The 144,179-nt window shown below is 43.3% G+C and overlaps 1 protein-coding gene across 1 annotated transcript; it reads right to left on the bottom strand.

Annotated features, from left to right (window-relative positions):
* Window positions 1–32,805: 32,805 nt before the first annotated feature.
* CDHR3 (cadherin related family member 3) lies at window positions 32,806–142,149 on the bottom strand. The gene is made up of 20 exons (XM_056569857.1): window positions 142,051–142,149; window positions 140,340–140,628; window positions 99,316–99,503; window positions 97,601–97,769; window positions 92,172–92,263; window positions 82,627–82,721; window positions 80,066–80,170; window positions 76,660–76,808; window positions 69,080–69,269; window positions 66,589–66,760; window positions 59,814–59,916; window positions 59,632–59,730; window positions 58,784–59,013; window positions 58,052–58,223; window positions 56,585–56,838; window positions 51,463–51,638; window positions 48,853–48,866; window positions 41,618–41,646; window positions 36,039–36,087; window positions 32,806–33,391 (listed from the first exon to the last, which is right to left on the bottom strand). The coding sequence occupies exons 1-20, from the start codon at window positions 142,147–142,149 to the stop codon at window positions 33,042–33,044; spliced, it is 3,024 nt and encodes a 1,007-aa protein (XP_056425832.1). The 3' UTR covers window positions 32,806–33,041.
* Between the last annotated feature and the right edge of the window lie 2,030 nt (window positions 142,150–144,179).

The following is a 144,179-nucleotide window of genomic DNA, read 5'->3' as shown; positions in this document are numbered from 1 at the left end:
TTGCCTATAATTTCCAACTGTTGTCTGTTCCATATGCACAACAGCATGTGAAATTGATTGTCAATCAGTGTTGCTTCCTGAGTGGACAGTGTGATTTCACAGAAGTGTGATTGACTTGGAGTTACATTGTGTTAAGTGTTCCTTTTATTTTTTTGAGCAGTGTTCCCCCACTGATTGTTTTTTTTTTCACCTTGTCTCATGTGTATATTATAACATATATTAATGTGTAATTTACATTAATTTTCATACTTGTAACATGATTTTGTGAATTGTGTTTTATTATAGTGGTAAGGTTGTTGTAGGTTGAGATATGCGTGGTATTTATGCTGTCTCATTATTTGGGATACATTTACTATTGGTTTGGTCTTATTTACGTAGGTGTTATCTACTCAGAACAGGCTTCACCATGGTCAACTAAAGAAATTGAGTAAACTTGCTCAGCAAAATGAGTGCTGCCGGCATTGCTGCAGAGGCTAAAGGGGTTGAGGGGTAAGCCTGTCAGTGCTCAGACAATACGTCACGCACTGCATCAAATTGGTCTGCATGGCCTAGAAAGATGCCTCTTGTAAAGATGAAGCAAAAGAAAGCCTCCAAACAGTTTACTGAAGACAAGAAGACAAAGGACATAGATTACTGGAACCGTGTTCTGTGGTCCAATGAGACCAAAATAAACTTACTTTTCTCATATGGTATCAAGCATGTTTGGTGGCAACCAGGTGAGGAGTACAAACACAAATGTATCTTGTTTACAGTCAAGCATGGTGGTGGGGGTGTCATAGTCTGGGGCTGCACAAGTGCTGCTGGCACTGGAGAGCTACAGCTAATATAGGCAACCATTGTCCCTGCACTGCATGGGGGTGAAGGTCACAGGTCTCCTCTCAGTGTAGGCCGCAGGTCCTGAGGCTTAAACTGAGGGGAAGCTTTCACCTGTATGCACCTGTGCACATTCAGCTGAAAGCGGCGCTTGCTCGCGAGTGCTTGTGCCAAACGAGCCCTGTTTCTGCCGCAGGCCCTTGCCTGCCAGTCAAAAGCATCCTGCATGCTATAAGTGGGTGGTGTGTCAAGGGTTGCTGATCCCTGTGTTAGGTCAATGTTTTTAGGGGAGAGTAAAGGGGAGAAAGAAGGACTGTTTGGGTGGGTAGCTGTTGGCAGCTGGAGACCTTGTATCAAATCATCAAACATTTTTGTTGAATAACATAATAATAATAATATCTTGGAATGTAAAGGGACTACAGTCCCCAAAGGAAGACACACTTCACAGAGTGTGCATCTTGTTGGTTGGGGAATTCCTGGGCTCTATAGGGTCAATGGAAAGGTGGAAGTTGTGGAAGGGAAAAGCTTTAGGAATGGGGTAAAAATTCCATCAGTAGAGAAAGATGACATGATCTTGCTAAATGTTCCAATAACAGAGGATAGAAAGGTGGAGCGGATGATCCGATCACAAAAAAATGGAACATCTGAAGGAGCGCAGACCTCTTTAAACCGGCCGGGCGAGACGGACAGGCCAGGGGCTGATGGGTTCCCATCAGCCCCTGGCCTGTCCGTCTCGCCCGGCCGGTTTAAAGAGGTCTGCGCTCCTTCAGATGTTCCATTTTTTTGTGATCGGATCATCCGCTCCACCTTTCTAGTGATGTGCTGGACCCTGCTACCCAGAGCCCAGAGGAACCTGGATGCTGCGACCCCTCTCTAATTTCTAAGTGACTGCAGGTGTTATGCTCTGAGCATAACACCGTAAGGTAAGGGACCACCCTGCCGGCCCATTTATCTAACCATTTACACACAAAGTCATCTTGTTTACCTGCACGAGGTGCGCACCGTTTTCTTTCTTGTATTCAATAACAGAGGATGAGATTCTTGGCACCATTACATCCCTGAGCAACTGCAGGGCTCCTCTCCTAGATGAGCTTCCTGATGAATCTCTGAAGGTCACTCCAGTAAGTTATGCCTTCCAGACGATCCCGAATTTTATAGACTCATCTTGCTTATATCAGCATGAAAGATACACAAATTACCAACATGCATATTTTGCCCTTGTGGAATTAATTCTTCAGTGACTTGACATCATTCCTCACCAAGTATTTTTCATAGAGAATGGGGGAGAAGAGGGAGGGTGTAGTTTCCACTAGAAAAGGTGGCGGAGCATCAATGCTGCCATTGATGCATGGTTTAGGAAAGAGAAAGTTGCCTAACAGCGACGGAACACGTGGGGCTCTGTGGGGGACACATGTTGGGACCTGTTTATACCTGCATCTGTCTAATCCCTGCCTGATATCCTGCACTGGTTTGCATGTATTGCTTTTGCATTCATTGCTATACTTATGCTCTGCAGGATAGCCAGTTCAGCCTGTATATAAAGTATAGGGTAACATCCCTTTGCTAGAAAAAAAACAAAACTTTTTTTTACAAAATCTCATTGAGCTACAACAACCATTTATTAAATTCCTTAAAAATCCCATATAGATCAGGTATAGAGAAAAATATTTTTAAAAAAAATAAATAAAGAACATATACACAAAAAAAGTTTGTTTCCCCCGTGTATCCTATGACATACAGCAGTTCATCAGGGGATCACAAAGTACAATAGACAAATAAATACATATAAATATAGAAATGCTCGTAAACAAGGGGAATAATGTGACAGAATGGTGGAAAAATTCATGCACATAAGAATGACATAAGCACATAAATTCAAAGTATGCAGGTAGCATTACAGACTCAAAGTGGCACAGATAGAAATATAGCACTAAGCCTTCACTGGATTATGTAGAAACAGACAATAGGCTGAACGAATTGCTTGTAGCGTCTTACACAATATTAGTCCTCCAGACAAATACCAAAAAATTGCTGCCCAGAAAAAAACAGCGATACACTGATAGATGAATCACCTCAACGAAATCAACTGAATAGGATCCCTCTGTCTACTACTAGAGGTTGCCTGATACAAACACTTTCCCCAGTAAACAGAAAAACAGGTTCAGAACAGCACTAATTTAAATGATGTAAACTAGTGCAGACCCTCTCAGTATTCACAAATTAGGCTGGGTTCACATCACATTTTCTCCCATACGGGAGCACATACGGCAGGGGGGAGCTGGGGGTTGAGGGATAGCCAATGTCATTGTTTACATCTACCACAGTAGTGCACCTAAATTCTTGTATTATTCTAATTTTTACACATCCACACCATTTATCTGGTGTAGGATTCTATTGTGGCGCTTGTGTTCTGCTGCACGCATTCTCCATTGTATGCATTTTATGCTGGGGATGGCCTCTAGCAACGGACTACAAGGGCAGGATCTGCTCCCCCAGTATATATGCACAACTGCATTTGGGGTTGAGCACCTCCAGCCATTTGAGACCACCTCTTTGTTGTTGCAGTACATCAAGGACTTACAAAAATAAAATAAGAGTACATGCATGGAGACAATGCATAACCCTATCAAAGAAGGAACGCAACATACGAAAAAAGACAACTAATTTAAAAAAATTAAAATATATAAAAATTACACCAGAATATGTAATAAAATAAGGTTGATGAAAATTAAAACTAAAATTAGATGGTGGGATGTATAGATGGGACAGGGATTATAAAATATTTGACCCATAGGCACAGTATTGGAAAAATATATACAAACGTATGTATATAAATGGATGTAAAATACATATAAGCCTAAAGATGTATATATCTATATATATATATATATATTTCCTGATCGTCCTACGGCGGCACACCATGGGTTAACTTTCCTTCTAACCCCAGAAACAGAAGAGTTAGTAAGCAGTATGCTAATACAGAAACAAGGTAATTAGGCATAATTAGTAATTAGACAACTCCTAGCTAGGATACAAAAGACCCCACAAAACAGGGAACACTCGTATTTAATTTTCTTCTGAAAGAAGACAGAAGAGCCTACAGAAGCAAGGCCCCAAACCCTCAGGCTTCTGGGGTCCCTGGGGTGAAATAAGGTCGCGTACTGGGGGCTCCCCTAGTTCTCCGACTATCTCCCCCTCCTCCGGTACCTGCCTCCTTCATGCCGATCGCCAGCGCTAGATGTCCAGGGCTGTCAACTGCCGGTGGGGGTGAGTTTGTGGTCTCCGGTCACCCGGTGATTCGCAAGTAAGCGCCGTCATGCTCACCTGTTGAAGGTTCATGCCGGCATTGCGCAGCGCGTCCCACGTGTCTTCCCTGCTAGGTTTTCTATGTGAGACGTGCGCGCGCAGGGGAACTTCCGGCTGCAATTGCGATAGGCTGTCAGTGCACAGCTCGCGGCGGCGGTGCGCACGGCGCATGTGCGATCCCTTCTGCGCATAAAAGCGCTACCCTGCCACTGGGAAGCTGCGCTTAGCCTAAGCAGCAGACTTCTCAGTTGGCAGAGGTAAGGAGTATTCCAAAGCTTGTCCAAAAGCTCCCTGAGTACCTATACCTTTCTTCTTAGTCTAATAAAAGTTTTTTCTCCCTTAGATGTCCCAATCTAGGAGGAAAAGATCCAGAAAATCCCACCATAGGGAATGTACAAAGTGCAAGCAGCCCTTACCTGATGAGTGGCAGGATGACATCTGTTCATTATGCGCCACACCCCCACACGCCTCAGCCCCAGTGGATCCTAAAGCCTTTCTGGGATGGTTTAGGACAGAGTTGTTCTCCACCTTTTCCGAAGTTAAGGCATCTTTGGGTGTTAAAAAGCACAAAACATCTCATAAGCAGCCGTCTCCCTCCTCATCCTCATCATCTGACTCCAATGATTCAAGCAGCTCTGAGCTGGTAGAAGTTAAGGAGGTTGAGATTCCAGAAGACCTTTATCTGTTGGATAAGGATAAGGTGCACACACTGATAGCGGCGACCAAAGAGGTCCTTGAGAGCAGTGAGGATGTCTCTCAAAAATTACAGAGAGACCAGCTATATTATTTTCCGCCATCTAACGATAGGTTGCTACCATCACACCCCATTATTAAAGACTGGTTTCGGAAGGACTGGTCAAAACCAGAAAAGTATACTGATCCTGGTTCAAGACTACGCTCCACCTATAGACTCTCTCCAGCGGCTTATGAAGAATGGGAAAATCCACCCAAAGTGGACCTAGCAGCAGCCCGTTTGACAAAGAAAGCCATCTTTCCGTCCGAAGAATCGACCTTACTGTCGGACCCAATGGAGAGGAAGGCAGACCTCCTTTGCAAGAAATCATATGGATCAGCAGCCGCAGCAGCTAAGGTAGCAGCGTCATCACTACCAGTCGCTAGAGCTCTACGGATCTGGGTGTCAGATCTGGCCCGGGATATTAAAGATGGGGTGTCCCGAAAGGACCTCCTAAAAAGCTTCCCACTGATCAAGTCTGCAACAGAGTTTCTATGTGACGCCCCGCTGGACGTCATGAAGTTTTCTTCTAGGACCTTAGCATTGTCCAACGCGACAAGAAGAGCACTGTGGATTAAGAACTGGGGGGGAGATATATCTTCCAAGTACAGCTTTGTGAAGCTTCCTTTTCACCCTTCCTCTTTATTTGGTCCTCAATTAAAGGGCATATTAAAATCCCTGAGAAAAGACAAGGGAGAATATTTTCCATATGAAGATAAAAGATCTGGTAAATATGGTAATTCACGTAGAAGGAGTCGATACTCGAGTCCATACAGGAAAAGGGGGAATTTTCGTCAGACCGGTGCAAGACGTCAGTACCCCAAGAGGCAGGAGTCCGCAGCGTCAAAGAAGAAGCCATTTCTGCGGAAAGACAAGGACCAATGACGCCAGGATTCAGTTGCACCCAGTGGGAGGCAGACTTCAAGCCTTTGCGAATATCTGGTCCCAAACCTCCTCAGATGCCTGGGTGTCAGATACAGTGGAAAACGGATATACTCTAGAACTCCGGTCAATCCCTCCAGACAAGTACATGGTGAATCGAGCTTCTCCAATAGTCTCGGATTTAATTCATCAATTTCTTCTCAAAAGAGCCTTAGAAGAAGTTCCAGTAGCCGAGCAAGGGAAGGGGTTCTACTCCCCCATCTTTGCGGTACCCAAGTCCAGCGGCGATTGGAGGTTAGTCATAGACTTGTCAGATCTCAACAAATTCTTTGTGAAGAAACGGTTCAAAATGGAATCGATAAAGTCGGCTGTCCTAGACATCCAGAAAGGGGACTATATGGCATCACTGGACCTCCAGGATGCATATCTGCATATTCCAGTCCGACCATCTCACCGCAGGTTTCTTCGCATAGCAGTGAAGAGTCAAGGTCATGTCAGACACCTTCAATTTACTTGTATTCCCTTCGGGATAACGTCAGCACCCAGGGTCTTCACGAAAGTCGTCGTGGTCCTGGTAGCCCATCTGAGACTATTGGGCATTCATGTGACACCGTACCTGGACGACTGGCTTATCAAAGCCCGGTCGAAACAACTCCTCATCAGCCATCTTCAGGTAGTGATAGAAGTCCTGAACGATCATGGGTTTCTCATAAACTACAACAAGTCACACTTAATACCCACTCAGAGAATTACCTTTCTGGGATTTATAGTGGACTCCAGCCGCATGAGGTTGTTTTTATCGGAAGAGAGGTCAACCAACATCTCCCAGAGTCTCCAAGCTCTGTTAGGTCTCCAGACATGCACAATTCGCCATGCCATGAAGATACTGGGTCTCTTAACATCATCAATAGAGGCTGTCTTGTGGGCAAAGTCACACATCAGGAGTCTCCAGTCACACATCCTGTCCAGGTGGGACAAGTCTCAATCGTCCCTGGATTCTACTATTCATCTTCCGAGGAGACTCAAGAAAGATCTTCTGTGGTGGCTGAATCCTCTGCGTTTCCTCCAGGGCAGGAGTCTGATATGTCCCCAACCGATAGTCCTCACTACGGATGCCTCCGCTTACGGTTGGGGTGCCCATGTCAGAAGCCTGTGGGTGCAAAGAGTCTGGAAAAGGGAAGAAGCAGCGAAATCCTCCAATTTCAAGGAGATGAAAGCAGTCTTCCTGGCATTGAAAAACTTCAGAGACACCCTGAAGAACCATCATGTGCAAGTTCAGACAGACAATCTTCCAACTGTTTTCTATATAAACAAGCAAGGTGGCACCAGAAGCAGAGAACTTCAGAAGTTATGTGCACGAATGATGAGCTGGGCAGAGAAGAATCTGCTCTCCATCTCAGCAGTCCACATAAGAGGTGTACAGAACTGCAGGGCAGATTGGCTAAGCAGGAAGAAAATCTTGCCGGGAGAATGGGGTCTCAACCCGAAGGTCTTCCGTTCGTTGGTGATGAAATGGGGATCGCCGACGATGGATGTCTTCGCCTCTCAAGAGAACAAGAAACTGCCAAAGTTCTGCTCTCTCTCTCCAGCGGGTCACCCCTTCGCAGTAGACGGCCTGTCGGTAACTTGGAGGGGGAAGTTTATCTATGCCTTCCCTCCCCTCCCGTTAATTCCTCGGGTGCTCAGGAAGATCCTCGACGAGCAAGTCCATGCGATAGTGATCATGCCCTTCTGGCCACGACGGGCATGGTTTCAACTCGCCTGGGAAACATCGAAAGGAGACTTCCTCAAGCTTCCTCCGATAGAAGATCTCCTCCTACAAGGAGGCCTCCTTCACCCAGACCCAGGCAGCCTAGACCTGACGGCATGGAATTTGAACGCCTAGGGTTAGAAGAGCAAGGCTTTGCCTCCAGCATGATCGATACATTGATGGCTTCCAGAAAACCGTCTACGGTTAAAACCTATGCAAGAATATGGCACCTCTATTCAGGTTGGTGTTCTAGGAAACAGCTGCCTCCTTCCGAAACAACCACTCTTTTACTCTTCCTTCAGGAAGGGTTTGAAAAAGGCCTGAAGCCCAACACTCTAAAGGTGCAGGTTACAGCGATCAATGCACATCTGAATGGTCTTTTCTCAAACTCCAGCATCGTCTCCAGATTCTTCAGGGCTCTGAAGAAATTACGACCACCGTATTGTCACCCATTACCATCTTGGGATTTACCGTTGGTCCTAAAAGGACTGTGTAGAGATCCGTTTGAACCACTACATTCCACATCCCTGAAATGGCTTTCCCTGAAAACACTCTTTTTGATTGCAATCACCTCAGCCAGGCGGATTGGCGAACTACAAGCCTTATCATGTAGAGAGCCATACTTGAGAGTCCTACCCAATGCGGTAATCCTCAGAACAATGCCAGGTTTTCTTCCCAAGGTTCCATCAGCCCAAAACCTGAATCAGGAGTTGGTGCTACCAGCATTGCTGGAAAAGGATGGTGAAGATCTACACCTCCTTGTTACGCCGAGCGCTCCGGGTCCCCACTCCTCCCCGGAGCGCTCGCTACACTCTCCTCACTGCAGCGCTCCGGTCAGATCCACTGACCCGGGGCGCTGCGATACCGCCTCCAGCCGGGATGCGATTCGCGATGCGGGTAGCGCCCGCTCGCGATGCGCACCCCGGCTCCCGTACCTGACTCGCTCTCCGTCGGTCCTGTCCCGGCGCGCGCGGCCCCGCTCCTTAGGGCGCGCGCGCGCCGGGTCTTTGCGATTTAAAGGGCCACTGCGCCGCTGATTGGCGCAGTGGTTCCAATTAGTCTGATCACCTGTGCACTTCCCTATATCACCTCACTTCCCCTGCACTTCCTTGCCGGATCTTGTTGCCATCGTGCCAGTGAAAGCGTTTCCTTGTGTGTTCCTAGCCTGTGTTCCAGACCTCCTGCCGTTGCCCCTGACTACGATCCTTGCTGCCTGCCCCGACCTTCTGCTACGTCCGACCTTGCTTCTGTCTCCTCCCTTGTACCGCGCCTATCTTCAGCAGCCAGAGAGGTGAGCCGTTGCTAGTGGATACGACCTGGTCACTACCGCCGCAGCAAGACCATCCCGCTTTGCGGCGGGCTCTGGTGAAAACCAGTAGTGACTTAGAACCGATCCACTAGCACGGTCCACGCCAATCCCTCTCCGGCACAGAGGATCCACTACCTGCCAGCCGGCATCGTGACAGTAGATCCGGCCATGGATCCCGCTGAAGTTCCTCTGCCAGTTGTCGCTGACCTCACCACGGTGGTCGCCCAGCAGTCACAACAGATAGCGCAACAAGGCCAACAGCTGTCTCAACTGACCGTTATGCTACAGCAGTTACTACCACAGCTTCAGCAATCATCTCCTCCGCCAGCTCCTGCACCTCCTCCGCAGCGAGTGGCCGCTTCTGGTCTACGCCTATCCTTGCCGGATAAATTTGATGGGGACTCTAAGTTTTGCCGTGGCTTTCTTTCCCAATGTTCCCTGCACCTGGAGATGATGTCGGACCAGTTTCCCACTGAAAGGTCTAAGGTGGCTTTCGTAGTCAGCCTTCTGTCTGGAAAAGCCCTGTCTTGGGCCACACCGCTCTGGGACCGCAATGACCCCGTCACTGCCTCTGTACACTCCTTCTTCTCGGAAATCCGAAGTGTCTTTGAGGAACCTGCCCGAGCCTCTTCTGCTGAGACTGCCCTGTTGAACCTGGTCCAGGGTAATTCTTCCGTTGGCGAGTATGCTGTACAATTCCGTACTCTTGCTTCAGAATTATCCTGGAATAATGAGGCCCTCTGCGCGACCTTTAAAAAAGGCCTATCCAGCAACATTAAAGATGTTCTGGCCGCACGAGAAATCCCTGCTAATCTACATGAACTCATTCACCTTGCTACTCGCATTGACATGCGTTTTTCCGAAAGGCGTCAGGAGCTCCGCCAGGATATGGACTCTGTTCGCACGAGGCGTTTCTTCTCCTCGGCTCCTCTCTCCTCTGGTCCCCTGCAATCCGTTCCTGTGCCTCCCGCCGTGGAGGCTATGCAGGTCGACCGGTCTCGCCTGACACCTCAAGAGAGGACACGACGCCGCATGGAGAATCTCTGCCTGTACTGTGCTAGTACCGAACACTTCCTGAGGGATTGTCCTATCCGACCTCCCCGCCTGGAAAGACGTACGCTGACTCCGCACAAAGGTGAGACAGTCCTTGATGTCTACTCTGCTTCTCCACGTCTTACTGTGCCTGTGCGGATGTCTGCCTCTGCCTTCTCCTTCTCTACTATGGCCTTCTTGGACTCTGGATCTGCAGGAAATTTTATTTTGGCCTCTCTCGTCAACAGGTTCAACATCCCAGTGACCAGTCTCGCCAGACCCCTTTACATCAATTGTGTAAACAATGAAAGATTGGACTGTACCATACGTTTCCGCACGGAGCCCCTTCTAATGTGCATCGGATCTCATCACGAGAGGATTGAACTTTTGGTCCTCCCCAATTGCACTTCTGAAATTCTCCTTGGACTTCCCTGGCTTCAACTTCATTCCCCAACCCTGGATTGGTCCACTGGGGAGATCAAGAGTTGGGGGCCCTCTTGTTCCAAGGACTGTCTAAAACCGGTTCCCAGTAACCCTTGCCGTGACTCTGTGGTTCCTCCAGTAACCGGTCTCCCTAAGGCCTATATGGACTTTGCGGATGTTTTTTGCAAAAAACAAGCGGAGACTCTACCTCCTCACAGGCCTTATGATTGTCCTATCGACCTCCTCCCGGGCACTACTCCACCCCGGGGCAGAATTTATCCTCTGTCCGCCCCAGAGACTCTTGCCATGTCTGAATACGTCCAGGAAAATTTAAAAAAGGGCTTTATCCGTAAATCCTCCTCTCCTGCCGGAGCCGGATTTTTCTTTGTGTCCAAAAAAGATGGCTCCCTACGTCCTTGCATTGACTACCGCGGTCTTAATAAAATCACGGTAAAGAACCGCTACCCCCTACCCCTCATCTCTGAACTCTTTGATCGCCTCCAAGGTGCCCACATCTTTACTAAACTGGACTTAAGAGGTGCTTATAATCTCATCCGCATCAGAGAGGGGGATGAATGGAAAACGGCATTTAACACCAGAGATGGACACTTTGAGTATCTGGTCATGCCCTTTGGCCTGTGCAACGCCCCTGCCGTCTTCCAAGACTTTGTTAATGAAATTTTTCGTGATCTTTTATACTCCTGTGTTGTTGTATATCTGGACGATATCCTGATTTTTTCTGCCAATCTAGAAGAACACCGCCAGCATGTCCGTATGGTTCTTCAGAGACTTCGTGACAATCAACTCTATGCCAAAATTGAGAAATGTCTGTTTGAATGCCAATCTCTTCCTTTTCTAGGATACTTGGTCTCTGGCCAGGGACTACAAATGGATCCAGACAAACTCTCTGCCGTCTTAGATTGGCCACGCCCCTCCGGACTCCGTGCTATCCAACGCTTTTTGGGGTTCGCCAATTATTACAGGCAATTTATTCCACATTTTTCTACCGTTGTGGCTCCTATCGTGGCTTTAACCCAAAAAAATGCCGATCCCAAGTCTTGGCCTCCTCAAGCGGAAGACGCCTTTAAACGACTCAAGTCTGCCTTTTCTTCGGCTCCCGTGCTCTCCAGACCTGACCCTTCCAAACCCTTCCTATTGGAGGTTGATGCCTCCTCAGTGGGAGCTGGAGCTGTTCTTCTACAAAAAAATTCTTCCGAGCATGCTGTCACTTGTGGTTTTTTTTCTAGGACCTTCTCTCCGGCGGAGAGGAACTACTCCATCGGGGATCGAGAACTTCTAGCCATCAAATTAGCACTTGAGGAATGGAGGCATCTGCTGGAGGGATCAAGATTTCCAGTTATTATTTACACCGATCACAAGAACCTCTCCTACCTCCAGTCTGCCCAACGGCTGAATCCTCGCCAGGCCCGGTGGTCTCTGTTCTTTGCCCGATTTAATTTTGAAATTCACTTTCGGCCTGCCGATAAGAACATTAGGGCCGATGCTCTCTCTCGTTCCTCGGATGCTTCGGAAGTTGAACTCTCTCCGCAACACATCATTCCTCCTGACTGTCTGATTTCCACTTCTCCAGCCTCCATCAGGCAAACTCCTCCAGGAAAGACCTTTGTTTCTCCACGCCAATGCCTCGGAATCCTCAAATGGGGTCACTCCTCCCATCTCGCAGGTCATGTGGGCATCAAGAAATCTGTGCAACTCATCTCCCGCTTCTATTGGTGGCCGACTCTGGAGACGGATGTTGTGGACTTTGTGCGAGCCTGCACTATCTGTGCCCGGGATAAGACTCCTCGCCAGAAGCCCGCTGGTTTTCTTCATCCCCTGCCTGTCCCCGAACAGCCTTGGTCTCTGATTGGTATGGATTTTATTACTGATTTACCCCCTTCCCGTAGCAACACTGTTATTTGGGTGGTCGTTGATCGATTCTCCAAAATGGCACATTTCATCCCTCTTCCTGGTCTTCCTTCAGCGCCTCAGTTGGCTAAACAATTTTTTGTACACATTTTTCGTCTTCACGGGTTGCCTACGCAGATCGTCTCGGATAGAGGCGTCCAATTCGTGTCTAAATTCTGGAGGGCTCTCTGTAAACAACTCAAGATTAAATTAAATTTTTCTTCTGCATATCATCCCCAATCCAATGGACAAGTAGAAAGAATTAACCAGGTCTTGGGTGATTATTTACGACATTTTGTTTCCTACCGCCAGGATGACTGGGCAGATCTCCTTCCATGGGCCGAATTCTCGTATAACTTCAGAGTCTCTGAATCTTCCTCCAAATCCCCATTTTTCGTGGTGTACGGCCGTCACCCTCTTCCCCCCCTCCCTACCCCCTTGCCCTCTGGTCTGCCCGCTGTGGATGAAATTTCTCGTGACCTTTCCATCATATGGAGAGAGACCCAAAATTCTCTCTTACAGGCTTCATCACGCATGAAGAAGTTCGCGGATAAGAAAAGAAGAGCTCCTCCCATTTTTTCCCCTGGAGACAAGGTATGGCTCTCCGCTAAATATGTCCGCTTCCGTGTCCCTAGCTACAAGTTGGGACCACGCTATCTTGGTCCTTTCAAAATTTTGTGCCAGATTAATCCTGTCTCTTACAAACTTCTTCTTCCTCCTTCTCTTCGTATTCCTAATGCCTTTCACGTTTCTCTTCTTAAACCACTCATCATCAACCGTTTCTCTCCCAAATCTGTTCCTCCCACTCCTGTTTCCGGCTCCTCGGACATCTTCTCCGTCAAAGAGATTCTGGCATCTAAAAAGGTCAGAGGGAAAACCTTTTTTTTAGTGGATTGGGAGGGTTGTGGTCCAGAAGAGAGATCCTGGGAACCTGAGGACAATATCCTAGACAAAAGTCTGCTCCTCAGGTTCTCAGGCTCTAAGAAGAGGGGGAGACCCAAGGGGGGGGGTACTGTTACGCCGAGCGCTCCGGGTGCCCACTCCTCCCCGGAGCGCTCGCTACACTCTCCTCACTGCAGCGCTCCGGTCAGATCCACTGACCCGGGGCGCTGCGATACCGCCTCCAGCCGGGATGCGATTCGCGATGCGGGTAGCGCCCGCTCGCGATGCGCACCCCGGCTCCCGTACCTGACTCGCTCTCCGTCGGTCCTGTCCCGGCGCGCGCGGCCCCGCTCCTTAGGGCGCGCGCGCGCCGGGTCTTTGCGATTTAAAGGGCCACTGCGCCGCTGATTGGCGCAGTGGTTCCAATTAGTCTGATCACCTGTGCACTTCCCTATATCACCTCACTTCCCCTGCACTTCCTTGCCGGATCTTGTTGCCATCGTGCCAGTGAAAGCGTTTCCTTGTGTGTTCCTAGCCTGTGTTCCAGACCTCCTGCCGTTGCCCCTGACTACGATCCTTGCTGCCTGCCCCGACCTTCTGCTACGTCCGACCTTGCTTCTGTCTCCTCCCTTGTACCGCGCCTATCTTCAGCAGCCAGAGAGGTGAGCCGTTGCTAGTGGATACGACCTGGTCACTACCGCCGCAGCAAGACCATCCCGCTTTGCGGCGGGCTCTGGTGAAAACCAGTAGTGACTTAGAACCGATCCACTAGCACGGTCCACGCCAATCCCTCTCCGGCACAGAGGATCCACTACCTGCCAGCCGGCATCGTGACACTCCTGGATGTGAGAAGAGCGGTTCTGATGTACCTAGAGAGGACCTCTTCGTTCAGATCATCCGAAGCCTTCTTCGTCCTATATCAAGGAGAGAAGAAAGGAAGGAAAGCTAGTAAAGCCTCCTTGGCCAGATGGGTCAGAGACACGATTCGGTGTTGCTACGAGTTTGAAGGTTCAACATCACCTCTTTGTCTAAGAGCTCACTCAACGCGCTCAACTGCAACCTCCTGGGCGGAGAAGTTCCACGTTCCTTTAGATCAAATTTGCCGGGCAGCAACCTGGGCGTCACCGACGACCTTCATGAAGCATTATCGGCTGGACATCTCTGCCTCTGAGGGGTCAGCTTTTGGTACAAGTGTGATTCAAGGAGCTGGTAGTATTTAGTTCCCTCCCTCTTATCTTTGGTTACCTGGACTGCTTTACAAGTCCCATGGTGTGCCGCCGTAGGACGATCAGGAAGTAGGAAATTTGTTCCTCACCTGAAATTTCCTTTTCCTGGAGTCCATAGGCGGCACAACTTTATCCCTCCCCAAATAAATTTTTCTTTATTGCTGCAAACTATACGAGTGTTCCCTGTTTTGTGGGGTCTTTTGTATCCTAGCTAGGAGTTGTCTAATTACTAATTATGCCTAATTACCTTGTTTCTGTATTAGCATACTGCTTACTAACTCTTCTGTTTCTGGGGTTAGAAGGAAAGTTAACCCATGGTGTGCCGCCTATGGACTCCAGGAAAAGGAAATTTCAGGTGAGGAACAAATTTCCTACATATATATACAGCAACAGGAGAATACAGCAGCACACTGCTAGCACAGAGATATAGATGAAACATGAGTATATAGATAAAACATGAGTATATAGATAGAACATGAAAAGCTATACAGCTGTAGTGCAATAAATGAAAATATGAAACTATGAAATTATGAGGTACTTAGCTTGCAAATTTGGCGCCAAATAGCGTGGACCGTCCCACCACGGTAAGGTGACCTCATTCTGGGACGGACCCTACACTATGAATATGCCTCTGTGTGAACAGTACAGCAGGCATTGCAAGGTCTGAAACATCCAAGGCACCTTATATACACCTAATAGAGGTGGGTGGGGTGCAGGAGCCAACATGGAGATAGCCACTCCCCCGTATGTGTAATACAACCAAAGAATAAGTTGGCCAGCACTATTGATTCCAAACTATTGTAGAAACCTGGCTTACAGGTGCAGGCTGCTGGGCTAAATATACAGCAACAGAAGAATACAGCAGCACACTGCTAGCACAGAGATATAGATGAAACATGAGTATATAGATAAAACATGAGTATATAGATAGAACATGAAAAGCTATACAGCTGTAGTGCAATAAATGAAAATATGAAATTGTGAGGTACTTAGCTTGCAAATTTGGTGCCAAATAGCGTGGACCGTCCCACCACGGTAAGGTGACCTCATTCTGGGGCGGACCCTACACTATGAATATGCCTCTGTGTGAACAGTACAGCAGGCATTGCAAGGTCTGAAACATCCAAGGCACCTGATATACACCTAATAGAGGTGGGTGGGGTGCAGGAGCCAACATGGAGGTAGCCACTCCCCCGTATGTGTAATACAACCAAACAATAAGTTGGTCAGCACTATTAATTCCAAACTATTGTAAAAACCTGGCTTACAGGTGCAGGCTGCTGGGCTAAATATACAGCAAAAGGGGAATACAGCAGCACACTGCTAGCACAGAGATATAGATGAAACATGAGTATATAGATAGAACATGAAAAGCTATACAGCTGTAGTGCAATAAATGAAAATATGAAACTATGAAATTATGAGGTACTTAGCTTGCAAATTTGGTGCCAAATAGCGTGGACCGTCCCACCACGGTAAGGTGACCTCATTCTGGGGCGGACCCTACACTATGAATATGCCTCTGTGTGAACAGTACTGCAGGCATTGCAAGGTCTGAAACATCCAAGGCACCTGATATACACCTAATAGAGGTGGGTGGGGTGCAGGAGCCAACATGGAGGTAGCCACTCCCCCGTATGTGTAATACAACCAAACAATAAGTTGGTCAGCACTATTAATTCCAAACTATTGTAAAAACCTGGCTTACAGGTGCAGGCTGCTGGGCTAAATATACAGCAAAAGGGGAATACAGCAGCACACTGCTAGCACAGAGATATAGATGAAACATGAGTATATAGATAGAACATGAAAAGCTATACAGCTGTAGTGCAATAAATGAAAATATGAAACTATGAAATTATGTGGTATTTAACTTGCAAATTTGGCGCCAAATAGCGTGGACCGTCCCACCACGTATTACACATACGGGGGAGTGGCTACCTCCATGTTGGTTCCTGCACCCCACCCACCTCTATTAGGTGTATATAAGGTGCCTCTGATGTTTCAGACCTTGCAATGCCTGCTGTACTGTTCACACAGAGGCATATTCATAGTGTAGTGTCCGCCCCAGAATGAGGTCACCTTACCGTGGTGGGACGGTCCACGCTATTCGGCGCCAAATTTGCAAGCTAAGTACCTCATAATTTCATAGTTTCATATTTTCATTTTTTGCACTACAGCTGTATAGCTTTTCATGTTCTATCTATATACTCATGTTTTATCTATATACTCATGTTTCATCTATATCTCTGTGCTAGCAGTGTGCTGCTGTATTCTCCTGTTGCTGTATATTTAGCCCAGCAGCCTGCACCTGTAAGCCAGGTTTTTACAATAGTTTGGAATCAATAGTGCTGGCCAACTTATTCTTTGGTTTCATATATATATATATATATATATATATATATATATATATATATATATATATATATCTATGGTATCTAGTGCCCGGGATAGGGAAAGAGAACTAGACAGTGGAAAGAAGCTAACTACTATATAGAAGGGAAAGGATGCAATATATCATAAGATCAAAACAAGATCATAAATATATTAAAACTTATATATGTAAACAAGGGAATTGGTATATATTAGGGATGAGCGAATCGAATCTGACGAATCCGAATTTGTTACGAATTTCAGGAAAAATTAGATTTGCAACGAATGCGAATATCACCGCGATTCGTTTGCGCAAATCGCTTCATTAACTCCATTTAGTGCGGTCCAGGCTCCAGGACATCTAAAATGGTGGATCCACATGTGAGGACATGGGGCAAAGAATCCTGGGAAGGCGGGAACAAGGGTCAGCAGAATAACCCTGAATCACATGCAGGATGCAGCCTATCAGCAGCCAGCCACCCCTGTGATGTCACAGCCCTATTTGATCGGCAGCCATCTTGCGGCCAGTCACATCAGCGTTCTATTACAGAGAGAGGGACAGACAGCAGTGTATGTTGCACAGAAAGGCATATTTACAGTAGCGATTCACCTCCCAGTCACATCAGGGTTCTATTGCAGAGAGAAAGGTACAGAGAGCAGTGTGTTGCACAGAAAAGCTTTTTTTTACAGCAGCGATTCACCTCAAGCCCCAATCCAGCCTAGAACTGATAGGGAAGGGAGTGAGATTGAGAGAGAGAAAGTGCAATTTTGGGTGTGTACAACAACTGAAAAGCTAATAGAAGCCAGCCAGTTATGGTGAGCAGAGCACTAAAAGGGTTTTGTCCTCTATTAAGTGTAACCAGTGCGTACATCTAAGTGGTGTACCATTCTGTTCCCGTTAAAGCCTTAAGGGCCTAGATACTGTGAAAGGCCAGGCAAAAGTACACACCTGCTGGTTTTGTAGACAAATACTGTTTCAAGCGTACTGGAGCATATTGTCCTCCCCTCATAAGTATATTCCACATACATACATCTAAGTGGTGTACCATTTTGTTCCTGTTAAAGTCCTAAGGGCGTCGATACTGTGAAAGGCCATCCCAAAGTACACACCTGCTGGTGTTGTAGACAAACACTGTTTTAAGCGTACTGGAGTGCATTCTCCTCCACTCATAAGTGCATACCACATACATACATACATCTAAATGGTGTACAATTTTGTTCCTGTTAAAGTCTTAAGGGCTTAGATACTGTGAAAGGCCAGGCAAAAGTACACACCTGCTGGGGTTGTAGACAAATACTGTTTTAAGCGTACTGGAGCGCATTGTACTACCCTCATAAGTGCACACCACATACGTACACCTAAGTGGTGTACCATTTTGTTCCTGTTAAAGTCTTAAGGGCCTAGATACTGTGAAAGGCCAGGCAAAAGTACACACCTGCTGGTGTTATAGACAAATACTGTTCTAAGAGTACTGCGGCACATTGCCCCCCCCCTTCCTCATAAGTGCATACCACATACGTACATCTAAGTGGTGTACCATTTTGTTCCTGTTAAAGTCTTAGGGGCTAGATTCTGTGAAAGGCCTGCCAAAGGTACACACCTGCTGGTGTTGTAGACAAATACTGTTTTTAGAGTACCGGAGCGCATTGTACTCCCCTCATAAGTGCATACCACATACGTACACCTAAGTGGTGTACCATTTTTTTCCTGTTAAAGTCTTAAGGGCCTAGGTACTGTGAAAGGCCAGGCAAAAGTACACACCTGTTGGGGTTGTAGACAAATACTGTTTTAAGCGTACTGGAGTGCATTGTCCCCTATAAGTGCATACCACATACATACATCTAAGTGGTGTACCATTTTATTCCTGTTAAAGTCTTAGGGGCTAGATACTGTGAAAGGCCAGCCAAAAGTGCACACCTGTTGGTGTTGTAGACAAATAATATTTTAAGCGTAGGGGTGTGTATTGTACTCCCCTCATATACGCACTAAGTATGTCAGGCAGAGAAGTGCAAGGACATGCACAGAGGAGTGGCAGATGCCTAAATTCATCAGGCAGAGGTTACAGCAGACTAGGGGCGAGTGGCAGCAGGAGTCACAGCGAGAGGACTGAGCAGTCATGTCTCGACCAGCAACCCATCTGCCCTCATGGATTGGTTAACACGGTCATCCACTTCATCACAAGTGACATCTGACATGGTGGGTTCCTCAGAAAAAAAACCTCAGTTGGCATGGCCCGGGAGCAGTCCCTGTCGTCCGATTGCCTCTGTCCTATGCTGTTCCCTCCCCAACAGAAGTATCTTCTGCTGTGGGTTTAACTCCACTATTTAGTGAGGTCGATCTACTAGAGGACAGTCAGCAGCTACTGCCCAGCCAAGAAGTGGAGGAGACATCCGCCTTTTTCTCTGCTAGGCGGGCATATAGTGATGAGGAGAGTGGCATGTCAGGTGTTGTTGTGAGCGTTCAGGCTCCTGTACAGACACTGTTGAGGAACCTGAGGAGGACATCAGTGATGTTCAGACACAACTCGATGATGATGAAGCCGATTGCACTTGGGAGCAGGGTGCAGAAGGGGCTTCATCATCATTAGGAGAAGAGGGTTACAGTTTGCCCGTGAGGCCGCAGCTGAGCATGGTTGGCAGTCAGCATGTTGGCAGAGGTGGAAAGTCTGGAGCCAAACGTACCCGGGGTAGACCACTTGCTTCGCGGCATCCTACCTTCCCGGGAGGTAGTGGAACAGGGGTTCCTGGAGTCGGCGGCAGTAGCGGTCAATCAGTGAGGAGTCTGCGGTGTGGCAGTTTTTCATCAAGCATCCGGAGGATGTTAACCTGGCCACATGCAAGATGTGTTGGCAGAAGATGAAGCATGGCCAGGGTCCCAATGTTGGCACCACGACCCTGCATCAACATATGCAGAGTCACCAGGCCTGGGAGAACCGTGGCTCTTATGTGGTGGTCCAGCCTGCTGCATCACCCAGTGGCACACCAATCCCTGTTTCAGCCAGCCAAGGCTCCAACACCTCAGCCAAAGGGAGCTGTGTGTCATACCCATCTTCTGTTGCTCCAGATGCTCCTGCTCCTCCTACTTAGAGTCATTCCACCAGCAATCCATCGGTGAAGCCATGTCCAAGAGACAACAGTATGCGCCCACTCATCTAATGGCACAGAAGCTGAATGTGCTCCTGTCCAAGTTGCTGGTGCTGCAGTACCTCCCTTTTCAAGTGGTGGACTCTTCACCTTTCAGAGAACTGATGGCTTGTGCCGAGCCGAGGTGGAGAGTCCCAAGCCGTCATTTCTATGCAAAGAAGGCAGTACCAGCCATGCACAATTTTGTGGAACAGAAAGTGGGCCAGTCCTTAAAGGGGTACTCCGGTGAAAACCTTTTTTCTTTTAAATCAACTGGTGACATAAAGTTAAACATATTTGTAAATTAGAAATAATAATGTTTCACTAGCGCTGGATGGGATAAAGTGTATCTGCACCCGACAACTGCTGCTACACTATAAATACGTTTCCCTGTAAATACGTATTAAATATATCAGCAATATGAAAGTATATGCATATAGTGTGCGCTGTTTATGGTACAATTAACATAAAGGAGACATGTTTCACGTTATTTACATACCTATGTTTAGTGCAGTGAAGAAAAAATGGTGTGAGGCGAGTAGTATACACTTTCTGATGTTTTTACATTGAGATAAGTAATGCCACTAAATGAGGAAATATTATAATAATGTTAGAAGGAGCACAGCTTTATGTGCTCCGTTAGTCCCCTTTTGGCTCCCGGGTACCTGTATCCTGCCGTGCGATGTTTCCGTGTGGGCTCCAATTGTGGGTCCTACAGCAGTTGTGAATCTGGTTTCCTCCTTAGACTCCCGATGATGCCCGGTTGGTAGTTGGTAGCATGGAGAGCAGCAGGAGCGCGCCCCGGCCGGTGGCGCCTCAACCAGACTGCTTACACGCTACGGGATGAATAAAGTCACTACTGTTTGCTGCAAATATTATATAACTTATCTATATAATATTTGCAGCAAACATATTTATCGATTTTCACCATATTGTTGCACTGCAAGTGACATGACTGACTCAATCGTCCGATAAAGCCGGGTGTGAACAATGTCCTATCCGGTTTTCCCGAGCGATTCAAAAGAGCTGCTCCGCTCCATAGATTTGTAAGATCTAAGAGACAATTGACCATAATCCAAAGACCGTGTTTTCTCAAGTGTTAGTAATCACCAACAGGTGTAAATTTACTATAAAAACTGCGCTACTATTAAATTTTATTATATACACATTTCTACTGAGGAAGGGGTCGGAGGACTACTATTCTCAGCACCCCAAAATGCGTTTAGGAGTCTGGCACTGTTCATACAGTCTGTACTAGTGCCCGCCTGCAAACTTATAGGTCCCGGCAACAGAGGAGTTAATTTAGCCACATTCTGCCCTGCCTGGCCGCAACCATACCTTGAACTATCTTCCACAGCCTACACCTCCCGTAACTTAGGACTCCACGTGGGACGCCATCCCTGGACTATCCACCGCTCCCGAACGTACCATTGCCAACAGACCCACTACAGCTCCCGTGCCGACTGACAATCTTGCCGGAGTGTCAGAACAGTTCCATCTACAGCAAGCCGGGAAGCAAGTGTGGTCTTCAGCACAGAACATCACTTCAAGCTCCCCTGCCATCGAAGCCAGTGGTACGGAACACCATACTGCGCCCCCCTGCCATCGGGGCTGCTAGGGAGATGGGAGAATCCAGCGCCCTCCTACCATCGGAGCACGAGAGGAGTGTAAGGCTGCGATCCACAGTAAAGATCCATCAAGCCGCCAGAAGCAGTGGTGAGAGATACTATAACAACATATGTATCATTTATCTGGACATTGACTTTATGTTACAAGCACACACACTCAGCCACAAAACTGAACTTTCATTGATTATATTTTTGTTTGCGGATTAATGGACCTTTTTCTATATACATCGGAACACTAGTACATAGGATATTATATTTTTTTACATTTTTTATATTCTTATCATTTTTGATATCCCACTAGGGCCCAGTGGGCTTATCACTAGATAGTGCCAGTTTAATGTGTTAATCTGTCATTATTTTAATATTTATGTTGTTCACACTGGTGTGGTACTGTGCGGTGTCCGTTGCTGCCGTGGCGCCGTGTCTGCGGGGGGGTGCGGCCCATAGACTGGTTTGAGTGGCATTGGGGCCGCTCTGCCGGTGGGTCGTTCCCCCCTGTGGGCATTGGTGTCGCGGCGGTGGTGGTCGCCGCCCGGTGCTGCGCCATTTTATGCTAGGGACGTTAGGGACCCACTCTGGATATGAGGCCTTGACGTGGCGAGTGGGCTTGTACTTTTTGATCAAAAATGTATACTAACAACCTGTTAGTTTTTGATATTATGCTGAGAAGCAATCAGATCATTATACAAGATTGTAGATGTGCACCATGTCTGTTTTTCTACCCGAATTCACACTGTGATTTCTATACCCTCTTTTTTTTTTTTTTTGGAACATGTGCTGCACTCTTCCCCACCCCCTCAGCCCAACCCTATATAAGTAGTAGTTAGCTACACATGGGCCATTTCTTTCCTAGCAGCCTCCCAGTCTGACTGGGAGAGCATGGTAAGTGAGCTATTGCACCTTGTTCACACTGGTGTGGTACTGTGCGGTGTCCGTTGCTGCCGTGGCGCCGTGTCTGCGGGGGGGTGCGGCCCATAGACTGGTTTCAGTGGCATTGGGGCCGCTCTGCCGGTGGGTCGTTCCGCCTGTGGGCATTGGTGTCGCGGCGGTGGTGGTCGCCGCCCGGTGCTGCGCCATTTTATGCTAGGGACGTTAGGGACCCACTCTAAATAGGTGGCCTTGACGTGGCGAGTGGGCTTGTACTTTTTGATCAAAAATGTATACTAACAACCTGTTAGTTTTTGATATTATGCTGAGAAGCAATCAGATTGTAGATGTGCACCATGTCTGTTTTTCTTCCCGAATTCACACTGTAATTTACAAATATGTTTAACTTTCTGCCACCAGTTACATAGTTACATAGTTAGTATGGTTGAAAAAAGACATACGTCCATCAAGTCCAACCAGGGAATTGAAGGGAAGGGTGTAAGGGGATAAGGGGAAGGGATGTAGTTTTATAATTCTGCATAAGCATTAATGTTATTTTGTTCCAGGAAACCCGGTTTTAAAGCTGTTAATTGTTCCTGCTGTGACCAGTTCCTGAGGTAGACTTCCATAAATTCACAGTCCTTATGGTAAAGAAGGCATGTCGCCCCTTTAGACTAAACCTTTTCTTCTCCAGACGGAGGGAGGGCCCCCTCGTCCTTTGGGGGGGTTTAACCTGGAACAGTTTTTCTCCATATTTTTTGTATGGGCCATTTATATACTTATATACGTTTATCATATCCCCCCTTAAACGTCACTTCTCAAGACTAAACAATTGTAACTCCTTTAATCGCTCCTTATAGCTAAGATGTTCCATGCCCCATATTAGTTTAGTAGCACGTCTCTGCACCCTTTCCAGCTCCGCAGTGTCCCTCTTATGTAGGGGCGACCAAAACTGAACAGTATATTCCAGGTGAGGCCGTACCAATGCTTTATAAAGGGGGAGTATTATGTCCCTGTCCCTTGAGTCCATGCCTCTTTTTTTACATGACAATATCCTGCTGGCTTTGGAAGCAGCAGCCTGACATTGCATGCTATTCTGAAGTCTGTGATTCACAAGTACACCCAGATCCTTCTCTACCAGTGACTCTGCCAGTTTAATCCCCCCTAAGACATACGACGCATGCATGTTATTAGTACAGTTGATTTAAAAGAAAAAAAGGTTTTCACTGGAGTACCCCTTTAAGCCTGTCAGTGTGTACCAAATTGCAGGGCAGTGCCGAAGTGTGGAGCTGTAACTACGGTCAGGGACAATACATGTCCTTTAGGGCCCACTGGGTGAATGTGGTTCCTGCACAGCCACAACAGCAACTTGGACAGGTCACGCCACTTTCACCTCCACGCTCTCAGGCTGTTGGTCCTGTGACAGTGTGCAAACACTGCCATTTCACAGGGTTTTTAGGTGGAAATAGGGAGAGTTTCCTGTGTGGGGCTGCCCTTTTTAGGGCGAGTAACACTTGCCAAGAAGGAAATTATTAATGTGAGAGGTACAGGGGAAGTTTTTACCCCCTCTGGTTACAATGAACCATACGTTGTTCCCTTCCACCTTTTAGAGCTCTTTGCATCACCTCAATACTTGGTGGTGTAGGTGGTACATGGTGTTTTTTGCACACCTTTCCTTTTGTTTCATTTAAAAAAAAAAATTCGATACATATATTTTATCCTAAGAATATTATTAAAAGTTATGTTTTACGTAATGTATATCCTCAATACTTACTTGTGCACACTAACACTTTTACAAAAGAGACCGTTTTCTTCTGCTTACCTGCCTCAGCTACTATTCTGATCCTGCCACCCGCCTGATGCCACACATCTGATGCTCTGATGAAGTTCTCCTTTTTTCACCCACCTTCGTCTGGTATTGCCACCCATCGCCCAGCTATGTCACCGGGTCACCTTCAGGACTCCTGATGCTGCTGATGCCACCTCCAGGCTGTCTCATACGGCCACCATATGTTCTCCTCATGCTGATGCCAGCTCCAGGCTGTCTCATTCTGCCACTGTATGTTCTCCTCATGCTGCTGCCCCCTCCAGGCTGTCTCATTCTGCAACTATATGGTCTCCTCATGCTTCCGCCAACTCCAGGCTGTGTCATTCAGCCACTATATGGTCTCCTCATGCTGCCGCCAACTCCAGGCTGTGTCATTCAGCCACTATATGGTCTGCTCTTGCTGCCGCCAACTCCAGGCTGTGTCATTCAGCCACTATATGGTCTCATCATGCAACCGCCACCTACAAGTTGTGTCACTGTACAGCCATGTGGTCTACTCATGCTGCTGGCACATTAAATAAAACTTTTTAGGTTCATCTATTTGAAATCTTCAATTTAAATGTTAAAAAATATGTTTAATCTTTTCAATTGTGAGGCCCTATGGTCTTGTCAAGTTGTTGCCACCTCCAGGCTGGGCCATTCAGCCACTATATGGTCTCCTCATGCTGCCGCCACCTCCACCCTGTGTCATTCAGCCACTATATGGTCTCCTCATACTGATGACACCTCCAGACTCTGTCATTGTGCCTTTCTGCGACAGTGATTCTAATAGCGATGCCTCCAATCCGCATGACATACTGAATAACAGTATTATTCCACTAACCCTGCACATACCCCATGCGTGTTACAACAAGGCAAAGTGTTCTACACCCCTATTGAGGCTCTCTGTAGGCCAGTAATAGCCATTTTAAATACAGATTTGCCGCAAATAATTTTGGACCAAACCAAATGTTTTCAAAAATTCGCTGCTTAATCAATATGGTGTGTGATTTTGTACGTTTTTGTCTTACTGTCATTCTCAAAGGTGGTACTTTTTTCTATATTTGCACATGCAACAGATTGACCGCAAGTGAAGGGCCTAATTAGAAGCATGGTGGTAACTATGGACTAAAGTATCCTTGATGTTCTTAGACCTTCTAAAAGTCATGGAAGGTTTATTGAGGAGGCATTTCAATAGTACCTGGTCAATAGTCAAAAGCAGCCAATATTTTTCCATTGCTTTGGTCATATCCTGTGTATGTGAGTGATAAGTGATGAATCGGACAGTATCAGAATCATTCTTATTCTTCTTTCTCTTCTCCTGCAAGAGATTGACACAATTACTTTGTTTGGCTCTCTCATATGCCATTCCTAGACACTTCTTATTGTAGCCCCTTTCTTGAAACCGTACTTTCAGGTCTTGTGCTTGTTTCTCAAAATCTAAGGTGTTTGAGCATATGCGTCGGGCTCTAAGATATTGTCCAGTTGGAATATTGTTGACTAAATGGCGTGGATGTCCTGATCTTGCATGGAGTATTGTGTTTACAGAGGTACTTTTACAAAAGAGATCTGTAGAAAGAAAGCCATCGTTATCTCTTGAGATTTTCACATCCTGAAATTCAGTATGCATGGCCCCTATGCTTGATGTTAGTTTTATGTTTGTTCAATCTGATTATCATATTCTCAAGTTCATCAACAGGTCCCTGCCAGACTAGGAGTATATCGTCTATGTATCTCCACCAATATTGTATCTTCTAATTGCCAGGGATAGGGAGTGTGCTGTTAGTGAAATAATACTGCCATTCAGTATTACATGCAGATTACAGGCATCACTATTAGAATCCCTGCTACAGAGTGTCTGGATGTGGCAGCAGGGTCAGGATGACCATTTGGCGTCACAATTGAAGAGGTTAAAGAGATTTTTTAATGTAATTTTTATTTTATTTAATTTGAATTTATTCACATTTTTAAAATCCTTTTTTGAGGACCCATTCTAATGAGCATCGAGCTGGCGGTCCGCCATGAGGCGAGTTACCACCTGTTCAAGCCCCTGCCTCTCAGCGTACCCCCATGCTCTGAGTGTCCACTTGAAAAGGGAAGGACTGCAGTACTACTTGACACTTGGACAGGAGCACGTTTAGCTTCTGTGCCATTGGATAAGTGGGCGCAGAAAGCTAGAAGTGGCTAAAGTGAAAAAGCTTGTACTTGTATCTTAAAATCGAGCTGGCGGTCCTTCGCGAGGCAAGCTACCACCTGTTCCAGCCCTTGCCTCTCAGAACCCCCCCCCCCCCCCCACCGACTGTGAAAGTGTGAATGTTTCATTTAATCAGTTATGGTTCATTGTCATCGCTCCAACCTGTTTCATTGGATTCTTGTGGTAATTCCACAGGTAAAATATGACGACGACCGGAAAGCCTCACAATTGAAAGGGTTGAAGATTAAAATAAAAATTTAAGATTTTGATTAGATTCACAAGTTTAATGTCCCGGGTGCCCGAAGCATTTACTTTGAACTAATACTGTATGACCCCAAAACCCAATATAACAAGGAGTCACATGGCGGCACAATGACAGAGCCTAGAGGTTACAGCAGCCCGACGAGACCATAGGGCCTCACAATTAAAAAGATAAAAGATATTTTGTAAAATTTAAATTGAAGATTTTATATAGCTTTAAAATTTTAAAGTTTCACTTAATGTGCTAATAGCATGAGGAGACCATATGGCGGCACAATGAGGTGGCAGCATCAGCATGAGGAGACCATATGGCAGCACAATAAGAGAGTCTGGTGGTGGCAGCATCAGCATGAGGAGACCATATGGCGGCCCAATGACAGAGCCTGGAGGTGGCAGCAGAAGCATGAGGACCATGCCAACTGAGGGTTGAGTCTGAGGAACCCATTGATGTCACTTGGGATGAAGTAGCTGACCGAGTGAACCAATCAATCAATCACAGCTGTTGGGTTGCTGGTCGAGACATGACTGCTAGCTGACGCCAGGAGCTCAGACCTCTCGCTGCGACTCCTGCTGCCACACACCCCTACTCTGCTGCAACCTCTGCCTGCGCCTGATGAATTTAGGCCTCTGCCACTCTGTGCACGTCCTGGCACTTCTCTGCTTGACATACTTATACACCAGCTGAGTGCATATATTTTACACTTTTGACAGGAAGACAATGTGCTCCACTACGCTTAAAAGTGTATTAGACTACAGAAACAAGTGTGTAGCTTTGTCTGGCCTTTCACAGTAACTAGGCCCACATTAGTTTAACAGGAAAATATATAAAGGACACCACATAGGTGTACATACAGTTTATACTTATGAGAGGTGGACAATACACTCTGCTTAAAACTGTATTAGGCTACAGAAACAAGGGTGTAGCTTTGGCTGGCCTTTCACAGTAACTAGGCGAAATTAGTTGTACAGGAAAAAAAACATACACCAGCTATGTACACACAGGTTACACTTATGAGAGGACAATAAGCTCCGATACGCAACCTGTATTAGCCACTGTAATCAGGTGACTTTCGTGCTCATCCTAAACTGGCCCCTGTTAGCTTTACAGTTGTTGTACACCCAACTGCAGCAGTACAGAATCTCTGTCTAGTACAGCCCAGTACAGTATTATTATGCACTAATAGCAGGTGACAATGGCTTTTAGTGCTCAGCCTAATGGGCGCCTGTTAGATTTAGAGTTTTTGTACACCCAACTGCAGCAGTACAGAATCGCTGTGTAGTAGAGCCCAGTACAGTATTATTAGGCACTAATAGCAGGTGACAATGGCTTTTAGTGCTCCGACTAACTGGCCCCTTTAAGCTTTAGAGTTGCTGTACAAAAAAATATGTTATGGCTGCCCCATTCTGCCTTTGTCAAGAAAGTACAGAGGTCTAACTTTGTCAGACATTGCATTAAATGGGCACTGTCATGAAATAAAAAAATTGATATGTTGTAGTACTTAAGTACTACAACATATCTCTAATATAGTTTAACCCCTTAAGGACCGGAGGTTTTTCCGTTTTTGCATTTTCGTTTTTTGCTCCTTGCCTTTAAAAAATCATAACTCTTTCAAATTTACACCTAAAAATCCATATGATGGCTTATTTTTTGCGCCACCAATTCTACTTTGTAATGACGTTAGTCATTTTGCCCAAAAATCTATGGTGAAGCGGGAAAAAAATCATTGTGCGACAAAATTGAAAAAAAAACGCTGTTTTGTAACTTTTGGGGGCTTCCGTTTCTACGTAGTACATTTTTCGGTAAAAATGACACCTGATATGTATTCTGTAGGTCCATACGATTAAAATGATATCCTACTTATATAGGTTTGATTTTGTCGGACTTCTGGAAAAAATCATAACTACATGCAGGAAAATTAATACGTTTAAAATTGTCATCTTCTGACCCCTATAACTTTTTTATTTTTCCGTGTATGGGGCGGTATGAGCACTCATTTTTTGCGCCGTGATCTGAAGTTTTTAACGGTACCATTTTTGCATTGATAGGACTTATTGATCACTTTTTATTCATTTTTAAATGATATAAAAAGTGACCAAAAATGCACTATTTTGGACTTTGGAATTTTTTTGCGCGCACGCCATTGACCGAGCGGTTTAATTAATGATATATTTTTATAATTCGGACATTTCCGCACGCGGTGATACCACATATGTTTATTTTTATTTTTATTTACACTGTGTTTTTTTTTTATTGGAAAAGGGGGGTGATTCAAACTTTTAATAGGGGAGGAGTTAAATGATGTTTATTCACTTTTTTTTTTCACTTTTTTTTTGCAGTGTTATAGGTCCCATAGGGACCTATAACACTGCACACACTGATCTTCTATGTTGATCACTGGTTTCTCATAAGAAACCAGTGATCAACGATTCTGCCGGATGACTGCTCATGCCTGGATCTCAGGCACTGAGCAGTCATTCGGCGATCGGACAGCGAGGAGGCAGGTAGGGGCCCTCCCGCTGTCCTGTCAGCTTTTCGGGATGCCGCGATTAGCCGCGGCTATCCCGAACAGCCCGACTGAGCTAGCCGGGAACTTTCACTTTCACTTTTAGCCGCGCGGCTCAGCTTTGAGCGCGCGGCTAAAGGGTTAATAGCGCGCGGCGCCGCGATCGGCGCTGCGCGCTATTAGAGGCGGGTCCCGGCTTCACTATGACGCCGGGTCCGCCATGATATGACGCGGGGTTACTGTGTAACCCCGCGTTATATCAGAAGAGCAGGACCAAGGACGTACCGGTACGTCCTTGGTCCTTAAGGGGTTAATAAAAAAAAGTGATTTTAAACCAGTTTAAAATCACTTTTAAATTCGGCCACTAGGGGTCGCCCTCCTAGTGGCCGAATGCATTCGGCAGTGACGTCACTACAGAATTTCGTCTCATTTGAGCCTGGCAAATGAGTCGAAATTCCAGTCACTGCGGTGCTCGCTCCCGCCTGTCAATCAAACAGGCGAGAGCGAGCACAGTGAAATCCAGGGCTGCGCATTGGCTCCCTGGACTCTCACACTGGCTGCCTCCCTGCTGCATATTCTCCCTGCAGCAGGGAGGAACATGGCTCTTACCTCTGCTTACAGCCCCGGCTCCAGTGGGGATACGCCACCTCCTCACTGCTCCTTGCAGCTGTGTACTCTCATTGCCGCGGGGAGCGCGTTATATGGAGCAACAAGTGTATGCCCGGCTTCCTGTCATGCTCCTACACTCTGGTAACTCTCTCTATGGTTCTGGAGGACTTTCAATCCTCCAGAAACATAGAGACAGTTTCCAGAGTGTACGGGCATGACAGGAAGCCGGGCATACACTTGTTGCTTGCTACGGACCCCCGCTCATGGTCCGGCACAGGTGAGGGGGAGGGGGATGCGATATTGGTCGGGGGCTGGGTGTCTTCCAACACAGGGTGCCTCCAGTTGTTTCCCCACTACAACTCCCAGCATGCCCTGACAGCAAATAGATGTCAGGGCATGCTGGGAGTTGTGGTGGTGAAACAGCTGGAGGCACCCTGTCCTGAGAACTATGGGCGGAACTCGGCCCCCAGCAGGCATCAGTGACGTGGTGCCTGCTGGGGAAGTCTGCCTGGTAGTGAGCACACTACCAGGCAGACAAAATGCCATTTTTAAGATAATAAAAAAAAAAAATAAAGGCAGGGAGGGGGTTAGGGATAGATGGGCAATAGGCAGGGACAGAAAAAAAAAAAAAGAGGATGGTGGGAGCTACCCTTTAAAGGAGTTATCCAGGAATAGAAAAACAGAGCTACTTTCTTTAAAAATCGCTCCCCATCTGTCTCCAGGTTGGCTGTGGTTCTGCAGCTCTGTTCTATTGAAGTGAATGGAATCAAGTTGTATAACCACATACAACCTGGAGACAGACGTGGAGCTGTTTTTAAAAGAAATTAGCTGGGTTTTTCTATTCCTGGATAACCACTTTAAAATATGCCTTTCAACTATTGTACTGTCTTTAACAATATACATTTATTTTGCATATTCCATGCTGTCTAAAAATATATGTTTAACAAATGAGGAAGAACATGAATTTACTGGTGACATAAGACAGTCCCTTATTGTCTGCTCTAAACGTCTTGGCCTGTCCATACTAAATGGCTGCATTCATTTAGGTACATGCCACTGGAACAAAAGCATTAGTGTTAAATCTCAAGTACATCAAATAGACTCATATGTCTTTAAAGCCAAGAAGAGACAGAACTGGATATGCCTGTCCTTAGTGGAGCAGTTATGTACTAGCAACTCACTGAAAAGGATTTAGTGTTTGGTAACCTGATCTTATTATTACTTGTTACTTCTTTTATTCTAGAAAATGCCATCACTCCTCTTATTGTTGTGCTGCGTTGTTCACTGAATATTTCCAAACAGCAAGCAGCAAGCATAGGCTTACAAGATGGCAAGACAAACTAGATACTTACGATTATAATAGGATGAATAAAATGTCAGCAGACACTCCATTTACCGGCGGCACATAATTCACTAATCTACTGTACACCCTATTTATTTAACTATTGTAGGGCTTTAAATTATATACACAAACACATATTGCTGCACAAAAATCATCCACAAATGTGTATCTTTATTCAAACAACAATAGAAGGATGTAAGATGAAAGAGTGCAAGTCAACAAAGAAATATGAAATGAGCAATGGCATTAACAAATACGCCATAATGAATTCATGCAAAGTGTTGTGTGCATATCACATGGTATCAATCTAGACTGTTCACATTATATCCTTACCAAACAACTCTAAACATTTATCATTTGTAAGTGAAAATGCACAAAATGGGATTATTAATATACAATATATAAACTGATTATGTACATAAACAGTATCAGTATTGTTTTACTATATTGTTGAATTGTAACATGTCAATGGTTGTCTCTAACTTTCCCCTTCTGTGCTGTATAACCGATGCCCTTTAAGAAATGTGACTGGTAGCAAAAGAAGGGAACTACCAAGGCCCAATCCAGCTAAAATGTCTAATTAATGTCCTATGTCTACATTTTCTACTATTTATCTCTCTCTCTCTCTCTCTCTCTCTCTCTCTCTCTCTCTCTCTCTCTCTCTCTCTCTCTCTCTCTCTCTCTCTCTCTCTCTCTGATATTATTGTAATACATATTAAATATGTATTATAACATAAACTGCCTTTTAATAAATAAACTTATTTTAAATATTCCATGCAGCTCCATGAATAAAAATGTAAGTTAAAATAAAAATAAAAACAAAGCAGTCTTTTTTCTTTCTTTCTTTTTAATTTTTATTTCACTTTTTCATAGCTTATTACAAAATTAGACCTATACAAAGATCAAACAAATAAAAATTCACAATAGATTATTTCGCCCCCTCCCATAGACTTGCATTGAGGGGACGGGGCATGACGTCACACAGGGGCGGAGTCATGACGTCACGGACTTCCATTCTGGTGGTCGTGACCCAGACCCTCCAGCGCTTCCGGAGCAGAAACAAGTGGGTGCCGCATGCTATATTGCGGGGGTCCCCAGCGGTGGGACTCCCGTGATCAGACATCTTATCCCCTATCCTTTGGATAGGGGATAAGATGTCAAGGGGTGGAGTACCCCTTTAACTGTGCAAACCAAAACTCTTTATTTAACTCTAAATCTGCCTGCAACCTTAATGTATCAAAGGAGACCGGTCTTCCTTGTGTGTATAACTGATTGATATATCTAATTCCCTTTTGTCTCCAAAGAACACTATTTCACCCCCTATTAAATTCCATAAGACTACTATTACCCCATATTGGTGTGAATTCAAAACTCCTTCTAAAAACAAAGCAGTCCACTTGTTGATGGTCTGTATGTAAATGTCTTTTTTCTACACAGCAGAACTGTAAACTGTAATAAAAGAGGCAAACATGATATTGGACATATGTCTGATTTATACTACAGTAGGGACATATGTATTAAGTGTAAATGAAAATGACTTGCTTTCTAGGTTATATTTTTTTCTGTACATGGTGAGAGCAATGAATGTTAAGTCCGTACCAGGACATGGGTCACATATAACATATTAAGTTATTTTTCCCCTAGGTACTGTACATGGAGCAGCAAGTTGTCCTATTGGACAGATATGAAAATTGTAGATGCTTTTTTTGTATTAATCTTTCAACCAAAATCAGAATGTGATTATATATATATATATATATATATATATATATATATATATATATAATAAATTACTATTATTATTATAAGTACATAGTTGCTTATATGCTTGTATTTAAAAATTTTAAAAATTTTAAAAAATGTAAAAAGTACAATAATACCATAAAGTGCTGGATAGAGCTGAATGTTTCTTACGTTTCCAATAGTTCTGTAAAATTCTATACAAAGTAAAACACTTCAGCTATTACCGGTAATAACATTTTATGTATTTCACTCAATGCTCGGTCAACAGCTGAAGTGATAAGAGATCCAGAGAGGTATACTGTTGCAAGCTAACAAGGTTCATTTTGTTAAGCGGGAGTTTTTGGAATCTTAGGAGATACTTTAGGTGAATGTATTGGTGACAGAGGAGACCTGCTAAGAGGACTTTTGACTTCAGACTCCATATTGGTTGTTGTTGGTTTAGGAGTTTGCAGTTTGCTTGGTGTTCCTGGCACTGTAGCTTCTTCTGCTTTAACTGTACTTATAGGTGTTTTGACCTTTTTATTTGGGGTACCACTTGACAGTACTGGTACCTGTGTTTGTTCTACAGGATTCACTGGCAACTGATGGGAGACTGGCACTGGACTTACAGGCTGCTTTGTGTCCTTCCATCGTCTAGCTCCAGACTTTGAATTGTATTCATAGACATTTCCTGTAACTACAAGCAACAACCACAGACTTTAGTGACAATCCTGCTTTCTGCATGTAAAACACAATCTATTGGCTCTTCTATTATTGCAGTCCTGATGCTCCTCTTGTCTTTGATCTTAAAGATCAACGTCATCTTTTGAAACTTTTCTTAGTCTTTATATAATAATGTACACAACTATAGAATGTCAATGCATAAGGGATCGTCGGTTAAAAGTATGCTGGCCATGGGGAAAGCTATGCCTGGCCATTCATTTTCGCTACATGTAATTTAGTTGGATCAGGTGCCCTAGAGCAGGCACTGCTCTTACATAGGGAACTCCACGACATCCACATGGGCAAATGGGAGGAAGGGCACAAGGGAGGAAGCCTGGCAGTTGATGATTTGACACTAAATAGTATCATTCACGGTAAAGATAAATAAAAAGAAGATGTAAACTTGATGCTGCTATTTAAAGGGGTACTCCAGCCCTAAGACATCTTATTCCCTATTCAAAGGATAGGGGATAAGATGTCTGTTCGCGGGGATCCCACCGCTGGGGACCCCCGCAATCTCTCATACATCACCCACCTATCTCAGCTGTGCCTGAAGCCTTACGACCACGGGGCCAGAGTATCGTGACTTCCCGACTCCACCCCCTTGTGACATCATGCTCCACCCCCTAAATGCAAGCCTGTGGGAGGGCCGCCATGCCCCCTCCCATAGACTTGCATTGAGGGGTCAGGGCGGGACCCCCACAAACAGACATCTTATCCCCTATCCCTCAAATAGGGGATAAGATGTCTTAGGGCCGGAGTACTCCTTTAAGTGTCATGATTTTTTATACAATTTTTTGAGACTTGAATGAACTGATAAAACATGTAATTTTTGTCTAAGACTAAAGCTAGCCATGCGCATTAGATTGATTTTGGTCAAACCTGCTGATTTTGGAGGGATCGTCTGAACATGGGCCCTCATTTACTATTGCAAACCCGACATGTTTTGTCGGGCTGTGCGCCCGAAATTCTGTCTGCGCCAGATTTTGCAACAGAATATCCGCCAGAAATGAAAAAAACCCGACTAACTCTCCATTTTGCTAAGAAAACCCTAAAATGGGGCGTGGCCACCGGGAAAAGGGGCGTGGTCCCGACATTTTCACAAAAAAACAACATATTTACTAAGGTTTCCACATAAAATGTGGTGGATTTGAGATGAGGAAAACCCTACAGATCAGAGCATGTGTAAAAAAGCAAAGTGTAGGGAAAGTGGAAAATGTAGGGAAACATTAGTAAATACTGTGGAAAATAAATTGTAGGGAATTAAAACCAACAAAGAAACCTACACAAACTTACCTGCTCAATCCTTATGTTCTCGGGGAGATCAAAGTGGTCTGGTAGCTACTTACCCCTCATGAACAGCAGGCAAGTAGCTGTTTATCAGCAACTGTGCTACTTACCTGCATACAGCATTGTAGCTAATCTGCATCATGGTGGGAATAGGTTTTGAATCTACCTTTGTAAAAGTATCTAGTAACCATGGCCACTTTTCTTTGATTCTAAGTAATTGTGATCCTATTTGTAATGCTAGTTCAGGGATTGGCAAGACATTGAGGACCCTTGATGTTGCTTATGTGTATTTTGTCCAAATTATTAACTTATACCTCAAGTTTATCATAACAACCTATTTATTTTATTTTATAAAAAAAAGTATTTGAATCCGTAATATGCTAATATGCTAAGCTGATCCTTTCCAAGAACCTAAAGCACTTTAAAGGGGTACTCCGCCCCTAGACATCTTATCCCCTATCCAAAGGATAGGGGATAAGATGTTAGATCACCGCAGTCCCGCTGCTGGGGACCCCGGGGATCGCTGCTGCGGCACCCCGCTATCATTACTGCGCAGAGCGAGTTCGCTCTGCACGTAATGACGGGCAATACAGGGGCCGGAGCATCGTTACATCACGGCCCGCCCCCGTCAATACAAGTCTATGGGAGGGGGCGTGGCGATCGTCACGCCCCCTGCCATAGACTTGCATTAAGGGGACGGGCCGTGATGTCATGAGGGGCGGAGCCATGACGTCACGCTGCTCCGGCCCCTGTATCGCCCGTCATTACGCACAGAGCGAACTCGCTCTGCGCAGTAATGATAGCGGGGTGCTGCAGCAGTGATCCCCGGGGTCCCCAGCAGCGGGACCGCGGCGATCTAACATCTTATCCCCTATCCTTTGGATAGGTGATAAGATGCCAGGGGCGGAGTACCCCTTTAAGAGGTATCTTTACTGTGAGAAATAGTGTCATTTATGCCTATGGGCTGTGTCTGGCATTGCAGTGTTTCCCAAGCTCAGTCCTCAAATACCCCCAACAGGTCATGATTTGAGGATATCCTATACAGAGAACACTTGTGGTGATGCTTGGTGCACTGCTTATCATTTTATCACCCATGACAGACTAAGGAAATCCTAAACCATGACCTCTGGGGGGCACTTGAGGACTGCGCTTGGTAAACACTGTGGTATTGTGGTACAGACTCTTATTCCACAGTGACACAGCTAGGGAAAGATTTTTGTCTGTCATCACACAGGCTATGACATAGAGAGTTTATGACTGTACTAGAAACAGCAGAGAAAGTTTACATCTCTAAATAGTAAACAAAAATAAAGGTAATATCAATAACTTACTTGGATCTACTGCTTCACCATCAAAGACAGTATTAAGCTTGGTCATTTCCTGTAAAATAAACAAGATGGCTGCTGTAGTAGTAGTAGTAATAATAATAATAATAAAAATAATACTGATTTTGTAACAAAAAGAGATGCAGACTCCCCAGGGTCCATTACTATTCATTTATTCCATTGGTTAAGTTGTTTTCCTGTAGCACATCTTTATTACCCCTTTATATACCGTATTTTTCGCCCTACAGGACGCACCGGCATATAAGACGCACCCAATTTATAGGTGCAAAATCTAAAAAAATAAAGATTTTGAACCCAATAGTGGTCTTCAACTTGCGGACCTCCAGATGTTGCAAAACTACAATTCCCAGCATGCCCGGACAGCCGTTGGCTGTCCGGGCATGCTGGGAGTTGTAGTTTTGCAACATCTGGAGGTCCGCAGATTGAAGACCACTGCATAGGAGGTAATACTCATGTGTCCCCGCCGCTCCGGACCCGTCACTGCTGCCCTGGATGTCGCTCCATCGCTGTCGCCGTGTCCCAGTCGCTCCGGAACGTCTCTGCTGCCGGCCTGGTATCCTCGCTCTCCGTCGCCGCCATCACGTCGTTACGCACGCCGACGCACGTACGCGATGACGTGATGACAAGGAAGGAAAGCGCCGGCCATACAGGGGATCCCTGAACGGAAAAGACACCGAGGAGGCAGGTAAGGTCCCTCCCGGTGTCCTGTAAGCACTAACCCGCCTATTCAATCGGGCTGTTCGGGACCGCCGCGGTGAAATTGCGGCGGTCCCGAACAGCCCGACTGAACAGCCGGGTTAGTGTCACTTTCCCTTCAGACATGGCGGTCAGCTTTGATCGCCGCGTCTGAAGGGTTAATACAGGGCATCACCGCGATCGGTGATGTCCTGTATTAGCCGCAGGTCCCGGCCGTTGATGGCCGCAGGGACCGCCGCGATAGGGGTGTATTCGCCTTTTTCCCCCCAGTTTTAGGGAAGAAAAAGTGCGTCTAATACGGCGAAAAATACGGTAAATGCATTTTAATTCCTGCATTTGATTTCTACTTTTCCTTATTACAGTATGTAATGCTGTTCTACAATTGTTCTCCTTTATAATGTGCTTCACAATAGTGTTGGGTTCGGCCATTTATACATGGAATTGGAAACCTTTAATTATCAGACATTGAATTGTGGTGTTACTAAGGCATTGTGGGAAAATAAATGATCACATTTTTACTGTTAAGTAGAGATAAGTACAACAAACCGAATACAAATACAGATAAACCCCCAAATTCATTTCATCAAGCAATCAAATGACCTCCCTATGTTTCCCATGTTCTGAGATCTATACACAGATATCATGTTTCCTATCTTTTATAGCTCTAAACTCTTAAACCAGACACAGCCATGAAGAATAGAGGTTCACTGTCTGAGAAAGCATGTTCTGTTTTAGATCATTCAACTATTTATAATGTTTAAATCAGCAAATAGCTGCTTCTGTGGGACTAAGCAAATATAAAAAGCATAGGGTGCAGTTGTTTTAATATAATTATATTGGTGTCCCCAAAAGTGTCAACATTTTTATTGGCTGGGCCAACAAAAAAATAAAAATAAAACGTATAATGCTGCTTGAATGGTGCCCGCTTCTTTCTGCTTACTAGTTCTTGCATAAGGAAGTCCCTGCTTGGGCAATCACTGGCCTCAGTGGCACTTCCTTGAGTCAAAAGGAGAGCATGAAGTGGTGAATGTTACGCCTAGCGCTCCGGGTCCCCGCTCCTCCCCGGAGCGCGTACGGCGTCTCTCTCTCCGCAGCGCCCCGGTCGGTCCCGCTGACCGGGAGCGCTGCACTGTCATGGCCGTCGGGGATGCGATTCGCACAGCGGGACGCGCCCGCTCGCGAATCGCATCCCAGGTCACTTACCCGTTCCCGTCCCCTGCTGTCATGTGCTGGCGCGCGCGGCTCCGCTCTCTAGGGCGCGCGCGCGCCAGCTCCCTGAGACTTAAAGGGCCAGTGCACCAATGATTGGTGCCTGGCCCAATTAGCTTATTGGCTTCCACCTGGTCCCTGACTATATCTGACCTCCTCCCATGCACTCCCTGGCCGGATCTTGTTGCCTTGTGCCAGTGAAAGCGTTTTGTGTGTCCAAAGCCTGTGTACCAGAACTTCTGCTATCCACCCTGACTACGAACCTTGCCGCCTGCCCCCGACCTTCTGCTACGTCCGACCTTGCTTCTGTCTACTCCCTTGTACCGCGCCTATCTTCAGCAGCCAGAGAGGTTGAGCCGTTGCTAGTGGATACGACCTGGTCACTACCGCCGCAGCAAGACCATCCCGCTTTGCGGCGGGCTCTGGTGAAAACCAGTAGTGACTTAGAACCGGTCCACTAGCACGGTCCACGCCAATCCCTCTCTGGCACAGAGGATCCACCTCCTGCCAGCCGGCATCGTGACAGTAGATCCGGCCATGGATCCCGCTGACGTCCCTCTGCCTTATATCTCTGATATCACCACGGTGGTCGCCCAGCAATCCCGACAGATCGCCCATCTAACCCACCAGCTGTCGGAAGTATTCACCATTGTGCAGCAACTTCAGTCGCAACTTCAGCAGCAATCATCTCCTCCGCCAGCTCCTGCACCCCTTCCGCAGCGAGTGGCCACTCCTAGCCTCCGCCTGTCCTTGCCGGACAAATTTAATGGGGACTCTAAGTTTTGCCGTGGCTTTCTTTCGCAATGTTCCCTGCACTTGGAGATGATGTCGGACCAGTTTCCTACTGAAAGGTCTAAGGTGGCTTTCGTAGTCAGCCTTCTGTCTGGAAAAGCCCTGTCATGGGCCACACCGCTCTGGGACCGCAATGACCCCGTCACTGCCTCTGTACACTCCTTCTTCTCGGAAATTCGAAGTGTCTTTGAGGAACCTGCCCGAGCCTCTTCTGCTGAGACTGCCCTGCTGAACCTGGTCCAGGGTAATTCTTCCGTTGGCGAGTACGCCATACAATTCCGTACTCTTGCTTCTGAACTTTCCTGGAATAATGAGGCCCTCTGCGCGACCTTTAAAAAAGGCCTATCCAGCAACTTTAAAGATGTTCTGGCCGCACGAGATACTCCTGCTAATCTGCATGAACTCATTCATCTAGCCACTCGCATTGACATGCGTTTTTCTGAGAGGCATCAAGAGCTCCGCCAGGAAAAAGACTTAGATCTCTGGACACCTCTCCCACAGTCTCCATTGCAATCTGCGCCTAGGCCTCCCGCCGAGGAGGCCATGCAAGTGGATCGGTCTCGCCTGACCCTGGAAGAGAGGAATCGCCGTAAGGAAGAGAATCTTTTTCTGTACTGTGCCAGTACCGAACATTTTTTGGTGGATTGCCCTATCCGTCCTCCACGTCTGGGAAACGCACGCTCGCACCCAGCTCTCGTGGGTGTGGCGTCTCTTGATGCTAAGTCGGCTTCTCCACGTCTCACGGTGCCTGTACGGATTTCTTCTTCAGCCAGCTCTTCCCTCTCAGCCGTGGCCTGCCTGGACTCTGGTGCCTCTGGGAATTTTATTCGGGAGTCCTTGGTGAATAAATTCCGCATCCCGGTGACCCGTCTTGTCAAGCCACTCCACATTTCCGCGGTCAACGGAGCCAGGTTGGATTGCACCGTGCGTTTCCGCACGGAGCCCCTCCTAATGTGCATCGGACCTCATCATGAGAAAATTGAGTTTTTGGTCCTCTCCAATTGCACTTCTGAAATTCTCCTTGGACTACCCTGCCTTCAACACCATTCCCCAACCCTGGATTGGTCCTCAGGGGAGATCAAGAGCTGGGGTACCTCTTGCTTCAAGGACTGCATTAAACCGGTTCCCAGTACTCCCTGCCGTGACCCTGTGGTTCCTCCTGTATCCGGTCTCCCTAAGGTCGTTATGGACTCTGCCCGCCTTAAGAAGTGCCTCTCCCCCCCTCCCAGTCCAGTCAGTCAAGCCTCGGTGCCTCCTCGTGGCCCTCGTCCTGGTGTCACACTGCCCCGTGCCAGGCCTTGCCCTCTGCCCTCCCTCCCCATTCCCACTCCTGCTGTACTGCCTGCCGTTGAGGAATCCCTCCATCCTTTCCCGGTGTCCTCATCCCGGGGGGGGCAGTTACCGGACAAAGAGAAGGGGAGACCTAAGGGGGGGGGGGGTACTGTTACGCCTAGCGCTCCGTGTCCCCGCTCCTCCCCGGAGCGCGTACGGCGTCTCTCTCTCCGCAGCGCCCGGGTCGGTCCCGCTGACCGGGAGCGCTGCACTGTCATGGCCGTCGGGGATGCGATTCGCACAGCGGGACGCGCCCGCTCGCGAATCGCATCCCAGGTCACTTACCCGTTCCCGTCCCCTGCTGTCATGTGCTGGCGTGCGCGGCTCCGCTCTCTAGGGCGCGCGCGCGCCAGCTCCCTGAGACTTAAAGGGCCAGTGCACCAATGATTGGTGCCTGGCCCAATTAGCTTATTGGCTTCCACCTGGTCCCTGACTATATCTGACCTCCTCCCATGCACTCCCTGGCCGGATCTTGTTGCCTTGTGCCAGTGAAAGCGTTTTGTGTGTCCAAAGCCTGTGTACCAGAACTTCTGCTATCCACCCTGACTACGAACCTTGCCGCCTGCCCCCGACCTTCTGCTACGTCCGACCTTGCTTCTGTCTACTCCCTTGTACCGCGCCTATCTTCAGCAGCCAGAGAGGTTGAGCCGTTGCTAGTGGATACGACCTGGTCACTACCGCCGCAGCAAGACCATCCCGCTTTGCGGCGGGCTCTGGTGAAAACCAGTAGTGACTTAGAACCGGTCCACTAGCACGGTCCACGCCAATCCCTCTCTGGCACAGAGGATCCACCTCCTGCCAGCCGGCATCGTGACAGTGAACAGTGGGACAGCAGTGACAGGGGATGGCGGAAGGTGAGTTTACCTTTATATTTTAGCCCAGCCTGGCCATTTTTTTTTTTTTATAAAAATTGTTAGAAAATCATTTTATTAATACATCTAATGACATATTAAAGGGGTATACCAGGATATTTTTTTATTTGACTATGCTACAGGGGCTGTAAAGTTAGTGTAGTTCATAATATAGTGTCTGTACCTGTGTGTGACGGTTTTCTCACAATTCTTCTATGATTTTCACCCCAATATTTATTTTTAACAACATACAAAATGACTGATTTTTCCCAGGTTGCAATGCGGCCGAGACCTGACTCACTAGTCAGCTGATGACAGGGAGCCTGTCTGCTTCAATGGATGGAGGGATCACTTGGTGGGAGAGAGATCAACTGCAACTAATGCAACAGATGTAGGCACCCTGATTGAAAACCACAGGTCTTTTGAATGGATGCAGCACATTTATGTTTCAATGGGTGGGGTGGCTGATATTTGGGAGGGAGGAAACTGGAATTGTGGGATTTGTAGTCAAAAAAAGAAAAGTCAAACAGGAAATACCAGTTCACAAAAAGCTAGCCACAGTTTTATGGTAATCTCACAACATAGACATTTAGTCCCAAGACAAGCGCAGATCCTTCATAAGCATGTCCATTACTGTCTGCCAGGTACGTACTAAAATCACCTTATGGTGGATAATAAACTTACCCAGAAAACGTCCTGCTTAATCTTTTTCTCTATGGAAAAAAAAAAAAAAAACATAAGTAGTATACTTTTTTTGGTTACATTACACCACTGTAATGTGGATACATTTTTATCATTATTGTGACTGCAACATCTGGACTGTCACCTTGCATAGATTAGCTTTCCATAGAACCCAATAGTGATGTAAATTAATTACAGTTGAACTGTGAGATAGTCTTGAAGGTGCAGTTTAAAGAGAACATGTGACTAACCCCCCAAAATTAGATCATTTACCTTTTTACAGTTTATTGATATGCCTTTCTGTTCCCGAGATTTATCGGTTTATAGTTTATTCTGACAGTTCAGGGAATCAGTCATATGGGCATGTACTTAATATTAATAATGAGAGTGAATGTCTGGTGATGGGCTGGATTATACAGTCAGGGGTGTGTATTAGGTAACTTGCCCCTTTATATACAACATGCACACTCCCTGACTGTACAATCCAACCCATAACCTGATATTCCCTCCCATTGTCAGGATCCGGAGTGGTATGTAGGGATGACACAGGTAGTGGATCCTCTATGTCAGTGAGGTGATGGCGTGGGCCGTACCAGGGGCAAGGGCAGGAAGGGGAAGTGGATATTTATAGGTTCTGCAATGATTGGGCCAGGCACCAATTAGTGGTGCACTGGCCCTTTAAATTTCAGCAAGCTGGCGCGCACGTGCCCTAGGGAGCGGGGCCGCGCGCGCCGGGAGGAAGCAAATGGAGGCGTGAGGTGAGAGACATGGGGCGAGATCCGAGAGCGGGCATGTCCCGTGCCTTGGATCGCGTCCCCTCCGGTGACAAGGGAGCAGCGCTTGCGGTCAGCGGTGCTGACCGGAGCACTGCATGCAGAGGCGCGCCGTGAGAGTACCCCCCCTTGGGTCTCCCCCTCTTTTTGCAACTGAGGAATCTGTAGATGAGTTCCTTGTCTAAAATATTTGCCTCGGGTTCCCATGATCTTTATTCAGGCCACAATTCTCCCAATCCACCCCAAATTTTTTTTTACCTCGGACGACCTTGGAGGCGAGGATTTCCTTGACAGAGAAGACATCAGAGGAGCCAGAGATAGGAGCAGGAACAGTGACCTTGGGAGAAAAACGGTGAAGTACGAGAGGTTTGAGAAGAGAAACATGGAAAGAGTTAGGAATGCGAAGAGAAGGGGGAAGATGAAGCTTGTAGGAGACAGAATTGATTTGATTCTTGATTTTAAAAGGCCCGAGGTACCGAGGATCAAGCTTGTAGCTAGGGACACGGAAACGGATGTATTTGGCGGAGAGCCATACTTTGTCACTGGGGGCAAAAACAGGAGGAATTCTTCTCTTTTTATCGGCATGTCTCTTCATGCGAGATGAGGCCAGTAGGAGTGACTTTGGAGTTTCCTTCCAGATGGAGGAGAAATCTTGTGTCAATACATCCACGGCAGGAACTCCAGATGAAGTGGGAATGGGAAGGGGGGAAGTGGGTGACGGCCGTACACCACAAAAAATGGAGATTTGGAGGAAGACTCAGAATGCTGCAAGTAGTCGCCAAGAATCTGTTTTACTCTTTCCACTTGTCCATTGGATTGGGGGTGATAGGAGGAAGAGAAATTCAATTTGATCTTTATTTGACTGCAGAGTGCTCTCCAAAATTTTGAAACAAATTGAACACCTCTATCAGAGACAATATGCGTGGAAAGCCTGTGGAGACGAAAAATTTGTAGAAAAAATAGTTTCGCCAATTGTGGCGCAGAAGGTAGACCCGGATGCGGGACAAAATGAGCCATTTTGGAAAAGCGATCAACGACCACCCAAATGACAGTGTTGCCATGAGATGAAGGTAGGTAAGTTATAAAATCCATAGCTATATGAGACCATGGCTGTTCAGGCACAGGCAGAGGAAGGAGAAGACCAGCCGGCTTCTGGCGTGGAGTCTTGTCACGTGCACACACACTGTACAGGCCCGTACGAAATCGGTCACATCTTTCTCCAAGGAAGACCACCAATAGTGTCTGGCAATTAGCTGTATAGACTTTTTGATTCCAGCATGACCCGCCAGGTGGGAGGAATGACCCCATTTGAGAGTCTGGAGGCGAAGACATGGAGGAACATAAGTCTTTCCGGGAGGAATTGGCACCAAAGAAGCTGGGGCGGAGACGACCAGACACTCAGGAGGAATGATGTGTTGAGGAAGAACTTCTGATTCCGAGGCATCGGTGGTACGTGATAGAGCATCAGCCCTGAAATTCTTGTCCGCAGGACGAAAATGAATTTGAAAATTAAAACGGGCAAAGAACAATGACCATCTAGCCTGGCGAGGATTTAACCGCTGGGTGAATTGAAGGTAAGACAAATTTTTGTGGTCAGTGTAGATGGTGATGGGATGCAAGGATCCTTCTAGAAGATGTCTCCACTCCTCAAGTGCCAACTTAATGGCCAATAGTTCACGCTCTCCAATGGAATAGTTCTTTTCAGGAGGAGAGAAAGTCTTGGAGAAAAATCTGCAAGTGATATTTTTCCCTTTAGGTTTTTTTTGAAGAAGGACAGCTCCAGCACCAACTGAGGAGGCATCAACCTCAAGGAAGAAGGGCTTCAGAGGATCTGGCCTGGACAAGACTGGAGCAGAAGTGAAGGCGGCTTTGAGGTGTTTAAAGGCTTCCTCCGCCTGCGGTGGCCAGGATTTCGGATTAGCATTTTTCTTGGTCAAGGCCACAATAGGCGCAACAATGGTGGAGAAGTGGGGAATGTATTGACGATAATAATTAGCAAATTCGAGAAATCGTTGGATGGCTAGCAAACCAGTGGGACGTGGCCAATCTATTACTGCAGATAGTTTATCTGGGTTCATTTGAAGACCTTGACCGGAGACTATGTATCCCAAGATGGGAAGACTGCTGCGCTCAAAAAGACATTCCTCAATCTTGGCATAAAGGTGATTTTTGCGTAGGCGCTGAAGCACTTGACGAACATGGAGGCGATGTTCCTCTAGGTTGGAAGAGAAAATGAGAATGTCATCAAGATAGACCACCACACAGGAATACAGCATGTCCCGGAAAATCTCGTTGACAAAGTCCTGCAAGACTGCTGGGGCGTTGCATAGACCAAAGGGCATGACAAGATATTCAAAGTGTCCATCTCTAGTATTGAAGGCAGTTTTCCATTCATCACCTTCACGTATACGACTGAGATTATAGGTGCCCCTTAGATCAAGTTTGGTGAAGATCTTAGCTCCACGCAATCGATCAAATAGTTCAGAGATGAGTGGTAGAGGATAGCGTTTTTTCACTGTGATCTTATTAAGACCGCGGTAGTCTATACAAGGGGGTAGAGATCCGTCCTTCTTGGCCATGAACAAGAATCCAGCTCCGGCTGGAGACGATTTCTGGATAAAACCTCTTTTGAGGTTTTCCTGAATGTACTCTGTCATGGCTTGTGTTTCCGGGGCAGAAAGTGGGTAAATCCTACCATGGGGCGGTGTGGTACCAGGGAGCAAGGCAGTTATAGGGTCTATGTGGAGGTAAGACCTCTGCTTGCTTTTTACAAAAGACGTCAGAATAGTCCTGATAGGCCTTAGGAAGACCTGGCAATGGAGTAGCAATGAAGACTTGACAGGAGGGAACTGGGTGGAGACATCGCTTGTGGCAAGAAGATACCCAATTCTTAATGTCCCCGATGGCCCAGTCGAGGCTAGGCGATGACGTTGGAGCCAGGGCAAGCCCAGAAGAATTTCTGAAGTACAGTTGGGCAGCACAAAAAATTCAATATGTTCATGATGGTGAACTCCAACACTCATGAGCAGAGGTTGAGTGCGGTAACGCACGGTGCAGACCAGCCTTTCTTCATTGACGGATGAAATGAAGAGAGGTTTAACAAGACGGGTAACTGGAATATTGAATCTGTTGATTAGGGAGGCTTCAATGAAACTTCCTGCTGAACCAGAGTCCAAGAAGGCCACATCAGAGAAGGAATTATTAGTATTAGCGGGTATAGCAATCCGCACAGGTATAGTCAGTCGTGGAGAGGAAGAATTCACACCTAGCAACGCCTCTCCTACGTTAACTAGGTGCGAGCGTTTCCCTGACACAGAGGACGAATAGGACAGTCCTTTAGGAAATGTTCGGTACTAGCAGAGTACAGGCCCAGATTTTCGTTCCTACGGCGAGTCCTCTCTTGTTGGGTCAGGCGAGACCGATCTACTTGCATAACCTCCTCGGCGGAAGGCACAGGAACAGATTGCAAAGGACGCTGGAAGAGAGGTGCCAGGGGAGGAAACCGCCTGGTGCGAACAAGATCATTTTCCTGACGAAGCTCCTGGCGTCGTTCAGTGAAACACATGTCGATGCGGGTGGCCAAATGGATGAGTTCAGACAGGGTAGCAGGAATTTCTTGTGCAGCCAGAACATCTTTGATGTGACTGGATAAGCCTTTCTTGAAGGTTGCGCAGAGAGCCTCATTATTCCAGGATAGCTCAGAGGCGAGGGTGGGGAACTGAATGGCGTATTCGCCCACTGAAGAACTCCTTTGGACAAGATTCAATAGGGCTGTCTTGGCTGAGGAAGCCCGGGCTGGCTCCTCAAAGACACTGCGTACTTCTGAGGAGAAGGACTGGATAGTAGCAGTGGCGGGATCGTTGCGGTCCCAAAGCGGTGTGGCCCAGGACAAGGCCTTTCCAGACAGCAGGCTGACCACGAACGCCACCTTAGACCGTTCAGTAGGAAATTGGTCTGACATCATCTCCAGGTGTAGGGTACACTGGGACAGGAACCCACAGCACAGTTTAGAGTCCCCAACAAACTTGTCAGGTAGGGACAGGCGGAGTCTGGGAGCGGCCACTCGCTGTGGAGGTGATGCAGGAGCTGGCGGAGGAGATGGTTGCTGTTGTTGAGGCAGAAGCTGTTGTAGCATAGTAGTCAACTGAGTCAGCTGTTGTCCTTGTAGTGCGATCTGCTGAGATTGCTGGGCGACCACGGAGGTTAGGTCAGCGACACTGGGCAGCGGGACCTCAGCAGGATCCATGGCCGGATCTACTGTCAGGATCCGGAGTGGTATGCAGGGATGACACAGGTAGTGGATCCTCTATGTCAGTGAGGTGATGGCATGGGCCGTACCAGGGGAACGGAATCTAAGGGGTTACTGGTTTTCACCAGAGCCCGCCGCAAGGCGGGATGGACTTGCTGCGGCAGGTAACCCCCAGGTCGTTCCACCCAATAGCGACTCAACCTGACTGACTGCTGAGCCAGGCGCGGTACACAAGGACTAGGCAAAAGGCAAGGTCAGACGTAGCAGAAGGTCAGGGCAGGTGGCAACGGTTCGTAGTCAAGGGTAACGGTAAGGGTCTGGATTCACAGGCAATGGACACACGGGAACACTTTCACTGGCACAAGGCAACAAGATCCGGCAAGGGCAGGAAGGGTAAGTGGATATTTATAGGTTCTGCAATGATTGGCCCAGACACCAATTAGTGGTGCACTGGCCCTTTAAATTTCAGCAAGCCAGCGCGTGCTCGCCTTAGGGAGCGGGGCCGTGCGCGCCAGGAGGAAGCAGGCGGAAGCGTGAGGTGAGAGACATGGGGCGCGATCTGAGAGCGGGCACATCCCGTGCCTCGGATCGCGTCCCCTCCGGTGATAAGGGAGCAGCGCTAGCGGTCAGCGGTGCTGACCGGAGCGCTGCATGCAGAGGCACGCCGTGAGCGCTCCGGGGAGGCAGCGGGACCCGGAGCGCTCGGTGTGACACCCATTATTTAAATTATATTCACACCCATCTGACTGATACCCTTAATTATCTGGAAAACAGAAGGGCATATCAAGAAACTGTAAAAAAAAAAAAAAAAAGTGTATTTAATCATAGTAAAATATTTTTTGGGTTGGCCATAGGTCCTTTTTAATAATAAAATATTGCTGCATCGAGGCTATGTGTCATCAACCTTTACAAACTGCCTACTAACTATTGACAAATGTTTTACATTATGTCTTCTAAGACTTTGTTCACACTGCATTAAGCAGTGATGCAGCAGGCTGTGTTTAACACAGTTGCTGGCACAGGTCCTAGCACATCTGTTGAATGGATCCATAGTCCACCATTTATCTGATAGAAGGAAAGGTATGCAATTTTGGCCTCCATTTAGAATGTATGCATTGGGTTTGTTGGATGCTTTTCCATTCAGCGGAATCAAAATAAAAAAAATGTATATTGCTTGAAATACGTTTTTATAACATGGGGCCCTATACCCAACAGATGCCACTAAGTGACACCTGTCATAGGCAAACACCAGACCTATCCGTCAGGGGAGTCCTGATAAAGCTGTGTGAACTTAGACTGGCACATTTTTCAAAGAAAGGCAGAATTAAAGGGGTATTTCAGGAATTTTTTTTATTTGACTATGCTACAGGGGCTGTAAAGTTAGTGTAGTTCATAATATATTTTCTGTACCTGTGTGTGACAGTTTTCTCACAATTCTTCTCTGAGTATTGCCCCAATATTTATTTTTGACAGCATACAAAATTACTCATGTCTCGGGATTTCCCAGGTTGCAGTGCGTCAAGACCTGACATCACTAGTCAGGTGATCAGAGGGAGTCTGTCCTGCTTCAATTTCGCAACAGCTGTAGGCCCCCTGGTTAGAAAACACTGTGTTTCAATGGGTGACGTGGCTGATGTGTGGGAGGAAGGAAAGTGATCTCAAACTTTCAAGCATGGAACTGTGGGATGTGTAGTTTAGAGAACAAAATCCAACAGGAAATACCCAGTTCTGGCAGGTAAGTACTAAAATCACCTTATGGAATAGATAAATGGGGTAATTTCTTTAAAAAAAACAGCTCCATGTCTGTCCCCAGGTTGGGTGTGATTTTACAACTTGGCTCAATTGACTTCAATGGAACTGAACTGCAGAACCACATCCAATGGGAGCAGTTTTTGAAAGAAATTAGCTCTATTTTCCAATTCCAGGAAAACCCTGTAACAGTTGTTTTTATAACTTCCTTGTGCCCTCTTGTAGTTTATTGGTATTGGCATGATCAATGAGCGAGGACGTTATGACAGCTGGGAAATCCAGTGCCATGACAGCACTTGAGTGAGCTGAGCCGGAAATACAAGCATTTTTATATTTCACTGAATTTGCTGCCCTGAGACAATATTTAAAAACCCTTGAAGTTTCAAATCCCCATCCTTCAGTAATGGATACAATTATTTAGATTTTAATCAAATAAGATTAACAGTAAACGTGCCATTTGTACATACCTGTTGGTTTTATTCTGGAAATGAATAGACAAACAAGAATTAATACAAGAAAGTGTAATAACAAGGAAAGTAATAACAGTATATCAAAGTATTAAATAGAAGCAGTGTGGCCATTCTAGCATCTGGTATGAGAAGAAAACCATTTTTTGGACATGCTGCCTCCATTCTATATTTTTATTGATTATACAAACTATGAAGCTAGCCCGGTGCGGCATACACCCCTGGTGCAGTGCTGTTTGGTGTCCGTTGCTGCCCCAGCGCTGTGTCTGTGGGGTGGCGAGGCCCAGTAAATGGTTCCGGTGGCATTGGGGCTGTTCTGGGTGGTTCTCCCTGTGGGCACTGGTGTTGGGGCAATGGTGGTCGCCACTCAGTGCTGCGCCATTTTATTCTAGGGATGCTAGGGGCCCACTACTTACAGGTGGCCATGACGTGGCTAGCGGGCTTGCACTTCATGATCATGCAGTACACTAACGACCTGTTAGTTTAATTAATGTTGCTGAGGTGCATAAGATCAAGGTGCATGTTGTGGATGTGTGACCATGTCTGTTTTTTCTCAAGTTGAATACAGGTCATTTATTCCTTAAAGGGATACTCCAGTAGAACAAAAATCTTAATATTTCCAGTACTTATCAGCTGCTGTATACTACAGAGGAAGTTCTTTCTTTTTGAATTTCCTTTCTGTTTGACCACAGTGCTCTCTGCTGACACCTCTGTCCATATCAGGAATTGTCCAGAGCAGGAAGAAATCCCCATAGCCAACCTCTCTTGCTCTGGACAGTTTCTGACATGGACAGAGGTGTCAGCAGAGAGCACTGTGGTCAGACAGAAAATAAATTAAAAAATAAAAGAACTTCCTCTGGACCATACAGCAGCTGATAAGTACTGTAAGGATTAAGATTTTTTTAATAGAAGCAATTTGCAAATCTGTTTAACTTTCTGCCACAAGTTGATTTAAAAAAGAATTGTCTTCCCCGGAGTACCCCTTTAACAACATACACCTTTAACCCCTTAAAGGGGTACTCCGCCCCTGGCATCTTATCCCCTATCCAAAGGATAGGGGATAAGATGTTAGATCGCCGTGGTCCCGCTGCTGGGGACCCCGGGGATCGCCACTGCGGCACCCCGCCATCATTACTGCACAGAGCGAGTTCGCTTTGTGTGTAATGACGGGAGATACAGGGGCCGGAGCAGCGTGACGTCATGGCTCCGCCCCTCATGACATCACGGCCCGTCCCCTTAATGCAAGTCTATGGCAGGGGGCATGACGACTGCCACGCCCCCTTCCCATAGACTTGTATTGACGGGGGCAGGCCGTGACGTCACAAGGGGCGGAGCCTTGACGTAACGATGCTCCGGCCCCTGTATTGCAGGCATTACGTGCAGAGCGATCTCGCTCTGCGCAGTAATGATAGCGGGGTGCTGCAGCAGCGATCCCCGGGGTCCCCAGCAGCGGGACCCCGGCGATCTGACATCTTATCCCCTATCCTTTGGATAGGGGATAAGATGTCTAGGGGCGAAGTACCCCTTTAAAGTCATAGCTTCTTTAATTTTTCCATCTACACAGCCATATGAGGGCTTGTTTTTTTTTTTTTGTTTTTTTTTTGCAAGACCAATTATACTTTGTAATGACGCTCTTCGGGCTGTAGCAAAAGCTCAGTCATGGCAGCCTAGGAAGCCTATTACAGGCCTCAAACTGCTATGACACTGGATTGGCTCCATGACAATTGATCTGCCTACTTTACAATCAATAGCATGCCACCAGTATGCCCACCTACATATGTCCACTCTCCCTTAATTGGCACAGCAGTGGTGAATAAGAGATGTGCTGGTTAACCCTGAACTCTTGTCATGTTGGGGATGCCCCCTGGGTACTTGAATCTCAATGACCTATGAACAAAAAGGCTTATATCTCACCACTGAAAATGACTATGGAGATAATATAAGCCCTATTTAGCCATTTAGCCCCTGTTAAGCTACTGAAGCTTTAATACAGCAAAGTTGGACATCCACTAGTCTTATCTGTACATGAAACAATCGGCTCCATATCTTTGTGCAGCCCAGCTACATGTTCCATAGTCCCAATATTAGTGCATTCCCTCAAACTCAACTTTGATACTTCTGGTAAAACTTATGGGGAGACAGAAGATGACCTGTTGCACGAACCATGTTTAAAATCCTAAAAAGCTTTATGTGTGCTAGCACTGCTCCTTGTCTAAGAGCTTTTATATGCTTGCTCTTATTTCTGCATACATCCGGTCTCCATTTATGCACCAGTGGTGTACCTAGGGAATGACAACTATTGCACATACCGCTCGCTTATGGGTACTCTTGCCCCCGATCCCCAGGTGAGCAAAAGATGCTTTCAACTGTATGTGCACATGTTCATACAGCCGAAAGCTGCCCATCAGGGTAATATATAGTGAAAAAGCTCTTACATTTCCCTTGAATACATTGAATACATAAGTTATTGAAAATGTGTCAGTTGCTTGACAAATTACTTAACATTTAGAGACATTATGAATTATTATCTAATGTTTCTTGCACCTAAGAAGTCTATGTTACCCTGCAGAGGAATCTACAAGTGGTATACAGGTTTTCCATAATACTCACAATGGTTCAGTGTCTGGTTTGGTACGTCCTTTGCACGGGCAGTATTTTGCAAGCAAATAAATAAGAAATCCAAGGAACCCAAGTAAAAGTAGAGCGCCAATTGTGCTCACAAATGGTATATACCATGCCAGTGGGGAATACACATTTTTAGATGTAACCACATACACAACACTGGGCTGTAAAAATACAAACACATTTTAGATTAACCATCCACAAATATAAACAGGATAAGGACAACAGGATCTCTACTATATGACTCAAGTTCAGCAAATGAACTATTAATATTTAAATAAAATGAATACCTTTCCAACTATTGTTTTTAGTGCTGCATTATGACATATATGCAATACATAATAGACTGTAAATAAAAGTGCAGCATCCATGGCCGGATAGACAATGTAGATTAAGCCATATTGAGATTCACAAATGTTAGATATATAATGAATAACAGCCCTAGATAGCAATAGTATTATATGACAGTTGATAACATAAAGTGGTATTAAACTAATAAAGATTCTTTGTAGTATGAAAAGGTATACAATTATCCTAAATAATTTCTCACATTCATTTATTAAAGGGGTACTGCCCCAGCATTCGGAAGGTTTTGTTCCAAACCCTTGGAGCAGGCGGTGGGGGGTCGTGATGTCACGGCCACGCCCCTCGTGACGTCACACCATGCCCCCTCAATGCAAGTCTATGGGAGGGAGTGTGGCAGTTGCCACACTCCCTCCCATAGACTTGCATTGAGGGGGCGTGGCCGTGACGTCACGACCTTCAACACCCGCACCCAGCGTTTTAAATGAAAACCAGGTGCTGCACAGAGATCGTGGGGGTACCACGATAAGGGGATAAGATGTCTAGGAGTGGAGTACCCCTTTAATTTCCTTGTGGTTTTCAAAATCTGTGGTTGTCATTCTATCAAAACCTTTGTATCCAAAACATGGTCAGTACAGATCTGTATCCACTAAAAGTAAACAATGTAGGTTCCTTTACAATGACAACTAGCAGAGATCTTGTCAATCACAAGGAATTGCTCCACTTTCCAGATCATTCCTTCACATTAGTAAAGTCTGGAAAATAGCAATGCAGTCATGTAGCCACCGCGGCCATATTCACACTAGTCAAGCAATAAATGTTCCTTCCATCATTACTCAAGTGCCAGGTTGAGGAGTTGTGGTATAATTATCTTTGTCACCTAGAGAGCTCGGTAACAAATATAGTGTATCAGGTTTCAATAAAAGCGAGCATTAACCAACTTCATACAATACAGTGTGATTGTGCTGGGCTGTGAATGTTAATCTACAGGTGACAAATAAACTAAAGGCAAACATAAGCAAGTATTATTGCCATTAAAAACATCCAGAGATATCAGTGTGGAAAAGCACCTTTCAGTATTTACCTATACTGTACAAAGAGAATGACTTGAACTATGCTATGACTTTACATCTACTTATTTAAAGTGGCATTGTTCCAATGATAAGTTTCAAAAATCAGGATTGACTAGGATATGACTCTGTAACCACCTATTCATATACTGCCAGACACCTTCTGTTGTGTCCTACCAGTTGGTTGCATGAATATTTCATTCCCTAACAAAACAGTGCGTTTGAAAAAAAAGATTTTTGTACCCTCCTATGTTATATCTAGTCTGGGAAAATAGCATACATATTCCATCCATCAGATAGTTGTGCAGGCACAGATACAACCTTGTCATCCATTTTTAGCATAACAGTACTGTATGCACTGAGTTAAAGTAGTTATGATTTAATCTGTTATGTTCAAGGCTTAAAGGGGTAATCCACTGGCCAGCGTTTGGAAGTAAATGTTCCAAACGCTGTTTTCGCACTGTGGGGGTCAGCCACGCCTCTTGTGATGTCATGGTCATGCCCCCTCAATGCAAGTCAATGGGAGGGGATGTGGCGGCCATAGACTTGTCTCATGAATGTGCCATTTTTGGTCTGTTGATCTGTTACTAGAAGGTCAGATTTGAGAGCTGACAGAATGCGACACATAGAAATCAAAATAACTATTCATATAGAAACGTGGCTAAGGGAAGGACCTTTATACTTGGGAAAATTTGGGGTTGGGGGGGGGGGGGGGGGTTGGCTGAAAAAGCCACTTTGCCCATGGTACTTTCAGTCTTGGCCATAAATGTTGGCACCCCTGACATTTTTCAAGAAAAGGAAGTAGGATTGCAGTAACACATGTTTTGCTATACACATGTTTATTCCCTTTGTGTGTATTGGAACTAAACCAAAAAAGGGAGGAAGAAAAGCTAATTGTACATAATGTCACACCAAACTCCAAAAATGGTCTGGACAAAATTATTGGCACCCTTTCAAAATTGTGGAAAAATATCAACAATCTCAAGGTTACAAGTCCATCTCCAGAGATCTAGATTTGCCTTTGTCCACAGTGGGCAACATTATCAAGAAGTTTGCAACCCATGGCACTGTAGCTAATCTACCTGGGTGTGGACGTAAGAGAAAAATTGATGAAAGGTGTCAAAACAGGATATTCCGGATGGTGGATAAGCAGCCCCAAACAAGTTCTAAAGATATTCAAGCTGTCCTGCAGGATCAAGGAGCATCAGTGTCAGCGCGAACTATCCATCGATATTTAAATGAAATAAAAAGGTATGGTAGGAGACCCAAGAGGACCCCACTGCTGACACAGAGACATAAAAAAGCAAGACTACATTTTTCTAAAATGAACCTGAGTAAGCCAAAATCCTTCTGGGAAAACGTCTTGTGGATAGATGAGACCAAGATAGAGCTTTTTGGTAAAGCACATCATTCTACCGTTTAGCGAAAATTGAATGAGGCCTACAAAGAAAAGAACACAGTAACTACAGTGAAATAAGGTGGAGGTTCAATTATGTTTTGGGGTTGTTATGCTGCCTCTGGCACTGGGTGCCTTGAATGTGTGCAAGGCATCATGAAATCTGAGGATTACCAGCGGACTTTGGGTCGCACTGTACAGCCCAGTGTCAGAAAGCTGGGTTTGCATCCGAGATCTTGGGTCTTCCAGCAGGACAATGACCCCAAACATATGTCAAAAAGCACCCAGAAATGGATGGCAACAAAGCGCTGGAGTGTTCTGAAGTGGCCAGCAATGAGTCCAGATCTAAATCCCATTGAACACCTGTGGAGAGATCTTAAAATTGCTGTTGGGGAAAGGCGCCCTTCCAATAAGAGAGACCTGGAGCAGTTTGCAAAGGAAGAGTGGTCCAACATTCCGGCTGAGAGGTGTAAGAAGCTTATTGATGGTTATAGGAAGTGACTGATTTCAGTTATTTTTTCCAAAGGGTGTCCAACCAAATATTAAGTTAAGGGTGCCAATAATTTTGTCCAGACCACTTTTGGAGTTTGTTGTGACATTATGTCCAATTTGCTTTTTTCCTCCCATTTTTGGTTTAGTTCCAATACACACAAAGGGAATAAACGTGTATATAGCAAAACATGTGTTACTGCAATCCTTTTCTGTGAGAAATACTTAATTTTCTTGAAAAATTTCAGGGGTGCCAACATTTACGGCCATGACTGTAGATTGAGGACCAGGTCAGTAAATTGAATGTTTGTCCAAGGTGAAGGAAAGCCTAGCTACATCCCAGGCTGTTGATACTCATTTACTAAGAACTTGCAATTGACACAGCAAAGAGTCTTACTGGAATGTGTTTTGACATATTTGTTTATTTTGTCTGCTGACAAATATCAGTTACTAAAGTTTGTCAAATAAAAATGTTCTCATCTTCACACTTATTCGCATTTGGATTTGGCATGATGTTTTGCAATATTATTTTGGTTACTAGTCACCTATAAGCAGTTAATGGATAATGCACACTGTTGTGCGGAAGGTTCAAGCCTAACAAAAAGATTTAGGGTAGGGCTCAATGTGACACAGTGAGTCATAGTAAAATTAAAGTGACCTTGTTGTAAAATTGTGATGTTCACCAAACTGGTACTGTAAGGAAAAAATCCAGATATGACTTCTAGAGATGAGCGAATTTACAGTAAATTCAATTCAACACGAACCTCTCAGCTCGGCAGTTGATGACTTATCCTGCGTAAATTTAGTTTTACACCACTTTCTTAAAAAAGAACTTACAACTACACCATGTGAAAAGGCGCAACATTTTGCCCAAAATAGCCACTGCACAAAAATGTGTGTCTAATATAGACAACAAAAATACTCTACCACTAATAATAAATTCCCCTTATTAACTATTCTGGATTGGAAGTCATTAGAGATGAGTGAATTACAGTAAATTCGATTCGTCATGAACTTCTCGACTCGGGAGTTGATGACTTATCCTGCATAAATGAGTTCAGCTTTCAGATGCTCCTGTGGGCTGGAAAAGGTGGATACAGTCTTAGGAGACTCTTTCCTAGGACTCTATCCACCTTTTCCAGCCCACCGGAGCATCTGAAAGCTGAACTAATTTATGCAGGATAAGTCATCAACTCCCGAGTCGAGAAGTTCATGACGAATCGAATTTACTGTAAGTTCACTCATCTCTAATGACTTTCAATCCAGAATAGTTAATAAGGGGAATTTATTATTAGTGGTAGAGTATTTTTGTTGTCTATATTAGACACACATTTTTGTGCAGTGGCTATTTTGGGCAAAATGTTGCGCCTTTTCACATGGTGTAGTTGTAAGTTCTTTTTTAAGAAAGTGGTGTAAAACTTCTCTTGTTTGGCCTTTTTATTTCTCAAATGGGAATTTTGCGATCATGCAAAAAAAAAAAGTGCAGTGGATGAAATTTTTGTGCGAACAAACACTATCAATGTGCTGGCTTACATAAAATGCTTTCAACAAAATGTTTGCATGAGTAAAGTAAAGTGTGTGGACCAAAGGCTAATTCATCATACGGCGGTTGCCTTTTTGATAAATTTGGCACAAGTACACAAAAAAAACACAACTTTCAAAGATGTAGAAAATCACTTTACCCAGACCAACATTGATAAATTCCCCCAAAGTTGTAATATGCTTTCATGACAACCCCAGAACAAATAAATTAAGATCAGGAGGGATTCATTAGTAAAACTTTATAGAAATTGTCCAACAAATGCCAAAATTCTCTCGCATGTCAGTTTTGTAAAATGATCTACATACTCACTGTAGTGGTAGTTTTTGGGGTGGTGGTCAGTCCAGGAACATAGACATTAATAAATAAAGAAACAGTTCCAGTTTGTACAATCCCTTTCGGCTGTGGAGAGTCAGCCATTAAGTTATCATCAGTTATTAAAACCCTCAGGTTATAATTCCAAGTAGTGTCCCCACCATCAGAGTAATCGAATGGGAGAGCAAGAATCAGACTGGTAACGTTGGTGCCAGAGGAAGGCGAAAAAGCAAAATGGTTGTTTATATTGCCTATTAGGGTAAGAACAAACATGGTCAAATCTTTTGTCAAATTTGGGAGAATTAAGTAGATTATTGCTAGCAAAGCAATATCGTAAAAGGAAGATATCTCTTGCCTAGCACATAAGGGCAAATAGATGAGTCTGTTTCTAATGGCATTTTCTGTAGAGATCCTGCTTTACCAACATGCTTTATTGTTTTAAGAAGGCCCCGCTGTCCTAAATGTGGCTTTAATAAGAATGTTTCGCTTCCCTGTGAGACACCAATTAAAATGGAAATAATCCATCAGTTTAAGGACACACCTTTAGAACTAGAGATGAGCGAATTTACAGTAAATTCGATTCGTCACGAACTTCTCTGCTCGGCTGTTGATGACTTTTCCTGCATAAATTAGTTCAGCTTTCCGGTGCTCCGGTGGGCTGGAAAAGGTGGATACAGTCCTAGGAGACTCTTTCCTATGAATGTATCGACCTTTTCCAGCCCACCGGAGCACCTGAAGGCTGAACTAATTTACGCAGGAAAATTCATCAACTGCCGAGCTGAGAAGTTCGTGACGAATCAAATTTACTGTAAGTTCGCTCATCTCTATTTAGAACCTTTAGCACTATAAAGTGTTCATGTGATATGTAAGACAACATTACAACTGCATAACCCCTTAAAGTCCCCCTTTTGATATTAATGCAGAATTTGTAATCTTTGCAATTCATTGCAATAAGAAACAACTGTGTGTTTTAACTCTAATATACAGATATAGGGGAAGATTTATCAAAACCTGTCCATAGGAAAAGTTCTCCAGTTGCCCATAGCAACCAATCAGATCGCCTCTTTCATTTTTCACAGGCCTCTTTAAAATGAAAGAAGCGAGCTGATAGGTTGCTATGGGCAACTGCACCACTCTTCCTGTGCACTGGTTTTGATAAATCTCCCCCATAGAGACAGACATTAACACATATGTGACTTAACGGAGTTCTGCAATTTTATTCTTTTCTTATATGTTACAGGACAACATTACAATAATGGAGGTTCCTAAAGTGTGTCCTCAAACTCATGGAACCCTTCTATTTTCACCACTGCCTCAGTGGAAGGACCAGAACACTAACCAGAACATTCCAAACTTTCCAAAGGCTATTTGCCTATATATTATGCCAAAATATTATAATTTCATGTAAACAAAATGAAACACAAACATATATTGCACAATTTCATGTTTAAGTTTGTATTGTACCTGAATTAATAATGTATTGAAAAGAGGTTGGTGGGGAATCCCGATCTGTACAAGTGAGTTTAAAATTCTGAATATTTGTACCCGATGCTTGATTTGTGGGTACGTACAGTGTGTATGAATTTGGTAAACATATCGGTATTTCATCATTGGCTTCCAGTATATTCACAGTCACCTGAGAAGACAATTAAAAAGAAGATGTGGCAGCAAAATACAAAATATTGTGATCAGCATCAGGCAGTACGAGACGGTTAGTGTGGGTGACGTTGCTGTTTCCTTTCTGATGACATAATCCATTTAAGAATTAGGCATTTTGAGTAAATCTGATGTTTTTATACAGAGCTGCATGCTTTAGCAAACATCGCCAGCACTATGAATAAAATGTCCAAATGTAGAAGCCATTAAAAGTCTAAAATTCCATGTAAAAGGCAGCAAGGAAACAGCACAGACATAATTCATGTAAAAATCACACACAAAAAACCCAGAGCTGCATGTTTCTCAAGCTATATACCGAACCCCAGGGCACACTCAGTGGGAGGTGGGAGATGTGTCAACTTCGGGCTGTTCTCCCCCTGCTTTGCTCCCAATGATAGACAGATCTATTGCTATACGCGTATATATATTGAGTAACATTTGCTCCATATTGCCCAAAATAAATACGGACATAAATGCTGATGAAACAAAATTACCCCCACAGTATTGGTTAGTAATTTATTTTAAGCCAATGATTCTTACTGGCGCTGTAGAAGACAATGATCCGGAATCCGTAGCTCTCACTGTAAGTGTGTACTGTTGTGTTGTTTCATAATCTGCATAATCTGAGAGCACCAACACCCCACTAGTTGGATTTATCCAAAAAATGCCAGTAGCACCCAAAGTGCTGCCACCACTTTCAAGTGAGTAAGTGATTCCTATATAAGGGTAGTCTTTGTCTGTAGCATGTATGTAACCAATTGGTGATCCAGCTGTAAAGGCAATAACATATACATTATTATTCTATAGCCAACACTGTGAAAATCACAATTTGTCATTTGAGTCTGAAATAAAGTAACTTTTGCATAGAGCAGAGCAATAAAAAAGTGTCACTTATGTGAGCCCTCAAAAGCATTAGGCAATGATAACACCCTCCAGGACATAAAATCCATGACTGTTCTTAGAAGGACAATCACCATGTGATTGGTACATTTTTAAAGGGTATATTTATAAAGGTTACCTAAAATGAAGATCCACCATAGCTGAACCTACAGTTTTATATTAAAGACTATTAAAGTCTTTTATCCTTTAGCAGAATACAGGCAGCTGTAAATGGTCTGTCAGGGCAGAAGTGGTTAATTTAATAGCTTTCATGCTTTATTGTACATGACTGTATATTAAAGGGAATGCAATATATTCGTTAAACCTCAGTTACCCTTTAAATGACATAAAGTGCCCTACTTAATAGTCTATAGTTTATGCATCAGTTCATTGAGTATTCCTTACATTTTTTATTATTATTATTATTATTATTATTAGTATGCATTTAATTCATTTTTTTATTTGAAATGTAGTCCAATACCTTTCTACAGCAGGATTTAGTTACTTACGTGGAGAGAGCTCAGACACATTGAACACATATGAAGATCTGTTGAATACTGGAGGATATTCATTGACTGGAGTTGTTTTAATGTACACATAAATATTTTCTAAAAAATAAAAAAGCAGATAATTGATTGGGTTTGCAGTTTATAAAGAAATTGTATTCTGCACAGAAACTCACATTACTTACTCTTATAGTTCGGAAAGGCTATATCCTTCACTTCAATTGTTAAACTATATTCATTGCCTACACCTATGTTATTGGGGTCTTCAAAGTCCAAATTACCTGTCAACTAAAGGAAGTATATAGTATTAAAAGGATGGATTATACAGAGATAAAAAAAAATACTAAAATGACGATCGATGCTCCAAATACACACAGCCATCATCTAAATCACTAGTGGTGTTTACAGTCTGTTAAAAGTAATATACCACACCCTTAAAGCCATAGTCGTATTTGCACAGGCTAGACTGGGGCTCAGAAGGTGTCCAAGGGATCCCCTGGTTTTTGCCCTTATATCATGCCAGGAAATACAGATTCTGCTGCAGGAAGATTTCCCAGGGTACAGTCCTCAGATCAGTCTCAGATTGGCATAGGTAGTACTGCAGGAGCAGGGACATAATCATGACACCAACCCATAAAAATAAAAGCAGAACTTTGCAAACACTAAAATATGTGAACATTGAATATTTGGGACATTTTAAACTGTATTTCTGCTGTATTTACTATACATGTTAAATTGTAGCTTTAACCATAAATTTTAATCAAACTGTGTTACCTATGGACTGCAGTAAGGTAGACTCATATCGCATGGGGCCCTAACATTAAACCCACCTTGCTTGGGCTTTAGGCCTACAACCTTTATTTAGGGCATGTGGGATCCAGCTATAGTTTTTATAGTTTACTCTAATAAAGCCAACCTAGGGAAGATGGGAGGAGCGCATGATCAAAACGGGGCAGCAGATGATCAAAAATTGGCAGCATCTCTATGCAAAATAAAATAAATGCAGAGGCGCATGTTGCCATGGCTGCAACACATTGTGATCAAAATGTGCGACAAGAGCCTTCATTCAAGTGTAATGCAATCCAAAATGTTTCTTGTATGCAATGTTTACATGTCTTAGCATTTGTAGAGAGCTGTTCTGATTTTATGTCAAGATATACAAAGCATCAGGTGTAATATGCAAAGTAGGCACAACCGACAGCCAAGACTGTGACAGGCAGCTTAGACCTGTCTCTGGAGTAGGGAGTGGTGAGTAGTAAAGTAATATAAACAATATACAATGTAAAGAAGAAAATATACACATAAATACACCTTATTGCATGTGTACATCACTATACATGCTTTTAATGAGCTTGCATATAGCTCCAAAAGTTGTACACTGGCTGCTATATATGTTTATGTTACACGTTCATGTGAAATTTACTGTGAGCAAATAGAATTAGATCTGTGAGTAGTCCAGCAAGTTGTTAGAGGGAAAATTTCAGCAAAAAGTAGATACTACTTAGTTTCCAGCACAAACCGCTTAAAAAAGAATCAAAAACTTTACACATTTTACAAAAAATGGGATACTAGTGAAAGACGACCATGCTGAGCTTGTGTTTACTTGCCATGAAAGTCTGTGTAGTCCGCGGTGGGGATTTCCTGTCAGTAGATCCTTCTTTGCTGGAGGAGAGGATCACTTTGAATGGTGTGGGAAATGGGAGAAAGTCCAGGACGTTGGCTTCTCTAGTGTTCTACCACTGCTGCTGAACTGTTCCTAGGTTGCCTGTGTAACATCACTACAGGGGATCTTTGGCCCAAAATGGTGTTCTGTTTAAACTGTATAAAATATTTGATTTCTTTTTAAGGTTTTCATGCTTGAAACTAAGTAGTATATACTTTGTTGTCACGATGCCGGCTGGCAGGTAGTGGATCCTCTGTGCCAGAGAGGGATAGCGAGGACCGTGCTAGTGGACCGGTTCTAAGACACTACAGGTTTTCACCAGAGCCCGCCGCAAAGCGGGATGGTCTTGCTGCGGCGGTAGTGACCAGGTCGTATCCACTAGCAACGGCTCACCTCTCTGGCTGCTGAAGATAGGCGAGGTACAAGGGAGTAGGCAGAAGCAAAGTCGGACGTAGCAGAAGGTCGGGGGCAGGCGGCAAGGTTCGTAGTCAGGGGAGATAGCAAAGTTCTGGTACACAGGGTATAAACACACAAAAACGCTTTCACTAGGCTCAAGGGCAACAAGATCCGGCAAGGAAGTGCAAGGGAGGAGACTAGATATAACCAGGGAACAAGTGGGAACCAATAAGCTAATTGGGCCAGGCACCAATCATTGGTGCACTGGCCCTTTAAGTCTCAGGGAGCTGGCGCGCGCGCGCCCTAGAGAGCGGAGCCGCGCGCGCCAGCACATGACCGCAGGAGACGGGAACGAGTAAGTGACCTGGGATGCGATTCGCGAGCGGGCGCGTCCCGCTGTGCGAATCGCATCCCCAACGGCCATGACAGGGCAGTGCTCCCGGTCAGCGCTGACCGGGGAGCTGCAGGGAGAAAGGCGCCGTGAGCGCTCCGGGGAGGAGCGGGGACCCGGAGCGCTAGGCGTAACAGTACCCCCCCCCTTAGGTCTCCCCTTCTCTTTATCGGGTAACTGCCTCCCCTGGGATGAAGACACCGGGAAAGGATGGAGGGATTCCTCAACGGCAGGCAGAACCGCAGGAGTAGGAATGGGGAGAGAGGGCAGAGGGCGAGAACTGGCACGGGGCAGTGTGACACCAGGACGAGGGCCATGAGGGGACACAGAAGCTTGCCTGATGGAACTGGGAGGGGGGGAGGGGCATTTCCTGTGGCAGGCAGAGTCCTTAATGACCTTAGGGGGACCGGATACAGGAGGAACCACAGAGTTACGGCAAGGGTTACTGGGAACCGGTTTTAGACAGTTCTTGGCACAAGAGGACCCCCAACTCTTGATCTCCCCAGTGGACCAATCCAGGGTTGGGGAATGAAGTTGAAGCCAGGGAAGTCCAAGGAGAATTTCCGAGGTGAAATTGGGGAGGACCAAAAGTTCAATCCTCTCGTGATGAGATCCGATGCTCATAAGAAGGGGCTCCGTGCGGAAACGTATGGTACAGTCCAACCTGGCTCCGTTGACCGCGGAAATGTGGAGTGGCTTGACAAGACGGGTCACCGGAATATGGAATTTATTCACAAAGGACTCCCGAATAAAATTCCCAGAAGCTCCAGAGTCCAGACAGGCCACGGCTGAGAGGGGAGAGCTGGCTGAAGTGGAAATCCGAACAGGTACCGTGAGACGTGGAGAAGCCGACTTGGCATCAAGAGACGCCACACCCACGAGAGCTGAGTGCGAGCGTGCGTTTCCCAGACGTGGAGGACGGATTGGGCAATCCACCAAAAAATGTTCAGTACTGGCACAGTACAGACAAAGATTCTCTTCCTTACGGCGATTCCTCTCTTCCAGGGTCAGGCGAGACCGATCCACTTGCATGGCCTCCTCGGCGGGAGGCCTAGGCGCAGATTGCAGTGGAGACTGTGGGAGAGGTGTCCAGAGATCTAAGTCCTTTTCCTGGCGGAGCTCTTGATGCCTCTCAGAAAAACGCATGTCAATGCGAGTGGCTAGATGAATGAGTTCATGCAGGTTAGCAGGAGTCTCTCGTGCGGCCAGAACATCTTTAATGTTGCTGGATAGGCCTTTTTTAAAGGTCGCGCAGAGAGCCTCATTATTCCAGGATAGTTCAGAAGCAAGAGTACGGAATTGTATGGCGTACTCGCCAACGGAGGAATTACCCTGGACCAGGTTCAGCAGGGCAGTCTCAGCAGAAGAGGCTCGGGCAGGTTCCTCAAAGACACTTCGAATTTCCGAGAAGAAGGAGTGTACAGAGGCAGTGACGGGGTCATCGCGGTCCCAGAGCGGTGTGGCCCATGACAGGGCTTTTCCAGACAGAAGGCTGACTACGAAAGCCACCTTAGACCTTTCAGTAGGAAACTGATCCGACATCATCTCCAGATGCAGGGAACATTGGGAAAGAAAGTCACGGCAAAACTTAGAGTCCCCATTAAATTTGTCCGGCAAAGACAGGCGGAGGCTAGGAGTGGCCACTCGCTGCGGAAGAGGTGCAGGAGCTGGCGGAGGAGATGGTTGCTGCTGCTGTAGCTGAGACTGAATCTGCTGTAGCTGCGACTGGAGTTGCTGAGTCATGGTGGTCAAGTACGACAGCTGGTGATCTTGTTGGGCGATCTGACGAGCTTGCTGGGCGACCAGTGTGGGGAGGTCGGCGACAACAGGCAGAGGAACTTCAGCGGGATCCATGGCCGGATCTACTGTCACGATGCCGGCTGGCAGGTAGTGGATCCTCTGTGCCAGAGAGGGATAGCGAGGACCGTGCTAGTGGACCGGTTCTAAGACACTACAGGTTTTCACCAGAGCCCGCCGCAAAGCGGGATGGTCTTGCTGCGGCGGTAGTGACCAGGTCGTATCCACTAGCAACGGCTCACCTCTCTGGCTGCTGAAGATAGGCGAGGTACAAGGGAGTAGGCAGAAGCAAAGTCGGACGTAGCAGAAGGTCGGGGGCAGGCGGCAAGGTTCGTAGTCAGGGGAGATAGCAAAGTTCTGGTACACAGGGTATAAACACACAAAAACGCTTTCACTAGGCTCAAGGGCAACAAGATCCGGCAAGGAAGTGCAAGGGAGGAGACTAGATATAACCAGGGAACAGGTGGGAACCAATAAGCTAATTGGGCCAGGCACCAATCATTGGTGCACTGGCCCTTTAAGTCTCAGGGAGCTGGCGCGCGCGCGCCCTAGAGAGCGGAGCCGCGCGCGCCAGCACATGACCGCAGGAGACGGGAACGGGTAAGTGACCTGGGATGCGATTCGCGAGCGGGCGCGTCCCGCTGTGCGAATCGCATCCCCAACGGCCATGACAGGGCAGTGCTCCCGGTCAGCGCTGACCGGGGAGCTGCAGGGAGAAAGGCGCCGTGAGCGCTCCGGGGAGGAGCGGGGACCCGGAGCGCTAGGCGTAACATTTGTGCTGCAAATTTTCTTTCTAACAACCTGCTAGGCTACTCAGAGACCTAACTCTATTTGCTCACAGTATATTTAATATTAAGTGTAAAATATATAGTAATATACAAAGTTTGGAGCTGAATGCATGCTCATTAAAAGTAGGCATACTGACCACCAGTGCATCCAGAACTTCCTATAGTGCTGGAGCTGTAGAGAAAAGAAAGAAAACAGATTCTGACCTACATAACAGCAATAAAGTAAATAGAACACTCACCGGATTTCCTGTCTAAAGTTTCTTTATTTCATGTCAACTCAGAACAACAGACCAGGGAACATGGACAGGCGACAACCATTTCGTACCAATCAGGTTCTTCTTTCGGCCTTTTCCGGCCTTGATTGGAGGCCGGAAGAAGTACCTGATTAGTACAAACAGGTGTCCACGCTCCCGGCTCTGTTCTTCGGGCCCCCCGCTATGCTGTTATGTCTAACTGAGTTGACACGAAATAAATACAATTTGAATCCTCTCTCTACATTTCTTATTATGTAGTTACTTTAATATACATTACTATGAACTACAAGATGTTTGAGCACCCGGGAGTAATATCCAGAAGCTATTCTGTGCTTTATAATCCATTGGAACCACTCCTGAAATCTACGATTTAGTACCTGAAGCTGCACGGTGTCTGGTGATTTTCATTATTTCTTCTGCTATGTATTCTTACCTACCCCCAAACCTTTGCAGGTTTTGCTGTGGCTCCCGTTAGTATCCTTTCAGTCCCCCGATGCTCATCTCATCCACTTTCTTTAGTGATGAGATGTAGAAGCAGGACCTTCCTACTAAGCCAATAACTGGCCAAGACTAGACACTAATGCAGCACATGGGAATGTCCTGTTTCAATATCTCATTTTAGAAGTGGACAAGCATCAAGGGACCAGAAGGAGGCAAATGGGAGCTGCAGCAGGACTTGGAGAACACCAGTATAAGGTAAGTATATATTTTTTTATTCTCTACAGCCCCAGCATTATAGAAAGTTTGGGGGAGCACTGGAATATCCCTTTAAGAATGTATCCAAAAAGAGGAAATGTCCAGCATTAAACCTTGTGGTACCACACCACAAAGAACATGTTCAATGCTCCCCTGTTGGTGCTCAGAAGAACAGTAAAACAGTGGTCCTGATTTACTACTGTAAACCCGACATGTTTTGTTGAGTTGTGCGCCACATTATGCATTTGAATTTGTGCAAGAATTGAAAAAAAACCCGACCAACTCTCCATTTTACTGAGTAAACCAGAAAAAGGGGGCATGGCCATCAGTGAAAGGGGCATGGCTACAGAAAAGGGGTGCGTCCCCAAGACAGATTAGAGCATGTGTAAAATAAGCAAAATGTAGGGAAAGTGCAAAATGTAGGGAAACCTTAGTAAATACCGTGGAAAATAAATTGTTGGGAATTAAAACCCACAAAGAAACCTACACAACACTCTTAGTAAATCAGGGCCAGTATCACCTCTAATCCAAAAAACAGGGGAAAACAAGCAGCACTTCGTTGTGTATGTTATTCCACTTGCTACAGCAGTTTTTTGTTCATGCCTGCTTTCTAAAGGTAAGTATTACCAATTTTCTTCAAGTCTTTTGGATTACCCTGTCCTATTCTGTCAAGTTCTTTAAATGGTAGGTATATAGGTTTCTGTAAAATCTGTGGGACTTTTATGTTCACTATTAGGGTATGTCCACATAGGGCAGGTACAATGTAATAAATCTGCAATAAATTTTAAAAATGTTTGTTCTGGTGCAAAAAGCTAACGATTTTTCACCACAGAAAATCCAGGGTGTCTGCCTTGTGTGAACAAAACCCTCACAGAGAGGATCAATTACTATAATGTCACCTTAATGGTAGCGAAGTTGTCACACACTTATTTTTAGTGCCATATAAATATAGTAAATGAAAAAAAAAACACCAACCACTATATTTCCAGATCCTGCCGGAATAAGTTGGAATCGTTCATTGCTCCCAAGCCCAGAAAGTCCTGTAAAGTTGAAGGCTTTGTTTATGGGATCAACATCTATGTCCTTGCACTGATCAGTTAAATCCATTATGAGACTGCCATTTGCTTCCGTTTCGGGTACAGTTGTGCTGTTCAAACAGAGAATAAATAATGCAAACACTTCTCTACCCTTCTTTAACATTCAGATTGTAGAGTTTATGTGTGTTTATTATTTTAAGGGATATCTGTAAGACTGTATTGCAGTAAGAAGTGTTACAGCACTTCACATATTTATCTGATGTTTTATATTGTTAAAAAGATAAATGGAAAAAACATCAGAATATGCTAATATAATGATGATGGTTTGGGAAGATGAAATCATAGGTATACTACATAAAATGTATTTGGAAAGTTTTCAGATTTTGTTTTGTTGAGGTCTTGTGATAAGATAACAAAAATTACAGTTTCCCCATCATTCTGCGCTCAATACCTTATAATGAAAATGCGGAAATAAAATGTTAAACATTTTTGAAAATGTATTGAAGATGAAAAAACTAAAGTTTCTCATGGACAAATTAGTATTAGTATTTAGACTAATTGCAATGACAGTTTCGCTCTGGGGTCCTCCCAGTTTTCTTGATCATCTTGGAGATGTTTCTACACCTTGGTCATGATTTGGAAAGACACAACCCTGTCTATATAAGGTCTTACAGCTGACAATACAATACCAAGCCATGAGCAGGTAAGAATTGCCTGTAGAGCTCAGAGGCAGGACTGTCTGGAGGCACAGACTGGAGAACAAACAATATTTTACTGCACTGAAAATTCCCAAGAACACACTGGCCTCCATAATTCTTAGATGGGAGAAGTTTTAGACGACCAGGACTCTTCCTAGAGCTAACTGCCCCCCAAAATGAGTTAACGGGAAGAAGGGCCTTGGAAAGAGATGAACAAGAACCCAATGGTAACTTTGGCCTCCTGTGCAGAGAGGAGATACTTTAAGAAGGTGAACTATTACTGCAGCATTCCACCAATTTGGACTTTTTCGCAGAGTGGCCAAAAAGAAGACTCAAGAAAGTGAATGACACAAGAAAGTCATCTGGAGTTTAAAAAAAAAAAAAAAAGCTCCTTACGGACTCTTAGACTACATGAAAGATTCTTGGGTCTTATGAAATAAAGTTTGAAGTTCTCAGTCTATATTCTAAGTGTCATGTCTGAAACAAACCAGGCACTGCTGACCACCTGCCCAAGGATGGCAGAGAGCATGACACATGTGCAATCCAAGCTGCCACACGCCGTACGAATCCTGCAGGATCTCTTTCTCCTCTTTGCTGCTGTGCTGTCAGCGCTACACTTAACTTAATGGTAAGAGGGTGTCAGATGAGAGATGATAATGGAGGAGGTCAGTAGAATCCACACTGGGCTGTGTCCAGTCCTCACAGTGCAAAGTACTGTAATCAGGAAAGTATATATCCTCCTGATTCAGGATATATACTTACCAAATTACTGCACTATGAGGAGGACTGCAGACATATAGGGGGAGATTTATCAAAACCTGAGCAGAGGAAAAGTTGACAGTTGCCCATAGCAACCAATAAAAAAAGAAGCGATCCGATTGGTTGCTATGTGCAACTGATATACTTTTCCTCTGCACATGTTTTGATAAATCTCCCCCTATATAGTGCTTATACGATGGCTATAGTAGTAGACATTAAGTATATGCAGATGTATATGGCTGCAGTGCAAAAAAGATAGTATTTAATTTAATTATTTTTTTTGCTCGAATAAAGAAAAATGAAGGATTGACTAGAACTAGATACTGCAGGAAAAGTGAGACTGGAAAGAACTACTCAAGTTTCTCTGTAGTATACAGCAGCTCATAAGTACTTTTAGTAAGCAGCTGATAAGTAGTCTTAAAAAGGAGTAGTTTACAAATCTGTATAACTTACTGGCACTAGTTGATTTGAATTTTTTTTCCTCCCGTGTACCCCTTTAACATCCTCAGAACAAAAAGATTGGGTATGTTGAAATATGCCTACGGGCTTTGAGCAATTGTGCCGCCGGGGACTGCAAGAGGAAGGCCTCCTTTCGGCCATTTACTCTATTCTCAACCCTCCATAGGGGGGGGGGGGTTGTCTTTTTGTCTTTGTTTGTTCTTGTTTCATGTTGTGTTGGTCCTGTGTATGTCTTTTGTTTTCTGTGTATGCCTCTACATATATTCTATGGTTTTCCATTTGTGATTATGTTGCCCTGCTCTTCCCCTTAGCTTGTGAAGGATATCTTGTGTATATCTCAGGAGCTTTCTATTTTGGGATTTTTTGTTTGTTATATGCCTCTTGTAGTTGTTTGAATTTTCCTTTCTCATCTACTTCCTTGGTTTGGAAATTCTTAATAAAGATTACAATTTAAAAAAATGAAAAGAAAAACACACATGAGAGTATGAAAATGGAGAAAAGTTTGCTTCATACCTGAATGCATACGTTGTGCACACTGGAGGGTTATCATTTATATCTTGTACATTGATGGTAATAGTTGTGTAGTTTGAGTGCCCAGCACTTGGAAGGTCACTCACTTTGATTTTTAGAAACATAGAACTGTTAAGATGGAGGGTATCCACATCAATGTCAATTCTCATTGCAATCTGAATGACTCCAGTTACTGAAATGTAAAGTAAGAAAAGGAAAAAAAACTGTATAAATTGCATTTTTTTTGTAGAATTGATCCAGAATTAATACTATTTCGACCTCTTGAAAATAGATCCTTAGAAACAAAATCTTGACATAGATATGTACATATCCTAATTGATGACAATAAGACTTCACATCGACCATGTTCCCCACTATATTACTGTGATTTGCTCAACAATTTTTATGACAAAGCTCCACGAGACCTTGCCAATGTGGTGCCACGGGAGTGCTAATAGATACCTTATCACTTTGTGATGTCAGTGCATCCAAGATTGGAGACAGCTTCTCCACGGTGAGTAAAGGAAAACACCAATGTCAGGTTATGGATAACTGTATTTACTGAACAGGGTGCAGATGGCATTACAAAGACAGTATGGTGCAGAGTGAGAGGAGGCCGCGTAACCCCTTGGGAGCCCTGTTGCCTTGCTGCCACTTGTGGTGCTTTCACCCTATAGATTGATACTGACTTGAGAGGAATGAAGATTGATCCTGGTAGCTAGGGTTCTGTCAAGGTCCTGTAGCTTTCTCCGTCAGGGTATGAACTTCCACTGTGTGGGTGATCCTTGCAGAATGACCGGATAAGGTAGATTTGATCTGGGCCTTCCACACACCTCAGACCTTTGCCACACTTGAGGTCAGCAGTTAGTAGACTTAGACTGGGGCAACTGCCCAATTCCTTCCACCCTAGCTTGAGTTATGTTCCTGTGCACAGGGAATGTCACCACAAGCCAGTCTAAATTTCGCCAGTATACCTTTGGTTTCATTTTTTTGCCCAAGCGCAGTGAAGTGAGGAAGGCTCACTAAATTTCCAACACCAGAGAATAATGGATAGAATATTACACAGTGGCCAGTTAAGTCAGTCTCTATGTAATGCAGGATGAAGGAAGTCCTTCAGGGAAAGACATACTCTCTGTAGCTCCTCCTTATTACAGTTATTAGAGGAGGATCCTGAATGGGGACCCTCTATTAAAGGGGCACTGAACTTCTTATCCTCTATCTGCAGGGTAGGGGATTGGTGCCTGATCGTGGGGGATCTGACCACAGGTACCCCCTGTGATTTTCTGCCCAACGTCCTGGTTCAGAGCGGTGTTGATCACCACATGAAGCAGCGGCCGATACGCCTCCTCCATTCTGGGAGAGTCAGAAATACACAAGCACTGTATCTCTGGTTCTCCCATAGAAATGCATGGAGGGGGCATGTCGACCAACACTCCGTGCATGAAGTGAACCACGGCTCCGGGCAGGAGATCGTGGGGGCGGGGGTCCAATTAGCCAGACCCCCCGCGATCAGACATTTATGCCCTATATTGCAGAAGTTCAGTAAGAATACCAGAGTACTGGAGTTCTCCTTTAACTTAGTATTCCCTAATATGGGATATAAAAATTTATTTTCTGAACTCGACAATTTCGTTTGAGTCACTATACAAAGAACATTAATGCAGCGATTTTACGGCAACTCCAGGGCAACGCAACGTCACCATGGAGCTCTAGCCTAAATCTAAAAACACAAGCAGATTATAGGTCTGTGTCTACAGTAGCTACTTTCAATCTACTGTAATTCTGTTTATGAATAGCCTTCTTAATGACATCCCTAGTAAAGCATATAAACAGGGTTGTTGAGGTAGGACAATTGCTTTATCATCAGCAACTGCTGTATAACAGGTGTTACGCCGAGCGCTCCGGGTCCCCGCTCCTCCCCGGAGCGCTCGCTACACTCTCCTCACTGCAGCGCTCCGGTCAGTTCCACTGACCCGGGGCGCTGCGATACCGCCTCCAGCCGGGATGCGATTCGCGATGCGGGTAGCGCCCGCTCGCGATGCGCACCCCGGCTCCCGTACCTGACTCGCTCTCCGTCAGTCCTGTCCCGGCGCGCGCGGCCCCGCTCCCTAGGGCGCGCGCGCGCCGGGTCTTTGCGATTTAAAGGGCCACTGCGCCGCTGATTGGCGCAGTGGTTCCAATTAGTGTTATCACCTGTGCACTTCCCTATATCACCTCACTTCCCCTTCACTCCCTCGCCGGATCTTGTTGCCATCGTGCCAGTGAAAGCGTTTCCTTGTGTGTTCCTAGCCTGTGTTCCAGACCTCCTGCCGTTGCCCCTGACTACGATCCTTGCTGCCTGCCCCGACCTTCTGCTACGTCCGACCTTGCTTCTGTCTACTCCCTTGTACCGCGCCTATCTTCAGCAGCCAGAGAGGTTGAGCCGTTGCTAGTGGATACGACCTGGTCACTACCGCCGCAGCAAGACCATCCCGCTTTGCGGCGGGCTCTGGTGAAAACCAGTAGTGACTTAGAACCGATCCACTAGCACGGTCCACGCCAATCCCTCTCTGGCACAGAGGATCCACTACCTGCCAGCCGGCATCGTGACAGTAGATCCGGCCATGGATCCCGCTGAAGTTCCTCTGCCAGTTGTCGCTGACCTCACCACGGTGGTCGCCCAGCAGTCACAACAGATAGCGCAACAAGGCCAACAGCTGTCTCAACTGACTGTTATGCTACAACAGTTACTACCACAGCTCCAGCAATCATCTCCTCCGCCAGCTCCTGCACCTCCTCCGCAGCGAGTGGCCGCTTCTGGACTACGACTATCCTTGCCGGATAAATTTGATGGGGACTCTAAGTTTTGCCGTGGCTTTCTTTCCCAATGTTCATTGCACTTGGAGATGATGTCGGACCAGTTCCCCACTGAAAGGTCTAAGGTGGCTTTCGTAGTCAGCCTTCTGTCTGGAAAAGCCCTGTCTTGGGCCACACCGCTCTGGGACCGCAATGACCCCGTCACTGCCTCTGTACACTCCTTCTTCTCGGAAATTCGAAGTGTCTTTGAGGAACCTGCCCGAGCCTCTTCTGCTGAGACTGCCCTGTTGAACCTGGTCCAGGGTAATTCTTCCGTTGGCGAGTATGCCGTACAATTCCGTACTCTTGCTTCAGAATTATCCTGGAATAATGAGGCACTCTGCGCGACCTTTAAAAAAGGCCTATCCAGCAACATTAAAGATGTTCTGGCCGCACGAGAAATCCCTGCTAATCTACATGAACTCATTCACCTAGCCACTCGCATTGACATGCGTTTTTCCGAAAGGCGTCAGGAGCTCCGCCAGGATATGGACTCTGTTCGCACGAGGCGTTTCTTCTCCCCGGCTCCTCTCTCCTCTGGTCCCCTGCAATCTGTTCCTGTGCCTCCCGCCGTGGAGGCTATGCAGGTCGACCGGTCTCGCCTGACACCTCAAGAGAGGACACGACGCCGCATGGAGAATCTCTGCCTGTACTGTGCTAGTACCGAACACTTCCTGAAGGATTGTCCTATCCGTCCTCCCCGCCTGGAAAGACGTACGCTGACTCCGCACAAAGGTGAGACAGTCCTTGATGTCTACTCTGCTTCTCCACGTCTTACTGTGCCTGTGCGGATGTCTGCCTCTGCCTTCTCCTTCTCTGCTGTGGCCTTCTTGGACTCCGGATCTGCAGGAAATTTTATTTTGGCCTCTCTCGTCAACAGGTTCAACATACCGGTGACCAGTCTCGCCAGACCCCTCTACATCAATTGTGTAAACAATGAAAGATTGGACTGTACCATACGTTTCCACACGGAGCCCCTTCTAATGTGCATCGGATCTCATCACGAGAGGATTGAACTTTTGGTCCTCCCCAATTGCACTTCTGAAATTCTCCTTGGACTTCCCTGGCTTCAACTTCATTCCCCAACCCTGGATTGGTCCACTGGGGAGATCAGGAGTTGGGGGCCCTCTTGTTCCAAGGACTGCCTAAAACCGGTTCCCAGTAACCCTTGCCGTGACTCTGTGGTTCCTCCTGTAACCGGTCTCCCTAAGGCCTATATGGACTTTGCGGACGTTTTTTGCAAAAAACAAGCTGAAACTCTACCTCCTCACAGGCCTTATGATTGTCCTATTGACCTCCTCCCGGGCACTACTCCACCCCGGGGCAGAATCTATCCGCTGTCCGTCCCAGAGACTCTTGCCATGTCTGAATACGTCCAGGAAAATTTAAAAAAGGGCTTTATCCGTAAATCCTCCTCTCCTGCCGGAGCCGGATTTTTCTTTGTGTCCAAAAAAGATGGCTCTCTACGTCCTTGCATTGACTACCGCGGTCTTAATAAAATCACGGTTAAGAACCGCTACCCCCTACCCCTCATCTCTGAACTCTTTGATCGCCTCCAAGGTGCCCACATTTTTACCAAACTGGACTTAAGAGGTGCTTATAATCTCATCCGCATCAGAGAGGGGGATGAATGGAAAACGGCATTTAACACCAGAGATGGACACTTTGAGTATCTGGTCATGCCCTTTGGCCTGTGCAACGCCCCTGCCGTCTTCCAAGACTTTGTTAATGAAATTTTTCGTGATCTCCTATACTCCTGTGTTGTTGTATATCTGGACGATATCCTGATTTTTTCTGCCAATCTAGAAGAACACCGCCAGCATGTCCGTATGGTTCTTCAGAGACTTCGTGACAATCAACTCTATGCCAAAATAGAGAAATGTCTGTTTGAATGCCAATCTCTTCCTTTCCTAGGATACTTGGTCTCTGGCCAGGGACTACAAATGGATCCAGACAAACTCTCTGCCGTCTTAGATTGGCCACGCCCCTCCGGACTCCGTGCCATCCAACGTTTTTTGGGGTTCGCCAATTATTACAGGCAATTTATTCCACATTTTTCTACCGTTGTGGCTCCTATTGTGGCTTTAACCAAAAAAAATGCCGATCCCAAGTCTTGGCCTCCTCAAGCGGAAGACGCCTTTAAACGGCTCAAGTCTGCCTTTTCTTCGGCTCCCGTGCTCTCCAGACCTGACCCATCTAAACCCTTCCTATTGGAGGTTGATGCCTCCTCAGTGGGAGCTGGAGCTGTCCTTCTACAAAAAAACTCTTCCGGGCATGCTGTTACTTGTGGTTTTTTTTCTAGGACCTTCTCTCCGGCGGAGAGGAACTACTCCATCGGGGATCGAGAGCTTCTAGCCATTAAATTAGCACTTGAGGAATGGAGGCATCTGCTGGAGGGATCAAGATTTCCAGTTATTATTTACACCGATCACAAAAACCTCTCCTACCTCCAGTCTGCCCAACGGCTGAATCCTCGTCAGGCCAGGTGGTCTCTGTTCTTTGCCCGATTTAATTTTGAAATTCATTTTCGGCCTGCCGATAAGAACATTAGGGCCGATGCTCTCTCTCGTTCCTCAGATGCTTCCGAAGTTGAACTCTCTCCTCAACACATCATTCCTCCTGACTGCCTGATTTCCACTTCTCCAGCCTCCATCAGGCAAACTCCTCCAGGAAAGACCTTTGTTTCTCCACGCCAACGCCTCGGAATCCTCAAATGGGGTCACTCCTCCCATCTCGCAGGTCATGCGGGCATCAAGAAATCTGTGCAACTCATCTCTCGCTTCTATTGGTGGCCGACTCTAGAGACTGATGTGGTGGACTTTGTGCGAGCCTGCACTATCTGTGCCCGGGATAAGACTCCTCGCCAGAAGCCCGCTGGTTTTCTTCATCCTCTGCCTGTCCCCGAACAGCCTTGGTCTCTGATTGGTATGGATTTTATTACTGACTTACCCCCATCCCATGGCAACACTGTTATTTGGGTGGTCGTTGATCGATTCTCCAAAATGGCACATTTCATCCCTCTTCCTGGTCTTCCTTCAGCGCCTCAGTTGGCTAAACAATTTTTTGTACACATTTTTCGTCTTCACGGGTTGCCTACGCAGATCGTCTCGGATAGAGGCGTCCAATTCGTGTCTAAATTCTGGAGGGCTCTCTGTAAACAACTCAAGATTAAATTAAATTTTTCTTCTGCATATCATCCTCAATCCAATGGACAAGTAGAAAGAATTAACCAGGTCTTGGGTGATTATTTACGACATTTTGTTTCCTCCCGCCAGGATGACTGGGCAGATCTTCTACCTTGGGCCGAATTCTCGTATAATTTCAGAGTCTCTGAATCTTCCTCCAAATCCCCATTTTTCGTGGTGTACGGCCGTCACCCTCTTCCTCCCCTCCCTACCCCCTTGCCCTCTGGTCTGCCCGCTGTGGATGAAATTTCTCGTGATCTTTCCATCATATGGAGAGAGACCCAAAATTCTCTCTTACAGGCTTCTTCACGCATGAAGAGATTCGCGGATAAGAAAAGAAGAGCTCCTCCCATTTTTTCCCCTGGAGACAAGGTATGGCTCTCCGCTAAATATGTCCGCTTCCGTGTCCCTAGCTATAAGTTGGGACCACGCTATCTTGGTCCTTTCAAAATTTTGCGCCAGATTAATCCTGTCTCTTACAAACTTCTTCTTCCTCCTTCTCTTCGTATTCCTAATGCCTTTCACGTTTCTCTTCTTAAACCACTTATCATTAACCGTTTCTCTCCCAAATCTGTTCCTCCCACTCCTGTCTCCGGCTCCTCGGACATCTTCTCCGTCAAAGAGATTTTAGCATCAAAAAAGGTCAGAGGGAAAACCTTCTTTTTAGTGGATTGGGAGGGTTGTGGTCCAGAAGAGAGGTCCTGGGAACCTGAGGACAATATCCTGGACAAAAGTCTGGTCCTCAGGTTCTCAGGCTCCAAGAAGAGGGGGAGACCCAAGGGGGGGGGTACTGTTACGCCGAGCGCTCCGGGTCCCCGCTCCTCCCCGGAGCGCTCGCTACACTCTCCTCACTGCAGCGCTCCGGTCAGTTCCACTGACCCGGGGCGCTGCGATACCGCCTCCAGCCGGGATGCGATTCGCGATGCGGGTAGCGCCCGCTCGCGATGCGCACCCCGGCTCCCGTACCTGACTCGCTCTCCGTCAGTCCTGTCCCGGCGCGCGCGGCCCCGCTCCCTAGGGCGCGCGCGCGCCGGGTCTTTGCGATTTAAAGGGCCACTGCGCCGCTGATTGGCGCAGTGGTTCCAATTAGTGTTATCACCTGTGCACTTCCCTATATCACCTCACTTCCCCTTCACTCCCTCGCCGGATCTTGTTGCCATCGTGCCAGTGAAAGCGTTTCCTTGTGTGTTCCTAGCCTGTGTTCCAGACCTCCTGCCGTTGCCCCTGACTACGATCCTTGCTGCCTGCCCCGACCTTCTGCTACGTCCGACCTTGCTTCTGTCTACTCCCTTGTACCGCGCCTATCTTCAGCAGCCAGAGAGGTTGAGCCGTTGCTAGTGGATACGACCTGGTCACTACCGCCGCAGCAAGACCATCCCGCTTTGCGGCGGGCTCTGGTGAAAACCAGTAGTGACTTAGAACCGATCCACTAGCACGGTCCACGCCAATCCCTCTCTGGCACAGAGGATCCACTACCTGCCAGCCGGCATCGTGACAACAGGTCAGAATATTCAAGAAAACCATAAGTTATAAAGATATACAATGTGACTATACTCATCGTACATTTATTGATGGAGAAGTACTGGTTTGGTGTATCGATGCTGTAGTACAATGTGCTTATAAAACCAACATCATCTGGATCAACCGCAGTTATTGTGGTGACTATAGTCCCTGGGTTCTGTTCCTCAGGAATAGTAAATGTTGTTGTTGACCTAAAATAAATAAAATACATTTAAATTTTTTTTAAAACACTTGTGAATAAAGGGGTTTTTCCAGGACTTTGCTATTGATAGTCTATAATTAGGTGTCCATCACCCCAACCACTCAAGGTGATTAAATGGGCTCTGGTATTCAGGTTAGAGGTGTGGCATCTTTATTGACAGGTACATTGCCATACATTTTGTAGCTGGGCCAAGTACTGTATGTAGTCATATTCACTAATAGGACGGAATTGTGGAAAGCTGCTGTACCAGGCACAGTTGTTACAAAATGTATGCTGATGCGTCTGGTAAACAATAAAGAAGCTGCAGCACCCATTGAACCATCACAAACCCTTAAATCAGTTGATCGGGTGACACGAGTCAGACTCCAATCTGATATTGGTAGCCTATCCTAAGTGTAAGCTATGAATATTTAAGTTCCGGTAAACCCCTTCAACAATAATCTTTTATCATGGTATTACTATATACATCTAATGTACGTTGTAGAATAGTGGCTCAGATTTAATAATGGTGTTTGAAAGCTAGACAGTGTAAACTGGAACTAGAGAATAAAGCAAATGTATTGCAGTGACTGTTTCATATACTCTGCACAGTCTCAGGCTGTCTAGTTTCATTTTTAGAACTCTCTCCCTTTTATGCCTAATTTGTGACACATCTTGGCACAGCAAGTCATAACACACTTGTTTTAGAAGAGTATGCCACACACTGGGCCCAGAAGAACCAAATTGGTACAATTTATGCCAAGATTGAGCAAAATCCAGTTCAATAAATCTGGGCCATTATCTAGAGTGTTATTTGAAGTATGTAGAAAGTCATTGTCCATCTCCAAACCTCTCATATCCCCACACAAAACCTAATTTTATATATCTATAATGTTACCATAGTAATGATACATTACACCAAAACTTAAAAATGGCACAGTTGTAAATACTCTAAAAGCAGCAATCAATGTTTTTGTGTATTTTTTTTTTAATAACACCCAATGACTACATAATAAAGGGGAGGTTGTGAGATTACAAGCACTTCATAGGTGTAGGGGTAATAGGTGTAGGGGTGTCATAAAGACATATCCATTGTGGTTAGCCATTGTTTTGACATCTCTGTAATAATGCCAGGATGGAATAGACTGCAATGTAATGATGCATTATCACTGCTAGGAAGTGAAGGAAGAGATCCAGCACAGGGTAGAATCCATTAATAATTCACTTTCTTCCATAATAATCAATGATAATGGTGTATTCCAAATCCTGAATTTGAGTTTATATGAAGATGTTGGCATCAGATGTGTCAATAACACTACCTATCATAAGGAGACAACTGTTAAAGGGGTACTCCGTTGGCAAACTTTTTTTTTTTTACTGGTGCCAGAAAGATAAACAGATTTGTAAATTACTTCTATTAACCTGTTAAGGACGGCGGGCTTATCCATATGCCTCCGTTTTAAAGCCCTTAAGGACTGAGGGCGTATGGATACGCCCGTGGGAATTCCGGTCCTGCCACTAGCCGTTTGAGGACTGGACTGGGATGCCTGCTGTCCTGAGACCCCCCCCCATGTCGGCGATCGGAGAAAATCGCTTGTCAATTCAGACATGCAATTTTCTCCTATTCCGGGCTGATCGGGTCTCTGGTGACCTGATCACCAGGAAAATAGGGATGATCGGAGCTGTCAGTGACAGCCCCGATAATCCTGAGGGATGGGAGCGAGGTCGCAGTGCTCCGATCTTCTCCTATCCCCTGCCATTAGTCAGAACTGAGTTCTGACCAATGGCAGTGCACGACAGGGGGTTGCCATGGAAACCCCCGTTCTGCCCACCCCTGGATGTCGGGCAGAATGGGGGGAGGAGATGCCATGGGGACAGCAGATCATCACTGGAGACTGTGGAGCTCAGCAGCGCAGGTAGGGAAGCGACGGTGGGGGGGGGGGGAGGAAGGGGCAGTAAGCGATATTTACTGCTGCCCTTCCTAGTGGTTGCCAAACTGCATGCTGGGAGTTGTAGTTTTGCAACATCTGGAGGGTCACCGTTTGGAGACCACTATTACAGTGGCCCTCCAGATGTTGCCAAACTACAACTCTCAGCATGCCTAGACTGCCCAGGCATGCTGGGAGTTGTAGTTCTGTAACATTTGTCCCTTTAGATTTTGCAATTTTCATGAAAATTTTGAAAATTGCTGCTATACTTTGAAGCCCTCTAATTTTTTATAAAAGTAAAAATATGTCTATTGACTATGATGTCTCTGATGCCAACATAAAGTGGACATATTGTATTTGTGAATCAATATAAAATGTATTTGAAATATCAATTGTCATTACAAGCAGAGAGCTTCAAAGTTAGAAAAATACAAAATTTTCAAAATTTTCATGAAATTTTGGGATTTTTCACCAAGAAATTATACAAGTATCGACACAAATTTACCACCAAAATAAAGTAGAATATGTCACGAAAAAAACAATCTCAGAATCAGAATAAAAGCATCTTAGAGTTATTAATGCTTAAAGTGACGGTGGTCAGAATTGTGACAAAGGGCTCAGTCCTTAAGGTGAAAAAGGGCTCAGTCCTTAAGGGGTTAAAAATCTTAATCCTTCCAGTACTTATTAGCTGCTGAATACTACAGAGGAAATTCTTTTCTTTTTGGAACACAGTGCTCTAGGTGTCAGCAGAGAGCAGTGTAGACAAGACAAAAAAGAAATTCAAAAAGAAAAGAATTTTCTCTGTAGCATACAGCTGCTAATAAGTACTGGAAAGATTAAGATTTTTAAATAGAAGTAATCTGTTTAACTTTCCGACACCAGTTCATTAAAAAAATAAATAAAAAAAAGTTTTCCACTGGAGTACCTCTCTAAGTCCAGGGTCAATGCATCTGTCTCCCATGAGATTTTGGAGCACTTCATACTTCCTTTCCTTTTAAGTTGCATTAATGAAATACAATGGACTTTTGCACGATATTCAAATTTTTCCAGTTGCACCTGTATTTAGTATGACTAAGGGTGGTATACACCAGTGACTCTGTAATGTATTACTTATGTAGATTTTTATGTCATAAAGGGACACTGCATTCATCTTGCCCTGGATCTCTCCTTCTTTCAAGTGTTTACTCTGGGTGCTGCCCCCCATCATCCGTTACATAGGGGAGACTAAAGTCAGGTGAGGGAAGGTCATTTTTTGCAGTTTTCTTATAGCCTGTCCACAGAATCATAACATCACAGGAATGAAATGTGTCAGCGGTAGGATGGATTTCAGCATACGTACATGGTGAAGTATGGAGTTTCATCGTTGATGTTTGTTATCATGACAACCAAACTTCCATTTACTGTTAATCCTCCTGAATCCATTACTTCCACAGTAAGTGAATAACTAGTGACAAAAATATATACTATTAGTGCTATACAGTGTTTGACATAGCTAACTGTCACAATTATTTGTATTCCAAATTCACCAGTCTGAGATTTTCTAACTTAAAGGGAACTTGTCATCACTTTCATTTTGCCACGGGCAGCATGAAACAAGGACAGGCTCCATTAGTACAAAGGTGTATTATTCACTCTGAAATGCTTCTGCAGTTATAAAACCTGCAAGGTAGCAGGCTCCAAGTAATCAGGGCAGTTGATATAAGAAGAAGATATCTATAAATTAGGTTAGCGGGTGGACCACCTCAATGACTCAGAGGGCTATAGCTATTTCTTCATATTCAGCTTTCAGCTTTAGACCAAATTTACAAGTACATTATCTTTGACAGTAATAGACTATGTTCCCAATTAGTTTTTTTAGCATGTATTTTTACTGTACTTTTCTTTTTTTTTAATAGACCAGCATAAGTGATCATCTAGTCCAAGCATATTGCTCAGGCGTCAGCATCAGAAATGTAGGACACAGATTGGCCCCACTGAAATCTACATAAAAAATGTGGTCCAAAGGTCAAAATATGAGGCATAAATCTGAGACTACCCTTGTAGTTACTAGAGTATATACTGCAGAAAAATATGCTAGGTGAACAAACCCTTAAATGTACAAAAATTTGCTCATAGTATGTCTGTGTCAAACTGGCTTTAGATTGCAGCTTTTCACTTATTTATGCAAACCGGTGTACGATTTTGAATATTCCCTGTGCCTCTGTGCTTCGTGGTCTCCAGAGTTCATTTCCTTAGGACAGTAGTTTTTATTCAATATTTTTGAGTTACAGGGACTGTAATGTTACTTGTAGTTTGAGATAGATTTCTCCAACATAGAAGTAACACATATGCAGTTGAATATCAGCCTTGTTTTGACCTTATGGACACAGCCAATTTTCATTTAGCAATTTTTTTTTCTTCCTCAGTTAATATCCATAACTCTTTCTATTTTTTACTTACAGGGCCACTTTAGTACTTGGTTTATGTGAGATCAATTGTACTTTGTAATGACATCATTCATTTTACAACAAAATCTACGGTGAGGCTCCAAATAAATTATTAGTGAGGCAAAATTGAATTGAAAAAAGCAATATTGCTAAAAACATTTTTTTTAGGGGGGGGGGGGGGGTAATGCAGTGCTCTTTAAAGGAGAACTCCAGAACATAAAAATTGTCCCCCATAGTGCCGGCAGTAAAAAAATAAAGATGTACATACCGTCCTCCGCTCCCCCGGGGCCTCCGGTAACCGTCTCCGGTCTCCGCCGCGATCCACTTCCTGGTTGCCGGTGGTCGGATGAGTCATACTGTGCTCAGCCAATCACCGGCCGCAGTGAAGTCCCGACTCGTCCGACGATAGGCTGAGTGGCAGTGTGACGTTTCCGGCCCCGGCCGCAGGTGCCGATGTAGTGAAGAATTTTGTGTCCTGAAGCATTTTCACACTGCCGCTCTGCCTATCGCCGGCCGAATCTGACTTTGTTGCAGCTGGTGATTGGCTGAGTGCAGTATGACTCATCCGACCACTGGCAACCAGGAAGTGGATCGCGGCGGAGACCGGAGTCGGTTATCGGAGGCTCCGGGGGAGCGGAGGAAGGTGGAAGGTATGTGCATCTTTATTTTTTTACTGCCAGCAGTATGGGCCACAATTTTTATATTCCGGAGTTCTCCTTTAAGGTTTAAATGATTAGTTATCTTTATTCTGAAGGGTAAAACAAATGCAATGATATGTAGGTTTTATTTTATTTTAATAAAAAATATATAACTTTACATTATTTTATTTGAAGAATTGGAAAAGGGTCGTGATTTAAACTTTTACTTTGAAAGGGGCTTATTCAAGTGTATACATTTTTTGCGCTATTTTTAGTCCCCCTAAGTGATTATTTCATGCAGTCTTTTGATTACATACACTGTTAAATGCTATGCTATAGGCATTGCATTGATCATTGTTATTAGCGTTCCACCTATACAGACTGCTAAGGCTGCCTGTATAATTGGATCACTGACTGGATGGCACAGGGGCAGGTATAAGACCCTCTTGCCATCATTTTAGCTATTAAGACCCCAATATTACCCTTTGGAGCTCCTTTGCTCTCTACAAAGGCAGTTAATGCAACATGACATAAGATCCGCAGTTGGAAAAATATTTTACTGCATGATCTGTATCTTCATTAAGCTCAAATGGAAATTTCTCAATTTTTTTCATATAAAAAGATTTGTTACATTTGTTAAGTAAGTGTTAAAGTATTAAACCTGTTTTGAACACTTAAAACTTGAACAGTATGAGACATGCATTCAGTGACTAGGATTTAATGTTGTATTAACATAGTATACAGTGGTGGCAAGTTATCAATCCCTTCTCTAGGAAGAGTTCAATTCTAAATTCTAGTGTTCTTATGTAGTGCCTTAATTAAAAAAAATTGTTTACCTGTGTGGATCAGTCTCATAATCAAATATTTTTGTAGACTGTATTACACCAGTTGTAGAGACTTTAAATGGAGCTAAAGTTGGTGTCAGAGCGAACTGCAAAATATAAGTTGTCATTGTCATACTTGTTATATTATGCTTTACAAAATCAAATAACATTATTTACATGAACCATGTGGAAGGGATTTTTGGACAGCAGCAGGCACAGTTTCTAAAAAAGAGTGCATACACAATTTTTTTGCCACTAAACTCCAGTAAAGTACCAGATTCCCCACAGACCCTATTCAAGTGAAAGGGGTACGTCGGGATCCAGCAGTGCCCGTTGTACTCTGACCCGTTTCAGGGTCCGTTTTGTGCAGGAAAAAAAACATACTCTGAACAGGACTGATGAAGACGCCAATGTGAACTTAGCCTGAGCTGGGGCAAGAAGATAGTGATGCAGCCCTGTGAGAGGGAAGGAAGGGGGTACTTCATGGGGAATATTTGAAGGGAAAAAAACAGCTAGAGCAAGATAATGCAAGGTGGTAAGCTCTACTGGTGCTGGCCATTGCAGAATCTGTATCAGAGGTAACTTACAAGAACCTGGCAACTGAGAAAGGAAGGATTGAGCCAAGGCACAACTTTCCAGCTCCTGTATGGCCATTAAAGAGGATCCTGCTGTGATGGATGTATTTATATATATATATATATATATATATATATATACACACATATATATATATATATAAACCAGAACAGGGCACAGCACTCCAAAAACAACTGTGATTTATTTTCTCATGTAGGCATTACAACATTTCAACTCCTCCTGGGGCCATTTTCAAGCATGCATGCTTGAAAATGGCTCCAGGAGGAGTTGAAACGTTGTAATGCCTACATGAGAAAATAAATCACAGTTGTTTTTGGAGTGCTGTACCCTGTTCTGGTTTTTGTACATGGATGGACTTTGATCAAGTCTCTTTGAGCGCTGGCACCAGCCTTACCTTCAATGGATAAGTAGTGCTGCATTTTCTTTTTGGTTTTATATATATATATATATACAATATAAAAGTACTATTTGACAAGGTCCATCCCCCACGCTGCGCTGCTCCTTGTTTCCCCCCCCCCCCCCCCCCATCCACCGTGTAAGGAATTTTGTGTTCTAGCCAACGCCTAAAAGCATTAGACTCATCTGACCTTGCCACAACAATCAGCACCATGGGTTCTTCTAAGCAGTTGTCTAGAAATCTGAAACTGAAAATAGTTGACGCTCACAAAGCTGGAGAAGGCTATAAGAAGATAGCAAAACGTTTTCAGATGTCAATATCCTCTGTTTGGAGTGTAATTAAGAAATGGCAGTCATCAGGAACGGTGGAAGTTAAAGAAAGATCTGGAAGACCTAGAAAAATATCAGACAGAACACCTTGCAGGTTTGACTGCACAATCCCTCCAGAAAGATCTGGCAGACACTGGAGTTGTGGTACACTATTCCACTATAAAGAGATACTTGTACAAATATGGTCTTCATGGAAGAGTCATCAGAAGAAAACCTCTGCTACGTCCTCACCACAAAAATCAGCATTTGAACTTTGCAAATGAACATATAGACAAGCCTGATGCATTTTGGAAACAAGGTCTGTGGACCGATGAGGTTAAAATTGAACTTTTTGGCCGGAATGAGCAAAGGTACATTTGGAGAAGAAGGGGAACAGAATTTAATGAAACGAACCTCTGTCCAACTGTTAAGCATGGGGGTGGATCAATCATGCTTTGGGGTTGTATTGCAGCCAGTGGCACAGGGAACATCTCACGAGTAGAAGGAAAAATGGATTCAATAAAATGTCAGCAAATTTTGGATGCTAACTTGATGCCATCTGTCAAAAAGCTGAAGTTAAAGAGAGGATGGCTTCTACAAATGGATAATGATCCTAAACACACCTCGAAATCCACGGGGGGATTACATCAAGAGCCGTAAACTGAAGGTTTTGCCATGGCCTTCACAATCTCCCAATCTCCTGACCTCAACATAATGGAAACTCTATGGATAGACCTTAAAAGAGCAGTGTGTGACAGACAGTCCAGAAATCTCAAAGAACTGGAAGACTTTTGCAAGGAAGAATGGGCAAAGATACCTCAAAAAAGAATTGAAAGACTCTTGGCTGGCTACAAAAAGCGTTTACAAGCTGTGATATTTGCCAAAGGGGGCAGTACAAGATTTAACTCTGCAGGGTGCCCAAACTTTTGCAGATGCCATTTTTTAGTTTTCTGTTATCTTGAAAGTGTAAATGATGGAAATAAAATCTAACTTTTGTTGACATATTATAAGAATGTCTAATCTGTAATTTGATGCCTTTTGGAGATTCTTCCATCTTTCCTTGGATTCTTTATGCACATTAATACAAATTTTTACCTGGGGTGCCCAAACTTTTGATCCCCACTGTAGTACCCTCAGAAATGTCAAAACTGTGTCTGTGTTATAAACTAAGTTGCTGAGTAGGACTGCCCAATTATCTCACAAAGAATGTTCCTTAGTGGTTTTTGATATAGTAGGTTGAGTAAACAAATAACTGTATGGATTGTGTTGTCGAGAAAGCTGACGAGTTAGTCCAAAAGTTAATGATATAATTTAATATATAATAATGATACAAGTGATAAGACAAATAAAAGAGGAGCAGATTGTTGTTAGCAGCGGAATAGGGTTAGGTAGAGAAAAAGGAGGAGTGATTAGGATACCAGAGAAACAAAATGGAGACTCAAGGTTTTTATGAATACTAGAGAAACAAAATGGAGACTCAAGGTTTTGATGGAAAAGCATGTGGTGAGTGAAGAATGGACTATGGATATTAAGGCAGTTGAAAGTTTAAAATATACTGATGGTTGATGAACAGTATTCCTATACAACAGTGTGATATACAGTATTCATATACAGCAGTGTTATGCTTGAGAGCAAATTATGATTTGATTTAGTTATATTGTAGTCATCTGAATTGTTATAGTTAAGTCAAAAGTCAAGGGAGATGTTGTTGGCTAAAATTATAATCAAAATAATTAGGCAATGAAATTAACACTGATGTACAGACGTACTTTTTTGGTAGCCTGTTGATGGGATGTCAAATAGAGAGCCTTTGTTTCAGGGTGTGGATAGTAACTTTCAGATGTATGAGGTTCCATGAATGGAGATAGTTGTTTTTTTCCAATGGTGGGGCAAAAGTGAAGATGATGAGGAATGCTTAGTGATATGGAATGCAGAGGGCATGGTAGGTCTCTAGGAGAGCTGAGTAAAACATGGTTGAAGCTGTTTATGTGAGTTGCTTGTGTTGTAATGGATCATTTTTAGATTTGTAAAGAACAAAAGAAAATCCATGTGGTATTAATTGAACCTATTTGATGATAGTTCATTAATTTCCTAATAAGTTTTGTTTTCACAGTTGCGCAGGATGGATGCCAAAAATAAAGTGTATCAGGAAATGCGATGAATTGTCTAATTATATTATAGGAGTAACAAGAGAAGAAGTTTGGCCAAGAAAAATAAAATAAAACATATAAAAAAGTGATCACTATTTAATTGATAAGTATTACCTAAGCATTTAAAGTCAGCTAATGAATATTTTATTATAAACAATGCGCATTGAAGGTGATTTTTCCAATTGTTGAACGTGAAAGAGCTCTGTATATTTTTTATTATTTTACATTTTTTTGTGAGATTGTGTGTTGGGCCCTATGTGTTGTACGTTGAGTATTTGTACATGTCGGTATTGTTACATGTCATGTGTGTATTATATGTCTTCTTGTAAAGAGACACAGGAATCCAGTCAGTTACTTGACATTCAAGCATTATTGATGACTGATTAAAACTGAGGGAGAGCAAAAACCCAGACTCAAAGGGGTGGTGACCAGAGACGTCGAGGAGTGGGAGGAGAAAGGTGGGGCTTATAGGGAGAATGACAGCCTCCTCTCCTGAAACACAAAGTCACATTAGACTAGAAGGATATATATATCTACTGTTTGAAATTGAGTATGTTCATAGTACATGTATACCCAATGTGATATACCTATACATTGCATTTATTTGAATAACATCAATTGTGAGTGGATAACTTTATAATGATAATTTAGTGTAATATGAAGATGCTGAAAAAAAAGACCGTTCTTTGGTAGCTTTGTTACTCTCAGATTATGATTGATTGTCTTGAATTTTTGAGGTTAAAAATTCAAGAGCTATGATAGGATATCAGAGAATCTATGGTTAATAAACCACTCTATCTGAGCTGTTGGTTCAGAAAGTAGAGTTGAAGATATTCACTGAGATGTGTAAGATATCTAAAGGTAAGACATAATAAGTACAGGTACACTTTTATATTACTGCCCACAAGTATGGGCCCATTGGAGTAAAGGTTTTCTTGATTACTTTGGCAAAATAATCAAATGTAGAATCTGTAGTTTGTAGTTTATGTCTTCAAACTGCTAGAGCTATCAGTGAAGGTGGCCATCATGAAAATTCAGACCCAGAAGGAGACAACCCCAGAAGCCAAGGGGACTGGATGGTGGAGAAGGCTGCCAAGACTGCTGTGCTCCTGTCCTACAACAATTATGGTACAGAGTGTACAGGTGGATGGGAAGTGTGGATCTGTCTGGTTAGGTCTCTTGCAGGAACCAGCAATGCATGCTGAGAGAGACCAATGGAAGGAGAAAGAGGTGGTACAGGGCAAAGACGGCATCTGGAGAGTTGGTAAGAAACTGTGTGTGCCAACAGTCTTGTACCCCATGGTAACATATATGGCCCCATACATTAAGCAGAAGGGTGCTATGTGTGTAGTAATGTCCGTACACTGGGTGGCCTCAGTATTCAACAATGCAGAAAGAAGTTTTCTACAGACTTCATTATTTGCATCTGTTATGACCTAAGTAAAACATTAAAGGTACCAACACATTCCATAATCATCTCACCTGTTTCAGAGACTATGAGTAGACTTCATTTAACTGCCTAAGGTGGATCAATAGGAGTATGTCCTTGTCTGACTGTACTGACTCCCTAACCATAGATACAGTAAAGAATACAACTAGGAGCCTTGTATAATGGGTGTGGTGATATGAAATTCCTGAGATTCAGGTTCTGTAATTGTTAGCCATTTCCTTAAACCCATGATTGTGTGTCAGGAAACAAGTGAGGAAAGAGACGTCTAGATATGATGATCCCGAAAAGATGTATCTAACCGCTGTAGAGATGAAGCTAGATGAGTATGCACCGGATTGTTAGGATGTGACATTGTAACAGGAGAATCAGTGGGTGAACATTAGTGTCCTGTACAAATAGCGGGATGGAATAAGCATCTTAGTGGGTGATAATGTTATAAGGAAAAGGAATACTTTGTGAATATATAGAATGGATAGGCCTAGCCAGTGGGATGAGTATATGTTAACTACCATGAGGTATGGGATACTGAAAGATAAGAAGCTCAGAACCCGATTACAAGGGAATTGGACTAGGGAATGCACATCAAATTTGGACTTTGAGACTACTGATGAAGCCTATACCCCATTACAGAGCCTCAATACCATCTATAAAACCAGTAAACCATAGAAACAGCATCTGACTCCATGTGTGTAAAGTTTGAGGCTAAGGGGGTCCATGGACAAGCCATGCGTCATCTAAAGTGCAGTGAAGCGTTTGAGAAAACACATTGGGGCAGATGAGGTAGGATGATAAAAATTAGGGAAAGGTAAAATAGTCATTTTAAGGGGGATTGTGATGGATGTATAAAAAAAAAAATATATATATATATATATATATATATATATACACACACAATATAAAGGGACTATTTGACAAGGCCCGTCCCCTACACTGCTCTGCTCCTTGTTTTCCCCCCATCCACAGTGTAAGGAATTTCCTGTTCTATCCAATGCCTAAAAGCCTTTCCAAAAAATCTGACAGAAAGAGCTTATGTTATGTGGTATGCCAAGGCTATACACACTCCCTAGTGAGGGCAGGAACTTATGCTAATTGCAATGTCTATATAAATGGATGTATGCCAAATAAACAGTTAGAAGTATGTTACCACTCACAATGCATCTGTGTGATTTACTTATGTGCATGCACTCTGATAAAGAAATAACGAATTAGGACGGGGGTCAGATAGTTACTAGGTCACTGATAAAATCCATATCATTGCCTCCCACTCCCCCTGTGAAATTCCTTCTAATTGCTGCTGCTCCATGTTGGGAGCCTAAATAAAGCCAGGTCAGAAGTGTGTAACACTCACATTTCAGAAGACAGGAACCCCGGTGAATGTGGATCCGCTAGACCTGTGTGGCAGATGACTCGGACTGTACCAGGGAGCGGAGTCTAAGGTGCCGCTGGTTTTCACCAGAGCTCGTCGCAAAGCGGGGTGGACTTGCTGAGGCAGGCAGCAACCAGGTTGCTACCCCGGGCATGGCTCGACCACACAGGCGGCTGAGGAGATGCGAGGCACAGGAGGGATAAGACAGCTCGTTGTCAGGATAGCAGAAGGTCAGGGCAGGCGGCACAGTAGCGTAGTCAGGAACATAGCAAAAGGTCAGTAGGCAGGCGGCAAGGAGCAAGGTCAGTTCACGGAGCAAAGAATCATATACATGGCAAGCAATAACAGGAATGCTTTCTCTCAGGCTCAAGCAACAAAGATCCGGCAGGGAAGTGAGGAGGGTGGAGGAAATTATCAAAGAGCCACAGGTGAATTACACTAATGACAATGTAGCAAGGTGTATACACTGGCACCACCAGACAAATAGATTTCCTGCCGTGATCAACTACCAAGTTTTGAGCACCTGTATGCACAGACTGATGAAGTGCGGTCAAGCTTGATACGGACCGTTGCCCGAGGTTCCCCCGAAGCAACCGCCCACCCTCCCAACCCTCTTACCGCTTACCCCAAAATGAATCAATAAAGAAAATGAAGGCATCTTAAACATGGTATGTGCTCCATTTTTTCTTCATACCTTTTGAAGTTGAATTACACTAATGAGCACACTGGCTTTTTAAATCTTAAAGCTCTGGCACACATGCGTCCTAAGGCACAGGGACACGTGCGCCGAAGCAGAGAGGCAGAGGTGGGGGCAGGAGAAGCACCAGGTGAGTGACGAACTGGGGCTCGCACGTGGGCACATCCCACCGGCAGCAGCAAGTAATAGAACCATGCGCTCGTGGCCAGCGTGTGCGGCCGGAGCGCATAACGTAAAAAAGTGTGGGTATCCTGGCTGGTTAAGCTGTGGTTGGACAGTGACATAATCGCAGGGGTTCGATGAGTTATAATGGATGCCAAAGTTCCTCTTACCTGCCTCCCAGTAACTCCGTCGATCTCCTCCTCTTGTCTGCCTTCTAGCAGAACAGAGAAGTAGATCTAAAAGACCAGAGAAGCCTATGCAGAGAACTGATCAGTAATAGCAATCTAATGATTGCTATAGATATTCCCATATGGGTATTTATTTTTAAATGTGGAGAAGCCACTACCTCAATAAAAATTAAAATCCTCCTTTTTCCCATTTTCCAAAAAAAGTGTAAAATAAATAATAAGGTAAACACATGTTGTATCGCTGTATGTGTAAATGTCCAAACTCTTAACCCCTTAAGAACCCGGGGTTTTTCCGTTTTTGCATTTTCGTTTTTTCCTCCTTACCTTTAAAAAATCATAACTCTTTAAATTTTACACCTAAAAATCCATATGAGGGCTTATTTTTTGCGCCACCAATTCTACTTTGTAATGACGTCAGTCATTTTACCCAAAAAATCTACGGCAAAACGGAAAAAAAAATAATTGTGAGACAAAATTGAAAAAAAAAAATGCCATTTTGTATATTTGGGGGCTTCCGTTACTACACAGTACATTTTTTGGTAAAAATGATGCCTTATCTTTATTTTGTAGGTCCATACGATTAAAATGATACCCTACTTATATAGGTTTAATTTTGTCGTACCTCTGGAAAAAATCATAACTACATGCAGGAAAATTTATACGTTTAAAATTGTCATATTGTGACCCCTATAACTTTTTAAATTTTTCTGCGTATGGGGCGGTATGAGGGCTCATTTTTTGATCTGAAGTTTTTAGCGACATCATTTTTGCATTGATAGGACTTATTGATCTAAAAAGTGACCAAAAATGCACTATTTTGGACTTTTTTTGCGCATGTGGTTTAATTAACAGATATTTCCGCACGCGTCGATACCACATATGTTTATTTTTATTTACACTGTTTTTTTTTCATGGGAAAAGGGTGGTGATTCAAACTTTTAATAGGGGAGGTGTTAAATGATCTTTATTCACTTTTTTTTTTTCACTTTTTTTTTTGCAGTGTTATAGCTCCCATAGGGACCTATAACATTGCACACACTGATCTTTTACATTGATCAGTGGTTTCTCATAAGAAACCACTGATCGATGATTCTGCCGCTTGACTGCTCATGCCTGGATCTCAGGCACTGAGCAGTCATTTGGCGATCGGACAGTGAGGAGGCAGGTGGAGATCCTCTAGCTGTCTTGTAAGCTGTTCAGGATGCCGCGATTTCGCCGCGGCGATCCCGAACAGCTCCCTGAGCTAACCAGCATGGTTTCACTTCAGAGGCGGCGTTCAACTTTGAACGCCGCGTCTAAAGGGTTAAAAGCGTGCGGCATCGCAATCAATACCGCGCGCTATTAGCTATGGGTCCCGGCCGTTGTTAGAGGCCGGGCCCGACCCGCTGTGGCGCCCTTTTGTCACCCAGACCAATATATTATTGTCTTTCCCTCCAAACATTTAATTTGTTCATTGTTCAAAATACTTCCCTTTGTGAGTGTATCACTTAAAGTGTGCTCAATGTGTACCGAGCTAGGTGGGAGTTTCCTGAGTCAACACCTGCTGAAGAAGGCTGCTTTCACATATGCCTGGCATCCGGCATAGGTGAACTCAACCTAAATCTCAAGGCAACTGATGCCACAACTGATGACAACTTGTCATCAGTTGTGTGGCATCCGGCATCCATTGTTTCTTGGCAACCTACAGGGGCACGCAGCAAGCTGTGTTCTCCTGTCCGATGCCCTCTGTTGTCTCCAACCATTCGGCGTCAAAATTGAGTCGCTGGATGTTTGTGAACCGTCCCATTCAAATGAATGTGATCAGTTCTAGCATCAGTTTCTCTCCAGTGCACGCTGGAGGAAAACTGTGTCGGATGCCTTACATATGTGAACCCAGCCGAAGGTTATACTGTGCTGAATAAGAAGGTAATACTGTGCTGATTAAGAAGGTAAAAAAAACACACACAAAAAAAAACTCTTCCTACACTAGAGGCTCAATTAGGTTGTGTTACATACAAATAACTTTGAATTACAGTAACTGTTTAACAAAATGAAATACAATATTGTATAGTCCAGGTAAGAAAGGTAAATGTGGGTTATTTGTTTTAATCCTCCCCTCACTGGCCAAATATTTAAAAAGAAATTGACAACCCCTGGAATAATGTTATGTTCAGCATTTAACACAACAACATTATTTCTTTGTGTAGCTTTCTACATTAGTTCATACAGGTGTTATCTACAGTATAAGCTTCAGGAAACCAACCTTTAAATCACTTGTGGGGTCCTCAGGATCAGATGCTAGAATAGTATAAATGTCCCCTTGTGGTGCTCCTTCTTCAATGTAAATTGTCACAACTACAGAACATAAAATTGGTCATAATAAGCAATCCATTAAGAACAATATGGATAGTTTCTGATATTTTCAGTACTATGTAGCAGTAGTGCGTAGTAGTAGTAGAAAAGTGTTTTCTCTGTACAGTGTATGAAATTGCATATGTATGTGTCAAGCAGATAGGACAAGGTATATGCTCATCTTATTAAAGCGTACCTGTCAGATCCCACAAATATGTTACTCAGTAACTAATCCTGACCGTGTACTGTACATCTAATTTTTATGCCTCTATCACCTATATTTATTATCAAAATACCTCTTTTCATTAGCTCACAGTGTTAGAAATCCTCTCTGGAAAAGGGGGCGTGTTCCTCGTGCGTGGTGGGAGGTGATTGATGTGTGCCCATGCAGCCTTGTCCATGAGTCATCTCCTGTCCATGATTCATGGACAAACCTGATGCTGCAGGATTGGTTAGTGTCCCAGTAGGTATGGGGACCCCTAGTGGTGGGATTTTCAGGAGCCATTAAATATAAAAAAACATTTAAACAACTATCAGGGCTGGTGAAATGACTTTTGCCTCCCTAGGCAAAAGCTAATTTTGCCACCCCCTTTACTCTGCCCCACCTTACTACTGAGGAGACACGCTGTAACACACCTCCTCCCCATGTAATCTCCTTACTTCTGGGGTGAAACACTGTAACAAGCCCCCTCCTCATGTAATCCCCTTACAACTGGGTTGACACACTGTCACAAACCTCCTCCCCATTTAATCTCCTTACTATTGGGATGACACACTGTAACAAACCTCCTCCTCATGTAATCTCCTTACTACTAGGGTGACACATTGTAACAAACCCCCACCTTATGTAATAACCTTACTACTAAGGTGACACACATGGGGGGGGGGGGCGGCTTAGGGTTAAGGTGGTTAAGGTGGTGCTTCTGGCTGAGTTGGTTGAGCGAATAGTTTGGATGCTGACTGTCTAGCTTTCTTGTGGAAGGTAGAGTGGCGCCCCCATCAAGAGGACGCTCTAGGCAGCTGACAATCATGTTACAAAAGGTCTTTAATTTTCATCAGTAATAACATATAAAAAGTTTTTGGATCTGACAGTTCCCATTTAATTTACCAGATATATTGCTACAACTTTAGTGTGACCCAGTTTGCTAGCCAAGCAAGTCCCTTTTCTCATTTTTAAATTAGCTGTCCACTTCCATAACATAATTGAAAAAGAGAGTGTGGAGGAAGCACTCTGAAGAAGTGGAGACTACTGACCTGGGGACTGGTGGAGAACAAGGCAGTTTTATGATTACAGAATAATACAGGGTGGGCCATTTATATTGATATACCTTAATAAAATGGGAATGGCTGGTGATATTAACTTCCTGTTTGTGGCACTTAGTATATGTGAGGGGGGTAACTTTTCAAGATGGGTGACCATGGCGGCCATTTTGAAGTCGGACATTTTGAATCCAACTTTTGCTTTTTCAATAGGAAGAGGGTCATGTGACACATCAAACTTATTGGGAATTTCACAAGAAAAACAATGATGTGCTTGGTTTTAACGTAACTTTATTCTTTCATTAGTTATTTACAAGTTTCTGACCACTTATAAAATGTGTTCAATCTGCTGCCCATTGTGTTGGATTGTCAATGCAACCCTCTTCTCCCACTCTTCACACACTGCTACCAACACCGCAGGAGAAATGCTAGCACAGGCTTCCAGTATCCATAGTTTCAGGTGCTGCACATCTCGTATCTTCAAAGCATAGACAATTGCCTTCAGATGACCCCAAAGATAAAAGTCTAAGGGGGTCAAATCGGGAGACCTTGGGGGCCATTCAACTGGCCCACGACGACCAATCCACTTTCCAGGAAACTGTTCTTGCTGGAAAAACTCAGGGAACGTGCCAGCTTCAGTGCATAAAGAGGGAAACACATCATCATGTAGCAATTTTGCATATCCAGTGGCCTTGAGGTTTCCAATGATGAAGAATGGCCCCACTATCTTTCTACCCCATTTACCACACCATACCATCAATTTTTGTGTTCCAACAGTCTTGGTTGGATCTATTCAATGTGGGTTAGTGTCAGACCAATAGTGGTGGTTTTGTTTGTTAACTTCACCATTCACATAAAAGTTTGCCTCATCACTGAACAAAATCTTCTGCGTAAACTGAGGGTCCTGTTCCAATTTTTGTTTTGCCCATTCTGCAGCACCTGAAACTATGGATACTGGAAGCCTGGGCTAGCATTTCTCCTGCGGTGTTGCTATCAGTGTGTGAAGAGTGGGAGAAGAGGGTTGTATTGACAATCCAACACACTGGGCAGCACATTGAACACATTTTATAAGTGGTCAGAAGCTTGTAAATAACTCATGAAAGAGTAAAGTTACATTAAAACCAAGAACACTTCCAAATGGCCGCCATGGTCACCACCCATCTTGAAAAGTCCCCCCCCCCCCTCACATATACTAATGTGCCACAAACAGGAACTTAATATCACCAACCATTCACATTTTATTAAGGTGTATCCATATAAATGGCCCACCCTATAGTAGGCCTCATATTACATTTTAAAACCAAGTAAATAACATTTTGTTCTCCCCGAACAACCTCTGTAAAGGCCTCATGAAATTAGAAGTTTGATGGCTGTAAAAGACAAATCTGATTTCTCCTATTAAATTGTGTACAGCTTATATTCAACTTATATACAAATGGAGGCACCTCCTTAGAAACAGACTACAAACAATCTGATCATGCAGTCATACTCTATAATTGGACATGAAATGCATACTTTTGCTTCCAAAGACCCTCTCTTTGTTTACTACCAGCCATTCCATAGCAGTATGCAGAAGTTATGCTACTTCGTAAAGTGGTTATCCAAGAATAGAAACAGAGCTAATTTCTTTCAAAAACTGCTCCCTGCCTGTCTCCAGGTTGGGTGTGGTTCTGCAGCTCAGTTCCATTGACATGAATGGGGCTAAGTTGTAAAACCACACCCAACCTAGAGACAGACTTGGAGCTGTTTTTGAAAGAAATTAGCTGTGTTTTTCTATTCCTGGACAACCCCTTTAACTGAAACTCATTAGCCTTGATTAAAAAAACATGCTCAGTCACACTTTGTCTAAGCATCAAGGTTCTGCTTTTACTGTCCATTTGTGAAGGTGCATGTTGTTTGTTATTTAGTTCTTTGACTTTCTCACTCTGAGCTACTGCCTGCCCTGGCTTGTCTTATCTTTGTATACCCTGACCAACAGTTTGTATGACCATGCTTATGTTTATCAATTCTGGAACTTCACTTTGGAAATGACTTCTGCTCTTGGAAACGTCCTCCTATTTCTTGCTATCTTACCAAACATTTGTAATCAAAAAGATCGGGACAAATGGAGGAAAAAATTGTTAATATTATTTTTTTTCCTCCATGATGCAGTTTTTGTGGTAAGTTTAAAAAAATAATAATAATGAATTATGTCATAAAAAAAAAGATTGTATGCATTAGTATATATTACCTATTATAAAGTGTATTGGTGTTTTTTATTTCATGTTTTATCCCCTGAGTTTTCTATTTTATCTGGTGTAAATAATCTGTTTGTTAGGGTTTGCGCTCAAGCCGCACACCCTGGCCGTGAGCACATTGCCCTGCTCTCTCCTCCAGCCAGCAGGGCTGGGATTCACATCGCAGGATGCACCCGCATGTGAATCCCAGCCCGTCACTCACCTCGGTCCTCTGCTGTCTCCTCCCCTGCGTCTCAGCTCCGGTGCACGTGTCCCCATTTCCTTGGGTGTGCTCCGGAGCTCTAAGATTTAAAGGGCCAGTACGCTCATAATCAAGTCTAACACCTGTGCCTCACTCTCATAAACCTGTGCCTCATACTCATAAATTCCTGCTCCTCCCACACATTCCTGCCAGATCTATGTGTCTTTGTTGCCTTGTGTCATTGAGAAAGTGTTACTGAGTCTTGCCGTGTTTCTGACCCCTTGTTTTGTGACCTGACCTAGCTCCTGTGCCGCCTGCCTACTAACCTCCTGCTACTTTCCTGACTACGCACCTGTGCTGCCGGCCCTGACCTTCTGCTATCCTGACTACGAGTTGCTGTATCCCTCCTGTGCCTCGAATCTCCTCAGTCGCCTGTGTGGTCGAGTCGTTCCAGGGGTAGACTCCACTCCCTTGTACGGCCCGCGCCATCTGCCACACAGGTCCAGCGAATCCACTACCTCCAGTGTTCCTGTCTTCTAACCATGAGTGTTACACTGTTTATTATTTGTTATTGGTTGTTTATAATAAATATCCCTTTATTAAGTTCTGCCTTTCTCTGGTACAGACATACATTATCCAATATTATAATAAAAGATTTGCAGGTGGGAAGGAGGAGAAAAGATTTGGAATAATAATAATTTTTAAACTACTGGAGATAGTAGACTATCTTTTGAATATGTAGTATATCCAGATTGCATTGGTGGCCTCCAGTCTGCAGGAAGTGATGGGTGGCAGCAATTTTTAAGTTGTGTAAAAGTGTGGGTGGTGTAAATAGAATTTTTATCATTATTTCTGGTCTATTGTTGAAAAATAGTGATTTTTGAAATCACCATACCATCCACATTACGCCATGTGCTTGCTCAAAGGAGGAAATTCATGACACCCAAAGCATGCTGCAATTTGAGAAAAAAAATTGCCAATAAGCCTAAAAACATCACAGAAACACATATAAACAATACAAAAAGGCAAAAAAAAACACTGTGTGAGTTTAGCATTTTATGTTTCCCCATTGAATCCCTGCTAACATCTGGCTGCAGCATTTATGTCCCCCCCCCCCCCCCCCCCCCCCCAAAAAAAAAAAAAACATACAGCGAGTATGGCTTTTTTTTTTTATTGTAAGTATGTGATACAAAAACACCCTGTCTGTTTTCAGCATAAGCTGTTTTATTTTTAGTCTGTTACACTGGAGGCACATTGGTCTCTATAGGAGTTATAGGCATCAAATAATAGGACATTTTATTTAACATTGATTACCTATTGCAAAGTTGCTTCATTATTTATTTTAGCAAGGTCAATAAAAATATAGAAAATTATTATGTAAATGTACGTCATAAGTCACATTTGTCCATACTAAGCAGCTAGATAACCAACATGCTACCACTGATTTTGGCAATTTTATTTTACTACTTTTTTAATACTACCTGATGCTGAGCATCTGTACAATATATAAATTAACTATAGTGCTTATGTACAGTGCATCTATATACAGGTAATGCTGAGTATTTATTCTTTTGTGGCCTACATGTGAACTTATCACTATTAATCAGTATACCATTGATTTTAAAGGAATATATACATGTATAAAATATGAAGAACGCTCACCTTGATTTGCTAGGTTGTCAAGAAACACTGGTGGTTCATTAACGTTAGTGAGCTGCACAGTTAAGGTTTCCAATTTGGTGGCCATTGCTGCATCCTCCATGTAAATCTGTATATCAAAGCTACTTGGTATTGTTTCATAATCAAGTATAGGATTGCCTGTGGTTACCACCTGTAACAAGTATATCATGTAAACATTCAATACTGCTATTACATGAACACATATACCGTAACCAAGAAAATGTTGATACATATGTTAAGAGTGGTGGTCAAGCCTGTACAGTATATAGATGCTCTGTACAAACTCTATGGAAGTCACAAAAACAATGACAAAACTCGAGACCACCTTTAAATGTAAAAGAGACATGGAACATTATTGGCTGGTTTTGACTGGTATAATAGGTCACCAAGCAGCATAATGTACAAAAGTTAGCTAGAAAACCTTAACAAAAATAACTTTATTTCGTGTATGTTTCCTGCTGAGCAACTCAAGAAAAAAAAAAAAAAAACAGGCCATTGAAGTCTTTGAGGTGAGAGAAGATAAAGATAAAAGGGGCTCTTTGCATACTGCTTTTTTGTTACTATCGGTTTTGAGCTGTATACAATATATTTATAGCTTAAAGCAGACCTGTATCTTTAACTAGCAAGACCTACACTTAGGGTGGGAATTTATCTGGGGGCGACAGTTAAGGACAGGATTATTATTTATTTATTTATTTTTAATCTTCCATCAATTTCAGGCAACCCCCTCCCCGGGGTGGTGGGGTTGGGGTGGCACTGATACTAATGACATGTCTGATGAGTGTAGGGCAGTACTTCTCTGTCAAGGGGCAGCCTTACCCCCTCCACCCTCAACATCATCTAATGACAGTGCAGATATGTCTTTCCAATAAGGGGGCGGCTGCTTTTACACATTTGTAACAAGTTGAGTCTCCCTCCAGCTCATCATCATCCAATGAATGAATGCATGAATGAAGGAAGGAAGACTCTCCTCATTGAATGATGCTGAGCTGGTGGTGATCCTCAGCTTGTTACATATGTGTGAAGGTGAGTTCACGTTCACCATTCACTAAGTTAATAATATTGAGGCTACTCTCCTCCTGGAGAAGTAATGCCCTTTATTTATTTATTTTCAAGTTTGGCTATTGTGGTCATCATTGGACTATTTGTTTAGGAATTCTCATTTTTAGCAATAAAAGGATTGTCTGGTGAACGGCCGTTTCGCTGAGGCAGCCATACACATCTTAGTTCATGTTAAACATTACAGTTATTCACACCAACCGTAAATGATCAATGACATTGGGAAAGGGACAAAAACAATCTAGGAATGTTCTTTTCTGGAAAGATTTTTTTTATAGGCTAGTAACTATAGGACAAAATTAATATCAGGTGATGACAGCCTGTTATCTGTCTGAAAAATGTTTAATTCACTATCATTAAATATCAACTAATAAAATTAATTAAGTAGTAATTATTTAATTGATCTAAAAATTATAATAATAGTAATAATTTTAATTATAAAGCTATGGGTGCAGTCCAAAACAAGACATTGGACTTCGTTTATAAAAACTGTCTATCCCTAAAACTGTTTGATTTGCCCATAACAACTAATCCGATACATTAAGTTGTATAAATAAATAAATACATTAAGTTGTATAAAATTGTGGCCAGCAACTGTAACTTTAAAGAGATAATGTACATTTTGAAATAATTCTTACCAAATAGTTTGGAGGGCTTGTATCAATTCGGAAGGCACTACTAAGTGGATTGCTGTTTATTATTCTGGGAGTTAGTAAGAAGGAGGACGTTATGTTCACCGAGAATGTGTAGACCACTGTTCCTGCTGGTGAGTTTTCTGCTAATGTAGTCATATTAGGCAGTCCAATGAACAGTAAGGTGCCTTCTCCTTAAAAAATAAAAAATAAAAGACTATAAGTTGCAGTATAAAAATACAAACAATAATAAACATATTTTTGTGTTAGAGAGGAATGAGCGTATACATACATGCATTGAGGCCTGTTTTGATAAATCTCCCCACATGTCCAATAGTGTTCCCCACTGCCCAATAGTAATTAAACAATATATTCTGCATCTACAGGTAATAACACACAGAGCAGCAGCCGCATGTGGCCGAAAACTGTAGGGTTATGATCTAGTTTTTAAGCTGTATGCCAACAGATGTATAATTTTGCTGATAAACACCAGTTTTATCTGCAAAACCACACGTCCATTAACATTAATTACTAATAGTCATTGTAGTGTCATTCTTTCTCCTGTTTATATCATTGGCAATTTTAGCTGTGTATTGTGCCTTCTGCTGGGTAATGCAGTTGCAAACATTTTCTTTTGATGCAGGTTGGTTGAGGCTAAATCGCACAACTGGTGATGTCATCAACAAAGGTTATAAAACCATAGTTCCGGTGGCTTGTAGTGTAATTTCCCCTGATGCTGCCACCTGTTGTATGATGAAACATTTGGGGGGGGGGGGGGGGGATTCTGTCTTATGTTTTAATTCAGTAAGGTTTTATGTGTGTTACCACTTGCGTGTGTTCTGCAAATGCATGCAATAGTGAGTTATATTACAAGTGAATGTCATTTTGCAACCGCCATTACAACCTAATATTACCTCATTATCTTGGACTTTTACATTTTACGCTATAGCGTAAAGCCCTGTGCGGGGCGGTTTTCTTAATCCAGAAGAGAAGAAATTCAAATGGCACTCACATATAGGATCTTCTCCTGCTCTGGACAGTTCTTAAAATCTGTTTAACAAATCTGTTTAACTTTCTGGCACCAGTTGATAAAAAAAAAAAAAAAAAAAAGTTTTCCACCGGAGTACCCCTTTAAAGCTTGTGTTTTTGCATTCTTTTCTTTCTTTCTCACCATAGCACATCCCTAGTGTTAGTTTTAGTTTTGGGTAATCTTTATTGGTGTATAGATCGCCTGGCCTGGATTTATTCCTTATTGTTTTATATTGTATATGTCATAATGGGTGTTTTTCTTCTTTTCATCCCTCTCTTTGTTCTTTCTTTCTTCTTTCTCTTTTTTTCTTCTTTTCTCTCTTTCTCCAACTCTGCTCTTTTTCTTTTTTCCCTGGATAACACTCCTTTAGGGAGTGTTATAATAAATGGTAATGTTATTGGTCCATGTTTTGATATTAGTAGAACAACAGATGTCCAGCCTGACAGCTTGTAGGTGCTACAAAACTGCTACATGAAACAAGGATAGGGACATAGAAGTGACACGTTTCAGCCCCTTTATTAGGCCTTACTCATACTACTACTATATAGTACATACTACTATATGGTAGTATGAGTAAGGCCTAAGACATGAGCTGAAACGCGTCACTTCTATGTACCTATCCTTGTTTCATGTAGCAGTTTTGTAGCACCTACAAGCTGTCAGGCTGGACGTCTGTTCTTTTGTTCTACATGTGTTGCGGTGGAGTTCACACTGGTCCGAGCCTTTGAGACAATACATGGAGTGAGCTGATTCACCTGCTTTCTGATTTCTTTTGATATTCCACCGTGGAAAAATTAACTTTTGCTTCTATTAATGCAAAAGTCTTGAATGTTTCTCAAAAGAGATCCCAAGGGGTTTGTTTGATGAGGAAACAGAGGGTTTCTGTGCTGTTTCTGCAGGAAACACATTTTTGATCTTCCAATGTCTCCAGCACGTCTTCTTCTTAATTTTCCCATTAGTATCATAGCCCAAATCTAAGCAAAGCAGTTGGTGGAGTTACCTTTCACTTTTGTAGCAAAAAGAATAGACCCTGACTGATGGAAGGTTTCTTTTTTTGAAAGTTATGTTTGCAAATAAAATATGTTCATTTGCTAATTTGTATGCACCAAATGTTAAGTTTCATGGATATGTTCAGCTCTTGAGTTAGGACAATTTGCTGAGTTGAAGACCTAACTACACTGCTCAAAAATAAGGGGAACACTAAGATAACATATCCTAGATCTGAATGAATGAACTAATCGTATGAAATACTTTCGTCTTTACATAGTTGAATGTGCTGACAACAAAATCACACAAAAATGATCAATGGAAATCAAATTTATCAACCCATGGAGGTCTGGACATGGAGTCACACTCAAAATCAAAGTGGAAAACCACACTACAGGCTGATCCAACTTTGATGTAATGTCCTTAAAACAAGTCAAAATGAGGCTCAGTAGTATGTGTGACCTCCACGTGCCTGTATGACCTCCCTACAACAGCTGGGCATGCTCCTGGTGGTGGATGGTCTACTGAGGGATGTCCTCCCAGACCTGGACTAAAGAATCCGCCAACTCCTGGACAGTCTGTGGCGTCGGTGGATGGAGCGAGACATGATGTCCCAGATGTGCTCAATTGGATTCAGGTCTAGGGAGTGGGCGGACCAGTCCATAGCATCAATGCCTTCCTCTTGCAGGAACTGCTGACACACTCCAGCCACATGAGGTCTAGCATTGTCTTGCAATAGGAGGAACCCAGGGACAACCGCACCAGTATATGGTCTCACAAGGGGTCTGAGGATCTCATCTGGATACGTAATGGCAGTCAGGCTACCTCTGGCAAGGACATGGAGGGCTTTGCGGCCCCCCTAAAGAAATGCCACCCCACACCATTACTGACCCACCACCAAACCGGTCATGCTGGAGGATGTTGCAGGGAGCAGAATGTTCTCCACGTTGTCTCCAGACTCTGTCACGTCTGTCACATGTGCTCAGTGTGAACCTGCTTTCATCTGTGAAGAGCACAGGGCGCCAGTGGCGAATTTGCCAATCTTGGTGTTCTCTGGCAAATGCCAAATGTCCTGCACGGTGTTGGGCTGCAAGCACAACCCCCACCTGTGGTCATCGGGCCCTCATACCACCCCCATGGAGTCTGTTTCTGACAATTTGAGTGGATACATACACATTTTTGGCCTGCTGGAGGTCATTTTGCAGGGCTCTAGCAGTGCTCCTCCTGCTCCTCCTTGCACAAAGGTGGAGGTAGCAGTCATGCTGCTGGGTTGTTGCCCTCCTACGGCCTCCTCCACGTCTCCGGATGTACTGGCCTGTCTCCTGGTAGCGCCTCCATGCTCTGGACACTACACTGACAGACACAGCAAGCCTTCTTGCCACAGCTCAAATTGATGTGCCATCCTGGATGAGCTGCACTACCTGAGCCACTTGTATGAGTTGTAGACTCCGTCTCATGCTACCACTAGAGTGAAAGCACCGCCAGCATTCAAAAGTGACCAAAACATCAGCCAGGAGGCATAGGAACTGAGAAGTGGTCTGTGGTCACCACCTGCAGAATCACTCCTTTATTGAGGTTGTCTTGCTAATTGCCTATAATTTCCACCTGTTTTCTGTTCCATTTGCACAACAGCGTGTGAAATTGATTGTCAATCAGTGTTGCTTCCTGAGTGGACAGTGTGATTTCACATAAGTGTGATTGACTTGGAGTTACATTGTGTTGTTTAACCACTTCAGAACACAGGGCGTATGGATACGCCCTGCATTCTGAGTCCTAAAGGACACAGGGCGTATCCATATGCCCGTGGAAAATCCGGTCCCCACCGCTTGCCGGTTGGGGACCGGAGCCGGATGCCTGCTGAAATCATTCAGCAGGCACCCCGGCACATCGCCCAGGGGGGTCGGCCATCGGAGAAAATTGCATGTCAATTCAGACATGCGATTTTCTCCAATTACGGGCTGATCGGGTCTCTGGTGACCCGATCACCCGGAAAATAGGGCTGATCGGAGTTGTCAGCAACAGCCCCGATCAGCCTAAGGGATAGGAGTGAGGTCGCAGAGCTGCAATCTCCTCCTATCCCCTGCCATTAGTCAGAACAGAGCTCTGACCAATGGCAGCGCAGGACAGGGGGTTGCCATGGCAACCCCCCGTTCTGCCCGCCCTGGATGTCGAGGGGATCTGGAAAGAAGATGGAGGCCGTACCTGCAGGAGAAGATGCCTGGGGACCCGGGATCTTCGCTGGAGCCTGCTGGATCAGATAGGGAATCGACGATGGGGGGAATTGAAAGTGAAAGTAAAACGATCTTTACTGTGGCAACCACTAGGAAGGCCAAACTGCAACTCCCAGCATGCCCAGACAGCCAAAGGCTTTCTGGGCATGCTGGGAGTTGTAGTTTTGCAACATCTGGAGGGTCACAGTTTGGAGACCCCTGTTACAGTGGTGCCCAAACGGTAGCCCTCCAGATGTTGCCAAACTACAACTCTCAGCATGCCTCGACTGCCCAGGCATGCTGGGAGTTGTAGTTCTGTAACATCTGTCCCTTCAGATTTAGCAATTTTCATGAAATTTTTGAAAATTGCTGCTCTACTTTGAAGCCCTCTAATTTTTTCAAAAAGCAAAAATATGTCCATTTTATGATGCCAACATAAAGTGGACATATTGTATTTGTGAAGAAAAATTTAATTTATTTGGAATATCCATTTTCCTTACAAGTAGAGAGCTTCAAAGTTAGAAAAATGCTAAATTTTCAACATTTTCATGAAATTTTGGGATTTTTCACCAAAAAAGGATGCAATTGACGCCGAAAATTTACAACCAAAATAAAGTAGAATATGTCACGAAAAAACAATCTCAAAATCAGAATATTCGGTAAAAGCGTTTTAGAGTTATTAATTCGTAAAATGACGGTGGTCAGAATTGCGAAAAAGGGCTCAGTCCTTAAGGTGAAAAAGGGCTCAATCCTTAAGGGGTTAAGTGTCCCCTTTATTTTTTTGAGCAGTGTGCTATAATTCAACCCTTATAAGATTCTTCTACTGATGTATCTTATTGTAGCCTGGGCCATCTCAAGAGCTCTCTAGCTGAATTGAGACTACTAGATGTTTGGCGTACATTTCATACAAGTGATAGGAATTATACTTTTGTCCATGAAGCATCGATTGGACTTATCACTATTTCAGACCACTCTCACTCTCTTTTTACTATGTCACTCCTTAAAGGGGTACTCCGCTGCTCAGCGTTTGGAACAAACTGGAGCCGGCACTGGAAGCTTGTGACGTCATAGACTTGCATTGACAGGGTGGGGCGTGATGTCATGAGGGGGCGGGGCTATGATGTCAGGAGCTCCCGACGCCAGCTCCAGTGTTCGGAACAGTTTTTTCCAAATGCTGAGCAGCGGAGTATCCCTTTAAACTGATGAGTGGCAGTTCAATAAAACGCTCCTTGAGGATCAGCATTCTGTGAGTAAACTACAATCTGTGTTCTGTTTGTATTTCTCTAAAAACCTCAGGTGTATCTATTTTTCTATAGGGGAAGCTGATAAGTTGGTTACGAGAGGAAAATTTATTGCATTGAGTTCACCCAAAAAAATGCAAGGTCTAAATAAATAAACTTTCTTTTCTCACACATTTCCAAGTTAGAAACTTTACAAAAATAATGTACAGTAGCGAGGACTCTTCATGAGCTCACAGGACTCCGAAATCACCTCAAGGACTTAAATGAACTATCTGCCAAAGTCTTCCGGATGGCTAGGTTTAAATATTATTTGTATGGTGATAAATGTTCTAAGCTGAGTTCCTCTATGGTTAAGACTAGAAAAGAAAAAACTTTTCTTCCTAATATTATTTCTTTTGATGATAAGATTGGCATGACTACTGCAGAAATAGCAGGAATTCTCTCATTTTTATCACATGCTTTATTATTAACGTCACAAAGCTGGTGTGAAGGATATACACACATGATTCTCAAAAATGGACCTGCACGCTATTGTATAGGCCTTACAGGAGACCAGACTGGGCTCCTGAATTCCCAGCAAACAATATAAAAAAGAAGGAATAGGGAGTGTCCTATAAAACTTAACCTTTAATAGGATAATATAAAATCTCAACCAAGTGAGCCCACAACCAATGACGTGGCTATTATCAACCATATATCTGAATAATGCTATGTGCTAATAGATACTGACCGCATTCCCAACACGGTTCTGTTACATAGGGTAATGTCCTCAGGTGATAAATCAGATATTAGCACAAAGAAGTACTCATAGCTTCCATCAATTATATATGAGTCTGTATTAATAAGTCTTTCACAGAGACCCCACCGCTACAGCACTAGGTGGTCATAGAACTCTTCATAGTCACAGGCATCAAAGGTTCTAAGCATGCATAGTAGATCATGCAAAACCACAGTTTAGGTGTGTATGTCATCAAGGTACAATTAGACCAGCAAGGAAAAATTCCAGGTACTGCCAGTAATCCCCGATCCAGTCACACCACACACCCACGTGTTGCCAGGCCCCCTCCATTTATGTCTATGGGAAGGGGCATGATGGCCGGGTGACTGCATGGAGATCGCTGTTCAGAATGCCGGGTGACTGCATGGAGATCGTGGGGGGTCCCAGCAGCCCCCCCCCCATGATCAGAAATCTTATCCCCTTATCCTTTGAATAGGGATAAGATATCTAGGGGCAGAGTAGTCCTTTACAGATTGACTCTTTTGAACATAAGACTGCTGCATTTGCAGATGATCTACTGTTTTCAGAACAAACCCTGGACGTGTGTTTCCTGTCTTAATGTCTATCTTTGACATTTTTGGATGTCAAAAGCACTCATTGGCCATGTTTTGTTGGGTTGTGCGCCAGATTCTGGCGCATTGCACCAGAAATTCTGTCTGTGCCAGATTTTGCACCAGAATTTGAAAAAAACCTGACTAGCTCTCCATTTTGCTTAGAAAACCCAAAAAGGGGCGTGACCACTGGGGAAACGAGTGTGGTCTCTGAAAAGGGGCGTGTTCCCGACATTTTCACAAAAACCCAACATATTTACTAAGATTTCAACATAAAATGTGGTGGATTTGAGCTGAGGAAAACCCCACAGATCAGAGCATGTGTAAAAAAAAGCAAAGTGTAGGGAAAGTGGAAAATGTAGGGAAAGCTTAGTAAATACCGTGGGAAATAAATTGTAGGGAATTAAAACCCACAAAGAAACCTACACAACACTCTTAGTAAATGAGGGCCAATGTCTCTGCTTCCCTTGGGTAAAATAAGCATCTAGGTAATTCCTCTACTTTTCTATAGCCTCCCCAGGGTAAAAAAATGATTTAAAATACATTTTTTTGTTCAAACTTTGTACTATTATTACACATATTGAAAACCCAGTTACAATTTCCTTATACGGATGGATTGGGAGGAAAAAATTTCTTAAATGTTGCTGAAAATATTATATCTCTTACAGTTTGTCCTTATCGTAGTACCAAATTAATATTGTTCTTCTACTTGAAGGTGATGGTGACATTTTTCATGGAATTAGAAAAAACTGCATGTCTGGTATAGCCAGCTTACTTTGAAAAAAAATTGCGGTTTCGCTTTACCAGATTTATATCTCAATGGTTAGAGCTAGTTTACTCTTCTTTACCTCATATTCCTCTTCACATTCCTAATCCTCCACATATAGATATTGAATTATCATCAATCCTTCCTTCTGACAGCCCATTTTGTCACTTCTTTCCTCTCCTTTTATATATGCTACTCTGTTGTATTATGAGATTGCTTTATTACTTTCTTTTCTTTACACCCTATGGTAATCACTGAACGCATTTTCCATATCCCCCGGAATCCTTCTGTGGACACGTTTACATTCTTTTACTTTGCAACATTTATATTTACATTATCTTTACACTAAGACTTCCCCCATAGAGGAATCTAAGGCTTTCAGGGGGTTTTATAAGCAAAACTATGTATCTTTAGTCTTCAAAATTATGTATCTTTAGTCTTCAAAATTATGTATCTTTAGTCTTCAAAATTATGTATCTTTAGTCTTCAAATGTTTTGAGACTAGCATACGTCCCCTAAATTGGTTACCGTTTATATTTATTTCTTAACTTTCCTAAGTAAATAGTATCTAAGCTTATTCTTATCTGATTTCTTTTGTTCCTAATAGTAAACCAAAATTCATTCTTAAATTGGAAGAGAAGCTGAATATCCAACTCTCAGAAGAACAGTCTAGATTTATCTCTCAGCAACATGACATCTCCTCCTGTATTCGTATATAGAAGAGAGCTCATATAAATTATATTCTCATGGTATGGGACACCTATTCTCACCTACTTTTTTCATTTTTGATAATTGTTGGAGGTGAGGGATTGAGTTAAAGGGGTAATCCAGGGAAAACCTTTTTTCTATATATCAACTGGCTCCAGAAAGTTAAACAGATTTGTAAGTTACTTCTATTGAAAAATCTTAATCCTTTCAGTACTTATGAGCTGCTGAAGTTGAGCTGTTCTTTTCTGTCTAAGTGGTCTCTGATGACACCTGTCTCGGGAAACGCCCAGTTTTGAAGCAAATCCCCATAGCAAATCCTCTTCTACTCTGTGCAGTTCCCAAGACAAGCAGAGATGTCAGCAGACAACAACTCAACTTCAGCAGCTGATAATTATTGAAAGGATTAAGATTTTTTAATAGAAGTAATTTACAAATCTGTTTAACTCTCTGGATCCAGTTGATATAAAAAAAAAAAATTCCTGGAATACCCCTTTAATCCCTCTTTAACTTTTCTGGTGGGAAGTTATTTCAGTTATATTTTGGTTACTACAAAGAAGATTATTTCAGTCTGGAAATAGTTCTTCTTGGGGTTCCTTCTTCTGATTTTTACCCTAGCTAGACTTGCTTAATCACACACCTACTTTTGGTAGCTACACTTGAGATCTTCCACCCCTCCAATGATTTCATAGTTAGTATGGTTGAAAAAAGACATACGTCCATCAAGTCCAACCAGGACTTCGCAGTTGTGCAAAAAAGTTTCCCAGTTGTTCAAAATGGAAGAACTTGCTTCATGGTAAAATCATACATTTTCTTATACCCTGGTCTCATTGTATCACTTTTAGAACCTTTTGATTAAATAATTAATTCAATGATTGATAAATTATTAAGGTTAATGCTAGATGTTGGGTTTATCTTTTTCTTTTCCTATTTAGTTATTTCTTCTTTCTTTTTTTTTTTTGTCTTTTTTCTTGGTCTTTTTCTAAAGAGTTTATGTTTGTAATTTACATATTATTGTGGCAATGTGATTATTATTGTTATGTTACAATGATTCGGACTTTTCTTTTATTTTCTGTTAACAATAAAAGAGATATTGGAAAATAATTAAAAGGTCTTGATGACTTTAAGCTTCAGTGGGTTTTAGGGTATATAACAAGTAGGGACATGTCTTGTATTATCATTTTACAAGCGCAAAATATTCATGTGTAAAATTTTACTGAGATGATACACATACAGCTGATTCATACCTATATGCGTGTGTGTCGAGCACTGTGTAAACTAACAAACTAAATATCTGTACATATGTTAGCCTTTGAAATGTACTACAAATGTCCTTTTGAAACATAAATCACTTGTCTGAAGACAAAAGGAAAAACATTTATTACATACGTCTATGTGCTGTCAAAAGTGCTGGAACTCCCAACCATTACGGGAGAGAAGTGCTGGATCAACTAGCTGGTACAGGATAAACTAGCAGCAGGGGCGGATGATAAGGAATCCCAAAGAAGAATGTCAGCATATCCAACCGTTGTTTCAATTCTTACATTTTGAGCTTTTGTCATCCTGTGTTTTTTGTGAATAGTCCCTTGGAACTATTAATATTTTGCATCCTGTGGTACTGCTCCGTTTTCTCTATTCTTTGCAGATTACAGATAATGGCAGTGCCATGTGTCCTGCTCTGATCTCTAACAAAAGAGAATAGTCCAGACACAAGGGGCTAAATAATTCTTATTGCGTCCAGCTAACTGGAGTAAGAGGAGGGGACAGAAATGTGTTAAATCCAAAAGCTCCTCTTACAGCATTGCAGTGTAAAGTAATTACTGGGACCCGTTAGGTTGGGTTTACATATATATCCGGCATGCACTGGAGGGAATCTGATGCTAGAACTGATACCATTCATTTGAATGGGACAGTTCACAATCATCCAGCGTCCCAATTTTGACGCCAAATGGTTGAACATGCCGGAGGGCACCGAACAGGGGAACGCAGATTGCTCCGTTCTCCTGTCCACTGTCCAGAAACAATAGGCATCGGATGCCATACAACTAATGACAACTTGTCATGAGTTGTGGCATCAGTTGCGTCAAGATATAGGTTAAGTTCACCAATGCCGGATGCCGGAAATATGTGAACCCAGCCTTACAGTGAACAAACACTGATACCACTAGGTCATTGAGGACTAAGTGGATTTATAACAATTGGATACATTTATGATAATATTGTGGCTGGTGGTAATAGTTAGCTGTTCAATTAATGATCTGTTTATCATAAGGGGATTATTCTTTATCTGTTTAACATATGATATGAATACCTGAAATCATTGCTGTTAGCCTAGACACAATAAAAACAATATTGATTGCCACAAGGATATATATATATATATATATATATATATATATATATATATATATTATCAGCTTCTTTTATACAGTGGTAAAAGCAAAATTAATATTTGGAGACATGTTTTTAAGATGAATGAATGATAACTAGTGCAAATTATCAGTACACAATTCTCTACAGAAATATTTTTATGTTCCAAATGTTTACGTAAATTACACCACTCAGTGGACACTGCCTAAAGAATTATTTATGGTGCTAAGTACAATATGGATTATTAAATTGGATTTCATAATGCCCTAAAAATATTATTGAGGTACCAAGAAAGCCATATCTGTATAATAACATTCTGTTGTAAAAAGCTCAGACAAAAATGTCAATGTATTCGGCTTCAATCTCACCAGTGTTCTTTTTTTAATGGTTTTCACACACACACATATATATATATATATATATATATATATATATATATATATATATATATTATTAGCATTTTCAACATAGTTATATACAGATAAAAATCAAACCAGCTCTATATACAATAATAGTGTATATATGCACACATATATCATTGGTATCACAATAAACAAATATAGCATAAAAATATTACTATAAAGATATAATAGCAAAATAATATAATATAGTGTATATATATAGTGTGTGTTTACATTTACGTAATAATATATAAAATGTATAACATTATATATAATAGCATAAAACATTTATTTTAAATAAAAATAAGAATCATGCAATAGTCAGCAAAACCTATAACAGTGACTTTTAAATAAACTGACTTTATTTCATCCTATGTTTTTGGAACAAACAAAAATCTACATGACTTGGAGTGGATTTATATGTGGAAATGCTGTGGAGCATATGCAGCATTTTGTGCTGTGTGAAATCACTGTTGTGCAGTAAAAAACAACATATAAATCAATAGAAGTACTGCTAGTTTGTAAAAAAAAAACAAAAAACAATAATAATAATTTCAAAAAGAAAAGAAAAAACTAAACAAAAAAACTGAATAATCATTCCATAAAGCAACATAACATTAGCAGTTACATATAACAATCAATCAAAAATAGTGACTTTACCATGGCTTATGACACCAAGCAGGAATAAGAGGAGCCTGAGTTTCTCCATCTTCAGTGAAGAGTGTGTTGTATGTAGATGTGTGTGTTTACAGTATCACAGGGATAACTAGTGGAAAGTCTGGCTTTACCTGCCCTGTTGTTAACCAATCTCCTCCTCTGCCTAGAGTGCAAGCTGTCCAGTAAAGAGCCAAACAGATAAAAGCAGCTTATCTAAGGGAGTATCTAAACATCATTAGTTTAAAGCTGCATGAAAACTTCAATGTGCTTCTGATTTTAACACAGTCCTCAAAACTGCATAAAACTCAATGTATTCCCTTCAATAGTTAAAATATATCAGTAGCACTACAAAAATGTTGCACTGTAGTCCTGGTGCTTTACTTGTGTATACCCAACTGCAGCATTCCCTTACTATTCACTTAACCATGGATTTTGCATTTTATTTTTTATTTTTGAGGTTAATTGTTAATTGCTATACTTGATTTCATGGTTTGAGATAAATAGTTTAACCCAGCCTGTTTTGGCCAATAATGGGGTTATTATGTTATTATTATCTTCACCCATAAATATTGCAGGAAAAGATTGCGAGAACAGCCAATGCCAACTGAATCAGACAGACATTGCTGTAGATGGAAATGTATTTTCCACAGTAAGTGAAAAGAAGATAGCGGAGCACTCACCAGGTCAGTAAAAGGCTTCTTTATTGATCATGTCGATCAGTCGGGATACATGCAGGGGAGGATGGAATGGACCCGGGGGTACAGAGAACGGTAATGGACCTTTAACGTGCCGGAGCAATTCGTCAGAGGGTACAGAGAAAGGCGACGGACAGTTTACGCGCCAGTTTCGTCGCGTAAACGGTCCATAGCCGTTCTCTGTACCCCCACATCCATTCCATCCTCCCCTGCATGTATCCCGACTGATCGACATGATCAATGAAGAAGCCTTTTACTGAGCTGGTGAGTGCTCCGCTATCTTCTTTTCACTTGATGTCATTTGCTGTTGATGCTTGGCGTGGTAGCACTGAAGAGGTTGAACTTGCTGGTTTCCAGGGACTGTGTGGATCAAGTGTCCATCCATTTGAGTTCTATGCAACGTAAGGAAAGGTGCTGAGACCTATCTTCTATGTGTATGTATTTTACACAGTATTCCCCCGAAAGAACATGTTCATGCGTGCAGCAGAGGAATTTTATAGGCAGTGAAATTCTGTAGTGTGCATTGTGGACTTTATGGTAACTGAGGACTTTACGGTAAAAATTACACATTATCTTTAGTCTGTAAGTCAATCCGAACACAATGATACCCAATTTATACAAAAATTAGGTTTGCCTAAAATTGCCCCATTCTGACCTCTATACAAGGATTTTATTGGTACCAGTTATATTTTTTTTATGGGACATTTGGATGACTTTTTATTAATTTATTTCTGATATATCATGTGACCAAAATTCAGCAATTCTGGTGTTTGGTATTTTTTTTACATTTACACTGTTAACATGTGGGATCATAAGCATTACATTCAAATAGAGTGGATTATTCCACACGCTGCGATCCCAAATATGTGTATTTTTTTGTTTGTAAATTGGCAAAAAAAGCTCCTGCACTCACTTCATAGACAGGTCGCACTGCATAACGTAAATGTACATAATGTCCTGTTAAGGTGCGAAAATTTAGGTCATAGGGCAGGAAGGGGTTAAAGGGGTTATTGCCATTCCGCCATTATTGTTTGTTTTCGGGATATGCAAATTAGGTCCTTGGGGCATGGGCGGAGCTCCGACCCCAGCTCCTTACACTCTGACGTAATCTTCAGCCGGGCCGGTGCTCCATCCGGCTCATCCATATGCATAACCCCCTCCCTGCTCGCGCGGCCGTGCTGCTGTACGGCGCATGCGCCACTTCCACACACAGGTTAGACACAGGTTAGTGCGGGTGATACTGATGACAGATTTCCTTTAATGCTGCTCATCTTTCATTCATGTGAATGGGACCTGAGTGGCAATAACCTAGCATGGCCCTTACACAATGTACAGAGCTGTCTGCTTCTGACTCTCTTCACTGCGTATGTAGGCGCTGCAGTTCTGTTATATAGCTGATCAGTAGAGGTGTCAGGTGTTAGACCCCTACCTATAAGATATTGATGGCCATTCCTAATGATAAGGTATCAAGAAAAACTCCAAGAAAATCCATGTATGCAAAACCACCACACACAATAAGCCAGCAACCAAATACAAGGCAAAGATGCTATATGGTAACCGAAACAGCACATTGGTTCCTGGTTCACCTGGTTCTTATAACCTAAGATAGCCTTTTCAGTGACAACTTCACAGGACTAAGGCCGGGTTCACATGACAAAATCTCCGTTCGGAGATCCCAAGTTGCGGCCACCAAATGCCTGCCTGTTGGCACTGGCCGCAACTTAGAATTTATGCCAGAGATTCTGTGATGTGAACCCGGCTAAAGGTTTTTGCTACTACCACAGTGTTAGCGCATGCTATTTATGCTGAACAGGATATCTAAATTGTCATTTGGATATTGTAATTAGTATATGCTTTGCCATCACATTATTTTATGTCAACTGCTTTACATGATGATCAATAGGTAATGAAGAGCAGAACTAATGCTATGCAACTGAATTCTGCTACAATAATGCATTAATAATAGCTTATTATGTATAATAAAATTGTAGAGCTTTAGGAAGAATTCAAAGCTGTATTTAATGCTTGAATCTGAAATCTGTGCAGCAAGTTAATAAAAAAAGGAATACAACTACAATATTTGCCTATACAACAGGCTCCTGTAGCTTGAAATTGTGACAATAGCGCCACCATGTGGACTTTTGTTTCACAGTAGACATTATGGGTGTTTCCTGAAATGAGGCATTTGTGAAATTGCTCTTGCATTGTCTGTAGTCATTAAAATAACAATAAAATTTTAATAAACACCTCCAACCAAGCTCCAACTTTGTGTGACTTTTCTTTCCTGAGTTGTACAGCAATAAAAACCAATTGCAAAACGTACATGACTTGTAATAATCATGATTTTATATAATACATTGTATTACAAAACTACAGCAGAAACTTCCATGTGACAAATTCTATACCCTAAACAATAATTGCATTAGGAACAGTTTGCACCTGGTATTTTGTGACCAATAACAGGATAACTAGTGGTGACTGTATCACAACCAAACAATACAAAATTAAGTAGAATATTTCCACTATCCAAAAATCATGCCCCAGCACTAATTATTAACAATCATGACAAAACTGGGGCATAGACATACTAAGATAACTTTTAATGTACTGTATAATAAAGATAAAAGACAAAAAAAAAGCCTCTATCGTCTCCTATTACTGACCCTGTGCATAGGACAGATATAAATGGATGAACAAAATGTACTTCTACACATACACCAGTCTGAATGGTTCTACAAACAGGAGTTAGTGGACATATTTATTATAGCTAGGATGCTATGATGGCGAGCAGTTGATACCGAGGCAATGGTCCTTAAATATTCATACTCTACATAAAGCATCCCTATGGGGTGCTTGGGTTCTTTCCCTTAAAGGTATATAGATGGGGCACTCTCACTAAAAGGGGTGACCCCAGTACCTCAGGTTCTTGTATATTTAACCTTTAAATAAAGTTCCTAGAGAAAAAGTGCTTAATAAACAAGATAAAGTGCATAAAATAACAGCAAAGGGTATCCCCAACACTGTTTTACAATCAGCTTTCAGATTAACCTCTATTCAGCCCAGCAAAGGGCAACATTTTCCAGTCACAATTATACATGGTGACTAGAGTGTCTCTGACCACAGGAAGATTGTTAAGGCTTGGAAGTGTGGTGCCAGTGTTTCTAAATCAGCATGTTGTTCCCAAACCACATTGACAAGACTGGATGAACCATGAAAAGACTATAAGATCACATAGTGGCAGCCATGTGTGGTTGATCCAAGAGGCAAGCTTTGGATGGCACATTTAGTATCTCATTAATAATTTACCACAGTGGGCCAACCATCCCAGCAGTACAAAAGATGGCAAGTAAGACAGATTTCCACAATAACTATCCTGCATACCTTGCATCCACTTAGGGTTAATATCTGAAGACTGACAAGGGTTGACTTGTTGACAAATGGTTGGCTGAGATGTTGTCCACCAGTACTGCTTTAGTGGTGACATCACTCCCAGAGAGTATGGATGAGCTCCTGTGCACACATCACACTCCTGCTTGGGCTTATCTCAGCCCATTCATCGTGCAGCAGCAGAGAGAGAGTAATCAGCTGGGTGGGAATAGCCCTTTAATGTGTGGGCTGCTGCATAAACAAGCCTCAGACCCTTAGTAATGAATGGCTGCTGTCCTAATAATGTGTTATACATGTATTGCAGTTCACATTAATAACTTCCCACATGTGCCCTAATTGTCAAATACAGAGCAGGTCAAGAGGTCAAACAGGTCCTGCCAGGTCTTCTGACAAATCTAATTTAATAAATACTTGTATATCCTATAAAATAGCTATGCTTGCTGATCCATTTTTCCTTAAACTCAAGTTTGTGCTGTCATTTATTCTGAAAATGTATAAGTAAATTGACAACTTAAAGGGGTGTTCCAGGTAAAAAAAAATTTTTATATATCAACTGGCTCCGGAAAGTTAAACAGATTTGTAAATTACTTCTATTAAAAAATCTTAATCCTTCCAATAGTTATTAGCTTCTGAACTTTTCTGTCTAACTGCTCAATGATGAAGTCACGTCCCGGGAGCTGTGCATGATGGGAGAATATCCCCATAGGAGCTGCACAGCTCCTGGGACGTGAGTCATCAGAAAGCAGTTAGACAGAAAACAACAACTCAACTTATGAAGCTAATAACTATTGGAAGGATTAAGATTTTTTAATAGAAGTCATTTACAAATCTGTTTAACTTTCCGGAGCCAGTTGATATATAAAAAAAAGTTTTGGCCTGGAATACCCCTTTAATCCTTCCCTCTGTTAGTAAGGCCCAACACACATTCACACTGTCCAATGAGTGCTGACTGTGTCATATTGACTAACGGCATATCTTAATGAATATGGAATTGGTAGCACCCAGTTGTAACGTCACCAGGGGCTGTAGGTCCTCTTTAAGTTGTGGTCTGAATACTGAAAGCAGGTTCCACTTAAAGCAAGGTAGGCTCTTTACACAGTATCTACCTTGAATCCGTTTCTCCGAGTCAATCTTAAAAGCAAGCTTGTAAATGCCAAGCTCAGATGTCTAGAATTCTAGCTTCTGGATTGGTTTAGAACTAGGCATTTCCCATAGGAGACATTCTTCCTTCAGTGAGATAATATGAAATATATTTTATTTAAATCTGCAATTGCAGCCATCTGTGCTTGGTTTGACATTCAGCGGACACAGAAAATGTGTCAGCCTTACCTAGCCCTAAGCATTACTATTTAAAAAAAAAATATATATAAATATATATATATATATATATATATATATTTACTTCAGTAAAGTAATTAGCATACCTCCAAATTTGTGGAGAAGGAAAAGATGGACAAACATGCGTTTTGATGAATGACAGCTTTTTAAAAGAAAAACTGAACTATTCAATACTCTGGCCATGCTACCAAACAGTCTTCACATCTAACCCTATTGTAGAGTTTGCCCAGGGGTTGGGATATGTCAGACCTGCCAGAGTTCCAAAGGGAAATGATTGTTGTTATGCTCCAGGTAGGGGCATCTGTGATCCAAGTTGCTGGGTGTGTCGGGTGTGTCGGGTGTGTCGACGTCTACTGTTTCCATGTGCACATCTCAGTATGCAGGGCCAGATTTGGACTAAAAAGCAGCCCTGGTACAGATACCCCACCATCCCAAAAGCTATATCACCTCCTACCCCATATTGTAAAAAAAATGGTGCACAATGTATAATATATAAGCACAGGCATTCTCTCACTTATCAGTCAGGGATGGTAGTTCACTTTACAAGCATTAATAAAACCAATGCTCCACCCATACAGTGCCTATACAGTGGTGGATACCAGCACTACACACTATACACTTCCTGTATAATTACAGTACTATTACATCAGTGACCCACAGGGGGTGTCTTCTCTTTCCCTTTTCTTCTCTATCCAGTCTAAATCATCTTGAAGACTTCTTCCAGCCATGACTAATCTTTGCAGAATCTGCTGAACAGACATTTCAGAATCTGCAGAACAGACAAGCGGAATTTTGCACAAAAATTCTGCACAAAAATTCTGATGTTTGAACATGGCCTTAGACTCCTCACTTTCAGCATTTTCTCTACCTATTTCCCACCTACACAAACTCCTATCCATAGTGCCCCAAATATTCTTAATGCCCTCAGATATCCCCACACAAGTGCAAACCCTAACTGTGCCCCATATAATAATGCCACTAACCATAACATGAAGATAGGAAATCCTTTATTGATAAGGCATACAGACAAGAACCTCCAGAGGGGGGTAGTTTACAGATGCAGGGGTGTGTAGATGGGACGGCACAGTTTTGTGCAGATGCACCTCCTTTTCCGGATTTCCTATCTTCATGTTACGGTGAGTGGCTGTCTTCATCTTTTCTATTTGTTTGGACTGTCATACTTACCTATCTGACTGAGCACCACCGTTAGAAGAAAAACAGTGTGGGCTACTGACATAACGACTACACCTCCCATCATAGACTGTGATTCGGACTTGTGGTGAGCAGTTCTAGATTAACTCTCTATTCACATATAGTCCCCATCAGGGACGTGCACACATGTCCCTTTTCCTCACCTGCCCCTATAGTGCCCTCACAAAAGGAGCTACAGACTCAGGGTGATAGGTGCAGTAAAAAGGATCCACTGCTGGGGAGATTTGTATGTGGTTGCTGTGCCCACCCTGTCATTATCAGCTATTTCTCTGCTCCTCTCCACACGGAGGAGACAGGAGCAGAGGAGGCAGAGAGAAGTCCCACCCACAGCATGTCCGACCACAAACTCCAGCCTGTGCAGAGGGGGATGGTGCCCTTACTTACTGTAAGTAACTGAAAATATAAGTGAGTGATTGTATGTGTCTGTGTCTGTGTGTGTGTGTGTGTGTGTATATATCTTTATGTATGTGCCTGTGCAGAGAGGGATGGCTGGGGCCTTAGTGTAAGTGACTGTGAGTGTGTATATATGAGTGACTGTGTGTCAGTGTGTCTGTATGATGTGTATATATATATATATATATATATATATATGTGTGTGTGTGTGTGTGTGTGTATCTCTATGTATGTGCCTATATATGTGAGCAAGTGAATCTATGTATATGTGTGTGTATATATGTGAGCAAGTGAATCTGTGTGTCTGTGTGTGTGTGTGTGTGTATCTCTATGTATGTGCCTATATATGTGAGCAAGTGAATCTATGTATATGTGTGTGTATATATGTGAGCAAGTGAATCTGTGTGTCTGTGTGTGTGTGTGTATATATATATATATATATATATATATACATACTGTGTATATATATATATATATACACACACATAGATTCACTTGCTCACACACATATATATGTGTGTGTGTGTGTATATATATATGTGAGCAAGTGAATCTGTGTGTGTGTGTGTGTATATATATATATATATATATAGACATACTGTGTATATATATATATATATATACACACACACGCATAGATTCACTTGCTCACACACACACTCACACATATATATATGTGTGTGTGTGTGTGTATATATATATATGTGAGCAAGTGAATCTGTGAGTGTCTGTATATATATATATATATATACATATACATACTGTTTATATATATATATATATATACACACACACACACACATAGATTCACTTGCTCACACACACACACACACACATATATATATATATATATATATATATATAAAAAATGTGAGAAAGTGAATGTATGTATATGTGTGTGTATATATCTGTGAGTGAATCTATGTGTATATATATATATATATATGTATATATATATATATATATATGTATATATATATATATATGTATATATATATATATATATATATATATATATATATATATGTATATATATATATATATATATATATATATATATATGTGTGTGAGTGAATGTATGTGTGAACCTGTATGTATGATGTGCCTGTTGGCTACATCTTTTAGTATATATTCCATGTTGTATGTATGTGTCAAAGTGTCTCTATGTATGTGTGTATATTTCTTATGTACTGTATGTGTCTTTATGTTATGTGCTTGTATGTATTGTATGAAGCACATTATTAGGGAATTAATAGAGGAATGTAAGCACATTATATAGATAATTTATGGAAGCACAGAATATATTTTATTTATATTGGAACATTATATTTTTATGTATTCTGGCACTGTGTATAGATCCTTAATGGTGGCACAGTATATAGTTCATTAATGGTGGCACAGTATATAGGGAATTAATAGATGAATGGGGGCACAGTATATAGTTCATTAAGGGGGGTACGGTATATAATTAACCTCTTAAGGACGCAGGGCGTATAGATACACCCTGCATTCCGAGTCCTTAAGGATGCAGGACGTATCCATACGCCCGTGGGAATTCCGGTCCCCACCGCTAGCCGGTTGGGGACCGGAGCCGGATGCCTGCTGAAATCGTTCAGCAGGCATCCCGGCATATCGCCCAGGGAGGTCATTTTCAGTCCAGCGATCTGCGGCGATTCTGGGTCAATCGGGTCTCCAGTGACCCGGTGACCCGGAATTACTGGCTGATCGGGGCCGTCTCTGACGGCCCCGAACAGCCAGAGCCTGCAGGGGTGAGGTGGCACTGGTGCCACCTCACGATCGCCCTGATTCGTCGGCCAGGTTACCGGCCGACCAATCAGGGCGCCTGCTGCGGGTGTCACTCCCGCACCCGCTCCGCCCCTCTTCCGGAGGACGTGAGCGGGTGCGGGAAGACGACCCCGGGTGCTGGGGACCCCGATCCCCGGTGTCCCTGTTGGGATCGGGGCCCCAGGAGCGACGGCGGCGGCGAGGGACTTTCCTGCGACGGAGCAGCAGCAGGAGGTGAGTGACAGCCTCCTGCTGTTGCTTAGCAACAGCTTCCAGCATGCAAAAAGGGCATGCTGGGAGCTGTAGTTATGCAACAGCAGGAGGCAGACCACCACAACTCCCAGCATTCCCTTATGGGCATGCTGGGACTTATGGTTTTGCAACAGCTGGAGGCACATTTTTTCTATGGAAAAGTGTACCTTCAGCTGTTGTATAACTACAACTCCCAGCTTGCACAAACAGCTAAAGTGCATGCTGGGAGTTGTAGTGGTGCATCTGCTGGTTGCATAACTACAACTCCCAGCATGCCCATTGGCTGTCGGTGACCGCTGAGAGTTGTGGTTTTGCAACAGCTGAAAACTCAGTTTTTTTTTTACCTAACTCAGTGTTTCACGACCGGTGTGCCTCCAGCTGTTGCAAACTACAACTACCAGCAGTAACCTTACACCATGCAACGTACATGCTGGGAGTTGTAGTTTTGCAACAGCTGGAGGCACACTGGTTTTGAAACACTGAGTAAGGTCACAAACTCTGTGATACATAACCAGCGTGCCTACAGCTGTTGCAAAACTAAAACTCTCAGCATGTACAGTCTGTCAGCGCATTATGGGAGTTGTAGTTTTGCAACAGCTGGATGTCCCCCCCCCCCCCATGTGAATGTACAGGGTACACTCACATGGGCGGAGGCTTACAGTAAGTATCAGGCTGCAAGTTTGAGCTGCGGCAAATTTTCTGCAAAAGCTCAAACTGCCAGCGAGAAACTACCGTGAACCCCCGCCCGTGCGACTGTACCCTAAAAACACTACACTACACTAACACAAAATAAAATAAAAAGTAAAAAACACTACATATACACATACCCCCTACACAGCCCCCCTCCCCTCCCCAATAAAAATGAAAAACGTCTGGTACTCCACGGTTTCCAAAACGGAGCCTCCAGCTGTTGCAAAACAACTACTCCCAGTATTGCCAGATAGCCACTGACTGTCTAGGCATGCTGGGAATTTTACAACAGCTGGAGGCACCCTGTTTGGGAATCACTGGCGTAGAATACCCCTATGTCCACCCTTATGCACCCTTATGTCCCTAATTCAGGCCTCAAATGCGCATGGCGCTCTCACTTTGGAGCCCTGTCGTATTTCAAGGCAACAGTTTAGGGTCACATATGGGGTATCACCGTACTCGGGAGAAATTGTGTTACAAATTTTGGGGGCTATTTTCTGCTTTTACAGTTTTTAAAAATGTAAAATTTTTGGGAAAAGAAGCATTTTAGGTAAAAAAAAATATATATTGTTTTTACATATGCAATAGTCGTGAAACGCCTGTGGGGTATTAAGGTTCACTTAACCACTTGTTACGTTCCCCGAGGGGTCAAGTTTCCAAAAAGGTATGCCATGTGTTTTTTTTTTTTGCTGTCCTGGCACCATAGGGGCTTCCTAAATGCGGCATGCCCCCAGAGCAAAATTTGCTTTCCAAAAGCCAAATGTGACTCCTTCTCTTCTGAGACCTGTAGTGCGCCAGCAGAGCACTTTTTACCCCCATATGGGGTGTTTTCTGAATCGGGAGAAATTGGGCTTCAAATTTTGGGGGGTATTTTCTGCTTTAACCCTTTGTAAAAATGTACATTTTTTGGGAAACCAAGCATTTTAGGAAAATTATTATTTTTTTTTTACATATGCAAAAGTCGTGAAACACCTGTAGGGTATTAAGGTTCACTTTACCCCTTGTTACGTTCCCCGAGGGGTCTAGTTTCCAAAATGGTATGCCATGTGGGTTTTTTTTTTTTGCTGTCCTGGCACCATAGGGGCTTCCTAAATGCGGCATGCCCCAAGAGCTAAATTTCCTTCAAAAAAGCCAAATGTGACTCCTTCTCTTCTGAGACCTGTAGTGCTTCAGCAGAGCACTTTTCACCCCCATATGGGGTGTTTTCTGAATCGGGAGAAATTGGGCTTCAAATTTTGGGGGGTATTTTCTGCTATTAACCTTTTTAAAAATGTAAAACTTTTGGGAAACCAAGCATTTTAGGTAAAAATTTCTTTTTTTTTTTTTTTTACATTTTACATATGCAAAAGTCGTGAATCACCTTTGGGGTATTAAGGTTCACTTTACCCCTTGTTATGTTCCCCCAGGGATCTAGTTTCCAAAATGGTATGCCATGTGGGGTTTTTTGCTGTTCTGGCACCATAGGGGCTTCCTAAAGGTGACATGCCCCCCAAAAACCATTTAACGCTCCTTCCCTTCTGAGCCCTCTACTGCGCCCGCCGAACAATTAACATAGACATATGAGGTATGTGCTTACTCGAGAGAAATTGGGTTTCAAATACAAGTAAAAATCCTTTTTACCCCTTGCAAAAATTCAAAAATTGGGTCTACAAGAACATGCGAGTGTAAAAAATTAAGATTGTGAATTTTCTCCTTCATTTTGCTGCTATTCCTGTGAAACCCCTAAAGGGTTAAAACGCTTACTGAATGTCATTTTGAATACTTTGGGGGTGCAGTTTTTATAATGGGGTAATTTATGGGGTATTTCTAATATGAAGACCCTTCAAATCCACTTCAAACCTGAATAGTCCCTGAAAAAAAGCGAGTTTCAAAATTTTGTGAAAAATTGGAAAATTGCTGCGGAACTTTGAAGCCCTCTGGTGTCTTCCAAAAGTAAAAACTCATCAATTTTATGATGCAAACATAAAGTAGACATATTGTATATGTGATCCCAAAAAAATTTATTTGGAATATCCATTTTCCTTACAAGCAGAGAGCTTCAAAGTTAGAAAAATGCAAAATTTTCAAATTTTTCATCAAATTTTGGGATTTTTCACCAAGAAAGGATGCAAGTTACCACAAAATTTTACCACTATGTTAAAGTAGAATATGTCACGAAAAAACAATCTCGGAATCAGAATGATAACTAAAAGCATTCCAAAGTCCTTAAGGTGAAAAAGGGCTCAGTCCTTAAGGGGTTAAAGAGAAACTGACAGGCTGTTTACTCGCACTAAACCCAATACACTAGGTTACAGTGCAGGAGAACAGGAGAAAGATAATGTTATACTTACTAAATGTGGACCAGCCGTTTTCTAGGTATTGCCCCACATTGCTAGTATGCAAATTCAGTCTTGTGCGCAATGGAGGCGGAGCTTCCCTGCCTCCATCCTGTATGCTGTGCTATGCCTGGCCGTCTTTGTATATTTATAATTCTTTTTTTGCCAACTTGTATATTGCAGCAAGTAAGCATATATTAGTGTGGTGTCCATCTCTTCAGTGTAAGAACCAGAGCTGTGTGGAGATTCCTGCATAAGGTGGGTGCTGGGTGATTGGGGATGGGTGCTGGGTGATTGGTGTTGGATGATTAGGGATGGGTGATGGGTGCTGGGTGATTGGGGATGGGTGCTGGGTGATTGGTGATGGGTGATTGGGGATGGGTGCTGGGTGATGGGTGATTGGGGATGGGTGCTGGGTGATGGATGATGGGTGATTGGGGATGGGTGCTGGGTGATTGGTGATGGGTGATTGGGGATGGGTGCTGGGTGATTGGGGATGGGTGCTGGGTGATGGGTGCTGGGTGATTGGTAATGGTTGATTGGGGATGGGTGCTGGGTGATGGGTGATTGGGGATGGGTGCTGGGTGATTGGGGATGGGTGCTGGGTGATTGGTGATTGGTGATGGGTGCTGGGTGATTGGGGATGGGTGCTGGGTGATTGGGGATGGGTGCTGGGTGATTGGGGATGGGTGATTGGTGATGGGTGATTGGGGATGAGTGATGGGTGATTGGGGATGGGTGCTGGGTGAGGCCAGATACAGTGCACGTTCTGTCATATAGAGGTCAGACCGGGGCATATAGGGGGAGATTTATTAAAACCTTTGCAGAGGAAAAGCCTTCTGCAAAATGAAAGAAACAATCTGATTGGTTGCTATGTACAACTGCACCGCTCTTTCTCTGCACAGGTTTTGATAAATCTCCTCTATAATACAGTATATTATTGTGCAGCTGTCACATGTTTTCTGTAAATAAGACTGACAGCACAGCCAAAGTGTATATACACATTGCAGACCTTCATAGAAACTGTTCTTGACTTTATTTTACAAAAGCACCAACTTTTATGGGGGCTAGGAATGTCAAGGGGGCCTGGCCGGAGGTCCACTGTGTCCCTGGGCCGCAGCACATTAAGTCTGGCAGACATTTTTTAAATGATGAGAAGTGCTTTCTTTTTTTACTTGAGCCCCTGCCCTCCAAAATGTCTGTGCACATCCCTGGTCCCCATATTAGGTTGGTAGGTAGGTATCTCCCAATTCTGGCTTGGTAGGTTTTTGTCTATTCCTTTATGTATTTTCACTGCATTACATGCAAATTGGGTCATATTCATTTTTTATAAAGAAAATGTAATCTGTAGTTTGAGTTCTACAGTAATTATTTTATCCAAATACCATAAAGTATGTAAGTAATAACAGCTATTTTGTGCGACAAAATTGATGAAAAAACACTATTTTGTAAGTTTTGGGGGGCTTCCGTTTTTACGCAGTACATTTTTCGGCAAAAATGATACCATATCTTTATTCTGTAGGTCCATACAGTTAAAATGATACCCTACTTGTATAGGTTTGATTTTGTATCACTTCAGAAAAAAATCATGAATACATGCAGGAAAATTTATACGTTTAAAATGGTCATCTTCTGACCCCTATAACTTTTTTATTTTTCTGTGTTCAGGGCGCTATGAGGGCTCATTTTTTGCACCGTGATCTGAAGTTTTTAGGGGTACCATTTTTGTTCTGATCAGACTTTTTGATCACTGTTTATTCACTTTTTTGTGGTATAAAAAGTGATCAAAAATGCGCTATTTTGGACTTTGGAATTTTTTTGCACGTATGCCATTGAACGAGCGGTTTAAAAAGCATTATATTTTTATAATTTGGACATTTTCGCACGTGGCGATACCACATATGTTTATTTTTATTTTTATTTACACTGTGTTTTTTTTATTCTAGGAAATGCCGGGTGATTCAAACTTTTATTAGGGGAAGGGATAATTGAAAGGGTTAATGATTTTTTTACACTTTTTTAATGCAATATTATAGCTCCTATAGGGGGCTATAACATTGCATTAACTGATCTTTAACACTGATTGATTCATCTCCATAGGAATGGATCAATCAGTGTTTTCGGCGATTGAATGCTCAAGCCTGGATCTCAGGCTTGAAGCATTCAATCGGCGATCGGACTGCAGGAAGGAAGGTAAGAGACCTTCCTCCTGCTACAGCTGTTCAGGATATCGCGATTATACCGCGGCGATCCCGAACAGCTCCCTGAGCTAACCGGCACTTTTTACTTTTTACAGCTTTGAGCGTGCGGCTAAAGGGTTAATAGCGTGCGGCACCGCGATCAGTGCCGCACGCTATTAGAGGCGGGTCCCAGCTTCACTATGACGCCTGGCCCACCGCGATATGATGCAGGGTCACCGTGTGACCCCGCGTTATATCGCAGGACCGGGACCCAGGACGTACTCATACATCCTGGGTCCTTAAGAGGTTAACAGCAAATCTCATCAAGGGTTGTTTAGTATATACAATCCATTTCCATGTGCCTTTTTTGACATATGGGGGTTTTCCGGCTCAAGACCAACTTCTATGGGCCAATGCATACAAATGTGAAGAGTAGCTCTAACTTTGGCCCAAACCATGTCGTATAGCAGCTGCAAGGAAAATGTAAAGCCACCCCCATCATCTGAGACAACCCGCTCATGGTTTGCTAAATAGTTCACAAAAGATAGATTATATTATTTAGCAAAGCCTTCCCTGTTAAAATCAGGATGACCATAAGTGGCGGTGTATTCACACAGCCCAATTACACTTGCCCCGAGGTATTCACTCACACAGGTGAGGATAGTCCGTTACTTCAGAGCTCCATTAAGCTCCTCAAGAGTAAGGGAGCCTCCTCCCCCGAAATGTCGTGCCATGGCATGGGAGAGGCAGTTGATGTAAGCCTATTCTGCTACCTGCACCTAAGCACCTTGGGGGAGATTTATCAAAACCTGTCCAGAGTAAAAGTTGCTCAGTTGCCCATAGTAACCAATCAGATCGCTTCTTTCATTTTTGAAAAGGCCTCTGGAAAATGAAAGAAGCAATCTGATTGGTTTTTATGGGCAACTCAGCAACTTTTCCTCTGGACAGGCTTTGATAAATCTTCCCCCCCCCCCCCCCCCCCCCCTTGTCTTGTAAGACGTAAAGAAAAAATACTAATAAAGAAAACAAGTTTATAGAAAATGGATCGTGAGTAAATTTTTCTCTCATGTTTATGGATTGTACATGAAGTAGTACAGTTTATATTTATTGGATAGCCCATTGTGTGTATACTGAGCAGAAGTGGAGGTGTGCGCAAAAAATGGCATTTGTGTAATATAAATCAGTGCATCTCAAACAGGGAGACAACTCTACAGTTTATGGTAAGGTGTAGTTTGGTAGAATGTTTTGACAGAGGTGAAAATATGGTGCACAAGGCTTCTTTTTTTGTACCAGTCTGTGGTTTGCTGACATGACTGTCTTTGTGCTTGTTTTACAATACTATTGGGTTCTGAACACAAAACAAGGGGAACTGAGGTCTCTGTTTTAAATATTAGAAGCTTAGAGAGAGAGAGAGAGAGAGAGAGAGAGAGAGAGAGAGAGAGAGAATAGATAGACAAATGATAGATGTAATTAATATAAAACATAATTAGATAAGAGAGACTCACTTTTTATCAGATAATTACAAGTAGTTAAAAATAAGCATTGGCGGCACATGAAAAATGCCTGCTCTAAGAATCTAAATTCTGATTGATTTGGATGTCAGTTCTCATTTTTGACCAGAAGATGTCTCTGTAACCTTAATAAATGCAACAGTAATTTAGCAGCTAAAAGAAATTAAAGGGTACAAGGATACATTTCCTTATATATAAGCCTATGAGCTTTCCAGAGTTAAAAAAAAATAAAAAAAAATATGTTGTATGAGGTTTTATTATTACAGTAACTGATCTGCATCATAGACCTTAAATGGGCACTGTCAGAGTCAAAAACTTTTTATATTTTGTAAATCTTGGTAAAACATTAGCCTTCCTAATATACTTCATAAGAAAATGTTATTTCCTTTTAATAGAAATCATGGCTTATAATATCATGGCTTTGTCCAAGCTGAAGCACAGGCACGGACAAAGTCCAGTAAGTGATGGTGGACTAGCATTCCTCTGTGCTCTCTCCTGTCTGATAGTACTCCTCTGTGCTCTCTCCTGCCTGATAGGATTCCTCTGTGCTCTCTCTTGTCTGATAGCACTCCTCGGTACTCTCTCCTGTCTGATAGTACTCCTCTGTGCTCTCTCCTGTCTGATAGTACTCCTCTGTGCTCTCTCCTGTCTGATAGTACTCCTCTGTGCTCTCTCCTGTCTGATAGTACTCCTCTGTGCTCTCTCCTGTCTGACAGCACTCCACTGTGCTCTCTCCTGTCTAATAGCACTGCTCTGTGCTCTCTCCTTTCTGATAGCACTCCTCCGTCCTATCTCCTGTCTGATAGGACTCCTCTGTGCTCTCTCCTTTCTGATAGCACTCCTCTGTGCTCTCTCCTGTCTGATAGTACTCTTTTGTGCTCTCTCCTGTCTGATAGCACTCCTCTGTGCTCTCTCCTGTCTGATAGGACTCCTCTGGGCTCTCTTCTGTCTGATAGCACTCCTCTGTTCTCTCTCCTGTCTGATAGTACTCTTCTATGCACTCTTTTGTCTGATAGCACTCCACTGTGCTCTCTCTGGTCTGATAGTACTGCTCTGTTCTCTCTCCTGTCTGATAGCACTCTTCTGTGCTCTCTCCTGTCTGATAGTACTCTTCTATGCTCTCTCCTGTCTGATAGGACTCCTCTGTGCTCTCTCCTGTCTGATAGTACTCCTCTGTGCTCTCTCCTGTCTGATAGTACTCCTCTGTGCTCTCTCCTGTCTGATAGTACTCCGTTTGTGCTCTCTCCTATCTGATAGCACTCCTCTGTGCTGTCTCCTATCTGATAGCACTCCTCTATGCTCTCCCCGTATGATAGCACTCCTCTGTGCTCTCTCCTGTCTAATAGTACTCCTCTGTGCTCTCTCCTGTCTGATAGTACTCCTCTGTGCTCTCTCCTATCTGATAGGACTCCTCTGTGCTCTCTCCTATCTCATAGCACTCCTCTATGCTCTCCCCTGTCTGATAGCACTCCTCTGTGCTCTCTCCTGTCTTATAGCACTCCTCTGTGCTCTCCTCTGTCTGATAGCACTCCTCTGTGCTCTCTCCTGTCTGATAGCACTCCTATGTGCTCTCTCCTGTCTGATAGTACTCCTCTGTGCTCTCTCCTGTCTGATAGCATTCCTCTGTGCTCTCTCCTGTCTACGGTATCAGGGTGGCCTGTCTGCCTCCAGGGACACTGGTTTAACCTAAGATGTAGAGTATAGGGTCTGCAGTTGGAAGAACTGACAGTGCCACTCATCCATTCCCTCTGAGGCGGAACACTGTTGTGGCCAGTGATAGGCTGAGCGGTGCTGTGATGTCACATCTACAGCTCCAGGAAGCTGTAGATCCGCAGAGACCTGGCCACAGACAGAGTGATGATGCAGGAGGCTGTGAGGTAGCTAGGAAGGTGAGTTCATGTTTTTATTATAAAGCCTAGGCACAATATTGAAATAAAAAATGTCACCAGACAACCACTTCAAAGTGTCCCTGTCATTATTAAAAACAAAACAACTTTTGCATGTTGCAGGAACATGCCAAAAGTTTTCATAGATCAAGGTCTAAGTATTCAGACTCCCTACTAGTTTGTAGCTATAGCCAGAACAGAGCATGGTTAAGCGCTTCACTCCCTGCGATCTCCATATTGCTGCTCAAGACGAGACCCATAATAAGTCTATAGAATCATCTCATGCAACAAGAAGGAAATCGGTTCACACTTCGGAATGTCCGCACGGAAAGTGTCTGTGCGGACATTTCGAAAACTGTGGGCACTGGCATAACATGGTGGACATGGAATTCGGAATAACTGTGGACATGGAATTTGGAATTTCTGTGCCAAAAGCATCTGGCACAGAAATTCCACTGTGTACACAAGCACAGCAGAATCCCGTTGAATTCAACGGGACTCTGCTGCAGTGAAATTTCCGTGCAGAATTCCAATGCGGAAATCCACACGGAAATTCTGAGGTGTGAACAAAGCCAAAAGCTCATCTGCAAGCGTCCCCAATTATATTTAATGGAAGCCAGGAAGACTACCATCCAACCACTTTTCCTGTGCCCCTACTAGGCATAATGCAAGTTTTTCTGAAGCTTTTTTTTTTTTTAGAGTAAAACTTAGTAATTAAGGAGCATATTGTAACTTGACGATTTGGGCAGAATAAATCTGCTGACAGACTCTTTTTTAAAGGCAAAAATGAAAATGAAAAATTGTCCTCAAGGGGTTAAGCCCTCTTGTGGCAAGGGTCTAATCAGACCACACCTGTAATCATTTACATATCTCACTGAAATATAACTGCGTGCCAAATATAATTTGCAAGCAAGACTATGGGTGCTCCTCTGTTAACCCCTTTCCGACCCATGATATACCTGTACGTCATGGGTCGGGTGAAAGGAATATGGTGTGGGCCCGGGCATCAGGCCCACGTCATAACCGGCAAATGTTCGCTGCTATCAGTAGCTGACAGCAGCCAATAATGTCGGACGTTGGAGCTGGTTCCGATGTCCCTCATCTAAATGGTTAAATGTCGTGCTCAATAGGGATCACAGCATTTAAACACTAAATGCCAGTGATCCCTGGTGGTCCCGTCGCCCAAATCCCCCCTCCCCATTCTAAAAGCCCAGGGCCTTACCTGGCACCTTCCCCAGCTCTTTGATTGCTTACAGCTGCCTTAGACAGCAGTAGGCAATAGGCCCCTAGTGGGGCTAAAAAATGTGTAAAAAAAAAAAAGTGACATTTTCTTAAAAAAATATTTAAAAAATACACCCCACCCCTTATCCTTTTTCCCATTTTGAAAATAAGGGCTCGTTCACATTAACGTCAGTCCCCTTTAATTCATGCCGATTCTCAAATCCATTCAAGCCTTCAACGGGACTCTGCTGCAGTGAAATTTCCGTGCAGAATTCCAATGCGGAAATCCACACGGAAATTCTGAGGTGTGAACATAGCCAAAAGCTCATCTGCAAGCGTCCCCAATTATATTTAATGGAAGCCAGGAAGACTACCATCCAACCACTTTTCCTGTGCCCCTACTAGGCATAATGCAAGTTTTTCTGAAGTTTTTCTTTTTTTTAGAGTAAAACTTAGTAATTAAGGAGCATATTGTAACTTGACGATTTGGGCAGAATAAATCCCCACCCCCTACCCTTTTTCCCATTTTGAAAATAAGTGCTCGTTCACATTAACGTCAGTCCCCTTTAATTCATGACGGTTCTCAAATCCATTCAAGCCTTTTGCAAACGGCTTGCAACCAGCTGTAAATAGATTCCATTGATGTCAGTAGGATTTTTATCACAGTCCTTTGTCACCCATTTGCACTTGTCGGTTCCTATTCCATTATTTTTAACGGAGAAAAGACGTTGCATGCAGTATTTTTTTCTCCATCAAAAATAACGGATTAGAAACAGATATATGAAATTTAACATTGAAGTCTATGGCAAACAGATGAGCCTGTAATGTTATCCATTTACATCCGGGTTTTTTTTCGAGCCGTTTTTGATCCGTTATTACTTTTGAGTATTTGCATCAGTTTGCATCTGTTTGTTAGAATGGTCCGTTTAGCAGCAATGATGGGAGAATAGCGGGACGAGCCATGTAAACCTAGCCTAAAACACTGGAAATAATAATAATAACAAATTAACCTATTTGGTATTGCTGCGCGTGTACTTGTTCGAACGATTAAATAATGACATTCCTGATCCAAAATTCCATATGCCAAAATTTTTGATCACATCCCATCCCAGAAAAAACATATAAATAAATAAAAAGTGATCAAAAAGTCACATATAGCAAAGGTGGTACAGTTAAAAATTACTGCGCATGGCACAAAAAATAAACCCTTAAACATCTCTGAAGGTACTACTGGCAGCAGATCTGCAGTGTTTAATATGCTGTGGATGCACTGTGTGACCCTACCCTCAGGGTGTTTTACACACAGTGGAGGGAATAAATAAAAACTGTCTAAGGACCCGTTCACACAAGCGAATTTCATTTTAAATTCGCAGTGGGTTTCCTGCAGCTTCTTTTCAGCAACGGAATCTCAGCTGCAGAAAATCTGCCGCAGGCCCTATTGACTTCAATGGGATCTACAGCGGATCTTCTGCAGTGGAGATTCCATTGCTGAAAATCAGCTGCAGACAGCCCACGGAAAGCCCGTCCCTTTAAAAAATATATGCTCGAAATACACCAGTGTGAACGAGCCCTAAAGGTTCGTCCACGTCAAGTGGATTATGTTTCAAACTCGCAGCAGGTTTCCCGCTGTGAGTTTGAAAGCGGCGGGCTCTCTGCAGGCTGTAAGTGGGGTCTGCGGCAGATTTTCAACTGCAAAGATTCCGCTGCTGAAAATCTGCCGCAGAGTGCCTGCCCCTTTCAAACTCACAGCGGGAAACCTGCTGGGAGTTAGAAACAAAATCCGCTTGTGTGAACCCACCATCAAGCAGTTAAAGAAATAAAAACTGGTTGGCTGCTATGGGAACATAGGCATTTTTTTATGTTAGGGTACATTCACACATACAAGATCTGCTGCATATTTTTGCTGCATATTTTGTGCAGCTGATTTTGCTACCCATTAAATTTAATGGGCACCAAAACCTGCTGAAAGAAATATGCAGCAAATACTGTTTGTGTGAACGTACCCTAAGACTGTTTTTCTTTCTTCAACTGCTCTGTTAAAGTGAAATCTGTGCTGCAATTAAAATAAATACGCTTTCATAATCCCCATTCCTTTTGAAACTACTCTTTAAAAAAATAAATAAATAAATAAACGCCAAAATTGCAGAAGCATGATGGGGCAAAGAGAATGTAATAGCTTAAAATCGGAGTCATACCCGGACTTATGGGAATCATTTAAACACGCATGCAACAAAAAAAGAAAGTACGCCAAATCTATTTTCGATCTTTTAGCCAAAATTATGAGAAATTATGAAAATTTTTCTCCTCTTTATGCTTAGTTTCTGCTAAAAAAAATTATAATAATTTCGAAATGACAAAAAGTAATCTATATGTTTATTTTGCAATTTTAACTGTAGCATAAATAGAAAATGGCGCATCATACTAATAATAATGGTATATAACGAGTAATAGTATAAGCTGTTGTAATAATATGTTAACATTATTTTATAGCTGTAGTAGTGGTAGTAATAGTGACAAAATAAAAGTATAGATTATAATACTATTCGGGTAAGGTCAAATATAGAAGAATTAAAAGCAAAACTGTAGTGAATCCAGTGCAAGAAGGGCATGTGTTACATACAGATTTTAACAAGGATGCTGCCGCAGATTTTCTTTGGATGAAATCCCCTGCATAAATCTGTGACATAGAGACTTGTGAAAGAACTGTAGCATCCAATGCAAATAGCCAAACTTTTGTGGCCTGCACTATTTGTACTTTTGTAAGTGATCTTTATTACCCCGACTTATGCAAAAAAAGATGTTATCCAGAAAGTTCTAAAGAAGTTATCCAGAAAGATAGATGCCACCTGCAGACACTGGTCTATAGAAGAACTGAATTAAGCCATGGAAAACACACACATCTGTTACACAATGTAAACGTTGCCATGTGCAATCTCAATGAGAGAGTGAACTGCGCAATTCAAAGAAGCTTTGTTGAAAAAAAAATGGTACTAAAGGAACAGATGGTAGAAATGCTGTCTATAATGAAGAGAGCTGGAGAACTCCCCTGAGGCACAGGACAAGAGACATTGAAGCTATCAAGCTAGTGTGTTGAGCTCCGAAGTAATATATTCCGACTTCTGACTTCTATAGAAATTTTAATGTACAACAAAAGCAAGTCTTCTGAAGGGAAAACAACTATTATATAACTTATCAAATAAGAAAATCACTTTACACTAAATCCTTGCAAATTGTGGGCAACTTAAAAGGATTTAAATTTAAAGAATTTAAAGAAACGAAGAGTCAAGCCTCTCGTATGTTATCCAAGAGCTCAACAAAAGATATTTAAAATGTAAAAATGTTATTGAATAAAATGAACTGCTTTAAATGGCAGCTAAGCCTTTAAAAAAAGAGTAGAGAAGTATTTGCATAGTAACTAACATATGTCTTATCACTTATGTACCGCAACATTGTGAGCCTACAGTTTATTTAGGACAAAGGCTCTATGGGTGCAGTTGGGACTTTTCAGGCACCTTTATACACTCTTGATGATCTTGCTAAAGCAATGTTCACTTTATCGGAATGTTCGCAGTAAATCGGAAGTGTAGCATCTAGAACCTCTGCCTAATTGTTACATAGTCCATTAGGCTGAAACTTCAACCTATATCCCTGTTGTGTCCCTACTGTGTTTATCCTGAGGAAGAAAAAAAAACTCTTGTAAGGCTGATGCCAATTGCCCCATACCAGGAGGAAAAATTCCTTCCTGACTCCAAATATGGCAATATTTAAATACATAGCTACATATACATAGCATAGCCTCCTTTATTGAGTTCACCATGACCACTATCTCTGGCAGAGACTTTTAAAACCCCACTGCACTTACAGTAAAGAACTAAGTTTTTTTTATTTTTCCAGTTTGTCATTTTTATCTGTCAGACTTCTAGTATTAGCATTCAATTTACAGGTGTATACTTTTTTTTCTGTGAAGCCTATCCCTATTAACTATTCTAACCCCTCCATCCATTCCATCCCCAAATACATTACCACCTTAAGGACGTTGGGTATACCTGCACGCCCTAGTCCCGTTCCCTGTATAGGAAGCATACTCAGGAGCTGAGCACACTTCCTACCCGTTGCTTTCAGCAGCCAGAACACATGGCTTATGCCAGACATTGCCAATCAGGCCATATTAACCCTTTGGACACCATGATCAAAGTTGATTGTGGTGTCCAAAGCTGGAAAAAACACATGACGGTAGCTCAGTGCAGCTGATTGGGACACCCACACCAAAATCACAGGGTCTTGATCATCTGAGAGGACAGCAAGAGGTCCCTAACCTTTTTCTGTGCCGTTCAATCGACAGTTCTTTAGTGCAGAAAACAATAGCAGGCTGCAGTTGTGAACCACTAATAACACTGATCAATGCTGTGCTATGGCATATAATATTGGCATTTCACACTATCTTATGCCACATTCATATGTCTTAACCAAGTCCTTGGAGGAGCAAATAATTCCAAAAGTATTTTACAAGGCAATTACTTTATTGATTTTATTCATTTATTAGCAATTACTTTACTTTATTTGGCCATTCCCCAACTTGGTACATCCCACCAAGTTTTCTTGGCATTTAAAACTGGCACATGTCAAGGTAGAAAATTTTAAAAAGGTACATTTTAGTTTATGAGCATTTTTGTTTGTTCTAATTATTTTGTGTCCCTAAGATTATTGTAGCTATGCATGTTGTAATTCCTGATGTTTTTCAGGCTTTCCAAGTAGCCATTAGACATAGAATGCTATGATTAAAGGAGTACTCCGTTTTTTGTTTTTTTTATCAACTGATGCCAAAAAGTTAAACTGATTTGTAAATTACTTACATAAAAAAATCTTAATCCTTTCAGTACTTATCAGCTGCTGTATACTACAGAGGAAGTTCTTGTATTTTTGGATTTCTTTTCTGTCACGACCACAGTGCTCTCTGCTGACACCTCTGTCCATGTCAGGAACTGTCCAGAGCATGAGAATATCCCCATAGCAAACATATGCTGCTCTGGACAGATCCTGACATGGACAGAGGTGTCGGCAGAGAGCACTGTGGTCAGACTGAAAAGAAATTCAAAAAGAAAATAATTTCCTCTGTAGTACACAGCCGCTGACTAAAATAATAGATGGCGGAGGAGCAGTAGACATCACATATCTAGATTTTAGTAAGGCTTTTACACTGTTCCACATAGAAGACTTATCAATAAACTACAGTCATTGAGCTTGGACTCCCATATTGTTGAGTGGATTAGGCAGTGGCTGAATGACAGAAAACAGAGGGTTGTAGTCAATGGAGAATATTCAGAGCAAGGTCTTGTCACCAGTGGGGTACCTCAGGGATCTGTACTGGGACCAATATTGTTTAATATAGTTACATAGTTACATAGTTAGTATGGTTGAAAAAAGACATATGTCCATCAAGTCCAACCAGGGAATTGAAGTGAAGGGTGTAAGGGGATAAGGGAAAGGGATGTAGTTTTATAATTCTGCATAAGCATTAATGTTATTTTGTTCCAGGAATGTATCTAACCCTGTTTTAAAGCTGTTAATTGTTCCTGCTGTGACCAGTTCCTGAGGTAGACCGTTCCATAAATTCACAGTCCTCATGGTAAAGAAGGCGTGTCGCCCCTTTAGACTAAACCTTTTCTTCTCCAGACGGAGGGAGTGCCCCCTCGTCCTTTTGGGGGGTTCAACCTGGAACAGTTTTTCTCCATATTTTTTGTATGGGCCATTTATATACTTATATACGTTTATCATATCCCCCCTTAAACGTCTCTTCTCAAGACTAAACAATTTTAACTCCTTTAATCGCTCCTCATAGCTAAGATGTTCCATGCCCCATATTAGTTTAGTCGCGCGTCTCTGCACCCTTTCCAACTCCGCAGTGTCCCTTTTATGGACAGGTGCCCAAAACTGAACAGCATATTCCAGGTGAGGCCATACCAATGCTTTATAAAGGGGGAGTATTATGTCCCTGTCCCTTGAGTCCATGCCTCTTTTGATACATGACAATATCCTGCCGGCTTTGGAAGCAGCAGCCTGACATTGCATGCTATTCTGTAGTCTGTGATCTACAATTACACCCAGATCCTTCTCTACCAGTGACTCAGCCAGTTTAATCCCCCCTAAGACATACGACGCATGCATGTTATTAGTACCCAGATGCATAACTTTACATTTATCCACATTAAACCTCATTTGCCAAGTGGATGCCCAGACACTTAGTCTATCCAAGTCATCTTGTAACTTATGCACATCCTCTATAGACTGTACTGTGCTACAAAGCTTGGTGTCATCTGCAAAGATAGAAACAGAGCTGTTAATGCCATCCTCTATATCATTGATAAATAAATGAAACAACAGCGGGCCCAGTACTGAACCTTGGGGTACACCACTAATTACCGGGGACCAATCATTGACCACCACTCTCTGGGTACGATCCATGAGCCAGTGTTCAATCCAGTTATAAACTAAAGTTTCCAAGCCCAAAGACCTTAACTTACCTGTCAGACGTCTGTGAGGGACAGTATCAAACGCTTTGGCAAAATCCAGAAACACTATATCCACAGCCATTCCTCTGGGACCCGACCGCCCGGTAATTTTGCATGATCCCGGTTGTCACAGACAACCAGGACCATGCTGAAGTATAGGAGCAAGGTGGCAAGCCTGCCACCTCCTCCTATCCCCTGCGATTCCTCGGTTAGCTAACCGACCAATCGCAGGGGGGGTGGAGCAGTTACTTCCTCCGGCCCTGCCCCTGGAAGTCCGGAGAGAACGGGAGGAAGACCGGAGGACGCGGCGGGGGATGGGGGAGTGCTGGGGCCTGGCCCCGGTACTTACCTCGTCCCTGAAGACCCGGATCCCGGCGGCGGAGACGGCGGTGGTGGCGACAGAAGAGTTGATCTTCGGCGGCGTCGCGGGACCTTTGCAGAAGTCCAGACCGCCGTAAATTGATCTGGACTGCTCCATCTGGTCCCCTCAAACTACAACTCCCAGCATACCCATACAGCCCTTGACGTCTGGGCATGCTGGGAGTTGGAGTTTTGCAACATCTGGAGGTCCACAGTTTGGAGACCACTGTGCCCTTCCAGATGTTGCAAAACTACACATCCGCAGCATGCCCTTACTGTCCAGGCATGCTGGGAGTTGTAGTTCTGTAACATCTGGCCCTTCAGATGTTGCAGAACTACAACTCCCAGCATGCCTGGACAGTTTTGGCATACTGGGAGTTGTAGTTTTGCAACATCTGGAAGGGCACAGATTGGGAACCACTGTATTAGCGGTCTGCAAACTGTAGTCCTCCAGATGTTGCAAAACTACAACTCCTAGCATGCTGGGAGTTGTAGTTCGGCAACATCTGGCTCTAAAGATGTTGCCGAACTTCTACTTCCAGCATGCCTGAGAATGTTTGGGAGTTGTGGTTTTGCAACAACTGGAGGCACACTGGTTGGGAAACATTGTCTGTTTCCTAACTCAGTGTTTCCCAACCTGTGTGCCTCCAGCTGTTGCAAAACTATAACTACCAGCATGCACTGATAGACTGTGCATGCTGGGAGTTGTAGTTTTGCAACAGCTGGAGGTTCCCCCCCTCCCCCCTGTGAATGTACAGGGTACATTCACATGGGCAGGGGGCTTACAGTGAGTATCAGGCTGCAAGTTTGCGATGCAGCAAATTTTGCACAGCAGCTCAAACTCGCAGCGGGAAACTCGCTGTAATCCCCCGCCCGTGCGACTGTACCCTAAAAACACTACACTACACTAGCACAAAATAAAATAAAAAGTAAAAAACACTACATATACATATACCCCTACACAGCCCCCCTCCCCTCCCCAATAAAAATGAAAAACGTCTGGTACGCCACTGTTTCCAAAATGGAGCCTCCAGCTGTTGCAAAACAACAACTCCCAGTATTGCCAGACAGCCGGACATTGACTGTCCAAGCATGCTGGGAGTTTTGCAACAGCTGGAGGCACCCTGTTTGGGAATCACTGGCGTAGAATACCCCAATGCAAATCCCTAATTCAGGCCTCAAATGTGCATGGCGCTTTCTCACTTTGGAGCCCTGTCGTATTTCAAGGCAACAGTTTAGGGTCACATATGGGGTATCGCCGTACTTGGGAGAAATTGCCTAATAAATTTTGGGGGGCTTTTTCTCCTTTAACCCCTTATGAAAAGGTGAAGTTGGGGTCTACACCAGTATGTTAGTGTAAAAAAATAAATTTTTTACACTAACATGCTGGTGTTGCCCTATACTTTTCATTTTGACAAGAGGTAAAAGGGAAAAAAGTCCCCCAAAATTTGTAATACAATTTCTCCCGACTACGGAGATACCCCATATGTGGGCACAAAGTGCTCTGGGGGCGCACAACAAGGCCCAGAAGGGACAGTGCACCATGTACATTTGAGGTGATTTGCACAGGGGTGGCTGATTGTTACAGCGTTTTTGACAAACGCAAAAAAAAAAAAAAACCCACATGTGACCACATTTCGGAAATTACACCCCTCACGGAATGTAATGAGGGGTGCAGTGAGAATTTAACCCCCACTGGTGTCTGGCAGATCTTTGGAACAGTGGGCTGTGCAAATTAAAAATTTCGTACAGCCCACTGTTCCAAAGATCTGACAGACACCAGTGGGGGGGGGGGGGGTAAATGCTCACTGTACCCCTTGTTACATTCCTCAAGGGGTCTAGTTTCCAAAATGGTGTGCCATGTTTGGGTTATTTTGCTGTCCTGGCACCATAGGGGCTTCCTAAATGTGACATGCCCCCCCGAGCAAAATTTGCTCTCAAAAAGCCAAATATGACTCCTTCTCTTCTGAGCATTGTAGTTCGTCCGTAGTGCACTTCAGGTCAACTTATGGGGTACCTCCATACTCAGAAGAGATGGGGTTACAAATTTTGGGGGGTATTTTCTGCTATTAACCCTGCAAAAATGTGAAATTTGGGGGGAAACACACATTTTAGTGAAAAAAAATTTCATTTTTTTACATTTGAAAAAGTCGTGAAACACCTGTGGGGTATTAAGGCTCACTTTATTCCTTGTTACATTCCTCAAGGGGTCTAGTTTCCAAAATGGTATGCCATGTGTGTTTTTTTGCTGTTCTGGCACCATAGGAGCTTCCTAAATGCAACATGCCCCCCAAAAACCATTTCAGAAAAACGTACTCTCCAAAATCCCCTTGTCGCTCCTTCGCTTCTGAGCCCTCTACTGCGCTCGCCGAACACTTTACATAGACATATGAGGTATGTGCTTACTCAAGAGAAATTGGGCTACAAAAATAAGTATAAATTTTCTCCTTTTACCCATTGTAAAAATTCAAAAATTGGGTCTACAAGAACATGTGAGTGTAAAAAATTAAGATTGTGAATTTTCTCCTTCACTTTGCTGCTATTCCTGTGAAACACCTAAAGGGTTAAAACGCTGACTGAATGTCATTTTGAATACTTTGGGGGGTGCAGTTTTTATAATGGGGTCATTTGTGGGGTATTTCTAAGATGAAGACCCTTCAAATCCTCTTCAAACCTGAACTGGTCCCTGAGAAATTGTGAGTTTGGAAATTTTATGAAAAATTGGAAAATTGCTGCTGAACTTTGAAGCCCTCTGGTGTCTTCCAAAAGTAAAAACTTGCCAATTTTATGATGCAAACATAAAGTGGACATATTGTATATGCGAATAAAAATTTTTTGGGGGGGAATATCAATTTTCCTTACAAGCAGAGAGCTTCAAAGTTAGAAAAATGCTAAATTTTAAAATTTTTCATCAAATTTGGGGATTTTTCACCAAGAAACGATGCAAGGATCGACAACATTTTACCACTATGTTAAAGTAGAATATGTCACGAAAAAACAATCTCAGAATCAGAGATAACTAAAAGCATTCCAGAGTCATTAATGTTTAAAGTGACAGTGGTCAGATGTGAAAAAAATGGCCGGGTCCTAAGGTGTAAAATGGCTGGATCCTTAAGGGGTTAAAGGACCTTAAAGGGGTACTCCCGTGGAAAACTTTTTCTTTTTTTTTTTTAAATCAACTGGTGCCAGAAAGTTAAACAGATTTGTAAATTCACAGATAAAGAGAAAATGGGCTGGCCCTTAGTGAAAAAGAAAAGAGTACTGTATTAGAAAATGGAATCCCCTGGTGTGTAGGCTGTTTGTACGCCAACTGGTGGTGCAAAGCCAGACTTCATACACAGTTCCACAGTGCAATACAGGAAAAAGAACAAGGCTGCACTCAACAGTGTTGCTCATCGTGCGTTTTTATTCTTCAGAATCTGAACATTACAGGGGTACGGGTGTCAGCATGCAGGTGCGTGTAGGAGCAACACGTGTTTCACGCCGCAGAATGCGCTTCTTCTGGCTCTCAGCGTCAACTGCAATTTCCGCCTTATATACACCTCCTCTTCCTCCCACTAACTAACTCACCTGTATTTCAGATCCAATCTTCACGGTTACCTGGTCGTTCCAGGGCCGTCCAATCCTCAGAGCTCCTGATGTTCCTGCTACGCCTCTTCCCTGCGTCACACGGGCCGACCCACGAGAGCTCAGCCACGCCCCTCGATCGGAACTCGTTCCTACCAATGGGCAGCGCCGGCGCCACTAAGGTGCATTCCGCGTCACCCAGAGTCATGGCAACCAGGACGCCGTCTCTTTGGAAATACTCCGGACCGGACATCGCTTCAAGATAATGTGTGAGTATTAGAGTGGTGAAGGGACGGAGAAAACAAGGTTTTATATGTTGTACCTGTAACAGAAATGCAATTAGGGGAAATTTACACCCACTATCTAACTGTTTTTTGAGTATAGACAGAATTTGCAAATGACGCACCCATTGATAAAAATATGCAATTTCTTATGAGCAACACAATCTATTTTCTTATATACATAAGTACGACTAATACTATTCTCTAATAACTTATCTTACTTAATTAAGTAACACAATGGCAACCAGTTTACAAAAAAACTGACATATCTGTTTTATCATTGAGGCCTAATGGACCCTCCGCATTAGTGCGCAGGATCCATTTTGCCTCCTGTTGCAGCAATATTCTCTCTCTGTCACCTCCATTGTATGGGGTAGATACCAATTCTAAGCCTGAAAACTTTAATATTTTGGCATCACTATTATGTTGCGTTTTTACATGCTCAATTAGCCTAGGCGATCCAATGCCTGTGCAGATAGAGCGAAAGTGCTCTCTTATCCTAACATTGAGGCACTGTATTGTTTTTCCTATATAAAAAAAATCTGCACGGGCACTGGAACGCATAAACCACAAATTTGCATTTACAGGTAATAAAATTTCTTACTGTACAGTCAACACCCCCGATTTTTTGAAATTTAGCTTGTGAATTGTATTCACAAAAAGCACATTGTCCACAACAGTAATTTCCCTTAAAAAAAGGCTCACTTAACCAATTACTCTTTTTCTCTGAATTGGTTTGTACCTAGCTCACTGGCCAGAGTTTTATTACGTCTATATGAAAAAAGTGGGCCAAGTCAGGATCTGATTCTATGATTCCCCAGTATTTTCTAAAGGTGTTTTGTATCCTGAAGTCCATATCTGAATGTCTGAAAGAGAATACAAATCTCTTATGTGCAGATCTCTCTCTCTACTTTCCAAAGAGGTCCTTTCTTGAGATGTCTTTTGCGCTTTCAAACACTGTCAGTATGGACTTCTTAGGATATCCCCTCTCCTCCAGTCGAAACATTAGATCATTGGCTTGTTCAAGAAATTTTTCATAAGTGTTATTTATTCTTTTCAACCTAATGAATTGGCCATAATTTATGGCATTCATGACGTGCAGGGCGTGATAACTTTTATAATGCAAAAGTGAATTTGTAGCAGAGGGTTTTCTAAAATTAGATGTGACCAATTCTTCATTTTGTATCTCCACCCGCACGTCAAGAAAATCCAAAACAGTGCCCCCAAAAATTGAAGTGAAAGCCATATTAAATTTATTATTATTTAAGTACTTTACAAATGACTCAAATTGATGATGGTCTCCACTCCATGCGACAAATATGTCATCCATATATCTAAGAATGTTATGAGTAAATTTGAGGTAGGGATTTTTATCTGAAAAAATGTAGAATTTCTCAAATGCTGCCAAAAAATAAATTTGCAAAGGTACATGCAACGGGTGTACCCATTGCAGTACCAGATACCTGCTGGTACCAACTGTTATTGAATCGGAAAGCATAATGATGCAAGATGAACCGCAACGAGTCCCCAATGAATTCAACCATATCTTTATCCTTGCCCATGTCGGCGAGGAGTCCCTCCACCACCCTGACCCCATGTCTTGGGGAATCCGAGTGTAGAGGGACTCCACGTCAACAGAGGCAAGGCTGCAATTCTCAAACCAGGGTATTTTTTCAATTGTTGACAAGAATTCCCCAGTATCTTTCAAATATGTGGGCAGGTCTTGTAAAAGGGGGCGTAACAACCAGTCAACATACTTGGAAAGTCCCTCGGTCACCGACCCGATCCCCCAGACTATGGGTCATCCCGGGGGTCGGGTCGGCGACTTATGTATTTTAGGGATATAATACCAGTACGTTTTTTTTGGACATTTTGGGTATAATTTCTCCACTGTTTGTAATGAGATCACTCCTCTCTCAACGTATTTACGCAAAAGTGATTGTAATTTTGTCTGATATTTCTGTGTGGGATCTTCTTTTAGGGGAGAATACACCCTCTTGTCGGAGAGAAGTCGTTCTGCTTCCTCCTTGTATTGCTGGTCGGACAGTATGACTAGATTGCTTCCCTTATCTGCCTTACGAAAAATCTAATGTTTTTGATTTTTGAGCCACCTCAAAGCTCGTTCTTCTGTCTTAGTTGGGTTTTCGCCTATTTTGGGATAAATGATAGACTTAATGTCCTGTGTAACCAATGTAGAAAATCTTTCGACAGCTCCACCCGGCTGCACAGGAGGACAAAATGTGGACTTGTTACCTCCTGAAAAATGTAACATGGGGTCCTCATTCTCTACTTCACATGGGGTCCTCATTCTCCTGTTTTTGGTTGGGGTGGAACTTGTACAGATCTGCAAAAATGCTTTCTCAAATTCATTTTACGTAATGCTTTGAATATATCTATTTGAAATTCTACTTCATCAAAACTCTCATGCAAACAATAATTAAGACCCTTAGATAGTAAATTCAAACAATCTGCAGGAATGGGTTGATGTGACAAATTAATTAATTAGTGAGTTATTGCATTGTACTGTACTGGTCGTCATTAGTCTTTCCATGTGACTTGTTTCCTTTTCTGTGCGTAATTGCCGCGATAATCTTTTTTTCTGCCCTCCCCAGTGGATTTTCCTTCTAAAGGGGTCACTTCTTATGAGATGTTTTGATTTCTATTTTGGGGGGCTCTGGCTTCATCGGATTGACTAGAGTCCGAGTCCGTTGTTCCAAAATCTTGGTATTTCTTTTTATTAAACCAGAATTTTCGCCGCTGGACTCTCTTAGTGCGCCATTCAAAGATTCTTCCATTTTCATAATCCAACTTATCTCTTATAAATTTGTCTCTCTTTTTATCTTTTATTTCCGCCTGTGTTGTTACATTTTTTTAATCTAATTTCTTCCTCGTTGTATTATACTGTTCTTCTAGTATGGGTGTTCTTAATTCAATTTTCGCTCGATAGAGCTCTGCCGTAGTTTGTTCATATTCCTTTTCTTTTTGTTGTAACACCATACACATCAATGTAAAAGCTTGTGCTAAATGAGCCTCTTTCCTCATCTTCTGTAAACTGGGCAGTATCTTTATATTGCCTGAGCCCTCTTGGGACCCGGTTACATTCTTTGTAGGAATTTAAAGAATTAATCGTCCAAAAAAGGCGTACTTCTTTTTCCGCCAATCCAAATACTTTTTGCTCAAGAGATTTTATACTTAAAATCTGCAGTTTATTCTTTCCTTCACATGATGTGAAAAACGCACCTGCGTTAACCCACCCTGTGTTCAGAAGAGCTCCTACACTTTCCTCTGGGATTTTGTCATCTGTTTCCATATTAGATAAATTATCAAGACTATTCACTGTGCTCAAAGCCTTGACAAGCACAAGTCCATGTATCCACAGATAAAGAGGAAATGGGCTGGCACTTAGTGAAAAAGAAGAGAGTACTGTATTAGAAAATGGAATCCGAGCGCTCCGGGCCTCGCTTTCCCTCCGGAGCGCTCGCGGTGTTACTCCTCTGCTTGCAGCGCTCCGGTCTGCGAGTCACACCGGGAGCGCTGCACTTGATCAGCTGGTCCCTACCTCCTTGACACTTAAAATAAAAAGGCAGTTCAT

Source organism: Hyla sarda, chromosome 4 (genome assembly GCF_029499605.1).
Source record: "Hyla sarda isolate aHylSar1 chromosome 4, aHylSar1.hap1, whole genome shotgun sequence".
Classification (NCBI taxonomy): Eukaryota; Metazoa; Chordata; class Amphibia; order Anura; family Hylidae; genus Hyla; species Hyla sarda.
This window is presented reverse-complemented; position numbering and strand designations above follow the sequence as displayed.

Excerpts from the sequence above, each read along its gene's own strand:
- CDHR3 (XM_056569857.1), bottom strand. The coding sequence starts at position 142,149 with ATGGGCAAGGATAAAGATATGGTTGAATTCATTGGGGACTCGTTGCGG. Across the intron at positions 99,504-140,339 it reads GACGGCCCTGGAACGACCAG|GAGAAGGCACCTTACTGTTC; the intron begins GTAACCGTGAAG and ends TTATTTTTTAAG. Across the intron at positions 59,731-59,813 it reads AGCCTTTCCGAACTATAAGA|AAAATATTTATGTGTACATT; the intron begins GTAAGTAATGTG and ends TTTATTTTTTAG.